The sequence below is a fragment of the Tursiops truncatus genome, chromosome 4 (assembly GCF_011762595.2).
Source record: "Tursiops truncatus isolate mTurTru1 chromosome 4, mTurTru1.mat.Y, whole genome shotgun sequence".
NCBI lineage: Eukaryota > Metazoa > Chordata > Mammalia > Artiodactyla > Delphinidae > Tursiops > Tursiops truncatus.
In genome coordinates, this window is record NC_047037.1 from 44,811,852 (window position 1) to 44,956,030 (window position 144,179).

General features: G+C 34.6%; 1 pseudogene; it reads left to right on the top strand.

Annotated features, from left to right (window-relative positions):
• Positions 1 to 18,567: 18,567 nt before the first annotated feature.
• LOC101318999 (dysbindin pseudogene) lies at positions 18,568 to 80,598 on the top strand (annotated as a pseudogene).
• The last annotated feature ends 63,581 nt before the right edge of the window (positions 80,599 to 144,179 follow it).

The following is a 144,179-nucleotide window of genomic DNA, read 5'->3' on the forward strand; positions in this document are numbered from 1 at the left end:
CTTCCCTCCTTTGACACAAAGCACACAGGATATGTTTGGTAGTGTGGTGACAGCTCTTTGAAGACAGGTACATTAACCAACTGGATTCTAAGACAAAAGTACCTCGATTTTGTATGACAATATGGACAGAGTCTTGATACAAATAGGTGAGTTGGTATAGTGTCAAAATGATAGGAGAGCTCTCTACTGAAAAGAAAAGAATAAAGAAGAGAAGAGAGAAGCAAAAAGAAAAGAAAGAAAAAGAAAAGAAAACCCTTTATCTGCAACTCTGATGTCCTGAATCCTAGTGAGAGACCCATTGTTTATTTTTACGACTTAGCTTTTAGTGTACAAAATTCCAGTATGACTTGCATGTTAATTTGTATATTTTTGTATAATTTAATTTATATCAGTCATCACTGTATCATTTGCTGGCTGGTACAGTTCTGCAGTTTCCTTGAATGCCAATCCTGCATCCTCTGATTTATGTAGGCAAAACGACTAGATTGGAGTGAGTGAGAGATTAGAATATGATGTTATTTCTTTCACTTTGCAGTTTTGTTCTTTTACTGAAATCCCATATCAAACGCTAAGTAGTTGCACAGATAATTTATAATAATAGCTGTCACTAACATGATGTTTACTCTGTGCCAGTCACTGTTCTACAAAATTTACACCTGTAATTCTTTCAACTAGCATTAAACCCTATGATATGTGTGCTAATATTATTTTTATTTTTTAGATGAGGTTAATTAGCTGATCCAAGACGACATAACCAGGAAATGGCAGTGCCAATATTTGAATACAGTCAGCCTGGCTTTTACATTTTTGTTCCTAATTACCATGTTTTACCCACTCTTAGGAGTTTGACAGAAAGTGACAATATACGTGTTTTTGATTACTTATTTTCTACATCATGACGTTTGAATTTAATACTAAATACATTCTGACAGTACGGCTCACTAATATTTTTATTTGAGTGATAGAAAAAAATAAATGATTGGAGAATTCTTTAAAGATAGACCAGCACAAATAAGGAGCTAAACAATCGCCAATAAATGTCACAATTAGGATGTCATGTGAGTAAATTTCTGAAAAATAGATTTGATAACTTTGCTTTATGAGGATGGAAAGGGAGACTGAACACAGCATATCTTTCCATCTGTTTGTGCTATCTTCAACTTCTTTCATCAGTGTCTTATAGTTTTCTGAGTACAGGTCTTTTACCTCCTTAGGTGGGTTTTTTCCTAGGTATCTTATTCTATTCAATTTCCTAGGTATCTTATTCTTTCTGATGTTAATATAAATGGAATTGTTTTCTTTACTTCTCTTTCTGATAGTTTATTTTTAGTGTATAGAAACACAACAGGTTTCTGTATATTAATTTTGTATCCTGCAACTTTACTGAATTAATTGATGAGCTGTATTGCTTTTAAATTGGGACTTTCCTGGTGGTGCAGTGGTTAAGAATCCACCTGCCAGAGCTTCCCTGGTGGCTCAGTGGCTGTGGGTCTGCCTGCCGATGCAGGGACACGGGTTCGTGCCCCGGTCTGGGAAGATCCCACATGCCGTGGAGCGGCTGGGCCCGTGAGCCATGGCCACTGAGCCTGCACGTTCATGTGCTCCACAACGGGAGAGGCCACAACAGTGAGAGGCCTGCGTACAGCAAAAAAAAAAACCAACAGAATCCACCTGCCAGTGCAGGGCACATGGGTTCGAGCCCTGGTCCAAGAAGATCCCACATGCTGTGGAGCAACTCAGCCTGTGTGCCACAACTACCAAGCCTGCACTCTAGAGCCAATGAGCCAAAACTACTGAGCCCACGTACCACAACTACTGAAGCCTGTGCACCTAGAGCCCATGCTCCACAACAGGAGAAGCCACCACAATGTGGAGCCCATGCACCGCAACAAGGAGTAGACCCTGCTCACCACAACTAGAGAAAGCCCGTTTGCAGCAATGAAAACCCAACGCAGCCAAAATTAAATAAATAAATAAATAATTTTAAAAAATTTTTGTAGGAATTTTTAACTGGTAAGATAAAAATATAGGCAAGTTTAGATCACTGGAATAATCAAAATTACTCCTTCCAAGAGTGGAGAATGGTAATAAAGCATGTTTAATGTTGAAATATTTGAAAAAAGGGACCCAGAATGAGGTTTAGCATCAGACGCAGCATATATCAGAGAAATAAACACGGAGAACAAGGTGGAAAACAAGGTGACCTAAAATGGAGAACAAGGTGACTTAAAATGAGGAAAAATTTTTCATTTGATTTTGAAGTTTGGATTGAAAATCATAAAGACCTCTGGAAGAACCCTCAGGAAGATGTTTCTGATCAGTGAAATGTGAAAGAAAAGGAAATATATATGTATACACACATACACATACCCATACGTACACACATTTTATACATTTAAGGTAAGGTGACTGTGTTGGATGATTTGATGTGTCAACTTGGCTAGACCATCAAACACAGCTTTTGGTCAAACACCAGTCTAGATGTTGCTGTCGTGGTATTTTTTTGAGATGTGATTATCATTTAAATCAGTAGGCTTTGAGTTAAGCAGATTACCCTCCATAGTGTGGGTGTGCCTCATCCAATCAGTTGAAGTCTGAGGTCTCCAAGAAAGAATAATTTCTGCCAGAAGACTGTCTTCAGACTTCAGCTGCAATATTAACTCTTCCCTGAGTCTCCAGTCTACCCTACAGATTTTGGTCTTGCCAGTCCCCATGATGGTTTGTGTCAAAATAAAATAAATCTCTTAATATATTATATTTACACATTCTATTTCTCTTACTATATTATATTTACACATTCTATTGCTTCTGTTTCTCTGAAGAACCTTGACTAATACAAAGACCACTGTGGGTTTTTTTAATAAGAAGACCACCCAAAATATTTTACTACAGTAGGAAAGGTTAGAGTCTCTACAAAAATCAGTCTATGTATTACTCCAGATTCTGATGTGGCTCTAGCAGAAGTTTGTGGTGTTACCTAACTGCCACTGCTGTTCCTACAGATCCCTAGGCCCCATGGGAAGCACAGACTGACAAAGAGGTACACACTGAAGTATTTATGCATTGGCAGACAGTGCGTAGCAGAGGCTGGCTTCTGCATCAGTCACCTGGAGGGGACTGGTGACAGGTACTTGTGGAAGTGCAAGGCAGATAATGGCAAATGTAATCAAATGGGATAGGAAGGGGAAGGGGGAAAGAAAATGCGGTTAGAAACAAGACATATGCTTCTCTACCACTTATAGCCCCCGTGGGATTTTGTCAGGCACAATAGTTCAAGGGGCAGCTATGAAGTTGCCCTATGAAATTGAGCTTGTTTGGAAACTGTAGCTAGCTTAGAAAAACATCTCCTTGTACTTGCTCTCCTTTCTCCCTCATTTTATATCCCTTTTATCCCTCACTTTTGCTTCCTTGCAATTATATTACTCAATTAACTGTTAGCACATACACTTTTGCCTCACATCAATTTATTTTGTATGGGACTCAGGCTAAGATAGGGCCCGTGGGAATTGTACAATATTTTGTCTGAGTAAACTCACAATTCCACACTTTAGTAAGAAATAAAGATGTACCTGTGCTGCATCTGAGGTAAATGCCATAAACATTAAAGTGTTTAAATGTTAATTACAGCAGGTTGGTAGGCTCAAATGAATATAATGAATTCAAGAATAAGATGTGTCATTTATTATTAAGAAAATACAAATAAAATGGTGTTGTTTGAACTACGATTCTTTTGAACCAAAAGTATCAATTAATGTGTACATCTTGGGTGGTGCATTCTTAAAGCTAATATAATATGCAGTTATGGAAAAATAAATAGATTTCAAAGGGTTTCTCTTTCATGTTGTTCTTATATTTTGATATTCTAGTTGAGAGTTAAATATAAAAATGCAATTCAAATTCCACTATCTCATTCTCTAGAAAAATTAACAGAACTTTTTGTGTGCATATCGCTTTATAATCTATAGTGATAATAACCTTTTGTTAGCATTCACTATACTAGAAAACAAGTTTTTGGCAGATATTAGTGACAATTCCCAGAAAAATTAGGTTATCCCTGGTGTTGAATAATTCCAATTTTCAGATCCATGCTCTGAAAAGATTTATAAGGGTTACTTATATTAACATATGAAAATGTAGAGAAAAAATTTGATTTTGATGAATAAAGGCAGTTTCAGAATTAAATCTCTAATAATATATATTAGGGTATCCCTGACCTAACCCATTACTAGGTCTCCTCTTTAACTTCCTATTCTACTCTCTCCATCCTTGCATAATGCTTTTCTGAATCATCTTGAGTCTTTTATAACTTTATTTTTAAAAAGCCTACTCTCTAGGAACCCTTTTTTTCCTACCTTTAATCGAGATTGAGGTTTCCCCATTTAGTTCCTCTGTTCAAGGTAGGTAAGTTCTCTGTATAATAACTAAAAGTTCTCAATTTTAAAATTTACTTTCTGAATAAACAGAGGATCAGAGAGGAGGTTATGCCCTCCTCCTGGGCTTTAGCCTACCTGAGTGGTAGGATTAAAAATAAATTTAGAATCTTATTTTGGAATTTGAGGGCCAGGAACTTTTTAGGGCCAGAAACAAATCTTAGAGCTGCGAAATATTTTATTCTAACATAACTATGCATCTGCATTGAAACACAATGTATAATTCTACAGAATCCATGTTTGTTATGAAAAGATCATTTTATAGTAGATATAATTAGAAATCATTCTTCTAGTTGTTCACCATTTCTTATATAATTCTTTTTCCTTCCCTTTATTATTTCTCTGAACCATATACCACCTTAGCATGATTAGTTTTGTTCCATCAAACAATTACCTCTAAAGATTCTCTTGAAAATATATTTAAAGAGCATGTTCTTTGAGGCTACAGAAAGACACATAATGATACAAGGTGTAAAGAGAAAAAAGGCATAGGGCAGGGTTAGATTGGGAAAATCTTGACTAGCAGTAAGAAATTTTGATTCTTTTCATATATAATAGAAAGAGGGAAAATTTAGGCTTTTGAGAAGAATGTGATATAATTAGATCTGAACTTGAGAAACTAACCTGGTGTCCATGCAATGGACTAGAATAGAGCATAGCAATGGAAGACTGAATGAGGAACTAAGAAATAGTTCAGGTAATGGACAGGGAGTGTTTGAACTGGAAGCAGGAGATAAAAATTTCCTATAGGATATGACCTCCACACTTCCTCCTCACAGAAAACAATTCAGTGTTTGGAGAACCTCTCTGCTGTCATGGCTGTGTTTATTAAACCAAACTGTGAAATTGGCAACATTTGCTTTTTGAGTTTTCCATATGGCTGCCTATCAATCCTCATCCCCTTGGTGATAAGATCTCTTATTTTTCCACACTATTAAATCTTGATCTCAGAAGGCATATGATAAGCTTAATTCATAAAAAATGGGTGAATAACAAATAATGTTTACTATATCACATTTGCCAGGGATTTGTGAAATTTAAGAAGGAATATTTATGAACTGTTCATGAACTGTGGGGGTTACAGGCATCATCCAGCGTGAGAGGTGATTTTTGAGGGTATAGGGAGTCTCTAATATTTCCCCTTAAGATTGCATCACATAGGTGACAGGTTATTATAGGTATGTGTAAGGTGTATCATACCAACACAAAGAATACCAAAAAAATAATAAAATAGGAAATGGAAAGCTGGGTTTTCAAGTCACCTTAGGAGTTCAGAAATTTGGTTAACTTCTTTAGGCCCAAATGGCCCTGATCAGCAAATGTAATTCCTTAATCCCTTCCTACTTTGGAATTCCATGTTTAGATCTCTTCCTACTCTTAAAATTCTAAGTTTGTGAGCTATGATCCAACTATTAGAGATTTAGACTGAAGAATAAAGACTACTAATATTAAGGACACGAATATAAGTTATATATTAAAACAAAACTTGGTAGTTTACAAAAAAAGAACAGCCAAATTAGTCAACCGATTCCTGGGATGAGGGTAGATATTTACATATAAAATTATGGATAATTTAATATATTTATGATTAGACAGAAATTCCCAAATTATAAAGAATGTGAACTCCCAAATTCTAGGGGTAATTTTCTAGGGGTATCATGTTACTTTGTATCTTATAATAAAATACCCTACCACTTTCCCTTCCTAACTTTTCTTCAGAACACTTATCACTGTTTTAAAATATGTCTTTTTATCTCGTTATTACTTGCTTCTCCAGCTCTGCCATGATTTCCACAAAAAGGAGAGGATTAGTCCTTATTCTCCAGTGTATCCCTTATGCCTAAAACAAAGTCTGGCATTAATCAGCATTTGATATTTGTTTGATGAGTGTTACAAAATTGGAAATGTGGGGAAACTATTCAAATAGTTTAATTATTGAAAGCTGAAAACTTTTGGAAATTATTATGACAGATATATCAGAAATTAGTAAATTTAAAATGGAAAGTATATTTTAATTCAACTTTTTAAAATATGAAATCTGCAAACATGACATACTCATTATGAGTTAAAACTACCCAGGAGGAAAAGGAAGGACCCCTGCAGGGTTCACAGAGAGCTAAATTACATTCATAAATGAAATCAGAATGAATTTTTATAATGTAAAGCAAGCTTGGTTAAGTCACTAAGGATAGGAAAATCACATTCCTACTATCTCTGGCAGCTACCTGCTATGTGTACTAAAGTTATAATGTAAGATTCCCTGAGTCTCAATTTCTTTATTCTAAAAATTGGATTGAAAGCCCTGTTTTGCCTAACTCACCAGGATCGAGATATTGCAGTATTCAATACGATAATATATTATAAAGATAAAAGGGCTATACAAAATATGTTTGAAAATTTTCACCTTAGAAAATCTAAAAATTATTTCATTCAAATAACCAAAAACAAATATATAACAAAAGTGTTTGAAATGTTAAGTTTTATGGAGATGATATCAGTAGGTCGGGACGGGAGGGGACTGAAAACACTTGCCTTTAATGGAAACCTTTATAATATAATTTTGCAACTGGACTTGGAATTTTGTACTTTCAGTCCAGTTTCTCCTTAACTTCGTTGGGGAAATTAGAGAGCATTGTTTAATCATTGGGATTAGCTTATTAATCATATGGGGAAATTAGAGAGCATTGTATTTAATCATATTTATCAATCAAGGCACAATAGATATTTAAACAAAAACTAAAAGGGACATATAAAACAATGTTACTTGTACTAAAATTTTTTAGACTTTTTCTACTTACTGAGAGTTAAACCAGGTACTGGCACATGTGTTCAGAATAATTTCCTAAGTTGATTCCCAGGCTTCTTGTTCTTTAGACTTATGGTGAGTTTGCTACCGACCTCTGAACATACTCCAAAATAATTAAAAATTTTGAAAAAAAAATGACACTGAAGTAGACAAATTTTCAAAATAGTTTTTTTCTCTCTCTTTCCTCTTCTTTCTTCTCCCTTTTCTCCTCCTACTTCTTCCTCTTCTTCTTTTGATAAACTACCAATCCAAATTTTAGGTATGCATATCCATAATGTTATGTGTCTTAGAGGAAGTATAATATATTATACATGTAGGACAATTTATGTCATAACATTTTCTTAAAACATTTGTGATGTGCTTTGAGCAAGGTCTTGTTGCTTATCTTGTAGATTTAGAAACCTATGATTCCCCAAATTTGTACCTGAAACTTTCCTAACATCTGATAAAACTGAAAATACGTAAGCCATTGCTACTCTTTAATAGTATCTCTCTTGATTGTTTTTATTTGTTTGTTTTATACTAAGACCCATTCATAGCTAATTATGTGCCAGGCACTATTCTAAGCAGAGTAGGTCTCTTAGTTAATATGTATAACAAGCTGTTTTTTTCCCTGATTTTTTGAGATATAATTGAAATATAATACTGTGTGAATTTAATGTATGCAAGCTGTTGATTTGATACACTTATATATTGCAAAATGATTACTACCATAATGTTAGCTAACACAGGTTTTCCGTGCTTTCTGAAAGTAGAGTATTCCTTTGAAACCTTTCCTAAGCCAAAATGGCCTAAAGCAAAGGGTGTTCCCCTGCTTTCCAAAAGTTCCAGTCATGCCAATTTGCTTGTCCAAAATATCTGTATTAGTACAGTAATGGCTTTTTTCTTAAGTGGAAATCCTCTTCAGGTTTCTTTCAGTTAGTGAAAACAGGTACTGATGTAACTACTCTGCTGGCAACTTGCAAGTGTATAATACATTATTATTGACTATAATCACTATGCTGTACATTAGATTCCCCAGAAATTATTCATTTTATAACTTGACATTTGTTCTCTTTGACTAATGTCTCCCATTTTCTCCACCCTCCAGCCCCTAGTAACCACCATTCTAGTCTCCATATCTGTGAGTTCAGCTATTTTAGATTCCACATATAAGGGATATCATACAGTAGTTGTCTTTCTCTTATTTTACTTTTTGCACAACAGTTCTTGATGTAGATATATTACTGTCCCATTTTCACAAAACATAAACTGAGTCACAGACATATGATTATGAATGATCACAACAAAATTTTATCTTAAAATAATGTTAATAATTTATTAATTTTAATATTATTGTTTTATTCTACAAGCAGAAACTCTCTATTAAACCAAGGATGAAATTAATGACCATGCAAAATGGGTGTCAGGGTAAGAACTGGTTGATTCATGATCATTCCTATCCAGTAATTATAGCATTGAGATTACATATTTATGTCTATGTCTCTATATATCTATTTGTCCTTCCATCTATCTGCTTTGGAGTCAGACTGAGTTTATATATTGAATGGTCCAACGGGAAATGTATCTAACTTTTCTAAGTTTCAATTTCTTCATTTGCAAAGATAAAAAGAAGTAGAGGAAAATAAAGAATCAGGAAGAAGTAGAGGAAGAAAAGAAGATGGAAAAGAAGAAGAAAATTATATGCCTTAAAGTGGTCATTCTCAACTGCAGTTGATTTTTTTTCCCCCTAGAGAACACTTGACAATGACTGGAGACATTTTTGGTTATCACAACTAGTGTGGGGGATGTACTAATGGCATCTAGGGGGTAGAAGCCAGGATGATATTAGACATTCAACAACTTGCAGGACAGCACCCTGCAGCAAACAACTATCTTGTTCAAAATGTGAACAGTATCGAGGTTAAGAAACCCAGACTTAGACAGACATGTCATGAGGATTATAAGTTAACACACGTTGAAAATATTTTAGTGGCATATTGGAGCCAACTCACAGCAGCTTGTGAGAGCAGATTTTTCACATCTCTGACCAACTGCTATTGAGTGATATTTTATTGGTAGCTTGAAGTTGGCCATACTGGGGGTATTTACACCAAAACAATGGACAAACAAATCAGGGCCCTCCCCTGACCCAGCCCTGGTTCCAGAGAGCTGGTGGTTAAGCACTTACTAGCCACCATTGCTTAGCTACTGTTTATCATATTGCAACCACAATATAAATGTTAGCTATTGTTACTCTTACTCTTAAGCCCTCTCAATTCATCTGGGAAAACCACTCTAGATTTTATTCTTCCCTTTCCCCATTGTATAGCAATTGTTCAGTTTCCATTTCTCCTTAAGACCTGCCATTGACTTCTAAGTGCCCCTACTTTTAACCACTCCCTCCTCTATCTTTCACTCTTCAGTCATATTAATTATTGTATAATGCAAATCTAATCCTGCTACTCCCATATTTAATATTTTGCAATGCCTTGTCATTCCTTATGGTATAAATCTGAACTCCTTCATATAGCATATGCCTAGACCTTAGCTTTCAAAATCGAAAGCCAACCATTTCACTGTTTTTGTTCTGAGGAGTCACATTTTTTTATATGAAAGAAGTGAGCATAGAATTTTCCAAATACCTCCTAAATAAAAAGGAAGGTCACAACAGTTAATATGTCAAAATTTGGTTGCCTTGTATGTAGCAATTTGAACATCTTTACGTTCTAAATTCTACAATGTGAATTATCTCTACTAAATGCTTTATATAATTTATATTTTTCAAACAGTACATTACAGAAGCCCAATAAATATTAAGTATAATAATTGGCATGGACAGAAAAATATTGGACAGTGTGTTCATATGAAGCTCAAAATCATTTGGAACAAATTCTATTTAAACTACAGCATTATTATAAAATCTAAATACTTACAGGCATCAGCTAACATACAATTTATTTTGAGCAACATTCAACAGAAAACAAAGGAAAATATTTCCACTATGACTTTTATAAATGTTATGCCTTATGAATTCCCAGCCATATACTTAAGTCTACAAAAATAAAGACAGACTTTTAAAAAGTATTTTCCACCACAGGATTTCACTACTTAAAATTGCTATAATTAAGCTAAGCAGAGGAAGCCATGTGCAGCATTTCTAATAAATGTATCATTCTTCTCCTCTAGAATATTTTTTGAATTAACTTTTTTAACCAAGCACATCAAAATTCAAAGCACAATAGGAAACTGTACCCTGACTGGTAACATAAATGTAAGAACTTATGTAGTGGCTATCACATGAGAAAGATACCAAAAGCCTGCACTAGCCCCTATCGGGAACTTATGATTTTCAATCATCAAACATTTAACTGAGCATAAAATGCCAGGGTGGAAAAACGAATAATACATGGCCTCTGCCCTTGAGGCTATCACAGGCTACAGAAAAGATGTCTTGTAAACTGGAAGAAAAAAAAAATGAATGGGCAATTTACAGAAGAGAAAACAGTAAATGACCAAGAAGATATGAATTTAGTGGAAAATAAATTAAAAGCACAGTGAGATTCTATGTCACATCCATTAAATTATGAAAAAATAAAATATCTAGCAACACCGAATGATGGCAAACATATGGAGCCATGGGAACTTTTATGCATTGTTAGTTGGGTAAAATTGGAACACCACCTTGGAAAACAATTTGGCAGTATATAAAAATTAAGGTAAAATATGCATGTCCTAGATGCTAACAATTCCACTTCTTAGTGTGAGGCCTAGAGAAAGTAATGCACATATATGTACAAAGATATTAGAGCAACAGATTTTGTAACAGAAAAAAAAATTACAGACATCCAAAATGTCTGTTATCAGGATAACAATTAAATAAGTTACATCTATGCCATGCAAAGGTACCACAAGTTTCCTCGTAAATATATACACCACAAAGTTATTGAACCTCTTTTCCAAAAAAGCCAGCTGTAGAAGAAAGAGCACACAAACACACATGCATACACATATATTACATATATTAATACATACATATTAATACATACATAGAGAAGATTAATTTAAAACTTTAAGACATGCAAATAATATATATATTATATATTTGTATATCTCTATATAGTTAAGGATATAAAATGTAATAAAAACATAAAATATCTATAAAAACAACAAATACCAATATTAAGATAGTGGTTAACTCTGAGAAGAAGGTGGCTTCTATTTTACTGATAATATTTTGTTTCTTACAGTAGCTTGTGTGAGCATGATTCTCTCATATTATTGTTTAAGCTTTTTGAATATCAGAAATATTTAATAGTACATGTTAAGTGTGAGTAATACAGTGGGAGCACAGAGAAGGAAATGACAAATTTGTTTGGAAAAGTTAAAGAGGACTTAATAGAGTGCAATTTTGGGCACTCTGTTAAAGAATAAGCAATGATTTTTCTAGACTGGAAGGAAAGGATGCTGAAAAATAATTGAAGACAAGGAGAGAGAAGAGAATTAGCTAAGACTAAGAAGCATAAAGAATGAAATGTTTAGGAACCAATGAATACAAACTTCATTGGGTTATTTACCTAGAGGCCCTGGAACAGGAAATAGTGGTTAATGGTGAACCTGGACAATTAAGTAGAAAACATATTGATAGACGTCTAGAATAATATTTGACCAGCTATCTGGGTACCTAGCCAAGCTGACGTAGAAAATTTGTCATCACACCCAATAATTCAGCTTTTGGATTAGTCGTTGCAATTTAAATCATGAAAATTCATTTTAGTACCATATAGGTATAGTTGACTACTCAAAAGTTTTCCAGGAAATAACAATGTAGCAGTTATCTGTGATGGACTTTAAACATTAATTTCAAAAAATATATAGATGTTTATTTGGGCGTGTTAATATTTCATGTCTGAAATATCTCATTTTGTCTGTAATTTCTATAAAAATCTAATTCATAAAATGAGATGGTAACTATACATATTTTAATTTGTAGCATTTGGAATGCTGTTAAAATATTCAATCTCTGACTCTTAATATTATCCCAACATATAAATAGTCACAATGTAGTGTACTCTATTATGTTGTTGTCAAATTGAGAAGTTCATTTTTCAAAATGCATAACTTTTGTATTTTTTTCTAATATTTGTGCTCCAGTGTCATTGAAATTTAAAAGAAATGGTTGAAATTTAGAAGAAATGGTATGGCCAATTTTTGTTTGCTTATTTATTTATTATACTGCATCAAATAAGTGATTTATATAGTCAGATTTATAGTAGAAAGAAAAATGAATCAGAGAACTAGGTGTGGATTCTAGGTATGACTAAGCAACCTATATGTGTGACTTTAGAAGAGTGGTTTAATTTCTTGGAGCCTAAATATCTTTATTTGTCCAACTATAGAAAAGATTAGCTTAAATATATTGATAAATATATAAATATCAAAACATTATTTAAAGATATAAATACCTTATTATCAATTAAAATGAGATAATAGAAATCAAAGTATTTATAACCATAGTAGTAAATGATACTTTAGTGTATTAACACAATGTCTTTTATGCTTTTGGTAATTTCCTTTTGCCCCATAGCCTTTTCCCCAGCCAATTTATCACTACATGCAGGATGGAATTCCACCCTAAAAAATCAGAAGAGAAAATGATTCTGCAGGAGGCACCACACCACAGCCAGAGGCGGCTGCAGCTGCTGCCCTCTTCCCTGCTGCCAACTCTCTGGTCCCTTCTGTGATTACCTCTCCAGTTGCTGGGAATGGGCGAGAAGGGGAGGAGGGTGAGAAACTCCCACCGACCCAAAGAGGTCCCCAAACTCCACGAGGACAGGAGCTCCTTTGTTCAGGACCCCGCCTTATGTGTCTCTTCATCTGGCTGTTGGAAAACAGCTGTCAGGCAAGGAGTCTCCTCCATTCTGCCTTATTGTAATTAACCAAAAATCTATTTCATGCAAGCCATCTAAAGACCAGAATCAAATTGTTCCTGGACCAGCATTTGTATCCGGAGTTCAATTCAATTGGCACTGCTTTAGTTGTTAATTTCCATCACAGCTCTACATAATTGCCTTTCTCAGACTTCAGTTCATGATTCCTGGGAGAGCTGTGAAAAAAAGAGAACCTTGTTTTCATATTTACTGCTAATAAAGAAAATTAAGAATATGAATACTTTCTGGTTGGCCTCTCAATATTTTGAGTTTATGAGTTTGAAAACAGAGTCAGGTTAAAGATGTGTTGGGACTTCAGCAGTGCCCCTTGGGTTATTAAGAATTCATCTGATGGAGCATGATGCAGTGAGGCCGGTTCCACAGAGGCACACAAAGCCAGATCACACAAGCCAGAACACCTGCTTCTCAGATGTTATAGGGAAGGACCTTCAAGATGGTGGAGGAGTAAGATGTGAAGATCAACTTCCTCCCCACAAATACATCAAAAATACATATATATGTGGAAAATTACAGAACATATACTGAACACTGAAAGAAGCCCTGAGACTTCCCAGAAGGCAAGAAACTCCCCACGTACCTGGCCGTGTGGCTGACAGGGTCTTGGTGCTCCAGCCAGGGGTCAGGCCTGAGGCTCTGAGGTGGGAGAGCTGAGTTCAAGACATTGGACCACCAGAGACCTACCGGCTCCATGTAATATCAATCAGCGAAAGCTCTCCCAGATATCTCCATCTCAAAGTTAAGACCTAACTCCACTCAACATTGGAGTTGGAAAGAACCCATAAGGTTAACAGCTGATCTTTAAGCAGAAACTCTGTAAGCCAGAGGGGAGTGGCTGGACATATTAAAAGTGATGCAAGGAAAAAACCTACAACCAAGATTACTCTACCCAGCAAGGATCTTATTCAGATTTGAAAGATAAATTAAAACATTTACAGACAAGCAAAAGCTAAGAGAATTCGGCACCACCAAACCAGCTTTACAACAAATGCTAAAGGAACTTCTCTAGGTAGGAAACACAAAAGAAGGAAAAGACCTACAAAAACAAACCCAAACATTTAAGAAAATGGTAATAGGAACATAGATATTGATAATTACCTTAACTGTAAATGGATTAAATACTCCAACCAAAAGACATAGACTGGCTGAATGGATACAAAAACAAGACCCATATATATATATGCTGTCTACAAGAGACGCACTTCAGACCTAGGGGCACATACAGACTGAAAGTGAGGGGATGGAAAAAGATATTCCATGCAAATTGAAATCAAAAGAAAGCTGGAGAGCCAGTTCTCATATCAAACAAAATAGACTAAAAGAAAGACTATTACAAGAGGCAAAGAAGGACATTACATAATGATCATGGGATCAATCCAAGAAAATGTAACTATTGTAAATATTTATGCATACAACATAGGAGCACCTCAATACATAAGGCAAATGCTAACAGCCATAAAAGGGGAAATCAACAGTAACACAATAATAGTAGGGGATTTTAACACCCCATTTTCACCAATGGACAGATCATCGAAAATGAAAATACATAAGGAAACACAAGCATTAAATGACACATTAAACAAGATGGACTTAATTGATATTTATAGGACATTCCATTAAAAAAACCAGAATACACATCCTTTGCAAGTGCTCATGGAACATTCTCCAGGATAGATCATATCTTGGGTCACAAATCAAGCCATGGTAAATTAAAGAAAATTGAAATCATATCAAGTATCATTTCTGACCACAGCGCTACAAGACTAGATATCAATTACAGGAAAAAAAAACCTGTAAAAAATACAAACACATGGAGGCTAAACAATACACTATGGAATAACCCAGAGATCACTGAAGAAATCAAAGAGAAAATAAAAAAATACCTAGAAACAAATGACAATGAAAACACAACAACCCAAAACCTATGGGATGCAACAAAAGCAGTTCTAAGAGGGAAGTTTACAGCAATACAATCTTACCTCAAAAAACAAGAAACATCTCAAATAAAAAACCTAACCTTACACCTAAAGCAATTAGAGAAAGAAAGACAAAAACACCCCAAAGTTAGCAGAAGGAAAGAAATCATAAAGATCAGATCAGAAATAAATGAAAAAGAAATGAAGGAAATGATAGCAAAGATCAATAAAACTAAAAGCTGGTTCTTTGAGAAGATAAACAAAATTGATAAACCATTAGCCAGACTCATCAAGCAAAAAGGAAAAAGACTCAAATCAATAGATTTAGAAATGAAAAGGAGAAGTAACAACTGACACTGCAGAAATACAAAGGATCACGAGAGATTACTACAAGCAACTATATGCCAGTAAAATGGACAACCTGGGAGAAATGGACAAATTCTTAGAAAAGCAGAACCATCTGAGACTGAACCAAGAAGAAATAGGAAATATAAACAGACCAATCAGAAGCACTGAAACTGAAACTGTGATTAAAAATCTTCCAACAAAAACAGCCAGGACCAGATGGCTTCACAGGCGATTTCTATCAAACATTAGAGAAGAGCTAACACCTATCTCTCTCAAACTCTTCCAAAATATAGCAGAGGGAGGAACACTCCCAAACTGATTCTACGAGGCCACCATCACCCTGATACAAAAACCAGACAAAGATGTCACAAAAAAAGAAAACTACAGGCCAATATCACTGATGAATATAGATGCAAAAATCCTCAACAAAATACTAGCAAACAGAATCCAACAGCACATTAAAAGGATCATACGCCATGATCAAGTGGTGTTTATCCCAGCAATGCAAGGATTCTTAAATATACACAAATCAATCCATGTGATAAACCATATTAAAAAATGAAGGAGAAACACCATATGATCATCTCAATGGATGCAGAAAAAGCTTTTGACAAAATTCAACACAAATTTATGATAAAAACCCTCCAGAAAGTGGGCATAGAGGGAACTTACCTCAACATAATAAAGGCCATATATGACAAACCCACAGCCAACATCGTTCTCAATGGTGAAAACTGAAACCATTTCCACTAAGATCAGGAAAAAGACAAGGTTCCCCACTCTCACCCCTATTACTCAACAGAGTTTTGGAAGTTTTAGCCACAAGTATCAGAGAAGAAAAAGGAATAAAAGGAATCCAAATTGGAAAAGAAGAAGTAAAACTGTCTCTGTTTGCAGATGACATGATACTATACATAGAGAATCCTAAAGATGCTACCAGAAAGCTACTAGAGCTAATCAATGAATTTGGTAAAGTAGCGGGATACAAAATTAATGCACAGAAATCTTGTGCAGTTGTATATGATAATGATGAAAATTCTGAAAGAGAAATGAAGGAAACACTCCCATTTACCATTACAACAAAAAGATTAAACACCCAGGAATAAACCTACCTAAGGAGACAAAAGACCTGTATGCAGAAAACTATAAGACACTGATGAAAGAAATTAAAGATGATACAAACAGATGGAGAGATATACCATGTTCTTGGATTGGAAGAATCAACATTGTGAATATGACTATACTGCCCAAAGCAATCTACAATTCCAGTGCAATCCCTATCAAACTACAAATGGCATTTTTCACAGAACTAGAACAAAAAATTTCACAGTTTGTATGGAAACACAAAAGACCCCGAATAGCCAAAGCAATCTTGAGAAAGAAATTGGAGCTATAGGAATCAGGCTCCCTGGCTTCAGACTATACTACAAAGCTACAGTAATCAGGATAGTATGGTACTGGCACATAAACAGAACTATTAGATCAATGGAACAGGATAGAAAGCCCAGAGTTAAACCCATGCAGTATGGTCACCATATCTTTGATAAAGGATGCAAGAATATACAATGGAGAAAAGACAGCCTCTTCAGTAAGTGGTGCTGGGAAAACTGGACAGCTACATGTGAAAGAATGAAATTAGAACACTCCCTAACACCATACACAATAGTAAACTCAAAATGGATTAAAGACCTAAATGTAAGGCCAGACACTATAAAACTCTTAGAGGAAAACGTAGGCAGAACACTCTATGACATAAATCACAGCAAGATCCTTTTTGACCCACCTCCTAGAGAAATGGAAATAAAAACAAAAATATACAAATGGGACCTAATGAAACTTAATAGCTTTTGCACAGCAAAGGAAACCATAAACAAGACCAAAAGACAACCCTCAGAATGGGAGAAAATATTTGCAAACGAAGCAACTGACAAAAGGTTAATCTCCAAAATATACAAGTAGCTCATGCAGCTCAATATCAAAAAAACAGACAATCCAATCCAAAAATGTACAGAAGACCTCAATGGACATTCCTCCAAGGAAGATATACAGATTGCCAACAAACACATGAATGGCTGCTCAACATCACTAATCATTAGAGAAATGCAAATCAAAACTACAATCCTCACACTGGTCAGAACGGCCATCATCAAAAAATCTACAAACAATAAATGCTAGAGGAGGTGTGGAGCAAAGGGAGCCCTCTTCCACTGTTCGTGGGAATGTATATTGATACAGCCACTATGGAGAACAGTATGGAGGTTCCTTAAAAAACTGAAAAAAGAACTACCATATGACAAAGCAATCCCACTGCTGGGCATATACCCTGAGAAAACCATAATTCAAAATGAGTCATGTACCACAATGTTCATTGCAGCTCTATTTACAATAGCCAGGACAGGGAAGCAACCTAAGTGTCTAGTGACAGACAAATGGATAAAGAAGATGTGGCACATATATACAATGGAATATTACCCAGCCATAAAAAGAAACGAAATTGAGTTATTTGTAGTGAGGTGGATGGACCTAGAGTCTGTCATACAGAGTGAAGTAAGTCAGAAAGAGAAAAACAAATACTGTATGCTAGCACATATATATGGAATCTAAAAAAAAAAAGAAATGGTTATGAAGAACCTAGGGGCAGGACAGGAATAAAGATGCAGACATGGAGAATGGACTTGAGGACACGGGGTGGGGAAGGGTAAGCTGAGACAGAGTGAGAGAGTGGCATGAACATATATGCACTACCAAATGTAAAATAAATAGGTAGTGGGAAGCAGCCACATACAACAGGGAGTTCAGCTCGGTGCTTTGTGACCACCTAGAGGGGTGGGATAGGGAGGGTGGGAGGTAGATGGAAGAGCCAGGGAATATGGGGATATATGTGTACGTATAGCTGATTCACTTTGTTATACAGAAGACTCTAACACAACATTATAAAGCCATTAAACTCCAATAAAGATGTTGATAATTAATAAATAAAATAAATAAATCTCCCCAATTAAAAGAAAAAAAAATGATTCTGAGTATAAAATGCCTATGCTTTCATGTTGTTTTGTCCTGCAGTGTTACTTTTCAATCCTTGAGGGTAGTCGAGCATAAATTATATTCCATAAAATACTATGGATATTCAAGAATGCACCATGACGTAAGAGCCAGGTTTTTACCTTTCCCTGACACCATGATGGATATTCTCCTCTTGCCTCTCCAGATGCATTCTTCATATTCTCCACGTGCTCTGTGTCTCAGACTCTGCACCGTATTGAATGTATCAATGACTTCCCCTGCCCTCTGGAAGAATATCAGAGTCAAGGAAGAGAATACAGCCAGGGTATGTATTCTCCATTCCCCTAGAGCCATATTGCTATTGATCAACATTGGTTGGCTGCATCCAGTGTCTGAAGGTCTGAAGTGCACAGCTCTTGGACCTTCCATCAGTTATCCTTTCCATACAGTTACTTTTTCTTATTTCCAAAAGCTATTATTTCCTTGGCTACTCTGACCTAGGGCTGCTAATATTTTACCATTGTTTTTAGTTCTGGGAATAGCAGCATCCTGTATTGGTCAAACCAGCCGCCGTTTGAAAATGTCTCTTTATTGAAGGCTCCTTAATTGCTGTATTTGGATGTGCCTTCTTTTCCTGCCAGAACACTGGTGCAGTTCCAAATGATTTAAATATTTATAGACTGTTGTTGGAGGATAAAAGGAGAGAAATAATCTAGGTGTAAATGTATTTTGGAAGACGTTGCTCGAATAAATCCAGGCTCTTCCTTTGTGCTGAGTTTAATTCCACCCTGGAATTGGCCTGCTCTGTTTGCTGAATTACCTGCAGGGCACTGAATGCTGATCGAGGCACGAAACATATTGATTAAATAGTGTTGGTTGGTAGCCATAGGTCTGTGGAGTTTGGAGATGGTTTGTATCAGCTTGTCAGCATTCTTCTATTGATAACAGTGAGATTGATGATTTGCACCTGGTATCTGTGAGGTTTCTGGGACAATTTGCAGTTGGGTCTGATTAGGTAGAATATGTTTACATGACCATCAGAAACCTCAAGGGAGTCCCCATTTGGGGTTCTGTTTCTGAGGTATTTTGTATACACATAAGGGTCCTGATCTGAGAGGGAAAATCTGTTTGATAAACCCTACAGAAGCAGGGCAATTGTGGCTCCCACCTGGCGTCTTTGGACACTTTCCTATGAGGCATCCTTCATCTGTGATACATATCCTTACTTTAATGCTGTCATCATATTGTATCTTTCCCTGCAATAGACTATGAGTATGTAAGTATTTTTATTTTGGGTCGTGTGATTCTTCTTTATCAATCAAACCTTTCTAACTGACACTGTTAATGTAGCCTTGCTTGCTTCACGTTGCCTGAGAAGTTGACACACCTCATTGCATTTATGGCATCCAGCATAGTTCAGAAGTCATAGGATAGAAACGCTAGCAAGAGTCCTTTAGGCAGAGGGGCCTGAGAAAGTTTTGTTAGGTTTTTATGTACCAGTATGAGTAACATTATGTTTCAGTTGTGCCCAAGAAAGGTGTGGACATGGTGTTGACAACCAGGTTTAGAGAAGTCTTGTGACTGGGAGAAGGAGGCCTCAACAACACTTTATATGGTCTGGCTCTGTGAGACTTGGCGAGGATGGAGATGACTCAACATATGCCAGTGGGGTGAGGTGACTATACCCAAAGAACTTATAATCTCACCCTACAAGTAGGTTACTACCTAAGCCCCAGATCATAGAACTCACTATGGGGTGAAAGAGACCTGTTTTGACGGGAAACACATAATGGGTTGCGATTTTCATTACTGATTGAATAATGTTTCTCTATCATATAATGTAATAAAGCTCATTTATAAATTAAGTTCTTTAATAGAAAAGTGAAGTTACATTTGTAATACCTGAGGTTATAGCCTGAGATTGATATCTGTTTAGAATACTGACTTTTTTCCCCAGGCCACACAGAACACTCATAAATTAACAGCCTCCAGGTAATCTTACCCAGTACAACATATTTAACAAATATTTATTGAATATGTGGTAGGAAATGAATAATATTATGAACAAAATCCAAAAAGAGTCTTGTTGAAAATAACATGACAATCAAATCATTACAAATAAATGTATAATTTATTACTTAATAAATCTTCTGAATTATGAATACAAAGGACATAGTCCTAGGTATCTGTTTAAAGCATGGTCCTAGTATTGGAGGGGTGGGCCAATGAAGCTGTCTCTGCTGAAAAGACATTCGTGTTAAAGTGTGAAAGATCAAAACAAGATAAATAGGCAAGTTTGAATGTACTAAGACAGGAAGGATATCTGCGAACAAAAAACATTAAATATACAATAAGGTAATAGATGGGTGTTCCCAAATATCTCTGAAAAGAAATACTGATACTATCTCACCTGCAACTGAGAATCTCTACACTGAGGGTGTGTATGGGTGTGTGTGTATGTATTTGTGTGTGTGTAAATGTGTGTTTCAAAAACAACTGCAATTACAATATAATTTCTTAACAAGAGTGGAAGAGGCTGTTTTTTTTAAACTTTGACTTTAGCCAAATGTTATAACTTAAATCATACTAGAAAATGGTAAACTGCAGAGCTCATGCTCATCTAGAATGGAGAGTTATTAATAATAGCACTGTTGAATAATCAACCCAGGCTTAGGACGATACCAAGTATGATGTGCTAATAATGGTGCTAAAAACTACAACCGCGCAGGGAGGCGATTAACATCATGTCCCTTCTTTAATGATGAGGAAGCCAAATCTAATAAAGTTAACTCTTTAATATTCATCCAGTTTTTGAAAGTATTGATCTTCCACAATGAAACATATGATACCCATATGCATATTTATATTTATTGTGCTGTGTAAGTCTGAGATAGGAGCATTTATTTACTTTTACTAAACAGGGTAAGGAGTGAGTCTGTGTGGTATCCATGTTGTTTCTTCTCAGTGTGCAAATGCTGCTTTCTCCTTTTGTAAGAGGAACCTGATTGATGCACGTATGCTTCCTCGAGATCTCAACCCATGTGTTTCAAGGGAAACTGATTGATGTGTTCAAAACAGTCTGATCTAATCCTGGTAAATGGATTCCCCCTTGCAAGTATCTGACATACAAAAGGGCAGGCCTAAGCAAATTTGGTCAGTTAACCTGAGAAGAATTTGATACAGGCTTCATGGAAAGAAGCTTCCTTACCATTAAAATGCAACCTGAGGAAGACAGGCTCCCTCGCTCACAACTATGCATGAGCAAGCATAGCCCAAATAGCTGCTGCAGTTATGAAGGGTCCAGTCTCAGGATGTAGCAAACATGTTGGGGGCAGAGCAAAGCCAGGATTTTAGCAAAACAACTTGTCCTTGCTTTAATCATCTACCTGCCTTCTCTTTAAGACTCTGTAAATTAACGAGTGTATATGTGTATGTGTGTGTGTGTGTGTGTGTGTGTATGTGTGTGTGTGTGTGTGTGTGTTTTAAGTCAATTTAAGTTTTAATTTACTTCATTTATTTAACTAACTTACTAATAATGCAGGCAATGTCAAAAGTTAAAGAAACAGTATTTGGAAGAGAGTTTTCAAGCACACAGGAAAGGAAAAGGGATTTTAGGAAGATGAAAAGGATGGAAAGGAAAGAAAAGCATGGCAAGTGGCCTGGGACCAAAGGAGTTTCAGTATGATTAAAGCAGAAGTTAAAATTAGGATGGAGATATGTTAAAATTTAGAAAAATAGAAATAAAGTAGAAAAAAATACAAAAATATCAAATTGCTGCTTGGTTAGGGAATTCTAAGGAAAAGCATTTACAAATGCAAATATACATGTACTTTAATAACTATGTACATTTAAAGAGCAAGGAATAGAATAAAATCTAAAGAGTTATAGCATTTATGAAAATAAAAAGGGAAATATGCATAAATTCCTATAAATAAACACAACACTAAATATTTTATGAGGATGGATATATACCCAAGGACAGAATTGAAATATATTAGAGTGTGTGCCTTTGGTGAGAGAGGAAAATGATACTGGAGGTCAGGGATAATGTGGAGAAGAATATCTCTTTAGGATAGTGATTTTATTTCATTGGATATATACCCAGAATTGGAATTGTTGAATCATTTGATAGTCCTATCTTTAAATTTTTGAGGAAACTCCATACTGTTTTCCATATGGCTGTACCAACTTACATTGCCACCAATGGAGTACAAAAGTTCCTTTTTTTCACATCATCACCAATACTTTTTTTTTTTTCACTTTTTGAAAATGACTGTCTACCAGGTGTGACGTGATATCTCAATGTGGTTCTGATTTGCATTTCTCTGAAATACTAGTATGTTGAGCATCTTTTCATATACCTGTTGGCCATTTGTATGTGTTTTGAAAAATGTCTATTTAGGTTCTTGCTGAATTTTTAAGCAGATTGCATTCTTTTTTTTTTTTTTTTTTTTTTTTTTTTGCTGTTGAGTAAATGTGTTCCTTATATATTTTGGATATTAACCCCTTATCTGATATATGGTTTGAAAATATTGTCTCCCATACCATAGGTTGCCTCTTCATTTTGTTGATTGCTTCTTTTGCTGTGCAGAAGCTTTATAGTTTGATGCTGTCCCATTTGTCTATTTTCGCTTTTGTTGCCTGTGCTTTCAGTATCAAATTTTAAAAAATTACCAAGACCAATGTCAAGGAGTTTGTCTCCTATGTTTCCTTCTAAAAGTTTTATAGTTTCAGGTCTTACATTTAAGTCTTTACTTCATTTTAAGTTGGTTTTTGTGTATGATGTAAGATAAGGGTACAATGTAATTCTTTTCCATGTTGATATCCAGTTTTCCCAGCATCATTTTTGAAGATACTATTCTTTCTTCCCTCAATATTCTTGGTTATCTTTGTTGAAGTTTAGTTGGCCGTATATGTGTGGGTTTATTTCTGGGCTCTCTATTCTGCTCCATTGATCCACGTGTCTGTTTTTTGCCTATACCATACGCTTTTGATTACTATAGCTTTGTAATATAGTTTGAAATCATGAAGTGTGCTACCTCCAACTTTGTTCATCTTTCTGAAGATTCTCAAGATTAATTCTCAAGATTAATCTGGATATTCAGGGTATTTTGTGGTTCTATATGAATTTTAGGATTGTTTTTTGTACTTCTATGAAATATACCATTGGAATTTTGATAGGGATTGCTTTGACTTTACAGATCACTTTGGGTAGTATGGGTAATTTCAAATAATTTGTCTTTGAGTTTACAGATTCTTTCTTGTGCTTCATCAAGTCTGCTGTTGACACTCTACATTGCAATTTTAAAATTTTTCATTCATTTTATTCTTCAACTCCATAATTTCTGTTTGGTTCTTTGTTATGGTTTTAATTGTACTTCTTTTAACAATTGTAAATGACTTACGTCTCTCCCTCTTTAAAATAGAATTATCTCAATGTTTTTCAATAGGCATTTATCCAGATGAGTTATGCATGTTTATCTACATTAATATATCCCAATTGAAAATATCATTTTTGAAATAATTGTTGAGCTTTCTTAAACTAAAAATAAGATAGTGCTCATAAAATAGATGCATTTGGTTCAGAGTCATACAAGTGCATTTTTTTCTGTAGGAAATATGACAATACTTGTGCTTTCATAGTAAAGGTTATTCTCTGAATTTAACAAGGCATTATTAAATATAAATCAACTTTACACTTTTTCAGAAGATGAAAATATGACAAAGTATTTTGTCCTATTAATCTAAAGAATGGAAAGATGTGGAACTTCATTCAGAACAGACTGAATTTGGGGGGAGAAACAAACATGTAAAATAAATAATTCAAATACAGTTCTCTAAATGATATATTAAAAGCTGGTACAAAATGCTGAGAGATGATATAGGAGATAAGAGTTAATAAATATGCTCATGTATATACATGTTCTTTCATAGGTTCAATTTCTTTCCAAGTTTAATTCTTCCTTAGAATGTGATGAGTTGTAATCATCAAATCAAATTATTCCCAGTGTCCAAGCAGTTTCATTCATAACAACTCTCAATAGTTCATAAAGGTAATTTTGAAATTTAGAATTGGCTTACTATTTTATAATAAAATAACCTAAAATGTGTATAAAGCACATTATATATTATAGAATCTATAATTTTAGTCAATTACTATATTTAGTTGTCGACTTTAGTATTTTCAGAAGGAAGGGAAAGAAGTAAAGAAGTTGTAGTGGTGGTGGTAGTGAGGGTATTATCATTGTATCTTACAACAAACACAAATCCTAGACATATACCATCTTGGGAAAGCAAAACTATGTTCTGTCCATGTTTGCAGTTTTCAGTCTAATGTTTCTCAACTTCAGTGCCTTTGCTTAAAATCTTTTATCTCCCCTTTCTTGTCCCCATATCTATGTATTCAAGTTTTACTTATTTGTCAAGGCCTATTTCTCCTACAAGGCTTGCTAGATTGTACAAGTTAAAATTAATTACTCCTTTATAGCATTTTTAAATCCCAAGTGTGTATTAATACTATTAATTATAATCTGCAATGTGTTTTTTTAGGGATCTTATCACATTCATCTTTGTAGTGCCCCATGGCCAACATGAGTCACTAATGTTCACTATAAATGGCTGTGACTAGTTTCAAGAATTCATTTTGCCTATGGTAAGAGATAATGACAAATTGTGATTAGATTTCAGATAGATTGGAAAAATATTTAAAAATAGAAATCAAATTAAATCAACCTCAGGTAGCATGACATAATGTGTAAAATAACATGGCTTTGGAACCATAGACCTTTACATTATAGACCTAGCTCACTAACTTATTTCTGTTATATAGGTGAAGCTATTACCCTTGAACTGTAGTGCCCTTCTTATTTGTATAATAGGAATAATATTATACAAATAACATTACATAATATTACATAACATTCACAGTAGGTCTCATAATTATAAATCATAAATGTGAATACCTGGAATAGCATCTCTTACAAATGCTCAAAAATTGGTGGCTAGTACCAGGAGAAGTAATCACAGTCAGTATTATCGGTCATCTAAAGACTGGCTAGACGAAAGCACCAATAAGTCTATCATATTGAAATTAAGATAACTATCAGTCTGGTTAAGTCATCAACACAAGATATTTGTGGTAGTGTACTTATAAATCTAAATTAAGTGTCTGATAGAGCTTATGATAATGTTTGTAAAACATTAGATCCTACCAGCGCAGAAAAAGCTGCAAATAATAGACAGGTATAGCTCGATCAGATGTTTTGTGGTTTTAAGGTAATGAAAACGTTAAAATATGTAATCACAGTTGATATGAAGATGTATGCTATTAACTGACAATATGAGCTTGTTTCTCTTAATTGATAGAGCTAAAGTACTTAATTGTTTGGAAGCTACCCATGTTGCTTTGTATAACTGGAAATGCAATTATATAAATATCCCAAATATCAGATACATGAATATATGTATCCACCTCTTTGAGTTCTACCTTATTTCTTTATTTGGGAAAAATTGTTTTATATCTCTATGGGGTGTGTGTGTGTGTGTGTGTGTGTGTGTGTGTGTGTGTGTGTGTGAAAGAGAGAGAGAGAGAAAAGAAAGGAGAGAATGAGAAAGTGTACCAGGTAGAAATAATTTTTTAAAATAATGAAATACAATAAAATGAATTGCAGAGACTACATCAAAAAGTTATCACTAAGAAATAGAATATAATACTAATGGAAAACAACTGTTGTCTTTCCCTGAGATTTACATTTTGGGGGGACTTTTATAAAATATTCTCATAGGAATAGTTCTCAAAACATAATGCATACTTACTTAAAAACTACATAAGTATACTTAAAAATGCTCTGATTTTCAGAACTCATTTCTAAAGTAGTTGTTTTCTAAAAGCTCCTCTTGTGCTGTCAGAATGGAGTTAGCATTCACACTCTTACATTCAATTCCTCGGAAGCATAAATCCTTCCAAATGCAAGAGGATCCTAAAAATAGTCACTGGCCAGTAAGGATTAATCAGACTCTGCTCACGTTATCGTTATTTATATACCATTTTCCCAACTGAGCATCCCTACTGCCATAATGACCTGAACGCATGCAGTGCTCAGCTGCCAGAGGAGAGCTTACAAGCGGATTTTATTGCTTTAGACACAGTGAACAAAACAAGAGCCCATCAGCACAGGAACATTAGGATGCCAGAAGTCTGTTCCAATCATTTGCAATAGGAAATCACTCTACAGTATGAATATATATCAAACCTTGTGTATCTTTTTTCAAAGTCTATAACACCCAATAAACTATACCTTAGCAGCAGTGATAAATGCATTCTCCTGAATTGCCAATATTTCTTTTTTTTAATTGAAGTATAGTTGATGTACAATGTTGTGTTAGTTTTGTAAATGGTATCTTAATTTTATATTTAAGTTAAATTATCATCATTCCCCACAAATGGTTTTATAGTTAACCTCTTTGCCTTTTGGCACCACTGAAATTTGGGGGCATATTGAATTATCTTCTACCAAATATAAACAATAACCTTCGTATCTATGATACAGAATAGTACTTTTATTTTTTGGGTTGGGTTCCAGACCTTGTATAGAGTATTCCTATTCATATACCATAGTAATTTAATTTGTGTTCACTGTGAGTCATTGAATTAGACAGTTATTTATATCTTATTCATCTGTCCTTGAAAAATAAAAGGGTTTTTAAGTATGTATCTGTAGTATATCCATTCTAGAAGTCAAAGTAAAGATGGGATAATTATCTCTACTTCACAGATTTACATCTAAAGATTTTCCTCTTAGAAATTTCACATATGCCAATTTATAGTCAATATGGTTGATGATTTCATATTGTGAGACCCTTATCTTATGTAAAATATAACATATGTTTAATTCCATACCATACTAGGAGGCTGACAGAATTAGAAACTGTCAAAAAAAGTGTCATTGTAAGCAATTATTTTGATATCACTATGTATTTTCTTACAACATAAAATCTCAGATTGGCAAAATCTAAAATTCTTATTCATTGTCATAGCTTCATTGTAGATAATGAAACTATAATGAAATTTTAGTTATTTTGAATCAAACAGAACACCTATTGTGTTTAATTTTATGTTGATGACCAGCAAGAATCAAAAGTTTTCAATTTTTTTTTTTTTTTTTGCGGTACGCGGTCCTCTCACTGTTGTGGCCTCTCCCATTGCGGAGCACAGGCTGCAGACGCGCAGGCTCAGCGGCCATGGCCCACGGGCCCAGCCGCTCCACGGCATGTAGGATCTTCCCGGACCGGGGCACGAACCCGCATCCCCTGCATCGGCAGGTGGACTCTCAACCACTGCACCACCAGGGAAGCCCAAAAGCTTTCAAATATTTGACAAAGCAATTGCAAATGAGTAAATCAAAAAATAAATTTTAAAAAGTCAACTTTCTTCCATTTTTGCATTGTCATGATGATAAACACCTCTATATATTTAATTCATGAAATTTGTCATTGTTCATAGCTTTTTTTCAGATAATAATGTGAAGTTGTTTACGTGAGCCTATTACCGTAACTTGATCAATTTACTAATACAAATGCAAATAGTCTCATTTCTATCTTAATTATTTAATATTAAATTGCAAGAAATAACTGATAGAAATAAATATGGTGAATGGTATGGTCTGTTCAAATGCTTGTTTTCCTTATAAGGAGTGCAGCTCAAATAAACACATTGAGCATAAATCTGAGCGGTTGCAAATGATAGAGCAATACCTAATTGAGAAATACTCTGAGTCATGAATTGTCAGAGCATCTAGCAGAGTTCATGGCTTATAGCACGTGCTTAATAAAATATTCTTGCTGAATTAACAGTAAATTATAAACTGATGTTTAGAACACATTAGAGAAAATACTACATAAATACATTTAAGGGTCTTATGGACTTGTTGAATCAATTATAATACTGGAATTCTTTATAATTAATTAACATTTAAATATGTAAGTGTGTTTTGTTTTACCTTGGACTTTTTTTTTTTTTTTTTTTTGCGGTACGTGGGCCTCTCACTGTTGCGGCCTCTCCCACTGCGGAGCACAGGCTCCGGACGCGCAGGCTCAGCGGCCTTGGCTTACGGGCCTAGCTGCTCCGCGGGACGTGGGATCTTCCCGGACCGGGGCACGAACCCGTGTCCCCTGCATTGACAGGCGGACTCTCAACCACTGCATCACCAGGGAAGCCCTTACCTTGGACTTTTAATAGCATTAAACCAATTTAAAACAGTTCAAAATAATTTAGAGTAAAATAATATTTGGAAGTATTCTCTTAGGCAACAAAATTGTACTGTACTAGATGCAGACATGGAAGTGATGGTGTGATTTAGGGAATGGGCAACGAATGTCAGGCAAAGTGAAGTTTGGGTGGAGGGTGCCCAAATCAATAGAATTAAAGGGCCAAAGAATAAAATCATTTGTAAAACCCAATATGCAATTGATTTTAACATTCAGTTTAGAAGATGGTGTGACCACAGGTAGATGATAGTTAAATACATTTTCTCACTGTGATCTTGTGTCATGTTGACCAGGACTCTTGGGCATTTCTCTTTTAAAAATCTTGGGTGATCCAGGAGAAAGACCTGAATAGCCTATCATTGCAGAAAATATCAGATGTTAATTGGATAAATAACAGAGTAGCTATAGTTTAAAAACAAATTAATGATTTTGTCTAAAAAAATAAGATGAACTATTGTATGCAAAACCCCTAATGGAAAAAAATGGTGAAACGATTATATAATCTGTAGGAACTATAAAACAGAGATATTCTCCTGTGGAAACATTAATGAATGTCATTTTGCCATCAGCGTTTGGTGAGTGATAGGTAAAAGAGATAGAATGAAATTATAAAAAATATTAAATTAATCCAAAGAGGTTAGAAAAAAGAGGAAAAAGGAACTAAAGCATATGGGATTAATACAAAGGAAATGTCAAAAGAACAGACCTAAACTGAAAACTATAACATATACATAATAATGTTAAATATAGAGTATCCAAACACCCCAATAAATGGCAGAAATTGTCAGATTGGAGCAAAAAGGAAGGCACGACTCTATGCTACCTACTAGAAACCTACTTTAAATATAAATAACCAAATAGATTAAAAGTAAAAGGATACAAAATGACACATGCTCACACTAATTGAAAGAAAAAGTTGGAGTGACTACATTAATATCAAACAAAGTAGGTTTCAGATTATAAAATAATGACAAAAGCACTAAAGAATCTTATTTCATAATGTTAAAGTATTCAATTTATCAAAAATTATCTTCCTGAATGTATTCTATATACATAATGGAAATTAACCATAAATAACTTGAATGCATACCTTGCCTCATATATAAATTCAAATGGAAATTCAAAATGGATCATAGACATAAGTCTATACCTAAAAGTATAGAGCTCCAACAATAAAATGAGAAAATATCTATTACTTTCAGTGACCAAGATTTTTTAGTTTCAGTACCAAAAGCACAATCCAAAATAGGAAAAAATTATAAATTTTGAATTTCATCATTGAAAGACATTTTTGATTTTAAATGATGTCAAATGAAAGAAAAGACAAATAATATCCATAGAATGATAGAAAATATTCATAGAATGATAGAAAGTATCATTCACAGAATGATAGAAACTTTGATCCATAATATACAGAATTTCTGAAAAAAATCAGTAAAGGAACCAGAAAGCTCAAAAATGAGAAAAGTATTTGATATTTAGATGTCAAATGATATCCAATTTGGATGTCAAGTGATATTTGGGTCTCATAAAAGCTCTTTCAGAGATGCTCTACAAATTCTTGTTAGGATAATGTGAAATAAAGCCACAATAGGATACACAAAAACACCTATTAGAATATTTATAATTAAACGGATTGACCATATTAAGTAATGGTTGAGAATTGGAGAAACTGCTCCAATTGGAGAATAAGCTCCATGCTTATAAAATGGTGGTAGGAAATGTAAAATTACACACTTTGGAAAATAGTTTGTAGTTTCTTTAAAAGTCCATTATTGTCCACACAAAAAACTGCTCAAGGGTGTTTATAGCAGTTTTATTCATAATTGCCCAAACTTGGAAGCAACCAAATGCCATTCAGTAAGTAGGTAAAGAGATAGCCTGTGGAATATCCATAAAATGGAATATTATTAAGCAGTAAAACGGAATGAGCTATAAAGCATGAAATGACGTGGAGGAAATTTAAATGCACACATGCTAAGTAAAATAAGCCCATCTGAATATGCTACATACTGTGTCATTCCAACACTGTGACATTCTGGAAAAGGCAAATCTATGGAGACAGTAAAAAAATCAATGGTTACCAGGGATTAGGGGGAGAGAGAGATGAAGTGGAGCACAGAGGATTTTTAGGGCAGTGAAAATACTCTGTATGATTCTATAATGGTGGGTATATGTCATTATACATTTGTCCAAATCTATAGAATGTGCACCACTAAGAGTGAACCCGAATGTAAACTAAAGGCTTTGGGTGAAAAAGATATGTCAATGTAGATTCGTCAGTTGTAACAAATGTACTGCTTTGGTGGCGACTCTTGATAACAGGAAAGGCTATGTTTGTTTGGGGGCGGGAAGTATATGGGAAATCTCTGTACTTTCTACTCAGTTTTGCTGTGAACGTAAAATTGCTCTAAATATTAAAAAAAAAAAACACTTTTGCATGTTTTCCTGCCTAAAAAGGCTGACTGAAAAAAAATTTAAAGCCAATGTTAGTGGTAAAATAAATAGATCAGCAATTATCTTTGGAAATTGTCCTGCTTCTCTGTAACCTTGGGCAAGTCACTTACTCTTCTCAGATATTGAGGTTTTGTTTTTTTAGTTTTTTTCCCTTTGTAAAATGAGGGCTTAGGAATCTGTGATCATCAAGAGTTGTTCTTGCTTTAAATTCTAGGACCCCATGGTCTTGTCTCTTTTTGTAATGTTTCCCTTGCTCATCTGATTCATAACATGATAATTCCTATGAAAGCAAGCAGGCATAAAGCTGACTCCTCATTTTAAATCTAAGATTAAAACACGACTAGACACTGAAAAAGAAAGTCAGTCACTGATCTGCTATTAGACCTAGCCATTCCATTTCTAGATATTTATTTATCTGGAAAAATGAAAGCTTCTATCTACGCAAAGACTTTTGCACAGATGTTTATAGAAGCATATTTTTCTGTTATAGCCCCAAACTGGAAACAACTCAAATAGCCATAAGTAGTATGACAGATAAACAAATTGTGGCAAATCTGACAGATGAATTATACTGTTTGGCAATATAGAGGAGGAGACTGTTAATACAACAGTATGGATGAAGCTCAAAACAATTACGGTGAGTGAAAGAATCCAGATGAAAAGAATGTATATTATAGGATTGCATTTATATAAAATCTTATACATGCAATCTAATGTATATTAACAGAAAGCAGACCACTGACTACAAGAGGTCAACTGTGGAAAAGGGCAGGAAGGAAGGATTAAAATAAGGCATGAGGAACCTTTTGGGGGTGATGGATATGTTTATTATCTTGATTGAGGTGATAGTTCACAGTTATATGCATATGTCAAAACATCAAATTTTACACTTTTTCCATGTGGACTTTATAGTATGTCAGTTTTACATCAATAAAGCTGTTACAAGGTAAGTGTAATTCATTCCAAAAGAAAGAAAGCTGAGATAATTCATTACAACAAATATATTTCTGAGGGTTGAACTACTGGCTAACGCATGGCATAAAAATGAGTAATTTAAATTGGAAGAATCAGTGAAACTCCTGAATAATAAATTATGAGAAGATATAGAAGTCAAAGAAATGTGCTACTGATAAAAAATAGAGCCAACAACTTAGTGGAATTCATAGCCCCAAATAATCCTTAATATACTTACTATGCATATAAACTTAATTTATGACAAGATGATTTACAAATCAATGAAGAAAGGAAGAATTATCCAACAAATGATGTTCAGATAAGATGCTAACACTTGGAAAAATAAATCAATATAGATGCTCAGATCAATTTCAAATTTTATGTAATTAAAATATAATAAATATCAAAAACTGCCTAAAAGTAGAAGAAAATAACTTTTATCAAATATACGAAATCATTAGAAATTGTTGAAGGAAAGAGAAAAGAGGTAAAGAGAAATTCTCTTGTCTACATGAAAATAAAAAACTATTCATCAAAGAAGAAATACCTAAAAAAATGGCTAAAAATGAAACAGGAAAATATATTTGTAATAAATGATTTAAAAGGATATTTCAGTGAATTTGTCTGTATTTTGTGATAGAGCTTAACCAATGACTTAGGCCTAAGATTGAGGGCATGAGGGCAATCCATCTTCCAGGCCATATGTATCCATTCACAGATGAATATATTTCTCCAGCCAACCCAAGGAATCATCTTCAGGAAGTATGCTACAACGACTTTCTAAGAAATGGTCTGAGTTTGATGGTATAATTGACTCTGTGGATCATGGAATCCAGAGCTGCTGAGGGCCATTTTTAGTACCACAAAGAGAGAGACTGGTTGAAAATGAACAACATAAAAATAAGACTACATTTGAAAGATAAAATGGAAGATTCTTAAAATATTGTTTGAACATTTGAATCTTTGTCTGGAATTTTTAAATGCCTGGCCCTTCTGGCTCTATGAATTGGTAAGTTCTATTTTAGCTTCAGTCGAGAAACTTTTTGTCATTTGAAAATAACAGTTATGAATCATACTAATACCATATTTTAAAAATGAAGAACTCATACAAATCGATGAGTAGAAATCCCCTTAATGAATATATGATGAACAGATAATACATGCACACTCATATACACTTCTATTTATCAATCAATTGAAAAACTGTTGAAATTCATTTGCAATTGAATCTAGAAAACTACACCAAATTTCTTAATTGAGGTATAAATGAAATACAACATTATATAACTTTCAAGTGTACAAGATACTGATTTGATATTTGTATACACTGCGAAATGATCACCGAAATAAGTCTAGTTAACATCCATTACCATTCATAGTTATAAATTTTCTATTTTTGTTTTGATGAGGACTTTTAAGATCTATTCTCTTAGTAACTTTCAAATATGCAGTGCAGAATTATTAACTATAATCACCATGCTGCACATTACATTGCCATGACTTATTTATAACTGGAAGTTTGTACATTTGACCTCATTTTGTATATCAAATCTTAACTGATTAAAATAATATTTGTTTTAGTCATGATTTGGACTGCAATTTGGAAAGTCCTTGAAAAGGAAAGCTAGGCTCTGCTGCCCCTGGAGCAGCTGGAAGGCTGCTGCTTGCTGTAATCATCTGATGAGTTGCTTACTCATATGTCTGGGACCTGGACTAGGAAGCTTTAGAGTTGGGCCTCCTTGACCATTTTTTTCTGTCTCTGTGCAGTCTTTCCTTGCGTCTGTCCAACACGGAATCTTTAAGGTAGCAGGGGTTTTTTGTTTTGTTTTGTTTCGTTTTGTTTTTTATGCGTTAGCTCATCTATCCTGAGGTGAAACTGCATTGTCTTTTAGGATCTAGAACTCAGCAGCTATGCAGTATCGCTTCTGCTGCATTCTATTCATTGTCAGTTTCAAATACAATAGCAGGTTCAAGGGAGAGGAAATGGACTCTACCTTTTGAGAGAGTGACAAGTTTCTGAAAGATCATGTGAGACTACAAATGCTCTTATGGTCATTTTTGGAAAATATAATGTACCACAAGTAGATCAGTGCTAGAAGCTTTCACTATAAAATCCTCCCAGAGATTCTCTCCTCCCAAAACACTTTGATACATTTCCTTTATGACATGGTCTTATCACTGAATGAATGTGATTTTAGTAATTTTACATGTATCTGTCTCTCCAGATAGACCCTATGTTTCTTGACAATAAAGACCATATCTCATTCATTTATATGTGCACATGTATGACAATAGTTGGTGATTATATCTGTATCTATCCGCCATATTGTGGCACTCAGTAAATGTACCTTGTGATGGATTAACTATAATTGAACTAAGGTACTACTAGTGCTATGGGTCTTATTTCATTTCCTCTGGGTGCAAGAGTTAGTAGATTGGTAGAGTTAGTGTGCCATGTTGGGTCCTATAAGAAGTAGAAGCATGGAGAGAATTAAACATGAATGGGATTTATTAAGGTTAATATCTAGGAAAGGTGAAGAGGAGAAGGATCAGGGGTTGGCAAGAAAACTTTCAACGAACACCTGATAGCTATGAAACAAGAAGGGGAAGAAAGGGAGAGTAGATAGTAGGAAGCACTTTAGACTACAGCTATAGTACTTCTAGTACCTTTGCCATGCTTAGACATTGGCAGCCCAGAGAGAATGTGGCTACAATGAATTCAAAAGAAATATATAGAAGCTGGAGGCTGTTGTCTATAGTTCTCAGATCAGTTTCTCACTTGAAGGGAGATCTGGGTGGCACACTTATTAGCCTGTATAGCTGACTTCTTACACCTCTTGAGCTGCATCAATCCTCCACATTTTTTTTAGCAGAGATTTCTCCAGGTTTTCTGTAGCCTGTCATCTGAGGAGAAACTTAGAAGAAGGAAGTTAGCTGGACAAGTTATGGCTAATGTCACTAGTGATGGTCTCAAGGCTGCAAATGTTAATCATCTTCTTCCCCGCACTATTCATTCTAAATCCCCCTTATTCAGAGCTATCACCTCTGTAGGTGTTTATTAATACTTTCCTGGTAATGTGACCCAAACTTTTATTCATTAACCCTCTGAGCCTTAGATAATATTATGCTTCTAAAGGCCAGGGTTGCTGTATTTGTTTACTCACCGTAGCTATTAGGCAAGAGAGAATCAAATGGCAAACAGGTAAATCACTGGGGTTCTATACTTTCTGGCTCCAACTGTGTCAAAACAGTAGGCTTCTCCTGTTGATCAGAGTCAATTATTCCTGCCAAAGTGGTGACTCTTCCCACCCACTCATCAATGGATTCAAAGAATTCAAAGTGCCCAGGTAGCAGCTATAATATACATTTCAATAGGACACTTGCTATGTCCCCTGACAAGAGTGTGGCCTTTATGGAAACCAGCACTCCTAATCATTCAGAGCTTAGAGTTTCAGGGACAGGAGACTAAAGTTCTCTAGTAGGAGGTCATGGGTAGGGATGATAAGTGGGGTCTGCTCTTTTCTTCCTATTTTGGTTGCCAGAATCATGTATTCTTCCTTTCAGGAATGCATACTAAGGCCCTGCTTTTAGCATATATAATGTACCCTAGAGGATGGCAACCTCTCCTTTTTGAGTATTTCCTCTGGTACTTGAGTATATTCTCTGGCTAACGCTACAGTTTTGTCTCCCGTAGGTCATTCCAATGATTTATCAGGCCGATTACTTCTTGATAGTGTGTCATATGTAAGGTCTATAAGATTCTATGGCTATGGGTCAAACACTTGGTAGGGACCCATTCAGTGTTGCTAGATGAAACTCTGCAAATAAGAAAAGGAAACCCATACCCAGAAAAGGTATCAGTCCCTGTGAGGATGAACCCCTGGCTCTTCTAGTAGGGAAGAGGCCCAAAGAGATCAACGTGCAACCAAGTGGCTGGTTATTCTCCTTGAGGAATAGTGCCATAGTGGGGGAATCTGTATTGATCTCTGCCAGACTAAACATTCATATGAGGCGATAGCTAGACTGACCTTGGTAAGGAGGAGTCTATGCTTTGGGGTCCAAATATAGCCTCTATATCTGCCACTGTGGTCATTCCATTCCTGTGGCCATCATTCCATTATGGCTAATAACAAAGGCTGGCTGCTACTGATTAGCCAGTTCATTTTTGTATTCTTGGTTTTCCAGTGTGTTTTCCATGGTGGATATTTTCTGGTGGGCATTAACATTAATACATAAATGCTCACACTTTTTGTCTAATCCCATATGTCCATATACATGATTCTATTCCACCTCTTTGTCTCAGATCTTCTAGTCATTGTTATTCCAGAACCTGACCAGCAGTCTATGTCGTGAGCCACTGCCCAGAATTCTGTATATATTCTTACCTCAGACCACGTCACCTCTCACAGAAGTGGATGATCAGTGCACTTCTTGAAACTTTTCATTCATTGAATGAACTTTTTGTTCAATGCTAAGATTTTACCTCAGTATTACCTCTCAAGGAAAACCCTGAATGCCCCTGTAATGTAGCTGCCATCCATTTTTCAGCTACATGCACCCACTGAGCAGACTTATCAACATAGCTCAAGATTTTCTTCCTCATTCAGCTAGTTAAATGGGAACCACCCCCCTTCTTTGTAGCCATATATGTAAGCTAAGGACCCTTTTTTATACCATGGAGTTTCATGCAAGTCTGAGCTACTTGCTTGTATTGTTTACTCATGCTCTTTGGTCTTCTTTGGGCTTGGTACTATATGTACCATTTCCATCATATGATGGACTAATGCTGAGTTGGTCCATATTTATGTCTTGGTAGGTCCAACAGAATTTAGCTCATAATGAGCAGTTCCAAATGAATGGTCACTTAGTAACCCAGAGTCAAACATTTGTCTCTATCAGAACTACTAACATACTAAAACCTATTTCTTGAAAGGTGTAATACTCCAGTACAAGTGGCATGGCTTTGTTCCAAAGGTCCAGTGGCTCACATTGTGATTCTGCCACTGGGTCTGGCCATACATTCCATACTGGGTCATATCCCACCAATGATACCTCTAACAACGTAAGGTCTCCAATTGTGTAGCCCAAAGGGGTAAGGCTATTTGCATTGTACCCTAACTTAGAGAAGAGCCCTTTCTTACATTTGACCCCACTGAAATCAGGCAGACTTCCATGTCACAGAGAACAGGGGCAGTTGCAGTATCCCTAGCTGTAAAATGTATTACCTCCAAAATGTAAAGAGGCTTATCATTCGCTGTGGCTCCTTTGCAGTAGGTGATGCAAAATGCAGCAAAGTGACTTTTACTTTGGAGGGAATTTCTTGCTGTATTCTGTCTGATGTATCCTTAAATATTTTACAGAGGTTGCAGATCCTTCAGTCTTCAAAAGGGTTATCTGTCCCTGTATAGAGTGCATGTAGCTTAAAAAAGCCTTCAGCAGGCTAGCTATCTCATGTTTATCCAGCTTGATCAACATGATGCTATTGATATAATGATTCAGAGTGATATTCTATGGGATTTCCAGATGGTCTAGAGCACTTTGAACAGAGGACAGGAGATATAACATAGGCCTGGGGCAAAACTGTAAATGAATATTGTTGTACAGTCCAAGTGGGTATGGAATGATTTGGAACTTCTTCTCTGTTGAGATAAAAATAAATGTATTTTCCAAATCAACAGCTGTATACCATGCATCTGAGGTCTTATTAATCTATGACAACAATAAATATGTCCAGAATGGCAGCTGCAACAGTGCCTACTATTTGTTTGAGTTGCAGTGGCCACCAAGATCTATCAGATTTTGGCAGAGGACACACTGATGAATTGAATGGAATTACATTGGGACCACCGAGTTTGAATACTTTAGAACCTCAAGGATTGCACCGTTATTTACCATTACTCACTCTCTACCCCCATTCCTTCATGAGAGGCATTGTTGTTTTGACTTACTCTCTTGCTTGATAGTGAACAATTTCAGAGGTTTTTATTTGGTCTTTCCCTCTATTACAGCTTTACCCTGTAGGTGAAGGACTTAAATTGCTAAGGATGTCAGTTCCAATTATAACACTCAGGGGCTGGGGAAATAATCACACAAGTTTAGTTAATATTTCACTTAATACCTGGCCCCTGCATACCTCCACTTAAATATGGGGCCTTTATGCACTTCAGGTTTCTAGGTATAAATATCAATTATGACCCTATATCCAACAGTCCTCAAATATCTGCGTGTTTGCTTTCATGTGGTTTTCAGTCACCTGAGTAAATATCCATAGGCTCTTTGGGGGAAGAACTGGAGGAATCATTTCAGTACATACTGACTTAAGTCAACAGTTCTAGATATGAAAATTGGTTCATGTCTGGGAACTGAGAAAGGGATCATAAGTATTTTTGGGGAAACCACCTTCAAATTCCTACTGTTCCATTCATGCTTTCTTCTGAGTATAGATATTGAAGAGCATCTTCATTCCCTGCTTGATTTACCCCAGTAATGTTGTGTTCTATTAACTAACTTAACTCCTTCTCAGTAAAGGTCTCTTTACCATTCTCCAACCTTGTTGATCTTTTCAGCAATTTGTGGCTCTCTGGCATCAGGTGGTTAAGGAACAACACCTGGCCTCTATTATTCTGAAGACCCATTCTTTCCTTTATATTAACACACAAGCTCTGTGGCTACATCTACCATTAGCTCCAGCCTGTGGAGGACAGCCTCCTCTCAGCGATGCTAGTGTCCCTTTCACCACTGCAGTTATTAAATCTTTGACTAAATGTGAGTTCTCTGGGCCTTCCTGTGGCACATGCTCTTTTGTGGGTCCTCTGGTCTTACATTACATAATTATTTTATACGCATGCCCCTTAAGCCTTTTTATTCCTTTATCTAGCATCTGCCAAGGTAACTCAGGTACTTCAACCTCACTAGGGGTCATCACTTTTTCTAGGTTTTATAAGTGCCACCCTAGCAGCTCATTTGCATAATCCCTAGGGTCCTTGCCAGGGAGTTAAATATTCTGTTCCATAAAAGTGCCCCTAAGTCAATGAATTTTTGCTTATTTAGTTCCTATTCCAGGTCCCTTGAAATACAGCAGTAGAGGCCAGTGGTGCTACTTAACCACTGTAAAAATCAGCAAGGTCAGAGGAACAGCCAAGAGGGCTTTACTGACAGGAATTTGATGAGTTAGTTAATAAAACATAGTGTTGCTAGGGACAAAATCCAATACCGGGAATACTCCCTTGGCTCCTGTTGTTACATGCTAGCTAATTTTTACAGCTCCTTTGGGTTGTAATCTCTTTTCTCTATATTGAAGTTAGCATATTGCCAGCTTGGTTATGCCGAGATTTAACTGTAATTATCCGCCTGGGACAGCTCCTGAGGGGAATGCCTATTAGTCCACAGTATCTCCTCAAGCAAGGGAAGTGCAAGTTCTTAATACATTAGATGGGCCACCTCTACAAGCACCGAGTGTTCAGAGAAGTTTGAGGAGCCCCGGTGATCAGGGGAACCCATCTTGATGTCTTCATTCCTTGTTTCCATGTCTTAGGTAAGAGACCTTCCTTGGCTAGGAATTCAGTCATCTCTGGATCTCTATGGAGACAACTAAAGATCTGAGTATAATATCTGCATGGCTACCATACTGGATAATAGTATAATAAAAGATTTTTTTCTTGGTTCAGGTGCATTAATGTTGAAGAACCAATATCATTTACCTTACAAATTTATATGCCCTCAAAAAAATGCACTGATCCATGTTTCTAGGGTTTATGCAAAAAATCAGAATTGGTAAGCATTGGTGAATTTAAATTTGCAAATTATTTGCCCCAGTAATTTTTTCCCCTTCTCCCCAGAGAAGATCAAGATTCCCCAAGACATATGTTTAATTTATCTACTGACATTTGATTAGAGGGAAAACAGAATTTAGACTAAAAGTTTAATTTTTCAGAAGACCACATTAAATAGATGAAGTGAAATAATACCTTCATATTAGAGTTTCATTTTAAAAATTATGTTTTGTCTTCATTCTCCAGTGACGTAAGTTTAATTTATTAGAAATGATTTATATGAACTGGTTAACCACTTCTTGGTAGAAATTAGGAGTATTTTGAGATTGAAACTTGGAATGCTTACTGATATTTTGTATGCCAAACTTTCTGAGAGATTAAAGTTTCTATAATTTTCTCCTTTCTTTGGAAGAAAATAAGCTCCCTTTAATTACAGAAGTTCCCATTGGTTTATTCTTTAATTGTCTATAATATTAATAAATAAACTATATAAATTATTAATATAATTGGATGATACATTTTAAAAGTAGAAAATAAACAAATTTGAAATACTATAGCTAGCAGAGAAAACTGTATTCTTAAATGAACTATTTGATACTAACTATAAATATAATTCAATTTTAAAGATTCAAAAACTGAACATTTCTTAAACAGAATGGTGTAAAATGAAAAATATAGGAACTAAGAGAAAAAACGAATCAGAAAACCTGAATGAATTGGGCTCCATTAATCCATCAATTTGATAGCTTTCTCTGGGAGCCTTGGATTTCATTCCCTTATTCTATCACACTAGAGATGGCTAATTAGATTTTAGTAGAGAAAACCTATACCTTATCTATTATAAAACAAATATAATATACATATATATTCTTTTATTTCTAAAAATATTTATCTAAAAATTGATCCTATATCTAGTACAAGACGTGATAGGGCATGGGAAAACCAGATTTTTACTAATTAAGCAATAACAATTTCCTCCAATAATATGAAGTATAAAATAAATTTCTATTTATTCAGTGAAACATGAAATCAAACCTCCCCACCTCATCCACATATAGATAACATTTCTTTGTTTAAGATGATTTTCTGTAATGTCAATCACATTCTGGATAAAGTGAAAAAGACAAGATTTAGATGGATGAAAAACATGACTTTTACATATATTCATCTCTAAGATTTCTTTGTGTTCGTGTATTATAGTGTTCATTTCTATTCTATATTGACATAGTTCTATAAGTTTATGAAAACTATGTTACAATCAAAATACAAATTGTGTTATATTTTTGAAATTTTAAGTTAATTTCCATGATAACACAGGTGAAAACAGAATTTGGTTTGCTGTTACATTGTTCAGCTAATGTCAATCTCTGATCCAAACAAAAAAAGGATCATAAGAAATAATGGTTGTTGTCATTATAAAAATGTCAAATGCATGTGGGATTACTTGACTTTTTAGAACCTTCTAAATTATTTGCAGAATCTCCCATTTACAAGCCATTCTGTGTATATATATATATATATATACACACACACACACATACATATGTATGTGTATACATATATTTCTCTCTTCATGCAAATGTTTCAAGGCTGATGGCTTACCAGAAGAGTCATAGAAAATGAAATGGTAAAACAAAAATAGAAAATGATAGTCAAAGAAGAAAAAGCAAAGGTACCAAGCATGCATCTTAATGCCCTTTTTATACATGAGCTTCAGATGTCCCAGAGTTTCATAGAAAACAAGGCACAACAGGAAAACATAAGCAGTTATCTAGTTGTCATTGTTGGAAAAGATGATGAATGCCAATTCTTTAGGAGAAAAGCTCTCTATCACTAAAATTATGAACAATATCTCTCATCTGCAGCATTATAAAAAGGAAAATTGTATAAGAATATAATATATTCTTAATATTTCCAGAAATTTTAAGTCCTTTTCACTTAGTATTTTTGTCTTGTATCAATATTAGATCAATGTTGAGGGAATGACATCAGTATGTAAATGAATAAGGACATGCCTTCTATTAATCTTTATTAATCTATTGTTGGAGCTTACAGAAACTTAAGGCCCAGAAAACTTATATTTCCATAAATACCAGTTATGTAATTTTATTGAATACTAGAATACTAGAATGAATACTAAGAATGAATACCTAGAATACTAAGATGAATTATTTATTTCAGGCTACATAGAAAGTCAGTGATGGACCATAGTGTCTGCTAGAAAGACACATATGACTTTACTGATTTGGTTGCACTTAGTTACACACCTTTCTTACAATCACAGACCTGTAGGAAATTTACTTGATTCACTTTGAAATTCTGTAATTTGTCCTTAAATCACAGATATAGACATATGAAAGGAGGTGATGGTCCTAATGAAGAGATAGGTACAGCATGAGGGATGAGAAGGATGGAAGGAGTGAAGGATTAAAAATAGGGAAAAAATAGTCAACAAAATAAAGGAAGGGTCAAAATGAATGAAGGTCAAGAAAAAAGAAGTAGATCTTGACAGGAAGAAAAGAGACAAACCTAGTAACATCAAAGAAAGGGACAATATGATACAGATTTTACTCACCACTGCACTTATAGCATGGGACAAACTCTGAGTAAATTTTGTATCCTGAACTTTCTAATATACCTAATTCACTGAAACAGCAGAAACAGATCCAAAATAACTTCAGCTATTGCAATTACCTGAATTAAATATAAAATAAATATGTTTGGTACATTTGATGCATTAGAAGATAAGACTAAAATTGTAAGCTTGGGAGAAGAATATTTGAAGAAAAGCTTAATGAAATGAAAATATAATAGGGTAGTTCAAATTTCAACCTCAATGATGGATCAGCTAGCAGATTAAACACAGCTAAAGAAACAAAAACTGAAAAACATAAATTGTATAAAATGTAGTCTAGGTAGACAGATGGAAAATATGAGAGGTTAAATAGTATGAAGGATAGTATGAGATAGCTGAACACATACCTGATTAAGCAGGAATATAGAGAATGGGAAAGAAGAGATGCTCAAAAGTGGCTGATTTTTTTCATTTTTGTTAAAAGACAATAACCCCCAAATCCAGAGGCAACCCAAGGATTTAAGGCATACCATGTTGGCATCTAGGGACAAAAGAAGGTGTATATATCCTCATGGTAGAAAGAGTGATTGATCATTTGTACAGTCTTTTTCTGTTGCCTGCTCAATCCACTGTGAGTCCATTTCCTGGATTCATTTCAATGCTTTCTATCGCTGCTTCTCCTAATAAAAACTATTTACAGTTAATGTATGGTCTCTTATCTGGATGTAGTCAGGGCCCACTATCTTCCAGTCTGTCCCCTGCACTTCTCCCTGGTTCTGCAAATACCAGATTCTTAGCTATGTCCTCTATATGGTCTTTGCCTAAACTATACATTCCACAGATTCTAATTCAAGGTCTCTTCACTCAACTACACCACCCTTTGAAGGTCAGGGCTGTCTCCCAAATCTCAGCTATGTTTGACCTTCCTCCCTAGAACCTTTGGATCCCTTCCGTGCCACATAGGACTCGAAGAAAGGTGAGGTACCATAATCTCTGAACCAATCCCTGCCTACTTGTATTCTGCTTCTATTTCTACAATGCCAAAATTACACTATATTCATGTGGGTTCCCAGGATTCCAACAGAAAATACCTCCTGAGTCTCCTGATTCCAACAGAAAATACCTCCTCAGTCTCCTCTGCTTGCCTTTGCACTCATTCTATTTGGCTTCCATTCTCTCATAGACCACCTTCGCTCAAGGTCTAGAGTGGCAGAGAATGTGCATACATGAGGTAATGGGTTAAAGCTCCATGATTTAGTCCTATTGTTAAAGGTTGCAAAGAAGGGGAAAAGAAGCTGATTTCCAAAAGAGGAAAGAAACATAAAGAGGAATGTGACAACTACTTTCCCTATGAGAAAAAAAAATTCCATGAGCACACACTTCTTTCTTTCTTATTTAAATGTGTATTTTACAAAGCTTGCTTTTAATTTAAAGCCAATAAAAATAACTTTCAAATTATCAGAATTTTCATAAAGTGTATGTACAATAATTGTTTCCTTATGACTTACTCATTAATATGGTATAAATTAAGACAAATATTTTGTAAGGGAAAGAAGAAAAAGAGATACTTTAATTAATTCAAAAAATTTTACTATGTAATCATTACATTTGATTGGGTTCTTAATAAGTAACAAGCAATGTTCATATATTTATGATGTTTTCACTAATTTATGAAATGGCATCTTATTTATATGATATAAAATTTAATGGCAATCCATTATTGATCTCAAAAAGGGCAGGACAATAATATTTTATGTTATCTAAAGACTACAATATTTTAATAATAGATGCATAATAATTTACATATTATTAAATAAAATATAAGGTCTATCTGTTATTATAAAGAATCAAGTTGAATTAAATCCTATTACATCATTTTATCAGAAAACTAAGATATAATTATTAAGAAAAACTTGTGACATAATGATTCAAAGATATTAGAAATTAGCCCCTTGGAAAATCTATGAAATTTATAATTATTTTAAATGCTATCTATTAACCTTCATAAGCAGCAACTATTTTGCATATATCAAAATATCTTCATTTTTCAAACATGTTAAGGTCATTATTAGGCAAAAGACATTCCAAACCCAAACAACTTCATCAGTCTCATGAAAATCACATATTTTTGTTATTAAAGCTATAATCCCAGAATCCTGACTTGGCTTTGAGGTAAATATTCATCATTTTCCCATTTAATATTTTATTTTAATGAAAAATTCCTGTGATGTGGGAAATATATCAAATTCCAGATAGTGTGAAGGGGATATAATACAAATCATATATATTTAGAACTTATTTAGAACTTGTCACTGAAAAGAAATAATAAAACCTGATCAGATTTTCAGCAAATTTATGACAATGTTGGAGAGTCCTACAATTTCAGATATGATCCCCTTCTAACAGCATTAGCAACAAATCTCAGTAATGTTTTATCAATTCTCAATAAATGGATACTTTACAAAAAGGCCTCTCCCTACTACAAATTATGGTTACTTTTAATTGGGAGTGGGCCATTGTGAGCAAGAATGTGGAAAGGGGAAGGGGGACTGGATAAGAGGATACAGAAGAGAATTAAGTACAATTTTGTGTTATCCCAGAAGCCTTGGAGAAGAAGCGCGTTCACACCTTCTGCTTGTAGTGCAGTGTGGAACGTTTAGGCAACGTGGGCTGGTTCTTTGCGGGAAGGTGGGCGCCCTGGTGCTTGGCCAGCCGCGGCGTTGCAAGCCTTGGGGAGCTGCAGATTTGGTCTTTTTTCACTGATATAAGAGCTCGGGGGCGGGCCGCGCAGCGCCCTGACCCATCCTCACCATGTTGTTGCTGTTTGAAACGTCTGTCGCTACGTCATCTTTAAGGTAGGTGGTAGATTGAGCCGTTGCAGGTGGAAGGTGGGTGTTGGGTAGGAGAGGAGAGGGAAAGACGTAAGGAGAGGAAGACGGTGCTCAGGATCGCGTGGGTGCCTTTTCTGTCCCCCTGCTCTGAAAGGAACGGGGAGGCTTTGGGCCTGGGAGGCGCATGTTTCGGTGAACACGTGGCCGCGCCGTTTGGGGCACTGGGTTCAGTAAGAGGATTTGGCCCATTTAGAGAGGTAGGCAGGAGACGTTTTAGAATTTTACAGGTTCTGATAGAAGTTTGGGTTTTGTTCTGAGAGTTTTGAGGAATGATTGAAAGATTTTAACAGAGGAATGACCTGATCTAACTCTGTCTTTTTCACCTCTGTGGCCTCTCCTGTTGCGGAGCACAGGCTCTGGACGTGCAGGCTCAGCGGCCATGGCTCACGGGCCCAGCCGCTCCGCGGCATGTGGGATCTTCCCGGACCGGGGCACGAACCTGTGTCCCCTGCATCAGCAGGTGGACTCTCAACCACTGCACCACCAGGGAAGCCCTAACTCTGTCTTTTAATGAAGTTGTTTTGCTCTGTGCAGAATAGATTACGGGGAATGGGGTGCAAGAAGGGAAGAAGGATATTTTTGCATTAATCTAAACGAGATGAAGTTGCTTGGGTTAAGGCTGGCATGGAGGGAAAGAAATATCCGGAGAAAATTAGAAGGTAGAACTGACAGGATTGGCTGGTTGATGAATGCGAGGTTCTGGTTTAAGTAAGTGGATTTGTGGTGGTAAGGGAAGGGAAGAGAAGGTTTAGGGATTTGGGGGCTGGGAATGGGGAGGATACTAAAGAATTGCAGTTTGGGCTGTGTGAAGCTTTCGATGTCTGTTAGACGTGGAAATACAGTGGTCATTTCAAATTTGAAGCCCAGGGGAGAAATCTGAGCTGGATATAACCAATTTGAGTTTTTTTTTTCTTAATCGGGAAAGTTTGAAATTAAGTTCAAGTTCATCAGCAAGGAAATAATTGAGCAATGGGACATTTGTGTAATAGGGTGCTGTTGAGATGTTAGGAAGCATGAGGTAAATTGAGTTCTATCTACGTGTCAGGGACTCTTGCGTTCAACGAATATAGCAACGAAAAACAAATTTTTCATATGTACTGACAAGTCAAAAAATTCTAGATAAACTATATATAGTGTGATTCTAGTTATAAATCAAAAACCTACGTGGTATGGGTGCAGAGAGTCAGGAAGGGTATGTACCAAAATGTTTATTTGGGAAAGTTTTTCATTTTATTTTCCAAGTTTCTCTTTTGACGTTTGAAAATATACTTCTATTTGCATGTTACATTAAATACTTGTTATTTTTAAGAAAACCAATAAGATAATTAAAAACCAAAAGGTGATTTTGCTCATTTTTCCTCTCATTAGAGTTGTCTGAGATTGTAGTATTAGCAATTTTAAGGGAATAAAAGGGTTTAGAGCCAGGGAATGGGTCTATTAGATTTTCCACAACTTTTTGCAGTCTTTTCTAAATTTTTTTCTAATATTTATTTATTTATTTGGTTGCGGCAGGTCTTAGTTACAGCAGGCAAGCTCCTTAGTTGTGGCTCTCAGGCTCCTTAGTTGTGGCATGTGAACTCTTGGTTGCGGAATGCATGTGGGATCTAGTTCCCTGACGAACGATTGAACTCAGGCCCCCTGCATTGGGAGTGCAGAGCCTTAACTACTGCGCCACCAGGGAGGCCCCTCTAAATTCTTAAATAGAATTCTGCACATTCTCTTAGCCAGCGAAGTCTGTCATATTTTGAATCAGTGTCTGTGGATGAATTTCATCCAAATTGATGTTATGTATACTGTTCTGACCTGGATGCTAAGAGGAGAGGGGTAACTTTGCACTGTCCAGTGATTGCTTCTAATAGTGGGGAGGAGTTAGTTTAGCAATTGTATGGTTTCTAGACCTGGGTCATAAAGTATAAAGTCATATGATGAATTATTGATTTCTACTAATAAAGAGTTTCTCCATTAAAAAAAAAAGAAAATACAATTTTGTGACTGATATTTTATTATTAACATCTCCATAAATGAAAAGATCATGTATTTTTTTTCTTTATAGTAATTAAATGACAGACTGGAGTTCTATCTGTTACAGAGTTTCACAGCAGTTGTGATTCAATCTGAGGAGATACTTGCTTGTATATGGGAAAGGACCTTTTGTAACCTGAGTAATTCCATTAGGTGACTGTACTTTGAGACTAACGTATATGTAATAGCCTCGGTTTCTTTCTATTCTTTTCACTCACAAAAACACTGAAAATATTCTACATAAAAAAAAATAATTAAAAGTCGATTTCTCAGCCTGTAAATCTAGAGGCTCATATCAATTAGCTCATATATTTGAAAATTCAAAGCATGATTTATGGCCATAAATTCTCATGAGAGTCTTTATGTGATCTTATTATTATTATTAATACTTAATATTATAATTATAATTATTATTATAATTATATATATAATATATATTATATATATTATAATTATATAATTATATAATTATATAATTATATATATTATAATTATAATTATAATATTATAATTAATATTATATTATTAATACTTAAGCTATTTCTTTTTATTAAAAGATATAAAAATAGCCATAATTACATATTTATATGCTATGGAAATATTTAAATTTGACATATCTATGTAGCTATATTGAGAAATATGCAGACAAAAGAAATAGCTTGAAAATTAAAGAGTTTTTTTAAGTCAAATTGTGTATTAAATCAGTAGAATGTAAGCACTAAAGTAAACAACAACAGAAAAATAATAGCATTTATATTGCATGAAGACCCATGTGGATAAAATGGTGACACTGAGGATGAAATGCCTATTTTCTCTAATACCATCATCTCTTCCCTTTCGGCTCTCCTCTCTCCCCTTCCCTTCTCTCTCTCTCTCTCTTTCTACCTGTGGAAATAGAGATTTATGTTAAACACATCTACTTTAAATTTCAGTTCTAATTTTTAATTTAAAACATTATGAATGGGCTTTCCTGGTGGCGCAGTGGTTGACAGTCCTCCTGCCGATGCAGGGGACACGGGTTCGTGCCCCGGTTCGGGAAGATCCCACATGCCGCGGAGTGGCTGGGCCCGTGAGTCATGGCCGCTGAGCCTGCGCGTCCGGAGCCTGTGCTCCGCAACGGGAGAGGCCACAACGGTGAGAGGCCCACGTACCGCAAAAAAACAAACAAAAAAAACCATTATGAATTAATTGTATGTGTAGCCTCAAATGAAGCATATTTAATATACAGCTTGTTGGTGTTTGTATGCTCAGATTTCCAATAGATAGGTAGATGGTATTGTAGGTTTAATTGATTGTGTGCTCTGTGACTGGTGCTTTACATTCTCAAAGTCTGGAAACTAATACTCAGAACTGAAGCTTTGTTACCATTCACCTTACACTTATACAGTCACACGAAGACTTCCCCTCCAGGAATATATCTGCTCTGACTACATAACAAATACCTGGATCTAATGTTTAAATCACAATATTTAATTCCTTCCTCCGGGAAATTCTGACTTAATAAATCTGAGAGTTTCTCTAAATTTGTTTTCATTTTGTTCCTCACACCCAAGAAATTCTGTTAAAAGTTTCAGGTTTGGGAACTCAAACAAATGTCAACCAACCAGAGTTGGTACTTCCTGCCCCTCCTTCAGAATCTAGGAAACTAGTTCACCCTCACCTTGCTGACAATGATACCGTATCATTTAGATTTCTTTGCTTCCAAGCCACAAGACTGATTCTTGATAACTGAATCAAAAACCATAACTATACATTTTTTTGCCTGACGAGTATTGGCTGCAAATATGTGTGTGTACATCTGTACATGCACATAAGCATACTGTTCATAGTATTTCCTTATAGTCCTTTTTATTTCTGGAAGGTCAGTAATAGTGTTCCCTCTTTCATCCCTGAGTTTAAGAATTTAAGGCTTCTCTTTTTCCTGGTTAGTCTAGCTAAAGGTTTGTCCTTTTTTATCTCTTCAAATAACTACATATAGAGAGATAAAGACTGATATACATTTGTTAAATATAAATACATAATATCTATCTGTCATCTATCTTCTATGTATGTATGTATCTATCTATCTATCTAAAAGATTGGGGATTTGCAATCATTCACAGAGTCTACTAGAAGGATAAAGAGCAAGGCTCAGAGAGTTTATGAACTGTGATAATACTTGGTATCAATGTTATTTGGACAAAGAATACATGTTGATTTTTTAATCTCCCAAACTTGGACTGAAACCATCACTGAAACTAAAAAAATGTTTAGGCGACTGTATGGTAGTCTGTGAAAAGCATCATTAATGAATCCTTTTGAAACTTAGATGAAATAATAGCAACAGCATCATATTGTCAAAACATTTAACTTATTCATTAAAACGATTTAGAAAAACATTTTGATTAGTGTAAACTTTTACTTGACAAGGCTTGACTACAGATCGCACAGACCACTTTAGCAAAGTTAACTGAATTAAGCTATGAACTTTTTTGAAATCCAACATACTAATTTAATCTTTCTCTAACAGACTCCATCTTTTTTGACATTTGAAGCTTCCTGTAGGAAATAAAATGTTCTCCACTGGGAGTCATTAATTGGAGGATTTGAACAATAACCTATTTTATTAATATACTCTGCAGTATCATTTAAAATTATGTTTGGAAAATTTTTATTAGTGTTATTGGTGCATATATTGATTGTATAAAACTCCCATTTTGAAAACAGCTTAATTTTAACCTATGTAAATACAATTTCACATTCTACTTATTTGTGACAGGAAATAACTCCTGGCAGTAGTGGTCTTCATTAATGTCAATGGCCAAAAGACAAATACAGCCTACTGCCCTCTAAATCTCTTAGGCACACAGGCACGAAAAATAAATAAATAAATAAAATAAAGCAAAAACAAAGAAACGAAAAACTGGGGAAAATGTGAGTATATAAGTTAATAATAATTTAAAGGAAATTAATAAGTAACATTATTTCCTTTTACATTCCTCAAAGGACCTAAAAACATTTATTAGAATAACCTATTTTTTCTCTGTTTTAAATAATGCCTGTCATATTCTTTAATTCTTTTTAATCCTTAAATCATGGTATGCCTTTTTATTGGATTGCCTTCTTTTTTTCTTTTCTTGAATTGTAGGAGTTCTAACATTAACCAGTATAAGATCTCAAATGAATCTTATTAATACTAGATTTAATAGAGAATAATGGCTCATTGAAAAGATTAATTTTGTTTTCTGTGTTCAAATAAATTCTTTTTGGAGTCAAATTATTTTATTTAGAAAAATCTTATCACTTTTTATAAAGCTAAATTTAAGTGGTTAAGTGAAATGTTTAAATATATCAGGGAAAGTTGATGAAGATAGTTTTAATTTTTTTAAATGGAGCAATTTTTCCCCTAATTACCTTAGAAGTATTTCTTTTGTTCCTTAGCTTGATATCTCAAACCTTAAAATCTTTAAAACATGCTTATAGTTGGATTAAGATATCTAACTCCAAGACGTGCAAAATTACTATTTTGGGACTAATACTTCTATTCCCTTTCACCCACCCCAGAAAGTCATTAGTGATGAAAGTTGCTGTATTTATCTTTAACACATATTATAAAGGTTATTAATTTGCTTTCCCACCTGTTATATACATATGTGGTAATACAGAATAATATATATAGTCAAAAAAAAATCCTTGCTTTTTGATCCAATACTGAACACTCACTGGGGTGATTAATATGCACTGACAAAGACTTCTTATTTTGTAATGAATATATGTATTTCTAAATTAAATTTTCTATCACACATGGAAAACTTTTGATAATTACGTTACACACATAGCCATATAAAAGCTACTGTGTTATTCCTATTTATATATTTAGTTCTCACTATTTCTTAGGCACAGATTAACTAGCAAATTCAGAAAAAACAGTTTCCCTTTTCTCCCTGTCTCCCTCGAGCTTAGTTATGACCAAATGACTAAACCTTGGCCAGTGAATTATGAAGAGCAGTGATGCACGCCTCTTCCATGCCATTTCTATACGAAACTTGCCGCATGACTTCAACAGTCTCTTTGTCCTTCTCAGTCCTTGCTGAATTGAGGGTGACTCTCAAGGAAATTTTAGTAGCCAAATGTAAAAGCGTATTTTCTAACTCCTAAGTCACTAAACACCTAACGGACTATGAAGCACAGTGACAGTTCTTACCATCAACAATCAGAACAGTGAAAAAGAAATAAACTTATATTGCATTAAACTATTATTTTGGGGTTATCTGTATAGGAACTTCTATTACCATAACTAATACAAATTCTAAATTATCATTAACTTATTTGCATCTACATTCCTTTGGTATCTTATGGTTTCCATGGACATTATTTTATTAGCCAATTAATCTAAAAATAAAGGTAAGTCATTTATGTTATGGCCTTATCTAAAAATAGAGATAGAAAGGACAGAATTGATTGTGAATATAATCATTGTTGAAATGGTGGGTGTAACCATTATTTTTCATTTACTCATACTTTGGAAAAATGGATTATAATAGAGGAAAACAAGAAAAACAAACCCGTATTTATCGAACATCTATTATGGGAAGCTACAGTGTGCCATTTGGTTTGCCTATTATCGTACATTGATTACCTCATTTCATTATCATAGGAGTCCACTTATATATGATAAACCTGAGGTTTAGAAACATAAAATAAATTGTAAATGGATGTGTTAGAACTAGAATTACAACCAAGTCCTAGTTATGTTATTATTGTTCTAAAATCTAAAAAGACAAAAGTTAAGGGTTCATAATACTCTTTTACTGTTATTTTATAAAATTTAAAATGTATTCTGGTGCTTTTACTTGTAAAATTTTCTTTTATTTTATTTCCCTATTCTAAAAACACAAAAGAGTCATAGACATTTTTCCTTTTTTCATAATATTTGTAAAGTACCTTTCCTTTAAATATCTTGCTGCTTTCTGCAAAGCTTGACTATTCTTAATTGCTGACTGCCATCATTCAGCTGATAAACTGTTTCAGCATCATCATTTGGTTTGGTAAGCATTTTTTATCTTTTCCGGATTGCAGAAAACATGGAATTTGTAAAGCTCATTTTGCAAAATGATACGTTCATGGGAATTTTAATTCACATTACTCATATTTATTTTGTATCTAGCACAAGGACCTGAGAACATACATTTCATATATTCTATAGATCAGGAGATATATTTTCAGTGATTATTTTAATAGTTATAATTAATATGCACATAGATAAAATATTCCATGTATGGAATATATATCATGGGAGATTCACTAAAGAGAATATTGGAATTCAGTTTCGGTATCTGATTGCAGCTTAGCACTTAATTTTTAGTCAACCACCTATATCTATAGTTATTGTCTACATACAAGAGAAAGGACACTAGTAAATATTTATTTGACAGTAATTCTGAAATTCAGGTGGGTGCCCTAAGGACCTTCTTATTAGAGTCTATCCTTATCTTCCTACTCCAGCCTCTCCCCATTACCACTTAGAAACATTAGGTCATTCAGTAAATAAGGTAAATGCTTAAAAGCTTGACACGATCCATACTAATGACTTCAATTGCATATTGGAATCCACTTGAATTGATGTTTCCTTAGTGTTGATATTGCTCTACAAAACTTAGAGGCCCGGCTGCTGAATTTCCAAGTAGGTCATGTTTCTTCTCCATCTGTTTCAGATTCTCTGTCATAATTAGAAAACGAAGAGAGAAGAGCAGGCTCAGCAAATTGAATGAGCTAATTGAAAAGCAGATGTAGAGATGATTTTCCTTCATACATGTTACATGACCAAATTCTTTTAAAAAGTGCAATTGCTTGAATGAGAGTAAGAGTATAAGACAACAGATTGTTCAAACACATGATCTTGGATTTTTAGTTGTCTTTGACTATTTTGGAGAAAGTTTAAGGCAGTTTCATTCTCAGGAAGAATTTGCTTCCTATGTATTTAGACATAACTAAAAGTTATTACAGTGTCCAGAGATTACAACTACTTAAAAGTTGAGAAAAATTTAGCACAGGTTACACACCTTGAGAAAATGCTGTTTCGGAATAAACCGGTTTTCATAAATGTGGACTCATTCCATGTATAAAGAGACCAGCAACTAGATTAGAAACTTTCATTGAATCAAATAATTCAAGAAATATTTAATGAATAGAGTTTCATAGTGTACCTTTCAATATATAGATATACATCTCCTTTTATTTCAGGAAAGTTTTCTTCTATTAACTAATTACCTGCCCTGAACTCTTGAGTTGGCTTTCCTTTGCAAAGATCCCAACTATACATGTTGCACCCTCTTTAATTATGCTTTGCATTTATTGCTTCCTTTCAGATCATTTATTTCTTTTAAATTTTAATAACACAATTTTCCTTTTCTATTTTCTAGTTTATTTATTGTGCTTTTTGTGGTGTATATTTTGATCTTATTTTTCTCCTGATTTAAACTTCATTTCTAAAATGAGTCTTATTTTTTAATACTTCTTGATTTTTATCAGTTCTCAAATTTTTCAACATCTGATCGAGATGTCTCAATCCCAAGACATCCTATTTCTGACTTTTTAAATTATTTTGAGGCCTATATAGGTTTTTGGGGTTTTTTTTAAGTTTATTTCTAGTTTACAATTCTGGCCTGATGCACCTTTTTTTTTTAACATCTTTATTGGAGTATAATTGCTTTACAATGATGTATTAGCTTCTGCTTTATAACAAAGTGAATCAGCTGTACATATACCCCCATATCTCCTCCCTCTTGCGTCTCCCTCCCCCCTTACTAATTTATTTTATTTCATTTAAACATATTAGATAATGGTTTCATATTGTCTGTAGTCCCTATTTTCCTAATGACTTTATTTTATCATAAACAAAATTTGATTCACCTTCATTTATTCTCATAATAACCTTTTTGTTCCCCATATGTGAATAACTATAGTTCTCTGTGAAGAGGGTGGTAAAGCCAGGGTACTTTACAAAGTTTCACAATTTATTATTTCCTCATCTGTTATCATCATGAAGTAGTCAAAATGTGACCTGTGTAGCCACTTCATAGCTTTACATCCACTCAGAATATTTTTATTGTTTTATATATGCTTTCTTGTTTCCAGATATTCCTAAATCTCTATAGGTATTGCCTTTCAAGAAAGTGCTCTCAAATTTATAGGTTGTATTTTACTGTCACTGTACTTTCTTTCTGCCCCTTCTGCCTTCTAAATTAGCTTCCCTTTTCATTTTTCCCAGACTTTCTGCCTTGCTATATTTGAATTTTGCGTGCAGGGTGGATTTCTTTGCAAAAGAAATTTGTTGGATATTTCTGAGATTCTTTACATCTCTGACCACCACATCCCTGTTTGATCACTTGCTGACTCTGCAAGCATTTTGTTTTGTTTTGGTTTGTTTTGTTTTGCCCTTACCCACAACTCCAGAACTATAATTTCTTTTTCTGGTACTTAAAATAATTCACGTACTCAATTTCTGCTTTTCTCACTCAGAGAATCCTCTCCTTTGGGGCATGAGTTACTTGTTGGAGGGTTCATTATTCCAAGCTCTTAACACTTGGTAGCATCTTCTCACCAGCTCTTGCACAAAGCTGCTGATGCTGCCCATATTCTGCTTTTTGGGATGGTAGTTTGGGCAAACACCGCTAGATATAAGTAGTATTTTGTGTTGAGTAATTGTATAATAAAGGAGTCCCCATCTCATAACTTCTATTGTCTCTATAAATCGGAAAGCAGAGTAATCTTCTGAGAATGAGGGGAAGAGTTAGAAGTTTCAGACTGAAAAGAAAAAAATTGATTTAGTCACTGTAGAGAGAATGATCAGAGAGATGGTAACACTGCTTAGTCTTTCTAATGGCTTATTATTATTTGTTTTTCCACAAATTTACGGAAGAAACAATTTGTCTCTTAGTATGATTTTTTTCCTAGAAGTACTAGTTTGCTTAGATGCCAGTGTAGAGAATATCCAGAATTAGGCTCATCCAATATTGGGATTTTTTTAAACAAAGTTCGAAAAAATTTAGGCCAGCAAAGAATCTTTGTGAATTAGCAATCTAAGCTGGATAATGAGAAAATTAAAAATAAGAGGATAATTATAAATAATGTTAATGAAGTGGGAAAAAGTAGAGAAATGGATTGCACATCTTGACAAGGTTGAAAAGAAGTCCCAGAGAAATGAGCAAACTGGGAGTAGCCAAGGGTTGGTTCAGAGTGGGATGACTGAATCATACTTGGAATTGGATTGACTTAATTTGTTGACAGGGTTCCAGGTGTGAGCGTGGTAATGACTGATTGAACTGGAAAAGATTAGAAGGTCAGTGGTTATGAATAGGCTAAGGACTTCACCAAATAGAGGGATTGATGGAATATTCAGCTGCTCATAGAAGTTGCACAGAAACATAGCAGGACTTGGAATTTAAGGAGAATAAACCTCATGCCAGTTGATGAACTGTTTGTAGCAGGAATACATGAGGGCAATCACAAGGATGTGAGAAGAACATGGGAGGTGTCTTAGTCCATTTGGGCTGCTATAACAAAACACCACAAACTGGGGAGCTCATATACAGCAGAAATTCATTTCTCATGGTTTTGGAGCCTGGAAGTCTAAGAAAAGCATACCAGCATGGTTAGGTTCTGGTGAAGGCCCGCTGTTGCATTGCAGACTTCTAATTGTGTCCTCCACATAGTGAAAGTGGCTACGGAGTTCTGTGGGATCACTTTTATAAAAGCATTAATCCCATTCATGAGAGTACCACCCTCATGACTTAATCACCTCCTAAAGGCCCCACCTACTAATACCATCACACATCACTTTTGGAGGTTAGGATTTCAACATGGAAATTTTAGGGGGACACAAACATTCAGACCATGGCAGCAGGGTTTCTTTAAAACTTTGGAATTAACAATAATCTCTGAATACTATCTGCAGAGATAACGGAGAACACTGAAACAAACCCCAAAATCTCCAAAAAATCAGTCACTCAAGAAAATTATTGAACAGCCATCAGTCCAGTGATATTCTCAATAATGAGTCATTGAAAGAAAGAATGGAAGTAGAGAGAACTTTTAGATGAGAGATTAAAGTTATTAGAGGATTTCTTAGTTATGGTGCACAATTCTTGAGAGTACAATGAAAAAGTTTAGGATTCAGGTAATAAGAAAGATCAGAACACTTAGGGTGATAGAAGATAGGTGGTCAGGGCCATGCACACTTTAATATTAACTGGTACAGGCAGGAATAAGTGGCGTGGAGGACTTAGTCTGTTTTAGAAGAGTGGACCCTGAGCCATGTATCCAGAGGTTCTGCCCCAGTATAGAGTGATGAGTAATGATGTATTTTGAAATACATAGAGCATTTTACTAGTGCAGAGAACTATGTAAGCTTCAACAAGTTACTCAAAAGATGAGTTTTAGTGTCTTCATCTAAAAACATGACTATAATATCTATCATGAATAAAATCATATTAAAGCTTAATAATAAGTATTTATACTATTATTACCTGGTACTTAGAATGTGCTTAGTCTTTTTTAATTATGCCATCAGTTCTTTTTTGTCAATATTTCATATCTTTAGTTTAAGACTTAACTCAAATTATATGGAAATAGTAGGTTCTTTATGTGAAAAGGGATAGCGTTTTATTTTTTATGCAACTATTTATTTTCAATATTGTACCCTTCAGAGATTATAAATCTTGTTCATTATATATTTTAAAGGGGAAATCTATGTTGTAGCCTGAAAGACAGATCAAGGTGAACTTTCTGGATCATGAACTTAAGTATTAATCAAAGTATATACTCAGAAACATGATAATTTAATTGCTCAAGACATTAAGTGTATGTATTGTCAAAACATTTGTGAGAGTGATTTTTAGGTCATGATACAATCAAACAATTCAAGGAAATTTTACTGATCTACTAATAAATATTAAACAGTATAGTCATGAGGCTGCATATAAAAAATAACAAATTTGTTTTCTAACTCAAATTTATTAACCCCCTTTGGCAGCTTAGTTAGGAATTTTCCAAGCAGAAATGCTAATATAAAATGTATTCGCTTTCGTACTGAAAACCACTCAGGGCCCTCTTGTAATGCCAGCATTAATTTTTAACAATACATTGGGGCTTCCCTGGTGGCGCGGTGGTTGAGAGTCCGCCTGCCAATGCGTGGGACACGGATTCGTGCCCCGGTCCGGGAGGATCCCGCGTGCCGCGGAGCGGCTGGGCCCGTGAGCCGTGGCCGCTGGGCCTGCGCGTCTGGAGCCTGTTCTCTGCAACGGGAGGGGCTACAACAGTGAAAGGCCTGCATACCGCAAAAAAAAAAACCCAATGTATTGGCAGAATTTTCCACTATTGTGAGATGTGTAACAAATGATCCACAAATATTTTCCAACTTTAGCATACCTAGAGAAGTTTCAATACCTTGATTTATAGATAATACAGATGCATATGTTACTTCACATTTCTTTGCATGATAACAGCATTTATTCACATGGCTTTGGAACAAAGGTACTATGAGTGAGAGGACGCTGTGGGAATACTGTTAGTATGAGAAACTGACCTTGATTTTACAATAACTCGTTTATTAGGGTGGAGGGCCAGAGCAAATAATGCAGAAAAAATTTTACATGCCATAGCACAGATTTTCTCTTTAATTACCAGTTTTTCTCCCATGTTCATTGAGGCATTTCTCCCTCCAGAAAATTATAGTTTCTTTTGTGCCTCAGTCGTCAGCAGATTTTAAAAATTCAGTTAATATCTAGTTGTTTGAAATATAACTGTTAACTTCCAATTTATTTTACTTCTCTGATATATTTTCTTCAAAAAAATCTCCATTGACTAAATCTTGAATGGACAGCTTTGTATTTGCCACCTTTAGATTACGGGAAACTTTCTATATTTGCATTTAGGCCTTATATACACACATGCGCGCGTGTGTGCACACACACACTTTTGAAGTCTAAGTTCATATTTATGAAGAATGGTTAGTCAATGTTGTGTCTGTTTAGATTAAAAAAATCTTATTGACAGACTAATTTGAGATACACTAAATTGCCAACACTACATAATAGCACCTACAATGGCTAAAACCATACAACAAAAGCACATAATATTGTAAAAATTCTAGGTGAGAAATCAGGAGAACATAGATCTTGATCTCATTTTGCCAGTTAACCATATGATCCTGAACAGTTTTTCATTCGTTTTGTTTGGGACCTCAGTTTTCAAATTGGCAAATGAGAAAGGTGGAATAGATGACCTCCAAGAGTGACTCAGTCCCTGAAATATTTTAATCTTTATTGGGAAGTTGGTTTGACATATTGCACAGTCTCATCACTTCTTATTATAAGTTCCTCTGATTGTAAAAGACTTGGGTTACAAAATAAAAATCACTTTAAGATGTAAATGTATAAATATAAGTACATAGTATTATCCACTTCTTCAGGGAGGGAAAACTCAGTATACAGAAGTTAAAGTTGTTTAAAATTCTGGTTATTTTCATATGGATAAATAGTTACGTATTAAAATTTTTATTCCCAAGTAATCTTGAAAGAGCCCACATGGACTTAGTCTAATAAAATTCTAGTCTCGCTCTCGGCCTTCAAGGTGGTGGAGAAGTAAAATGTGGAGATCACCTTCCTCCCCACAAATACATCAAAACTACATCTACATGTGGAACAACTCCTACAGAACACCTACTGAACGCTGGCAGAAGACCTCAGACTTCCCAAAAGGCAAGAAACTTCCCACATACGTGGGTAGGGCTAAAGAAAAAAGAATAAACAGAGACAAAAGAATAGGGACAGGACCTGCACGTTGGGGAGGGAGCTGTGAAGGAGGAAAAATTTCCACACACTAGGAAGCCCCTTCACTGGTGGAGACTGGGGTTGGGGGGGAAGCTTTGGAGCCATGGAGGAGAGTGCAGAAACGGGTTCAGAGAGCAAAGCAGAGAGATTCCCACAGAGAGGATCCATGCTGAGCAAAACTCACCAGCCTGAGAGGCTTGTCTGCTCACCCCCTGGGGGGGTGGCGGGGGCTGGGAGCTGAGGCTTGGGCTTCAGAGGTCAGATCCCAGGGAGAAGACTGGGGTTGGCTGTGTGAACACAGCCTGAAGGGGGCTAGTGCACAACAGCTAGCTGAGAGGGAGTCTGGGAAAAAGTCTGGACCTGCCTAAAAGGGAAGAGACCATTGTTTTGGGGTGTGTGAGGAGAGGGGATTCAGAGTACCACCTAAACGAGCTCCAGAGATGGGCACAAGCCGCAGCTATCAGCACGGACACCAGAGACAGGCATGAGACACTAAGGCTGCTGCTATGGCCACCAAGAAGCCTGTGTGGAAGCACAGGTCATTATCCACACCTCCCCTCCCGGGAGTCTGTGCAGCCCACCACTGACAGAGTCCCGTGATCCAGGGACAACTTCCCCGGGAGAACACATGGCGCACCTCAGGCTGTTGCAACGTCATGCCAGCCTCTGCCGCCACAGGCTTGCCCTGCATTTCATACCCCTCCCTCCCCCCCGACCTGAGTGAGCCAGAGCCCCCTAACCAGCCGTTCCTTTAACCCCCTCCTGTCTGGGAGGGGGCCAGACGCGCTCAGGCAACTTATACACAGAGGCGGGGCCAAATCAAAATTTGAACCCCAGGAGGTATGCGAGCAAAGAAGAGAAAGGGAAGTTTCCCCAGCAGCCTCAGGAGCAGCAGATTAAATCTCCACAATCAACTTGATGTACGCTGCATCTGTGGAATGCCTGAATAGACAACGAATCATCCCAAAATTGAGGCGGTGCACTTTGGGAGCAACTGTAGACTTGGGGTTTGCTTTCTGCATCTAATTTGTTTCTGGTTTTATGTTCATCGTAGTTTAGTAGTAGAGCTTATTATCATTGGTAGATTTGTTTATTGATTTGGTTGCTCTCTTTTATATATATATATATTTTTCCTTTTTCTCTTTTTGTGAGTGTATGCTTCTTAGTGTGATTTTGTCTATATAGCTTTGTTTTTGCCATTTGTCCTAGGGTTCTGACTGTCCCTTTTTTTTTTTCTTAGTATAGTTTTTAGCGCTTCTTATCATTGGTGGATTTGTTTTACGGTTTGGTTGCTCTCTTCTTTCTTTCTCTCTTCCTTTTTTATTCCTTTTTTATTTTTAATAACTTTTTTCTATTTTAATAATTTTATTTTATTTATGTACTTTTTCTTTCTTTTTTTTTCCTCCCATTCTTCTGAGCCGTGTGGCTGACAGGGTCTTGGTGCTGTGGCCAGGTGCCAGGCCTGAGCCTCTGAGGTAGGAGAGCCAAGTTCAGGACACTGGACCACCAGAGACCTCCCAGCCCCACATGATATCAAATGGCAAAAGCTCTCCCAGAAAGCTCCATCTCAATGCTAAGACCCAGCTCCACTCAATGACTGGGCAAGCTACAGTGCTGGACACCCTATGCCAAACAACTAGTAAGACAGGAACACAACCCCACCCATTAGCAGAGAGGCTCCCTAAAATCATTATACCTTCACAGACACCCCAAAACATACCATAGGACGTGGTTCTGCCCACCAGAAAGACAAGATCCAGACTCATACACCAGAATACAGGTGCCAGTCCCCTCCGCCAGGAAGCCTACACAACCCACTGAACCAACCTTACCCACTGGGAGCAGACACCAAAAACAACGGGAACTATGAACCTGCAGCCTGCGAAAAGGAGACCGCAAATGCAGTAAGTTAAGCAAAATGAGAAAACAGAGAAATACACAGCAGATGAAGGAGCAAGGTAAAAACCCACCAGACCAAACAAATGAAGAGGAAATAGGCAGTCTACCTGAAAAAGAATTCAGAGTAATGATAGTAAAGATGATCCAAAATCTTGGAAATAGAATGGAGAAAATACAAGAAACGTTTAACAAAGACCTAGAAGAACTAAAGAGCAAAAAAAAACCAATGATGAACAATACAATAAATGAAATTAAACATTCTCCAGAAACAATCAATAGAAGAATAACTGAGGGAGAAGAACGGAGAAGTGACCTGGAATGTAAACTAGTGGAAATAACTACCACAGAGCAGAATAAAGAAAAAAGAATGAAAAGAACTGAGGACAATCTCAGAGACTTCTGGGACAATATTAAACACACCAAAATTTGAATTATAGGGGTCCCAGAAGAAGAAGAGAAAAAAAAAAAAAGACTGAGAAAATATGTGAAGAGATTATAGTTGAAAACTTACCTAATAAGGATAAGGAAATAGTCAATCAAGTCCAGGAAGGGCAGAGAGTCCCATACAGAATAAATCCAAGGAGAAACATGCCTAGACACATAGTAGTCAAAATATCAAAAATTAAATAAAAAATGTTAAAAGCAGCAAGGGAAAAACAACAATTAATACAAGGGAATTCCCTTGTATTCCCATACAAAGGAATACCCATAAAGTTAACCTCTGATCTTTCAGCACAAACTCTGCAAGCCAGAAGGGAGTGGCAGGACATATTTAAAGTGATGAAAGTGAGAAAACTACAACCTAGATTACTCTACCCAGCAAGGATCTCATTCAGATTTGACAGAGAAATTAAAACCTTTACAGACAAGGAAAAGCTAAGAGAATTCAGCACCACCAAACCAACTTTACAACAAATGCTAAAGGAACTTCTCTAGGCAGGAAACACAAGAGAAGGAAGAGACTTACTATAACAAACCCAAAACAATTAAGAAAATTGTAATAGGAACAAATGTATCGATAACTCCCTTAAATGTAAATGGATTACATGCTCCAACCAAAGGACATAGACTGGCTGAATGGATACAAAAACAAGACGTGTATATATGCTGTCTACAAGAGACCCACTTCAGATCTAGAACACATACAGACTGAAAGTGAGGGGATGGAAAAAGATATTCCATGCAAATGGAAATCAAAAGAAAGCTGGAGTAGCAATTCTCATATCAAACAAAATAGAGTCTAAAATAAAGACTATTAAAAGAGAAAAAGAAGGACACTCCATAATGATCAAGGGATCAATCCAAGAAGAAGATATAACAAATGTAAATATATATGAACCCAACATAGTAGCACCTCAATACATAAGGCAAATGCTAACAGCCATAACAGGAGAAATCAACAGTAACACATTCATAGTAGGGGACTTTATCACCCCACTTTCACCAATGTACAGATCATCAAAAATGGAAATAAATAAGGAAACACAAGCTTTAAATGATACATTAAACAAGATGGACTTAACTGATATTTATAGGGCATTCCATCCAAAAACAGCAGATTACAATTTCTTCTCAAGTGCTCATGGGATATTCTCCAGGATATATCATATCTTGGGTCACAAATCAAGCCTTGGCAAATTTAAGAAAATTGAAATTGTATCAAGTATCTTTTCTGACCACAACGCTATGAGACTAGATATTAATTACAGGAAAAAATCTATAAAAAATACAAACACATAGAGGCTAAACAATACACTACTAAATAACCAAGAGATGACTGAAGAAATCACAGAGGAAATCAAAAAATACGAGGAAATCAAAAAATACCTAGAAACAATGAAAACACAATGACCAAAATCTATAGGATGCAGCAAAAGCAGTTCTAAGAGGGAAGTTTATAGCAATACATCCTACCTCAAGAAACAAGAAATATCTGAAATAAACAACCTAACCTTACACATAAAGCAATTAGAGAAAGAAGAACAAAAAAAAACCCCCAAAGTTAGCAGGAGAGAAATCATAAAGATCATATCAGAAAGAAATGAGAAAGAAATGAAGGAAACAGTAGCAAAGATCAATAAAACTAAAAGCTGGTTCTTTGAGAAAAAAAACAAAATTGGTAAACCACTAGCCAGACTCATCAAGAAAAAAAGGGAGAAGACTCAAATTAATAGAATCAGAAATGAAAAAAACAAAAGAAGTAACAACTGACCCTGCAGAAATACAAAGGATCATGAGAGATTACTATAAGTTATTCTATGCCAATATAATGGACAACCTGGAAGAAATGGACAAATTCTTAGAAAACCACCACCTTCTGAGACTGAACCAGGAAGAAATAGAAAAAAGAAACAGACCAATCACAAGCACTGAAATTGAAACTGTGAATAAAAATCTTCCAGCAAACAAAATCTCAGGGCCAGATGGCCTGACAGGCTAATTCTATCAAACATTAAGAGAAGAGCCAACACCTATTCTTCTCAAACTCTTCCAAAATATAGCAGAGGGAGGAACACTCCCAAGCTCATTCTATGAGGCCACCACCACCCTGATACAAAAGCAGACAAAGATGCCACAAAAAAAGAAAACTCCAGGCCAATATCACTGATAAAAATAGATGCAAAACTCCTCAACAAAATACTAGCAAACACAGTCCAACAGCACATTAAAAGGGTCATACACCATGATAAAGTGGGGTTTATCCCAGGAATGCAAAGATTCTTCAGTATACACAAATCAATCAATGTGATAAACCATATTAACAAATTGAAGGAGAAAAACCATATGATCATCTCAATAGACGCAGAAAAAGCTTTCAACAAAATTCAACACCCATTTATGATAAAAACCTTCCAGAATGTTGGCATAGAGGGAACTTACCTCAACATAATAAAGGCCATACATGACAAACCCACAGTCAATATCATTGTCAATGGTGAAAAACTGAAGCCATTTCCACTAAGATTGGGAACAAGACAAGGTTACCCACTCTCACCGTTATTATTCAACATAGTTTTGGTAGTTTTAGCCACAGCAATAAGAGAAGAAAACGAAATAAAAGGACTCCAAATCGGAAAAGAAGTAAAAATGTTACTGTTGGCAGATGACATGATGCTATATATAGAGAATCCTAAAGATGCTACCAGAACACTACTAGAGCTAATCAATGAATTTAGTAAAGTAGCAGGATACAAAATTAATGCACAGAAATCTCTTGCATTCCTATACACTAATGATAAAAAATCTGCAAGTGAAATCAAGAAAACACTCCCATTTACCATTGCAACCAAAAGAATAAAATACCCAGGAATAAACCTACCTAAGGAGACAAAAGACCTGTATGCAGAAAACTATAAGACACTGATGAAAGATGTTAAAGATGATACAAAGAGATCGAGATATATACCATGTTCTTGGATTGGAAGAATTAACATTGTGAAAATGACTCTACTACCCAAAGCAATCTACAGATTCAGTGCAATCCGTATCAAACTACCAATGGCATTTTTCACAGAACTAGAACAAAAAATTTCACAGTTTGTATGGAAACACAAAAGACCCCGAATAGGCAAAGCAATCTTGTGGGGAAAAAAAGCAGAGCTGAAGAATCAGACTCCCTGACCCCAGACTACAGTAATCAGGATAAAGCTACAGTAATCAAGACAATATGGTACTGGCACAAAACCAGAAATATAGATCAATGGAACAGGATAGAAAGCCCAGAGATAAACCAATGCACCTATGATCAACTAATCTATGACAAAGGAGGCAAGGATATACTATGGAGAAAATACAGCCTTTTCAGTAAGTGGTGCTGGGTAAACTGGACAGCTACATGTAAAAGTATGAAAGTAAAACACTCCCTAACACCATACACAAAAATAAATTCCAAATGGATTAAAGACGTAAATGTAAGGCCAGACACTATAAAACTCTTAGAGGAAAATATAGGAAGGACACTCTGACATAAATCACAGCAAGATCTTTTTTGAGCCACCTCCTAGAGTAATGGAAATAAAAACAAAAATAAACAAATGGGACCTAATGAAACTTAAAAGCTTTTGCACAGTGAAGGAAACTACAAATAAGATGGAAAGACAACCCTCAGAATGGGAGAAAATATTTGCAAATGAATAAATGGACAAAGGATTAATGTCCAAAATATATAAATAGCACATGCAGCTCAATATTAAAAACAATAAACTGCCCAATCTAAACATGGGCAGAAGACCTAAATAGACATTTCTCCAATGAAGACATACAGATGGCCAAGAGACAGATGAAAAGGTGCTCAATATCACTAATCATTAGAGAAATGCAAATCAAAACTACAATGAGGTGCTGAGAACTACAATCAAAACTACCTTACACCAGTTAGAATGGGCATAATCATAAAATTTACAAACAACAAATGCTGGAGAGGATGTGGAGAAAAGGGAACCCTCTTACACTGTTGTTAGGAATGTAAATTGATAGAGCCACTATGGAGAACAGTATGGAGGTTCCTTAAAAAACTAAAAATAGAGATACCATATGACCCAGCATCCCACTACTGGGCATATACCCAGAGGAAACCATAATTCAAAAAGACACATGTACCCCAATGTTCATTGCAGCACAATTTACAATAGCCAGGTCATGGAAGCAACTTAAATGCCCATTGACAGACGAATGGACAAAGAAGGTGTGGTACATATATACAATGGAATATTACTCAGCCATAAAAAGGAATGAAATTGGGTCATTTGTAGAGATGTGAATGGGCCTAGAGGATGTCTTTCAGAATGAAGTAAGTCAGAAAGAGAAAAACAAATGTCATATATTAATGCATATATGTGGAATGTAGAAAAATGGTACAGATGAGCTGCTTTGCAAGGCAGAAATAGAGACACAGATGTAGAGAACAAATGTTTGGATGCCAAGGTGGAAAGCAGGGGTGGGGGTGGGGATGAATTTGGAGATTGGGATTGACATATATACACCAATATGTATAAAATATATAACTAATAAGAACCTTCTGTATACAAAAATAAAATTCAGACAAGAAGCCAACGGAAATGCACATGTACTATTCGTAAGAGTTAGTTTGGTGCACCCAATCTGAAGACAAATCTGTGAGTACTTAACCAAATATAATAAATTGTAATCTATGATCCAGAATTCCTATAACAGAAAAAAAGCATATGTATGTTCATAGGAGAGCATGTGTGAGGCTATTCATCTTAGCACTGTTGTGGTTATGAGGATTCTGAGGCAATTTAGAAACATTAAACATCTATCTTGAAAGCTCAATATATTTTTCATTTTCTTTTTATTTACTTTTCTTCTATTTTTTAAAACACTGTAAAACAAATAATCTGTAGCCTGTGGACACCTTTGGTAACCTACTCTAGTAATTTTTCATTTTCCTTCAAAACCTTATTTGTATTTAACTTTATATATGCTCTTGTATTCAAAACCATGTTCACCTATACTAACATATGTGAGTTGAGGCAGAGATCAGAGAAATACATTACAATAATATTTTATATAATATAAATCAACTATACTTCTATAAAAAGATTAAATAGATCACTGGTTTACTCTCTTTTTATACATATTTGTTTATTATACTATTACATATTATTTCTGGTATTGAATATGTAAATATTTTATCTTTTATTTTCTCAACTGTTAGCCACAAAGAACTTAAATTTCTTTCCTTTCTTCCTTTCCCATACTTTTCTTGCTTCATCTCCTCACTTTCATCTCTCCTGCACTTCTTGATCATTGTATTCTTTGAAAGTATCACTTCTTAAGGGGATACAAATCTATTACAATTTAGAAGGCGTTATTCAATGCCTTTATTGAAGTTACTAAAACAAACCCACAAAAAACAAACAACAAAAAAGAGATCCAGTTATATAATAGCCACTTTTGGAACCCTAGCAAAGAGAACTTTTGCTGAGGTGCAAGAAATGAACACAATTTGTTTACAGAACCTTCCCAGTATATCACATTCACTGTTACTTAAGTAAATAGATATTTCACAATAAATCAATTGTGAACTGGAATTAGATTGGTAAACTCTCTGCATATAAATGTATGAATTAAATAGAAGTTGCCCTACATGTAAGGTAACAACACAAGTATTTCCAAAGAGAAATAGAGAAAAAAGATTTTGCAAACATCTAGTTAATATAAAGGTCATTTTTTCTCCCTTTAAAAAAAATAAACTATACAAATCATCTAACACCTAATGCAATACAATGTAATTTTAAAATAGCTTAGGGGAGTAAATTATGTGTCAGAACTTTCTAAAAGTAACTAATCAAATTAGCTTTTAAAAATAACATAGGAATGATGATTATAATTCTGAATATCTCCAGAAGGTGAAAAATCAATATCATAAAATTTAAAAATTAATTTTCTTACTAAATTCAAGGAAATAATTTTTATTATATAACAGGAAATTATCACACACATACACATAAACCTACAGGAGACTGAGTGGAAATTAGTTCAGTTTATTGTATCAGCCAATCTTATCCATATGACCCCAAGTAATAGACTTTACTAATTGCACATTAGTTTATAGGAACCAGGAGAAACAAATCAAACCAATATTTTCATTTATGGATGGTTTTGTCTTATTTGTATATATCAATTAACAGAGGCTTTATACAAGTTGTCATTGGAAGGTAAATCAATTAAACATTTCCATAATCTACCAATTAGATCATGAAATTGATCATTATAATGATAATGCGATTTTGAGCATTTAGTTTGTTTCCAAAGACTATATTTTATACTTCATGTTTATTATTACACATAATAATTTTTGCTCATAGCAACCCTTAAATAGGGTTATGTTTTTATCCCCATGTTACAGATGGGAGAAATGGGATACAGCCCTTGCCTTGCTCATCATTATAGAAGGTCCATACGAATAGCCAATGTTTGAATCCTGGCCATATAAAAATACTATCTTGTGCTGTAATATAGGCCAATACACACTGGAAACCAATTTGGAAACAAGGTTGGCAATTCAATACCATGAAAATTGAAAACACATGTTCAACAGAGTTATATGCACATATACATAGAAACTTTATTTATAGTAACCAAATATTGGAAAAAATACATGTCCTCAACAGAAGAATGGAAAAACAAATATGGTATATCTACACAGTTAAATACTACTCAGCAATAGTAGGAACAAACTACTGCTACATTCAATATCATTTTACTGAATAAAAGAAGACAGAGAAAAGATTGTTCATCATATTATTACATTTCATAAAATTCTAGAATATGAAATCAATTCAATGGTGGAACAAATCTGATCAGATTTTGCCTGGGGTTGGAATAAAGAGAAGGATGCATTAATAGGGCCACAGGAACCTGCAGAGTTTGATAGAAATGTTTCGTACTTTGAATGTGATGGTGATTTAATATTTTATGAATATATTTAAAAAACACCAAGATGTATAATTTAAATATAGGCAGTTTATTGTACATAAATTAAACCTTATTAAATCTGTAAAAGGATTAAAGGGTTTAAGATTATATGCCATCTGACATCTGTGACACATTAAAAGTTTCAAATTTTCTCTTTATTTTCTTGAAACTTTTCATTTATTGGGAACAAGAGGTAATGGAGACACTGTGCATTTCATGGCTATTATAGTAAAATAACTAGGCCTTTGAATCACAAAGACTTGATTAAGTGTTTAATTCCAAGTGCCATGTTTCCCCAACAGAGGGGTTACACAAATCCACCAATAATTTGTCCTGCCACAGAAACATGGATGATATGGAAACAGGACTCACAGTGAGGATCTCTAATGCTCTGCTACAGTGTAGCTCAGAGCCTAGGCTGGTTATGCAAGGTATCACATACAGTGACAATAGATGAGTATAGACCCTGAAAAAATGCCAGCTTATTTAAGCGAAAGGAGAGTGAAAGAAATGTCTGTAATCAAATGGGTGTAAATAGAATGCCTGGGATGAGAAATCGGAGTTAGTTCTAACTGATAAGAAATAAGGTGGTACTTCAGTGGAATTAGTAGCGAAGAATAATCACACTATGAGTAAGAGCATCTAAGTCATTGACTTCATATGGATCTGGCAAAAACAACAAAGATATAAAATTTAAGTGACCCGCCCCCAAACGGTGTACGAGGTTATCCTGGGTTAGTTATACAGTGAACATTTTACTCTAGAATAATTTAACTGAATCCTGATAGAAGTGTAGGATATACAGAGGAAAGGCATCTTCCAGGCAGATGAAAACATGGCTATCGACCTGAAGGCATAATACAGTGTAGTATATTTTGGAAGTTGATGTAGCCAGATAGTACTATATTTTGAGAAGTGAGAAAGAAAACAATGGGGTAAAGATTGCAAAAGAAGGAGTAAATCATAAGGAATCTTTTATTCCATTTCTAACTTAAGATCTATTTTGTGGTTAACAGAAACCGTTGATTGATTTTAAGCAGGGAAATAAAATAACTCAGTTTGCATTTTAGAGCACCTAGTTTTCAGTTGGGAAGAGACATTTGATGGGGCATTCCTGACCATGTGACTTTACATTATATTATACACTATGATACTAGATACTAATATCCAAGACACTGTGAGACCAGAAACTGCAGAGGTGGGGATAGTCTTTATATTAAGTTGAATATACAGAACCTGATGACAGATACATTTGAAAGAGGGGATAAAAGGTATAAGGGTAGTGTAAATTGCTTCAATAATTTCTGGTTTGGGCAACTTTTTAGTTTATGGTGTTGTATGTTAATATTGGAAATAGTGTGGACAAGCATTTTTCACATTCGGCATGTTTAGTTCCACATGTCTATGGGAGGGCTCAGATAAGATGTACAGTACTTAGGTATATATTTGTCTGGAACCCAGGATAGTTACCTGGACTAGAGATACAGATTTAGGAGGCTTCAGAGTATGACTAGTAAACCAAGGAATGGATGAAATCTTTGAGACAGGCATTTTAAATTGAGGAGACTGAGAGAGAGACAGAGAGACAAAGACAGAGAAAGAGACAGAGATACACAAAGAGGGAAAACAACAGGAGAGGGAAAGAGGAGAAGAGGAAACAGATGTGTGAATTGAAACGGAATGTTCATAATTAAACAATAAAAACTGTACAAAACTGGTTTTTCATAAGCAAAGTAGGAGAAAATTTCCATGAAGGTATGAATAATTGTTTACAATGTACAAAGAGCAAGTAAAACATAAAGATTGAAATAATTCACTAAAATGGGCAAATTTCAATGGTGAAAGATGCCAGATTAAAGTAGGCCGGATACTAACTAGAAAGTATGAGGCCATGATTTTCAGTTTGGCTTAGTCCTGTTTGATGTTGAGATATGAAGATGAAAAGAGGGGAGGGAAAATAAAACATAATCAGAAACTGGCACAGAGTAGAGACCAGAAATTTTACTTATCTAGTAGTTTAATTTTAAGTTCATAAGCATCCAATATTTACTCACTACTAGGCATTTATCTTCACTGAAGACACAAATCAACTGACCACATTTTTCATCCTATTCAGTAGGAACTGCTTGAATAGAATCTGAATTAGTTTATCCAGTTTCAGGATCAAAAGTTCTCTGTTCAGGGAGGTGCTATAGAATGACAAAAAAACAAGAACTGAATTGGAAATGAGTAGGTAAGTTAAAAACAAGTCTCAGAAAACAGGTTTTATTATTTCTGTTGAAAATAAAATAAAAAATACTCTAACTCATTATACTATCCTAGCCTTTCCTTATTTATCAACTTTATATTACAATTCTAGAACCAAAAACACATCATGAAAATAGGAAGAAAACTATATACAGAACCTCTAACATTTGATAAGAATTTATTAATATGATTTGCATCAATATATTGCTCTCTATTTCAAAAATTTTTTCCTTTTATAAGGGTCTTTCTTGTACTATCTCTTTGATCCTAAAGAAAAGTAGGTAATTAGAATACCATTTTGGGGGGGATTTTGTTTTAGGTGAAGTAATTGAAGTTTCAGGGGCCCCAGGGAGGTGATTAAGATCTTTTATTCTGGAGCTTGATGCTTGAAGATTATATAAGAACAATAAGGCTACAGACATTACTCATATAGACTCCTAATTTATTCAAGTTTGAGGGAAAAAGGAATGTAAGCAAAAACTATATTGGTATTCATCTTATCATGAATTTCCCAGTACACTCTCTTATTGATTTAATGATTCTTTGAAAATGGACATTTAAAGCAGGAAACAGAAAAGATACACTGTAAGAAGACTATGGAGGAGTTATATATGGGGGTGGGCATGAATCATGCTCACCATGTAGAAAAGTGCTTGCTGAGCCTTTGAAATACTCTGTGCAATTTGTTTATAAGAGGCATTTGCAAAATTATTATTTGCCTTGCTCTTGTGTCTACATTTGTGCTTGTCCCCTCCAAGTTATGATTTGCTATTAAAGATATTTTGATATATATTTTGTCTTAGAAAAATATGAATTTAAGTTTAGAATCAGTCCTCAGTATAGCCTATTTTTCTTCTGATATATTCCAACCTGTTAATTTAAGATGATGTTGAAAGAGGACTGGAATTATATTTAGGTTTTTCCCTTTCTGAATGTCACTTGTACCTCTTATTACATAAGCTTGGATAAGGCACTTGAGTTCTTTGATTATTTTTTTCTGTAATTTTGAGAATACAGTAGCTTTTTTAACTTTTTCTTTTATATTGGAATATATATAATATAGTTGATTAACAATGTTGTGTTAGTTTCAGGTGTACAACAAAGTGATTCACTTATACAGGTATCTATTCTTTTTTTGTAGCTTATAAACAACAGAAATTTATTTTTCACAGTTCTGAAGGCTAGAAGTCCAAGGTCAGGGTGCCAGCATGGTTGGATTTTAGTGAAGGCCCTTTTCTGGGTTGCAGACTGCCTATTTCTTGCCGTGTTCTCACCTGGTAGAAGGGGCTGGGGATCCCTATGGAGCCTCTTTTACAAGGCACTAATCCCATTCAGGAGGGCTCCACCCTCATGACTTAGACACTTCACACAGGCTATACCTCCTAATACCATCACCTTTGGGGATTAGAATTTCAACATATAAATTCTGGGGTGACATAAACATTCAGACCATAGCATCTTCTCATTGGTTCTGTGACATCAACATGTATCTATTCTTTTTCAAATTATTTTCCCAATTAGATTATTACAGAATATTGAGCAGAGTTCTAAATACTTCACTGGGCTATACTAAAATCAGCTAATGAATGCATAATTAATGGAACATATAGCTGAAGCAACATGGTACAATGGTAAAGAATGCTGAAGAACCAAATTCTGTGTTTAAATACTGATTTTGCCACTTTTCAGCTGTGTATGCTTATCAAGTAACTTAGCCTCTCTCTGCCTCAGTTTCCTTATCTGTAAAATCAGTATGATAATAATAGTTCTGACCTCATGTGACTGTGAGAATAGAAGGAAATAATCTATCCAATGCTCTTAGAACTGTGTCTAGAGTATAGTAAGAATTATTCAAATATTTAATGATGATGATGGTGATGGTGATGATGATGATGATGATGACAATGTGCCAGGCACCAGGATACAGTGCTTAAGAAATCACAATCATTTTTTTCAGTAGGAAAGTTGAAGAGACACAGAATCTTAAAATTATAGTGCTGAAACTCTATTAATAAAACCTATGATATTTCTGAAATTTAACTCATAAAGCCTACTAATAAATTTAAACTTCCTCAAATGATTTGCATGCTAAATCATGTTGAGCCACTTTTAGGTGTTTTCTTTTGACAGAATCCCTAGGAGACTATGGGATGTGATGCAAAGGTCCAGGATCTGTCTCATCCAACCTTGTGCTGAGATCTCCTCATTTATAAAATGAACTTGCTGAATAACATGTTTTCTTAGGTTTATTACAGGCTGAAATTCAATGCTCTAGTGATTCCTTTATGTATAATTCTACAATTGAGAATGCAATAATGATAATTATTGCTTTGCAAGCTACTAGTTTCATTGCAAATGTCATTACTTATAATAAATACAGGATAGCCAAAAGAAGTACTTTCTAAAATATTATGTAAAATTAAAATGAGCATATAATTCTTTTAAAATAATTAATCTTGAAATAGTAACATGTTTTATAAAAAAAGTTCCAAAATGAAAATTTTGGAATTATCTCTACATACATATTCCAAGAGGCAAACAAGTTCTCAAGGACCATTATTGAATGCTTATAGAATATTAAAAAATAAAAAGGAATATAAGTCAAAACAATATTTAACACAGTATTCTAAAAAATCATTTGTAGATTATGATATTATAAAGAAGAAAAAGAAAAAAGTTAACTATATCTCTTCTGGGGTATGTGTGACTCCCAGCTTGAATTTTTAAAAATTCTACTGAATACTCCAATTTTGTCAAAAACAAAACAACAACAAGAAACACACACACAAAACTACCACAGCACTCCCAAAGCTGTGCAGTGCTCCAGTGGCATATATTCTCACAGTTCACAAAGCATTTCCACAAACATTTCCTGGGACCCTCACAAAAAAACCCTGTGATTTAGGCAAAATATGTCTCTCAATATCTTTCCATACTCCTACATTTTCTCCAAATAGATTATGTGACAATTAGTGTCACTTCCATATCAGAAAAATAAACACATACAGCTACTTTGTGTTACATCTAAAGAATGGCTTAATTATAATATTGTGGGTCAAAGACTGAGTTTTCCTTTTTCTACAGAAAAGCAGTGTTCACTCTGCCAAACATTTAGAGTATAAAGCTTCAGCATCTATAAAATATGAACAAAAAATAATTACCTCAATTGTTGCAAAAATTCAATAACGTGCTTAGAAATTTTCACATAATAATCTGCAGACAATAAATGCCTCTACATCTTAGTGCTTTTCTTCTTTTCTGAAAAAACACTAAGAGATTTCATTTGTACAGTAGAAATGGCTTCATGATCAGGAAATTGGAATTAATATTCTACCACAGACTATCAGAATATGTTATTGAGTTTTTATTGCAAGTAAAATTCAAATAATACTACCTTCAGTGTTACTAACACTACTAGTAGTAAATATAATATTATCAGCAGAAATAATACTAATAATAATGACTAGATTTTATATAGTGCTTTTTTGTGTCTGATATTAGTCATTTCTATCTTCACGATAACCCTATATTATTATCCTATTTTAAATACAAAAAAACTAAGGGACTTGACTTGCCTAAGAGCAAAGTTCTGGTTACTAGTGAAGTTGAGATTTGAACCTATGAAATTTTCACCTTCAGGGCTCATGCTCTTTATAATTGTTCTATAGGTTATTTGTAGTTTATAGAAGCTCTATAATAGAGTTATGATTATATTTTTAGAAAAATTGACTGCTTGACTAAACATATGGAATTGCGTGCCAGTTTAAGCATTTTTCAGGCAGACGCAATGTGAAATAAACAAATACATTAAATAACATTCATATGAGCTTCTTTTTTGTTGTTGTTGTTTCCTATTTCCATGTAGTAGAAGTAGGATCTTATTTTTTGAAGAACAGAAATGTTAAAATTGACAAATAATTTGGAATAGATAATAGTGTGCCTTTTGAGTGCCTTAATTATGTAATGAACATTTGCTGTTTGTGCATATTCTACTTTATTTTACCACTTGAAAAAGCCAGTAGATATAAATAATGTAATAATTGTGAGGAGTTTTGCATTTCTGGAGAGGACATTACAAATAAAATGATCAACACAATAATTCAAAATTGTGTGAGGCATAATATTTTCCAAATTTTTCATATTCTATTATGTAACTATTTCCAGTGTCTTTCAAGATAAGGAGAATCAATTTTTCTTGAAGATACAGATTAGGCAACTGCAAAGAAAAATTCAAGTGACCTTAAGGATTTTCTCCCCTTAGTCATTCTTACGCTGATTGTTCTAGCTTTCCGCAGAAGGTAATAATATCTTTTGAATTACTGAACCATTAGTTCACTCTTAACCTTGATGAAAACTTCAAGAAATGTCTTATTACAAGAATAATTGTGAGGGAACATAAGGTGTTATTTTGGTTTGTACTTCATATTTTATATTATAACAGATATAGCATTAACATTAACAAATATGGCATTATTGATGTTGGATTTTTTTTATTTAAGCTCTTGGCAAGTTTCCATATTTTTATTATAAAAAGTACAAGCTTTTCTGAGAAAAACAAAAACATAAAGAAGCAGAAGAATTTTAAAATATGTTCTAACCAAGGTGGCTATCATGTAACACACAAGATAAAATAATGAACTTTACTGATTTTATTCTTGTTTCTAATTATTTATTCTAATATTTTCCAAGATGTTCATTTTATATTTTGAATACCGAATTTTAAATTTATAGAAATATATGTTTAAGTTATGAGTTTATGAATTTTTATGCAACTTGCATTTTTACTTAATTAATCCTGTAAATTTTTCCATATCAGTAAATATTCCTAAAAATAAAATTGATAGAGCTTGTTATTTCCAAAATTTAAGTGTCAAGCTACAGTTGCCCTTTAGATCTTCTGATTTTCACTCCCAGCTGCAGCTGTAAGGAGTCCCTCTCTTTACCTTGGTTAACGATGTGCTTCATCATCAATCTAAATATCTTAGTGTAGAAGAAAAAAATAATGAATTTGCCCCACTTCTTCATAGTTATTTTTGAATCATAATATAAAGCAAAAGTTACAAAATAAAGGTAATTATATTTCAGGTATTAGAAGTTCTTTAAATGAATATCTACAAAGTATTAATTTGGTATATACACCTTGCATTAAGAATTATTATAAATATTGTAACTATAATTTTAATACCAAGGATATTATAAACAAAACATTTAAGTGTATGCATATGTGTATATATGTATTTGCACATATGTATAGGATGAATATAGAGGCTATGTTTATTCCTAGTTGCATTAGATATGAACTCTCCCTTAATTTTACAAAAACTTATGTATAGATTTTTATGTGTATTCCTTTTTTATTGGGATTTGACTTTTATAAACTATTGAAAAAACAAATAATTTGTTGAGGAAGCAGAAATCTTGCTCTTTGTGGTGGAAATGGCCCTTTATCATATGTCATCATCTGATGAAGACAATTCTGTTAGATCTACTGTAATGGGAATTTCTCTTTAGTATGTGGTATGTTGAAGATCGAAAAAAAAAAAAGTCTTGTCTAAGGTTCAACACTAATATGTGCTAGAACTTTGTCTGGATTCTATAAGTTTCAACCCAACATTTTATTTGCCATGTTCCACCAGAGTGAGAGTAGAGATGTTTTTTTTTTCACCACTCTATTCCATAAGCTCTTGAAGCTCATGATAGAGAGAGAGAGAGAGAAAGAGAGACAGACAGAGAGAGACAGAGAGAGACAGAGAGAGAGATAGAGGTAGAGATATAAGTAGAGAGATATATTAAATATTTAGTGTTAAAACCCACAAAGGAAACCATAAAATCCCTAACAAACTTATCATTTGATTTTGTTTGATAATTAAGCTGTGCTGGAGCTCTATATGGAGTTAATTTTGAGGCTGTGAATTTTCCTTTGGTGATAGCCCATAAGAGGACAAACTGTGGAATGGAGTATGAAATGAGGGAGGAGGACCACAGGGATGAGACCTAAGCACTCCAAAGCCTCAGAGGACTGCTTGCCAACTCCAAGAAACAGGAGAACTTGAGGGACCTTGACCTGCAGATTCTAGCGAGAAGCCTTTCTTTTCACTTTGGGCAGACCTTATGATTCTGTTTTAACTTCATGAACTAAAAAAGAATAGCATAGGTATGCAATCACATCTCTGTAAGAAAAATATTTTAAAAAGTAACATCAAGGTAGCAACATAATCATACTTAAAATTAACAGTAGGGCTTCCCTGGTGGTGCAGTGGTTGAGAGTCCGCCTGCCCATGCAGGGGACACGGGTTCGTGCCCCGGTCTGGGAAAATGCCACGTGCCTTGGAGCGGCTGGGCCTGTGAGCCATGGCCGCTGAGCCTGCGTGTCCGGAGCCTGTGCTCCGCAACGGGAGAGGCCTGCATACCGCAAAAAAAAAAAAAAATTAACAGTAGTTACTTACTACCATCACATATTCACTCAGTATTCAAATTTTCAATTGGCTGATAATGTTTCTGAATCATAATCCAAATAAGATCCTCACATTAGTTGCTATGTCTCTTAAAGTCTGTTTTTAGCTATAGCCTCCACTTCTCTCTCTCTCCCTGCCTCCTCTTATAAATTCATTTGTTGAGGACACAGATTTACCTGTCCTTAGAGTTTTCTACTGTCTGGATAATGCTGATTGCATCCCCATGGTATGATTTAACATACCCCTCTGCCTTCTTTACATCCTGTAAATTCTTAGTTAGATCTAGAAGGCTTTTCCCTTTTGGACTATTATGCCATAAGGGCAGCTGTGTTCTTCCACAAAGAAAGTCATGAAGCACTACTGTTTCTTATTTTATCATAATAATAGTCATTGCTGATTAATATTAGGTATAGAAAAATAATATTTTAATTCTATAATTCTTTTTCATTTATTAAGTAGAATATTTCTATAAAAATTCATCTAATTTGCTGTATGTCTTGAATACACACACACACAACTTCTTTCTCATGACTTTTACCTTTTTAGACATTTTTGGGCTTTTTTACACTTTTATTTTCTAAATCCCATTTGTTGTTGTTGTTGTTGTTGTTTTGTGGTTCGCGGGCCTCTCATTGTTGTGGCCTCTCCCGTTGCAGAGCACAGGCCCCGGACGCGCAGGCTCAGTGGCCATGGCTCACGGGCCTAGCCGCTCCGTGGCATGTGGGATCTTCCCGGACCGGGGCAGGAACCCGTGCCCCCTGCACCGGCAGGCGGACTCTCAACTACTGTGCCTCCAGGGAAGCCCTATGTTATGTTTTTGATTGCATATATTCTCCATTGGAAACCTTTGTCATTTAGCCTTCATTCCAGAGATTCTACTCTTTAATTCTCATTTCTTTAATTCATTCAATTCTGATTTTATATTCTTTTATTTGTCCATTTGTAGTCAGATTCTTTGTATTTCTGATTTGTGGTATTATTTCAATTCTGCAAATGCTTGTTTAATTACATTTAATTCAGGTCAGAATGTTGTCTTACACTTTTCTTTTTTGTTCTTAGCTTAGTTTAGAGAAATTTTTGCCTAAAAATATTATGTTTATGCTTTCTTTTATTATGGTAGCTCTGATGGGATCAGTGTTCATATTTATTTGATGTTTTTAATTATTGTTTGATTTTTCTGGGACTAACAGCAGAAAAATTATATAAAGGTGAGGTTTGGTGGCATACTTCAATTCTTAGTTCAAGAGAAACCTTTCCTGCTGCTACAGTTTTCTTTCTTCAACAAATGGAAAGTAATAGAATCTCTTCTGTTCTAACACATTTTGATTCTTTGCTGTTTTCTAATTCTAGTAAGGTTTTGATTTTCAGCCATCTTTTTATTTCTGTTCACCACCAAGCCTCCAAAGAGTCCCTTCCTGAGGATCCTCCATTGCCTTCAGAGTTGTTGCTTGTATGACACTGCCGTCTTTGGTATCACATAATTTAAAGTCATTCTGTTTAATTCCCTATTAAATGTTCTCTGTGTTATCTTACCATGGTTAGGATCCTCTGCTTCTAAATATAAATATTATTAGATGTTATCTGTGGTCATCCCTACTAGAACCGTACAGCACTCTCCTGTGTTCATCACAATTGCCTGTTAACCTCCATTCAGGCGTGGGCTCCACTTAAGTACAGGCATTAAACACACTCTGTGGTCTTGGGTGGCTATGCACCATTAAAGTAAACTGAAGGAGTATTCTCTGTGTCCTAGTTATGCTGTTAATATTAACTATGCAAGATTTTCTTATCTAACTTTGTTGATCAGAAGTTTTTCCCTTGGAGGATGTGTAGAGATTCAAATTTAAAATGCTCCCATTATCCTTGAGGTACTTGGAAATTCTACAATAATATTTTGAATGGAACAAAGGTGCCAGAGTTTAGAAAGAATTCTAAATCACAAAGTCCTCCCAAGAAGGAAGACGATTGTAATTTATAAAAGCAAAGCGTTTATTCTTAGAATAATTCTTTCTCTCCTTCAGAGACCTTTGAATAGGCAGAATATGAAAAAGAGTATTCTAAGTGAATAGTGCACTGGAATCTAAGCATGATGAAACTAAAGAAGATAAAGGAGAACTGGGAATACTTTATTTCATCAAAAAGCAGAACTTGCATGAGTTAAAATGCCTTTAAATCATAGATAGCTTAAGTTTAAAAGCTTTAAAACATTTTTAATAAGTTGTTGAGAATAGGTATTATATTAGAATTAAAGAAATAAGAAAATATTGAGTTAGTTTATAACAATCTTTCTATAATTCTTCTTAACTAATATACTTCAGAAAGCTTTTCAACAACTGGAAAAATTGGCCCCAAAATATCCCATATTTGCCAAAGTGCTCTGCTGGACTAGAATTACTTAGCAGGTATGAAGATACATGGGCTGCACTTCACAGAAGAACCAAAGAATGTGCCGGTGCTAGAGAGCTGGTGGATAGCAAGGTGGTTATGCTTTCAGCACACTGGGAGAAAAAGAAGACAGAGCTAAGAGTTACAGGTGCATCCTCAGCAACTTCCAGGTTTAATACCAGATTTAGAATTTATGACAGCAAACCTGACATATTTAATGGCTAGTTTTTAGGAGATAAAAACCAGCTGCTGGGGCTTCCCTGGTGGTGCAGTGGTTAAGAATCCACCTGCCAATGTAGGGGACACGGATTCGACCCCTGGTCCGGGAAGATCCCACATGCCGCGGGGCAACTAAGCCCATGCACCACAACTACTGAGCCTGTGCTCTAGTACCACAACTACTGAAGCCCGTGGGCTTAGAGCCCGGGCTCTGCAACAAGAGAAGCCACCGTGGTGAGAAGCCCGTGCACCGCAATGAAAACCCCGTGCAACCAAAAATAAATAAATTAAATTAAAAATAAAAGAAAAAAACAGATAAGTTAACTGGGTAGGAAACACTTGTATTCTCTCAAGGATACCCCTTCCTCAGGCTCTCCAGATTTAAGGACTTTCATCTGAATTCCTCTCCAGTTTAAAAAAAAAAACACACACACAAAAAAAACCCCACCTGCTGAATCTGGACGTTTTATATGGGCAATAGAAAAATAAAATATAAGCAGTCCCAATAACTGGAAAATTACAGGAAAAATAAGAGGAATGAACTTGAAATCTTCAAAGTTGAACTAGAAGTAGAGCACACCCAGAAGGTCTTGGAAATGGAGCATACCCAGCAAATGAGGCTGAAGGAGCAGCAGAAGGTTTTTGAGGAGGCCGTCTCGCAGGACGTGGAATAGTACCTTTCCACAGGTTACCTGCAGATAGCTGAGAGGTGCGGCAGTTGGGGAGAAGGCCCCCTGGCAGCAGGGACTCTCCCTGGGTGTGCAGAGATAGTGTAATGCCATGCTCCCTAGAATGGAAGGGGCATGGAATAAAGTCCTCATAAGTCCTGTTCTATTGTTAGACCCCCAAAATCAAAGACGATGCATCATGCCATATTTGTCTTGACATTGTTTTGCCTCATTCTATAGTTCTAGGCTTTAGTTGAAGATATTTAGAAAATGCAGAATATGTTAAAAAAAAGTTAAAAAGGCAAAGGAAATATACACATAATCCTACAGCACAGAATAATCCTTAATACTATTTTAGTGTAGCTCTTACCAGTTTGTGCATGTGAAAGAGTCAGTCTATTTGAGATTTTCTATTTATGTAATTGGTATAAAAATGTATATATACATCTGGCTTTGTATCTAAGTTTTCTTAACATTATATGGGAATCTTTCCTCCTATATTATTAACATTCTTGAAATGCTAAAAAAAAACATTATATCATTTCCATCTCTGTGTAAAAATTTTTATTTTTCATTTTGTAATAATTTTTGTATAATTTTGGATTAATTTTATTTATTAATAAATATATTAAAATAATCATACATATTCAGCATTTTTCTTTAAATTATTCTTTAATTTTTAATCACATATGTTCAGCATTTTTCTTTATCATGTTTCTAATTTTTGAAATATTAAAATATTTATCTTCATTTTAATTAATTTAATTGTTTATTATTATTTTATTTATTTTATGAATTCCAAATAACATGCAGCATAGCACTATTATTGTTTTGGTATTCTGAGAAACATATATCTAAATCTTGCTTTATTATTTTCTTTCAGTATTTAAATCAATAAATAGGACATATGCTTTCTAACTTTAAATAGTAAAAAACAAATTTAAATAATCCAACAAAATTTTAAAAGAAAAATTAGACTACATGGGTGAGTTTCAAACATACAATAAACACTTGGAATAAATATAAGGACAAAAGAAACCACAATAAACGTGCAAGTGTTAAATAACAAGATTCAAAATAGACATACCTACAGTTTTATATAAAGCATATAAATGATGAATAATCAAAATATCCATGTATGTATACTTAAATTATACATACCTAAAGCTATCCCCAAAAGAACAAAAATAATGAAATTCATAGAAGTCACCAGGTAAATATTATTCAAAAGCAAGGAAGTGTAATAAAAAATAATGTAAGTTTAAAATTTATAGTGTAGCTCATATGCAGAAAATTTAACTTTCTTCCCAGACATATAATAAACTTAACTTAGTTAACAACTTCCATTTCTACCTGTGGTAGAAAAATTAATCTTGCCAAATTCATTCTATTTTTTAAACAGTCTAATTTTGGATAAATATTCTTCCAAGTTTAGGGTTCAGTTCTCTAACCTTTTACCAGTCCAATTATTTGCAGTAGTTTATGTATTGTCCCAAGGGAGTACTGGAGAGTCACTCATCCACGTGCTTTACTCTTTCCTCTGGCCTCTACCTCTGTGTCACGGTTCCTGCCTGATCTCAGAGTTTTATGACCTGGAATAATGTCCACATGCATCAATACGAGCTCCATGCATGAAGTTCACGCTGTCTGCAAACTGTCTTTAGTCTTTTCCAGTTAGTCAAACCTCCTAGAATTTCTACTATCATTATAGTATTTTGGTCATTGAAATTTTGTTCTAAGATTCACATGTAGAGAAAGCCCTCAGCAATCACTATTCTGTGTTTCAGGAAACATTTCCAACATGGATATCTCCTAAGTGATTCAAAATCCTTTCTCCACATCATAAAAGTAAAACAAAATTCTCTTCTGCTTTCAGGTTTTCCTACAACTTCTCTGGACTTCTATTAAATTATCCTAATAATTTCCATCATTGGGTATAAATTCAGGGAGGTAATGTTTCTGGGCCCCTTTAAAGGACCTATCAGTTTTAAAACCCAAGTCATAATGACTTAGATTATCTTCTGCCATCTGGTTTTCAAAAGCACACTTATATTTGTGTGGAAAAATGCTTCTTCTGTCATCACATAGTTGTCCCTATTCTATAGACCCAGGAATAAACTATGGTGGTCCAGGTGCTTAAATCTCTAGCTCCTTGGAATCTAAAATTTATCTCTTTCTCCATCAATTATTGGTCTTGCAAATGGAAACCTTGCTTTCATGGATATTGTTCCTGCAAGGTGCTTAAACTATTATTAAAGATTTAATTGTCTGAGATTATATGTGTATGTCTGCAGGACATGTATCTCCACCACCATTCAGTGACTAAATACTATCATTTAGTCTGCTGGAATTTGCTGTTTATCCTCTTTATCATATATGCAGATTGGGAAAAAAGGAAATAGAGAATGCTCTGTGAGAAGTACTTACAGCTCAGTCATAGAAGTAGTATATATCACTTTCTTCTACATTCCATTGGCCATAACCTAGTTCTATGTATGGTTCAACTTCACTCCAAAAGGCACAGAAAATATATCCTGACTGTATTCCCAGGAAAAAGAGTACATTGGGTTTTATGCACATCGATTAATCTCTAGCAAAATCTAACATTTTGCTTACCAAATATGTATTTTACTCCCACTCTCTTATTTAGAATATATTTAACCACTTGCCAATGAAGAAAAACCACAGTTTCATCCAATTCCTACATATAATTTACATTCAAGGATTTCTAGAGGATATACAGTCTTCTCTGTCAGATGGCAACATGGATCCTTGTGGTTGGCCAACATAAGAACTAGAAACTTTTCTTCACACCACCACTCCTCAACAATCAAATAACAGTAATGAGGCAGGGAGAGATAACTATAGAGAAATTAATGTAATGGAAGAGTAAAAACTAGATTAGAGCAGTAAAGGTCACTAGCAATTCTTAAATCTTGCTGTCATGTATGAGTTTCATTTTAGGCTCTGATTCTACTCTCTGGAAAGAACTGCTGTGTCTGTTTTTCTCTGTTGCTCTTGATTCTGCTCATTTGGAGGTTACTACTCATGTACTGGCTTCTCTGGCTATATCTGAAATGAACATAGGCCAGTAGCCTCTCATTACTTATTGGGCAGCCTCCACATGCTTCTCCACAATTGCTTAAGATGAACCGAAGAGTCACAGAATGTTTTAGACCAGTCTTATACTCTCCTTGACAATATGATTCTCTCCAAATTGAAGTCTTAAAAACAAAAACAAAAACAGCAAAAAAAAACAACAAAAAAACTAATCTGATTTTTGCTGCAGGGTATTAATAAGTTTTAGTGTGCCTCTACCACTCAAAAACTTCTTCAAGCTTATCTCTTTTAGTTCTAGAAATGTCAAAATTTCCAAACTTTTATGCCCCAAACTGTAGGTCTTCTTCTATTCCCTTTCTTTTAAGTGACCAATTTTTCCTGAATTTATATATATTTTGTAATGCTTTATGAACGGCAGTCTGTAGTAACCAGTGCACAAATCCTTATGTTGATTAGTTTTCAAACGTTTAAAAAATTCTAGAAAACCCTGTTGATTTTTAGTGCAATTTAATTCTACTCAGAAAAAAAAATCTTTATTTCAAAGCTTTTAAATGTTTGAGACTTACTTTATGACCTAGAATATGTTATATTTTTGGAATGTGGACCATATTTACTCAAAAAAAGTGGTTTGGTAGTTGTGTTTAAAAGTATAAATTATGTCAAGTTGATTAATGTTGTTTGCTAATTTATATATATTTATTGACTATTTTGTCCACTTGCTCTATTATTTATTGAGAAAATAGTGTGTTAAAAATATCCAACTATAATTTTGAATCTGTTTATTTCTCCTTTTATATATTTAAACTCTTGCTTTATGTATTTCAAAGATGTCTCATTCGGCTCATACAAATTTAGGATTCTTATGTTCTTTTGAATAATCCCCTTTTCACTATGAAGTTTTCCTCTTTTATCACTGATAACATTCTCTCATTGAAGTATATTTTGCTATTAATATATTTTTTACCATTTTTGGCTAGTGTTTTCAATTTTTTTTTCTTATCCATCTTATTACTTTCAAAATTTCTGTATTTTTACATATAATGTATGTCCACTGCAAATGCACCACATTTATTTTTAACGCAGTGTGGTGATATTTATCTTTTACTTGGAGTGTTGAGTTCAGTTATATTTAGTATGAGAGCTGATATAATTGAGTACTTTTGTATTCAATTTATATTTGGGGGACTTCCCTGGTGGTCCAGTGGTAAAGAATCTGCCTTGCAATTCAGGGGACGTGGGTTCGATCCCTAATCAGGGACCTAAGATCCCACATGCCACGGGGTAACTAAGCCAGGGTGCCACAACTACTGAGCTCATGCGCCTCAATGAGAGAGCACACGTGCTGCAAACTACAGAGCCCACATGCTCTGGAGACTGTGCGCCACAACTAGAGAAGAGAAAGCCAGCAGGCAGAAAACTAGAGAGAAACCCTATGCCACAATGAAAGATCCTACATGCTGCAACTAAGACCCAATGCAGCCAAAAATAATAAAATTTTTAAAAAATTTATATTTGGTATCATGATCCTGAAGCCAAAACTGGGCATGGAAAATAAATGCATTTACACTAAATTTTAAACATGAATACAATTATACAAAAAAAATACCAAAATTGTACATTAAACATCATGAGCAAGTAGACTTTATTTCATGAATTCAAGAATGGTACATTGGGAAATTCCCCCAAATTAAAGGATGATTAGCATAATAAAATCTCAGTAAATAAAGAAAAGGCATATGATAACATTAAAAACATTTCTGATGCTTTCTTTGTAATTGCAAAATGGGAATATAAATGACTTAATATCTTTTAAAGAACCACAACAATATCATATTTAATAAAGAATTAATTTAAAGCATTCACACTAAAGTAAAAAATAAGAAAAGATGCTCCTATTTCCAATTAATGTTAACAGTTGGAAGCTCTATGAATTATCAGACAAAAAAACAAAAATTATACACATTTGAAAGAAAAAAATTATTATTTAAATAGACACGTTTAATGATAAGAATCTAATACGTTTTTCTGTAATAAAAGAGTTTAATGAGTATGACAAATGCGAAACACACACAAAATCAATGTTTTTGATACACTAGTAATAAAAAAATTTAAATACAATGAGAGCAGTATCTACTTTGATGTGTATGTTTTAAAACTAAAATTGGTCACTGTGTACTTGCATGGAAAAATTTCCTGTACATATTGTTAATTTAAGCAAACAAAGTGAAAATTTAAAAATGTTTAAATGCAAAATAATCTAAATTGCTTTAAAATTTCATTTTACTATTATCCTGTTTATTTAAAACACAAACAGTCAAAACAAAACTATATATATGTACATGTTTATAGAAAACAGAAAAATGATAAAAACAGTTAATTGTGTTTCCACTTGGGGATGAGAGTAGAATTTGGGGGAGGAAGTAGATCAAAAGATATATTTTTTAATGTTTATGAGAAATCATTGTGAAATTAAAATTATTTTAAGACATATTTCAGTATAGCAGCTTTGGTAAAATCTTCAATAAAAGGAGGAGATTTTCATAAGAGTTTTGAAAGCATTCTGATCTATTAACAACTGGGTATTTTTACTGGCCAAATTTATCCTCAATTACCTGCATTATAATACATTTCTCTAGCAGCCAATAAAGTCTCACTACTCTCCTTTTCTTCTTCTGCCAAATTTTTGTTCTTTATACAGAATATTTTAGTTTTTCTTGATTCCTCCTCTGGCTTTCATGGTGTTCCATCTACTAATGGTTGGATGACATGAATTTGTAGCATATGCAAGTAGATTTTTTTTTTTTAGTGTATCCAATTCAGCAATATTCTCTATGGATAGAAATCACTCAAGCGAAAATTTTATGGTCCTTTTCAGCAAAAAAGCCCACTTCACATTCAGGCATAAAAGGTATTTTTCTTCTGATTATATAATTAAATAGGAAATTATAAACAGAGATATACTGATATAATAACCTAGTTTACCTTGTCCCTAATGGACAATCCTAAAATATGATCAATAAAGAAATTCACTAGTAAAATCTTTATCACCTGTTGAATACCCATGAGTTCCTATAAGTTAAACCATCACAAAGAGTCTATTTCTTTTGTTGGTGCCACACTTACCAAGTTGTTTTATTGTGATTTATTTTTCTTTACACATATTCACAATGTTTTGAAATTGATAGGTTTTTTGGAATGTATTTAATTCAATATTTTAATTTTTCACAAAGGGAAATGAAAGATTACATAGGATAAGCAACTTATCGATGATTAAATTGGCAGTTAATGATATGCATATATTTGAATTTAGTTCACATGCTTGGTACTGGTAAAATACCTCCATTTTATTTCTTTTTTTTTTGTGGCTGGGTGTATGTTCTTGTTAAAATGAAAATATCTTAATTAAATAAGAATTACAATATAACCTACATAAATCAGTCATGATCAAGGAATCACACTTGAAATTCATCTTGAAAGTTTATGCATTGAAAAAATTTATGAATCAATTAAATTTATCTAAATATGAATCTTCCCAAAAGAGCATTACAGCAAAACATTTACAGGTTCACAGATCATTTCCACGAAAGCCTGTGAAGTCTGTAACTTGTTTAGTTCTGAATTTTAAAGCCTTTAGAAAGTTAGTCTGGGTAAAACATACAGTCCAGTGAAATCTGTTAGTGGTTTAGAGCAACAAATAAACTCATGGTCTTGAGAAACATAATTTACCGAGCCTCCAGGGAGACCACGCTCCTTCCAGTAAGTAACTCATTATTGTTCTCATGGCTCGTGGGAAAGAGTTTAAAAGCTTATCTAATGCTACAACATGTTACTTACCCTTCAGATCTTCATCTGAACTTATAAATGAGCAAATGCACAGCATTAAAGACCCTGAGAAACCTGAAGGATTAAATAGATTAAACAGTGCTATTTTGGGCATATATTCTAGTCTTATTTTTCTGTAACAAATCGTAAGTATCTGTTACTTTTCAATGTAAGAGTATTTTCAATTAATACATCAGTAGATATAATTAATTTTCAGTGTTATGGCAAACTAGCACACACATTTACATCTATATATTTATATATTAAAAAATATATATGATGCTAAAAGCCTGCAACCCTTTAGGTATTGTTTTCTTCCCTCAAATAGCACAAAAGTCATAAGTAGTCATTTTGCCAATGTGCTGTTTCTTACTTTTGAGTCACTGACTTTCATTAATGCTTCTCCCAGGTTTTCCAACAACTGTATTTATTTTGGTGTTTTATAACATGAAATGAGTTCAAAACTAAAGATTGTATTCTTGGAAATAATGTAACTGGATGTGTATCAAACTGTAGTTTCATCTTTGTGTGATTAATGTTTTCACTTGGGGCTATTAAACTCTTTTGGGGTTCGAGGTTGTTGAAATAATTTTTAACTGTAGCATGAACTAGTGTAGCTCAGCTTAGGAATTCTGCAAAGTGCATTTCTTCCCTTCCCTCTACTGCCAGATTCTGGGCATGGTATTTAATAACTATTAGACAGAATTGAATGGCAAGTTGCTTCCTACATTCTCACTCTACATTTCTGAAATCAAATTATGGTCTAAGTAAATATACCAATCTGAATATTCAGACTAGGTAATGGTCAGTCAAGTCATAGTCTTATAAATGAGGCATTATTTATGAAGGCAGATAATATATATTTGAAGTTAATATTTTCATGTACTACTCTGGTTTATAGCAGAAATAAAAACAAAATAGGAGTACACCAGACTGAAAATATATCACACTGCCCTTCAGTTGTGGAGAAAATGACAAAATTTAACTACCCGATCTTTGTGGGGGCTAAAAGATTCCGTAACACCTGTTGTTTAAAAATCACTAAGGTTGGACCAATGTACTGTGTGACAATGAATAATGAAAAGTAACCAATTAGGGGCCAATGGAGAAAATATACTGAGAACAGAAAACACTGATTCACTGAGGAAACTCAGAGAGGAACAGAAAGAACCTCTGAAAACAAGATCTTGCAAGACCCAGAAGAAAAGTTCAGAAAGCTGACATTCTCGGTAGGGTTCATGATTTCAATCTTTATGAAGCAGAAGCCAACACAACTAAAGAGTGGGGTGGGATGAAATAGGATATGGTGTAGTAAGGTAGTACTGACAGGCAACTAAATACTTAACACCAGGAATGAGAAAGACACATAATTTTAAAAATCAGAATCCATACCACAGTAAATGGAATAACCATTGTGGAAGTCACACATCTAAAGCTTTTCCCAAAACAAAAGCAAAAGTATAAAAATGCAAAATTCTTAGAGCAAATATAAAATAAATTTAATTATCAACTATGAAGGGAACAAAGCTAAAACAGTAGTAATCAAAGGCTTTGTACTAGTTTCTTATTGCTACCAATTACCAGAAACTTAGTGGCTTAAAACAACACAAATTTATTATCTTGCAGTCCGGATGTAAGAAATCCAAAATGGGGTGTTATGTGGCTAAAATGAAGGTATTGGTAGGGCTGCATTCCTTCTGAAGGCTGTAGGGTAGAAGTCATCTCTTGCCTATTCCAGCTTCTAGAGGCCATCTACATCCCTTGGCTCATGGGCCCTTCTTACATCTTCAATGACAATAGTGTAACTTCTTCAAATCTCTCTCCTCTCTGAGCTCTGCTTTTGTCATCACATCTTCTCTAATTCTAACCCTTCTTTCTTCCTCTTATAAAGATTATTGAGATTATATTGTGTCAGCCTGGATAATTCATGATAATCTTCCCATTTTAAGACCCTTGACTTAATCACATCTTTAAGTCCACTTTGCCATGTAAGGTAACATATTTACAAATTTGGGGGATTAGGATATGGACATCTTTGGGAAGTAATTTTTCTACCTTCCACAAGGCAGAAGAAAAATTTCCAGTTTGGATTAATATAACTTCTGTGCATATTATAAGAGCTCACAAAATTCCAGGCAACATAATTGAAAAGATATCCACAAATAGACATATAGTGGTGAAATGTTTGGGCTATAAGAATAATGATAAAAAAATTTTAAGCATTTTAAATTTGAAGGAAGAGAAAATAATGCACATTAGCTAAAAACATACCTGGCCTCTTAATTCTGTTTTATGTGAAAAAACAGAAGACAGTACAACTTTATCAAGCTGTCTATATTATTCTGTTACCAAAAGTACTGATTAATAGTGGCACTAGCTTAAATTATATCATTATCTATTACGAACCAATATTTCTAAAATACACCACTCAGGACATTTATTAATTTAGTGTCTTTCTTTGGTTTACTACCAACCTATGAATGTGATTGTCTTTTTCTCCATACCTTTCCATTCCCAGCTAGGACATATTGCTGAGAACTGTATAACCAGAAATAGATTCTGAACTGATAAAAAATACATAAAAAGTTATCTGAAACATGATTGGTAAGACTACCTTTGAAATAACTTTCACATTTATTTTGATATTTCATTTCTATATTTCTATTGCTTGTATCTTAAATCAATTGAAAAACAATAAATTTTAGATAGTACTTCAAGCAGAAAAAAATGAAGGAAGGCAAAGACAAAAGTTAAATTCCGTTTTCCATGTTACATTATTCTGTGGTTCCAAAGAATTATAGGGATACAGAGTCCAGACATCATCTTAGCTTCTAAGAGAGACAAACTCAGATGCTTAATACACCTTTGGACTCCATTCAGATGGAGTAGAGTGTCCAAAGCCCTCTCTATTCTTTTACTTCAATTGTGAGTCATCATGTTCTGTAATAAACTTTATGCCTATTAATGTGTTTTAATCACCTCATGGGTTTTTTTTCCACATTAACAAATTGATTCTACCATCCTTTTCAAAAACATCCGTGATCCAAAATAGACAGAGTGGTCGGAATAGCTAAGGTAAGAAATCGTTTCCATTCTCAGTACTTGTGTTTAATCTCATTTTGCTTAACTTGTATTTTGAGGTACAAAAAATAGAATAATTATATAAAAATATTAATGATTTTAACACTTGTAATGTTTTAAAAGTAACTGTGATCAATCATTTAAATTTGAAGATATATTTAGGATACTTGAGTTTCAATTAGACATAATTAAAGAAAAATTATAAACGCCAATTTCAGTGAGAAAAAAATTATTTTCTCACCTCAAAATCATCGTCTGAGAACTATGTAATAGAAATTTTACAAAGGATTAGTGGGGATCAAGCAATACATTTTGTGATTGTTCTAAAAGACAGTAAGTTTACAGTGTATTTTACTGCCTTTTAGGTATTTGTGTGACATGTGACCATGTGATTTGTTGTTTGTGCCACATACTTTTTGGGAACAAAAGTAATGTTAACTAGACAGGATGTTAGGACAATGAAAACGAGACCAGATTTTCCCAGGAAAACTAACAGTTATGATTTTGTTACTTTTAACCCACCTAATTTTTAACCCTACCTAATATAGACCACGTATATGTGACTATATATAATATACACACATATATATGTGTGTGTGTATATATATATATCTTCAATCTCCTTTCCTTTCTTAGATTTAATCTTTCTAATTAAAACATATATTTTTATTAATTTTCCTTCCCTTCCATTCCCTTTCCTCCCTCCCTCCCTCCCTTCCTTCCTCCTTCCCTCCCCCTTTTTCTTTTTCATTTCCTTCTTTAAAAAAAAAATCTTAAAGTAAAAATCTGTTCCTGAAATATGGAGAGTGTCCAATTTTTCTTGTGATATTTTTCCTATTTAATCTCATTCAACAGTTAACAATACGAGTTTTTGTAAAAGTTTAGCATATTGAGTATTTCACATTCTTTAGAAATACAAGCAATGCTACAAATAGCCTATCATTTTACATATTTTTATATTAATATATAATATTTGTATCTTTAGACTTGCATATTGTATCACTAAGGTCTTAAGTTTACCCAAAGGATAAGTCCTGAATAAAGATACAAGAGTGGGAATGTTAACATATTCATTTAATGTACACTAAAAGGCAAAAGTACTTAATTAATTGTTTTGCCTTCTCCACAAATCCATATTAGTAATTTTCTATGTTACTTGTATATCTTATAAATTTGCTCTTATACAGAAGTAAAAAATATTAGTAAACAAAATCAGCTATGAGGAGCCAAAGGCAGTTTGATGAAATTATGGACTTTAGTCATAGAGAATATTTTCATCTCTTAATCCCATTTGATTCTCCACACATCTCTACCCTACCACACACAGTTTTCATGAGGCTTATGGTCTATTTTCCAAGATTACAAACAAGATAGATATTTATAAGATTACAACCTACCAAAAGAAGAAGTGATGACTTTTAGCCTAGGAGCATATAGAAGTCTGTTAATTCTTTGGAGCAGGTGAACGGCATGTCCATTTGTATTTTTAAAAGTCCTTCTACCACTCATTTGAGCACTGATGGTTATGGAGTCAGATGAAGCCAGGTAGCACAGATAGCTGGCAATTACAGTTATCCAGGAAAAGTCAGGATGATCTGCAGTGGGGTGATGATGCTGGGAATGGAGAGAAGTATCTAATATTAAAACTGTAACATTGATACAACTGCTGAATTTTTCATTCAGGAATGAGCAAACCGGTTCCTAGATTTCTGGCTTGGGATACTGAGTAACATCTAGCATCTAGATACTGTTTCTAAAATAAATAATTTGGGGGATGAATCCATTTTTGGAATATTTGCATTGATTTCCCTCTCCTATTATAATTAATTCACAATCAATTATTTTTTCTCAGAATGACCCTTTTCTAACATTTGAATTATGTATATGTTTAAAAATTTAAAAATGAAATTAAAATATATAGAAAACATGACCCCTAAATTAAAAAACAACAACAGAAATAAATGAATAAACTTTATATAAAGTTGGTGACATAACCACTTAGTGAAGAATACTTTAATTCTTTAAGATACAGTATTTTGACTATATTTCCCAGGAGGGATAAATTCTGAGAACCAAAAAAACAAAACAAACAAAAACCTGCAAAGAAATCTTAAACCAAAATTAACAACGTTATTATTATAATGTGAATTGTCAAATAAATAAAACTAATAATAAGTTATAGCAATGTTTTTAGAAACCAAAATTTAAAAAAATTCAAGTATAAAAATCAAAGTAGTTAAGCATACCATGTATTATAACCTCTGGACTGTAAATGTAATATGAACTCATAATTTATCTTTTATTTCTAAAAAACAAATAACACGAAAAATCTCTGTTTACTGAAAAACCTTGAAGCAATAACAAAACCACTCCTAAATGCCCAATCTGTGGTCTCTAAAAGCCCCAAAGAAACAAGAGAGTCTTGGGGGGCATGTAGAGTGCAATGTACAGGGCATAAAATGCACAAGATAAACTTTGTATAATGTGCAGTGTCAGAAAGTAATAATGCTATCATAGAATAATGGAGTTTTGACAAAAAAATACAGGGTCCATCTTGAAGGGGTTTGCATTGTCCACACATGAGACTATTTAAGTGCAATGAAGAAATTGACAGTAATGTGGTTGAAACACATAAATATATAACAATCCTTGACTTTATGATGATACAAAAAAACCTACTTGGTTGCCTTAGATAGGCAAAATCAATCTTAGTATTCTGAAAACTAATAAAGAAGAAAAAAATTAGGCATTTAGTCTGTGTTTCATGTACAAAATTTATTTTAGGATAGCTAAATTATTGATAAAGTTCTTCTTTAGAGAAGAATTCCAGCTAATAAATGCAGAAGAAATGATTGAATTGGGAAAATCACCGTTTTGTAAACCCTAATGACAATAGATGTAAGCAACAACCATCAATGGTCCCTACCTGTAGGTGAGAGACTTATAGGGAACTTTGTTGTAGATGGATCTGGCTGACAATACCTTTATCCATTTGTACTAGTTTTGTATCTATGCCATAACAAATACCATAAGTTTAGCAACTTAAAACAACACAAATTTAACATCTCACAATTCAATAGGTGAAAAGGCTGGGTTAACTTGACAGGTTGCTCTGCTCCAGATTTCAGGTCAAAATGAAGGTTTCAGCCAACCTGAGCTCTTAACTGGTAGGCTCTGGGAAGAATTTGCTCCCATACTCACTCAGGTTTTGACAGAAAGAAGTTCCTTGTAGCTGTAGTATTGAGGTCCCTTTCCCTTACTGGCTGTCAGCAAAGACTGCCCTTAGCTCCAAAAGACCCCAATTCACCAACAGTTATTAAGCACCTGCTGCAAACAGCTTTAGGCCTACAGTGAGAGAAGACGCTGTTTTCTGTTTATTGGGGGGATAAAATGAATATCAAAATAATAAAGAATAAAATGTTAATTGTAGTAAATGTCAGTTTAAAGGGAATATAACATCTTTAACGCCCTATTTCCAAACACATTGGGAGTTAGTGCTTCAACATACGAATTTTGGGGGGACACAATTCAGTACATAACAGCAACCATAATAATTGAGTAAAACTTCTGTAATACAGGTCTATTAATGAGAAGAATGGGAATACTTTTGCTTAATTAGTGTTTAAGTTTAGTGTTATCTACATCAATATCGACTGCAAACGTTCATCTGTTAGTGCTAGTCTGTAATGAGATTTCTTTTTTTTCATCTTTAAAAATATCTTTTCACACAGGTGATACATGTGACATTTGAAATGTTATTAAATTATTACTGTATCACTGAGATTTGTAAGGAAGGAAGAAAGGGAGGGAGAGATAAAGAAGGGAGGGGAGGAAGAAGGGAGGAAGCAGGCACAGAAGCAGAGCAGAACACTGTGTTTTTATCAAGCGATTTTCCTCCTGTCTGCTTTGCAAGCACCATTGAGTCTGCGTTGTTAGAACCACTAGCAGAGTAATGAAAAGTGAACACATTATCTAATATAATTAAATTACTACAAGTTAAATAGATGCTCTGGCTCCAAATGTATCATAAGTATAAATTAAGGCAGGTAATATGCAATAAATTTGATTAGAATTAGAATCTGAATTAATAAAAAGATATATTTCTAGTCAGATCCCAAATGTATATCTATGCATTGTCTCTGCCAGGTGATCATCCCAATGAATACACCTGGTTAAATGAATGTTTAAACAGTCTTCTACTTTTTTCTTTTTATCCCATTCCCTTTTATTTCTATGCTTTAAAAACTCACTTGTTTTTTAGTCTTATTTCTTTTTTATTTTTTTATCCACATTAGGTGAAGTGTTTTTATTCAACAGTTTATTTTTTGAGTCTAACCCCACTTTTCAACCTCCACAATTGAAAAGCTACAATAAGCTACAATATTTATCACAAGCACACTTAAAGTAGGGGTGATGAGAAAATGCAGGAAGTAATGTGGCTAAATATTTCATGAACTGATCATTTAGCCTTGAGTTTTTTTGAAAGAAAATCCATCAAGAAAGGGAAGCACAGAAAATGTGCAGCTTTAGGACCCATTACCAACAGTTTATACTTTTAGTCAAACCAATATGTATCATACTACAAATGTTTTAATGGGTAATAATTCAAAAATTGTATGAAAAAAGTAATAAAAAATGCATGTGATTAAAATTTTTTCAAGTACACTGTTTTTGTTTTCAAAATTACAGTCAGTTTTTCAAGAACCAAATACATTTTATGGAAATTTGTGATTGTCCATCAACATAATCAATGAAATTCTTTTTAGCTTATTGTTCTACACCAATAAAAAAGCTGAATTTATTTAATCAATATTTCAACGTTTGGGTTTCTTTTAGATGCTATTTTGAAAGAAATTATATTTTAGATTTTTTAGAACATTTTAAAAAGTATTCTCACCTATTTAAATATATAATATTTAAATCTTGATGTATAAAAGAAATGATTTCTTAAAGTAATTCTACTGAAGTTAAGTTATCATGTATTTTACAATTCAGTACAACACATAGATTTCCCTGCAGGTTTATTTTATGACTTATAATAAAATTGTGAAACTATTTAGAGACAGAATTGGAAGAAACAACTACAAGTCATACTTTTTCATTTCAACAAGGGACATATAAAAACTTCCCACCACTGTCAGCATTTCTCTTTTCATGATATTTCATGGAGAAACTCATCTTCAGAGATGAAAATAAACTATCGCTGAGAATTATATTGATGAAAATTAAATGTAGACATTAGTTGCTTCATAAAAATATGATGCAAGATATTGTATAAGAGCATAATCCTTTGAAACATCAAACATAGCAATTTCTATTTCCACAGAAGAAAAATAATACAATAGGAAAATAGAAAACAGTTTGGCAGAATTTTAGATTTCTGAAACATAAAACATATCTTAATTAAATTTTAAAGTTATATTTATGATCTATCTATGTTGTGAACCATATTTAAAGCCATTCAGTCTAGATGTGACACAATGTTAATATCTCCTATACATTGTTTTTGCCAAGTGATCATCCCAGTGAATATATTGAGTGATTAAAAACTCAACATCTGTTAATACATTGCATTCTATCTTTTAAAAACATATTTTTACATAGTTACTGTCATTAGAAAAAAATAAAGAAAATATTAGTTGGAAAATCTGAGAAATAATACACGTTTTCTATCTATAATAACAATCTGAAATCATAAATACATGACTTTTTCTTTTATTCAGTCTTACAAAATCAATGAAGGATATAAAAATGGAAATAATATTCTATATCACAGCATTTTAGCATATTTATTTATTATCTACTAGCATTGTTCCTCTGATGGCTGATTCAGTTGCCAATATTAAGCTTATGAGACTGGAATTTCCATGAGAATTGCTGATATTCACATCTACATATTCAAGGGGAGTCAAATAAAATGAATTACTATTCAATGAAAGGAGAAGACACTGAGTTAGACATTTATGACAATTTTGAGATCGAAAGTAATAGCGAAATAGGTAAGTGACACTGTAGTGTCTTGTCTATTTTTAAAAAGAGTCAAAAAAAAGGTCAAAAAATACATGTGGTAGGCTGAATCATGACCCCCTCAAAGATATCCACAACCTAATCATCAGAACCTGTAGATATGTTAAGTTTCATTGAAAAGGGGAATTACAGTCACAGATGGAATTAAAGTTACAAATCAGCTTACTCTAAAAAGATAAATAACACTGAATTAGCCAGATGGACACACTGAAATTGTAAGCATGCTTAGAATTGGAAGAGCGAGGTAGAAAGGGAAGTTAGTGATGAGATGTGAGGATTCAACCCTTTATTGATGATGATTTTGAAGACAGAGGAATAGGTTCATGAGCCAAGAAATGTGTATATCCTTTAAAAATTGAAAAAAAAAAAAAAAAGGATGGAAACAAATTCTCACATAGAGCATCCAGTAAGGAATATAGTTCTTCAACCATCTTGGTTTTAGTCCTGTGAGACTCATGTTGGACTTTTGACCTACAGACCTGTAAGGTACTAAATTTGTATTGTTTTAAGCCAATAGATATGTAGTATGTATATTTTTACAGCAGCACAACTAACACAATACTCTAGAGAAATTGTATGTTCTATTGTAATTAAGATTTGGGGCATTTTCAAAATAATATACTTTATTTCAAAATAATTTTTGAAAATATTAGTGGAAGAAGCTATTTTAATCCAAAATATTCAACTTATTTCACAAAAATAAACTAATTGATTATAACAGGCATCTAATTTTAAGTTTACATATTACCTGCATTTTCCTAGTAGATACATAGGTTAAGAAACTATGTCTACATTGCCTTTTTGAAAATACTCTGGTTTTCTAGATAACTTTATAATATTCTATTTATCTTTGTTTTTTCTACATTTTGATATTAATTTCTTAATAGTCATCATGATTAAACTTTATTGTTTTTCTTGAATGTGTAGAATGAAGTATTGCATCAATTTTAGAAAACAAATACATATTAATTGGAAATCCAATTAGACATGTTTCAGATTCTGACTGCTTCCTAGATGTGCTAGTCTTGCACATATATTTTCCCTCATTTTGCCTCTCCAAATTATTTCTGGGATTTTTTTTAACCTGATTATCAATTCAGTAATCTTTAGTTGTTTTTAATCTGTGTTTAATCTGCAGTTAATGTCCAATAATTTACTAACTTCAATTTTTCTATTTTTTTAGTTTTACAATTATATTTGATTAGTTTTCTCCTTAGTCTGCTATAGTTCCTCCTGCTTTGCTAATGTTTTTAATCTTTCCTTTTATCACCTTGAACATAATGACAGTCTTTTAAAAACCTGTATCTAATAATAGCAATATAAGGACTCCATTGTTATTCTATTTTCTGATGTTTCTGTTGCTTCTCCTTTATGATAATGCTGTCCCAGTGTGTCTGATTGCCCTTGTTGTGTGCTTGTTTTTGTTTATTGTTTTGTGGAAATAAACTGAAAGGTAGTTTCATTATATCGTACTCCTGATAATTCTTCCCTGATTCCCATCTGCAACTGACACTCACCTGCTGACATATGCAGTCCCATTACTCCACACACACACAAACACATACACACACACACACGGGACTGAATTTCTTAGGGCCACTTACATATGTTTAAGCTAAATCACTGTCCATATAAAAAAATACCAAATGATTAAAAGTTTTGAAAAATATAAGGCCTTTGAGAAAAATCAAAAGTGTTGCAATTATGTAGCTTGGAAGGGTTAATCCTAAAGAAAATTTAATGAGATTTCTAATGTATTTATAAAATCAAATATTTATGCCCACCTATTAACCTTCTTCTATAAAATATAGGACAATAAAGTACAATAAAATCATTTAGGCAAAAAAATATGATTAAAAAATTGAGACATTTAAACAATTAAAAAAAGATAATATTCAATGTGCCTTTATTCAGAGTAGACAGGCACTTGTGTATATGTTTTAGTCCACAGAGAATTGTTGTAGAAAATTTTTCTCTGTGTCTATAGTGGACTCCAAGGAACCATTTTTAAGTTGATTAAAAAGGTGTTATTTTATTAACAATTACTATATTATTATATTAGTCATTAATCAATTGTTTTTTGTGAATTTTATAGACAAAGCTTTGTCTATCTTGGACTATAACAACCCATTAATCAAGATGTAGTAAAACAGCTATTTTGAAATTATTTTTTTAAAAATCACCTTACTTCATAAAACTAATTGAACATTTTCGAGTGCATTTTATAGGCACAGATTTATAATCAGTGCAATGAAAAAAATGTGCAAATAAAAATAAGATATGATTGTCTCTCTGCGTCTGAGGGTTTGGCATCCATGGATTCAACCAATGGCGGATCAAATTGCCACAGTTACAAAGATAATCATATTTAAACTGAAAATGCCTATAATCAGAAGAAATTGATCATCGAAATAACTGAAGATTATATTAAAATGCTATTTAGCTGTTTTGACCATTTAGAGAATTGTTAACTGATACACTTTGTTATAGAAATATTGTGAATACCTATAGCTAATTGTCCTAATGTCAATTTATATGTTTGTGTGGTTTGCACTGATGAATTTCTTTGAATTGAGTGAGTTCGTACTCAGGTGGTCAAAAAATTGGACAGAATTTCACTATAGTGTTGAAGGTGAAGAAGAAAATCAGACCTGTGGCATTATTAGCTCACTGGTAAACAACAAGCAGATCTGAAAATGTGTAAAGGAAAATAAGGAAAAGATAAGGAATATTAAATTTATATTTTATTTTTCATCAAGAGAGAGAATTGCAGCAACCAAATCCTCCCCCTACTCCTCCCTAGCTCAAAACTTTTGCTGAAAATCAAGGTCAAACCTTAAAAACACTTCACGGCTGGGAAACATTGTTTTTGCTTTGTGTATTGACATATGCTGTGCTAAGTCTTTTGTACCATATTTTAATTAAACATTTTAGTTGATGTCTTGCAGTGTTCAAAGCATTGTATTGGGTGACAATGAGAATATAAAGCTAAATATGACACAGTCCCTGACTTCAGGGTTTAAAATGTGAAAAAAATAAGACATAAGGACAAGTAGCATTGTATGCATTTTAAAAGAGATACCGACTAAAGTATAAAGTATATACAAAGTATAAAGATATGTGCCACAATCAGAATGTGGTAAGTCAATTATATAAATCCAGAAGACCTTAGTAAATCATAAGAGGTAAAATTGTTATTTTCAAATGTTTCAGATATATTTATATCTTTGGACTTTGAAAAGTAGCTTTTCTATGACTGACAACTTCACATAATGGATATTTGTTATTTTGTTTTTAATGTTGTAGTAGTTTCCAACAAAATAATTTGCCTATACTTGTTTACTATGCATTCTATTTTTATCTTTCCCAAGATTTACTCTTTGATCTTCCAAATTGCATTAATTTAGCCCTTTATACCTAAACCAATGCAAAAATCATATTTTGGAAAACTTTAAGCATCTAATAATTCATTTGAAATGGAGTTGAAAAAGAAGAGTTTACTTTCAGGAGAGATGAGAATAAGCATAAATAAATCTATTATGATACCACACCCATATAGTCACCTTATTTTTGATAAAGGAGGCAAAATATTCATAGAGAAAAGACAGACTCTTCAATAAGTGGTACTGGGAAAAATGGATAGCTACATGTAAAAGAATGAAAATAGAACACACCCTAACACCATATACAAAAATAAACTCAAAATGGATTAAAGACCTAGATGTAAGGCCAGACACTATAAAACTCTTAGAGGAAAACATAGGCAGAACACTCTTTGACATAAATCACAGCAAGATCCTTTTTGACCCACCTGCTAGAGTAAGGGAAATAAAAACAAAAATAAACAAATGGGACCTAATGAAACTTAAAAGCTTTTGCAAAGCAAAGGAAGCCATAAACAAGACAAAAAGACAACCCTCAGAATGGGAGAAAATATTTGCAAATGAAGCAACTGACAGGATTAGTCTCCAAAATATACAAGCAGCTCATGCAGCTCAGTATCACAAAAACAAACAACCCAATCCAAAAATGGGCAGAAGACCTCAATAGACATTTCTCCAAAGAAGATATACCAATTGCCAACAAATACAAGAAAGAATGCTCAACATCACTAATTATTAGAGAAATGCAAATCAAAACTACAATGAGGTATCACCTCACACTGGTCAGAATGGCTATCATCAAAAAATCTACAAACAATAAATGCTGGAGAAGGTGTGGAGAAAAGGGAACCCTCTTGCACTGTTGGTGGGAATGTAAATTGATACAGCCACTATGGAGAACAGCATGGAGGTTCCTTACAAAAACTAAAAATAGAACTACCATACGACCCAGCGATCCCACTACTGGGCATATACCCTGAGAAAACCATAATTCAAAAAGAGTCATGTACGAAAATGTTCATTGCAGCTCTATTTACAATAGCCAGGACATGGAAGCAACCTAAGTGTCCATCAACAGATGACTGGATAAAGAAGATGTGGCACGTATATACAATGGAATATTACTCAGCCTTAAAACGGAACGAATTGAGTTATTTGTAGTGAAGTGGATGGATCTAGAATCTGTCATACAGAGTGAAGTTAAGTCAGAAAGAGAAAAACAAATACGATATGCTAACGCATATATATGGAATTTTAAAAAGCAGTACTGATGAACCTAGTGGCAGGGCAGGAGTAAAGACACAGACGTAGAGAACAGACTTGAGGACACAGGAGGGGAAGGGGAAGCTGGGATGAAGTGAGAGAGTAGCATTGACGTATATACACTACCAAATGTAAAATGGATGGCTAGTGGGAAGCTGCTGCATGGCACAGGGAGATCAGCTCGGTGCTTTGTGATGACCTAGGGGGATGGGATAGGGAGGATGGGAGGGAAGCTCTGGAGGGCAGGGATATAGGGATATATGTATATGTATAGCTGCTTCACTTTGTGGTGCAGCAGAAACTAACACAACATTGTACAGCATTTATACTCCATTAAAAATGTGAAAAAAAAAAAGAATTTTATTCCTTAACATTATACACTAGGTCTTTTCCAATTTTCTCCTTGAGCTCTCTTCTTGGATTAATCTACTCCCACTATTTCAGGTACCATGTTTATGAATCACTTCTGAATGTTGGCTCTGACTTATTGAATTTCAAACCTTTATTTCAGGCTGGGCTGAACATATATGATGGGTGTTTCGACAACAGTACACACTCAGTATATCAAAAATCAAATGTTATTGGCTATCAAAAGCTGGTCTCCTTGGGTTCTCTTTCATGTTTAAAGTATCACCATCCTTTTAATTTCCCTAAATAGAAATATTGGACAATTGTAAACATTTCCCTTTCCTCAATAGAGACTTTGTCAGTTCTTGCCATCTCTTTGCTTTGAGCTGGTTTTCTGCCTTTCCAGTCTCTAAAAATTAATAAACAGAAACCTTAAGTAGACTTAGGAGACCAGAAGAGGACGCTCTCATGCCTTGTGAGGATAGCCGAGCCCAACAACAAGAAAAGACTCCTCTCCTTGCAAGAATTCAGGAAAAGAAAAGCCATGGACTCTGTTTACCATAGCCCCACCAACTTCCTTTCTTCCCTCTATATAAGTGTTCTTATTCCCTTGCTGTGTGGGGACTTGCGTGTGGCCCGCCATTGCCGCAGATCCCGTTTCAGTTCTCTGCTGATCCCAAATAAACCCATCTTTGCTGGAGAAATATCCAGCAGTCTATTTGTTTTGGGTCAACAAGTCTATCACACTGTTCTTCAGAAAAAGCTTGAGCTATTCAGCATGCTCAAAAGGGAATTACCCAAATAAAACTCTTCACTGAGACTTCAAATGTAATGTCTTCTATGTCTGATTTTGACAGTCTCGTGTGCAAAATTTTATCCAGACATCCTGTGTCCCAGTTATACAGAAATAATGCCCATTCCCCAACCAATCCATCTATTTTTTTTTACCTCCATTCCCTTCTCTCGTACTTTTACCACTACTTGCAATGTTTGCTCTTCCTTTTCATTCTCCAGCTATTACAATATAAATTGGCCTCCAGATGTCATTCAGGGAATTGCTCAGCTTTCATAAAATATTTTTTAAGTAGTCAATAGGCATGTTGGTGTTTTAATTCATTTGTGTTTTTTGTTTCAATGTACATGGTACTTTATTTATTTGTGACTCTCCTCTACTAGACCATAAAGTCAGATAATTTTATTCCACACTTTTCCTCAATACACCATGCAATGCTTGCACATCATAAACATCGAACAAATGTTTAATGAAGTGAAATAAAATTAGAAAAAAAGCAGTAGACCTAATTACAAACTTTAATCGAAATAAATATAACCCTCCTAATTCAGGAAAGGCACACATGGAGCTGTGAGGGAGGAGGAGGACATCTGCTTTGGGAGTCAGACAACTTAAATAATATTTGGTAATCAGCGGGGTGACGTATGTTGCAACATGATTGCCCTCTCATTTTGGAACAAGTCTATATCTGTGATACCTTTCTAATATTAAAAAGATAAGTCAATGAGACTCTATCAAAGCTATGCAGAAGTTGTTATGAGCACAGATTCTAATACATTTTGTATGTTTCAGTTGTGAAGGAATCCAATATCAGTATTTAAATATCTTTAACTGATACATAAAAATGGTAGCTACTCTTTTGGAATGTGTGGCTATGGATGCTTATAATAAAATTTTACCTTGATTTAAAAGAAGAAAGATCAGTGTATGCGACTGAAATGCTGACGCTCCAATGTGTACAATTTTTGGAAGTTAAGGTTCACAAAGCCTTATTTAGAAGTTTAGAGATTAAAAAATCTTTCACGTTTATTCTGTTAGAAATAACAATATAATGCTATTAATATTCTATTTCCTTTCAGCATAAATAATAAAATCTTTAATATATAAACATCCCCAGGTAAAAATTTGTTAAAATGAATAAAAATAATAGTATTTTTTTAAATTCCCATGTCTTTTTACTCTTAGTTAACTATCTTTATTCTTTTCTTCATTTTCAAAACACTAATAAGAGAGGCTGGCCTCCATTTTCTTAAAGGTATATTATTCTTTATCCCCTTAATATATAGATCTCCGCAATCTGAGATTGACAAGAATCCTTAACTTGCTCAGGAAAACAGAAAAATGTGCTTATTCCATGGGTATTATCAACATTACTTTTGCTTCTTCTGACGCACAATGGACCCTGGAGTCCTTGTTATGTCTTCTGATCACTTTTCCTTTAAGCTCACAAGTGGACTTATAGACGTCAGGGTATCAGGCCCTCTGATTATGTTTCAAGTTTCTATTTTAGTTACTTACTTTCCTTCTGTCTCTATAATGAACCCTTAATGTTAAGATTAGAGTTTAGCAAGACTCCCATGTTAGTTAGCAGATTAAAATGGTGGTTCCATCATAAATTTACATGTCCCTACTTACTGGTGGCAATCATTATTTTAATACTTTTTCAGACTCTATCTCTCCCTCTTTCTCTGTCCCACTTATGTTTTGCAAGGGCAAGAGGGTACAGGTAAGTCTAGTTAGTTGTAGCATTGGGGTTTCTTTGCTCTTCAAACCTTTCCAAAATCCAGTTTGCACGCCTAAGCTTTTGAATAGATTCTGTCGGATTTTTATTTAGGTAATGTCTGCTAGAAATACCCCTTTTCTTAATTAGCCACCCTAATGGGAAGGGATAGTAGCTGGGTTTTGTCTCAGTTGTATCTGATGAATTGCTTCACCCTCCCCAATTGAGCCATGTTTTTCTCATTTTCGTTATGAGTCTGAGCTCCCTCTAGTACTCAAAAGATTTTCTGTAGGTGCCCAGCCTCACCATATCAATGGCACATTAAGGTAGGATGCTGGATTCTTCTTGCCTCAGCAGTTCCCTTTTAAGGAGCCAAAGGAAAGATAAGCTTAGTGAAGGTCTTGAAAGTCTGTGAATAGAAGTTGGGGCATTAACCACCTTGATAAGTCCCCATTTGCCCTACATGTCAGCGACATCATCCCTTCAAGTATTGTGTTTCCCTCCTTGTGAAGGTGAGCAGCTATTTCTTCTTACTCTACCTTTTTCCAACTTAATACCTAGAAGATTATAGTGGTGGGGTATTGAGAGTGAGGTAGTGTTTGTACTTAGTTCTGCTCGGGCAAACTTGGAGTCAAATACTGCCCTTAAATCAGCCACTGCTCACCTTGCTCTGAATGATACACCAGCTGAAACTAGGAATCCCTTTCCCATACTCTTGTAATCATCCTTTATATTTTAAGCATGCATCAACACACTTTCAGTTGTCCTCTGATGAGTATTGAGAAAGCTGACCCTCACATCTCAGGAGTTCGTTCTCACTTTGCCAAATCCCTGGTTTAAGGCGCTTAGGTATTCAGACAAATCTATTAGTCATCAAATAAATTTGGAAAACATCAAATACACAATATCACCCTTTGGAGATTTACAATGCACATTAGCATCATAAATCCTCTAAACAAAACTGTGGTAGGGAGTTCTGCCTGTGTTTAACACAGCCTTTCTCAAAGTTATTAACCCTAGAATATTTTAGTTTCTAGGTAATATTCCATAAAACTAAGTTTCTATAGATCAAATTCTAAGAAATGCTGCTTTCTATTAGTAAACTGGGAGGCTCCTTATAATGGAAGGAAAAACTTGGAACACATAGGGAATAATTAAGACTATGGAAAGACAACACCACCAGCCCAATTCTTCTAGCCTGTCCTTTTTTTATTTTTATTTTTATTTTGGTGGGTATTGCCCTTGTTACTGCCCAGTAGACATCAAAATGATCAGAAAAATAAAAGAATTGATAACCGTGAGGCCCCAAATGGCAGTATCTTTGCTTCCCCAAGCCCAGATTGGGGTTATTAAGAACAAAAGAGACATTTAAAGGTTTGTTTTTAATTTTGTTTGTTTGTTTGTTTTTGGTTTTTTTGTTTTTGCGGTACGCGGACCTCTCACTGTTATCGCCTCTCCCGTTGTGGAGCACAGGCTCCGGACGCGCAGGCTCAGCTGCCATGGCTCACGGGCCCAGCCACTCCGCAGCATGTGGGATCTTTCCAGAACCCACGTCCCCTGCATTGGCAGGCGGACTCTCAACCACTGCGCCACCAGGGAAGCCCAATTTTTTTTGTTTTTAAATACATCTAGTTTACTTCAAAATTCTTGCTATCCTTATGCAAACCATACAATATAAATACAGAATCTATAAAATATGGCAGTGTTGTCAGAGGTCATCTTGTCTTTTTATTACAACTTTATTTTTTTGGGACAGTTTAAATTTTCACAGCAAAATTGAGGAGAAGGTATAGAAATTTCTCTTTATCCCTTGCCCCCATACATGCATAGCGCCTACAATTATCAACATTCCCCACCATAGTGGTATATTTGTCACAACTGATGAACCTCCATTGACGGATCATAATTACCCAAAGTTCACAGTTTACATTATGATTCACTCTTGGCGTTGTACATTCTATGGGTTTGGACAAATGCATAATGGCACATATCCATCATTATGGTATCATATAGAGTATTTTCACTGCCCTAAAATTCCTCTGTGCTCTGTCTTTTCATCCCCTTCCACACTCCCTGTTTTGTCTTTTTAGTAGAAACTCAAAGTAAAAAAAATTGACTTGACCCTATCTATTTATCCAATACAGTACTGCCATGGTTGCTCATCAATGAAAGCATGATATTTTATTAATCAAATTACACCACAAAAATATAAAATGCATGAGCTAGACATTAAAATTTCCAAGACAAAAGGACAAGCAATTTATCACTTTTAATATAATAATTTGTATGCTTTATAAACTCCCTTATCTCACATAGTAAAGTTACTCTTATCGAGTTTCTAAACAATTGATCTGTAGCCTTCAGGTTTTATCCCATTATGTTATCTTAAACATCTCACATTAAGGTATTATCCTCTCTGGTGGTGGCTATTAGGTTCATCCCTTTATGGAATAATCCATTATAATGAACTACTGCTATCTTTTCACCTCCAACCCATAGACTTTCTGCTTTATGAACTCTACTTTGAAGCTAACACCTTCATTTTCTTTTCAGTTTTTTTCTTCCATGATCAAATTCTAAACTTCATTTAAGGTAGCAAGAAAGGACTAAGCTATTTTCATTTGCATTAATATTTTCATTTTTCAGAATTGTTACTATTTCAAAGCAACTGAAATTTTGGACTATGACAATCTTGGAGGGGGTGGAGTGATAATTCTCCATTAATTTTGAGTTTTAATTCCTGTCTTTTCAGATTTATGCCACATCTGTTTGCTGTTTCATCTTTGCAAAGTCTGGCTGGCCATGCTATAGATAGCATGCAATAAAGTGTGTATTATGAAAGACTAATGAAAAAGCGACCTTTGATTTAAGTAGTTATTAAAACAATACAGTTATATAAGAGTTAAGGAGCTCCAAAAGTATGCTTTGCAAGTTTTTCTGAAGTCATTACATGCCAATTTTGCCTTTTCAGATAAATTATCTCCCCCTATACATTTCAATTCAATTTAATCTATTAGACATTTGATTAAAAACATCACTGAGTATTTTCATACATGTCATGCACTTTAATAGATGCTGGGATATCAGAAATAATTGAGTCTCTTTGCTGCTTCTAAGGTCCTCTAGGTTATGAAAAATAGATAGATGTGTAAATAAATACTTGTATTTTTTTTTCTAAAACAGATACATAAATTTTATATGGGATCACTGAATAGGAAAGTCCAGTACCACTTTTCCACAGAAATAGTTACTAGAATAGGTCACAGTAGACCTAAGCCTTGAAGAAAACTTCTTCTTATTTGCAGTCTTCTACTTCATTTGAAAGATTTTGCAGAGTGTGGTCTCACCATAATATTACTTGTGTTGTATAGACACAGATGACATTCAGTAGAGACCTTAGATTATGTTTCAGAACATCTACAGATAATAAAAGACTACTCATTAGCAGCACAAAAGCAAACAACTTATGAAGCCAGTAAGAGGAGAAAAAACATTGGTTTTCTCTGAGTGTTTAAAATAAAAATCCCAGTTTTATACTTCACATTTTAAAATAACAACTGTATCCCTTCATTATTTTCAGACATTAAGCCCAAGAGTTAGTTTACTTTTCACTTAGAGAAGAAATTTTAATTTTCTATCAACATTATAATCTCAAGTATTAATACCTTCCATTGTTTAGTTTATATTTGGATGATGATTCAATTTTGATATTATGGCAGCTTCATCAATACACACAATACTTTTAAAAATAATATTCTATTCTTAAAGAATATTACTGTTTTATTGGTAAAATTAGATCTATCTTATTATAAGTTTAACTAAAAAGACATAAACACAACATATGCCTCATAATGTTGGTCTTTGGAAACAATATCTTTGAAGTAAATTCATGGACTTTTGTTCAGTGCTGAATTAGGTATTGTTCCTGAACACATTATGCTCATACATGGGTCTTTAGTATATGTAGGTGTGCTCTTACATCTTTTGGAAAGTTCTCACCGTCAATCCATCAGCTAAAGCCCTGTCTATCTTTCAGGTTTCTGCTGAATAAAACTTCATTTGGAAGACCATGCACTTGGGCTGCTACTCTTTCCAGTGTTAATCACTGTCTCCATAATGCTGACTCTAAATCTTATTCATATTTCATATTTCTCTCTTCTTCCACTTTGTACTGAAATTTGCCTACATAACTACTTCACCTTGGTTTGTATTTCTACTCCTTTCACTGGCACAATATTGTTACATAACAGGAGCACCAAAAAGGGAGTCACTATGAACAACCTAATTCAAAGTATATTTGAAACTACATCCCACCTGTGTAATAACATGGATCTCTTGTATTGGGAGAAATGAGTGTGTTCCAACATTTCTCCCTCTCAATCTTCACGGCTATATATCAGTGCACTATCCTTCAGTATTCTGGGAGGTACTCAACCTGTGTCAGTGCTGGTGGGGAATAAATACGAAGCTTTGTATTTGGAGGGGTGGGAGAAGGATGAAGTACAGAGTACAAAGAAAAAAAGTCAAATATTAGAAGTATTGACCTGAGGATTGTTTAGAGTAGAGGCTCCTCTAACTAAATAACCAGACTTTGGTAAATAGCAGTCACCAATGTCTGTCTGTTTTTAATGTGATATTTGACTGTCCTAGCTTTATGCTTTCTGGTTGTTGAATCACAGAACTTAATTTTCTTGTTCTAATTTCATGCTTACAAAGCATCCTATTGATTCCAATTTGGCTTCTCGTGTCTTTTGTGTATAATGAAAAATATACACTAGCCCGACAAACTGAATCTAGTTACATTAACAGTTACAGATTTTATAGTTAATTAATCTGTCTGCATTGTTTTATTATAAATGCTTGTGTAGTATGTGTGCATTGAAAACATGCAGTTGCTCTTATATACTTTGAGAAAGAGTTGCTGTTTATAGATGCTGTATAGAAAAACGTAATATAACTGAATTTACCAGAGTTTTAGTTCCCCATTGTTTAGGGACATTTGATCTCCTTATGTTTTTTCATCTCTTACTCTCACCTAAGATTAATGCCAAATTGCCAACAGAGCAAGATCCAGAAAATCAAGGGCTTTGGAGGATAGCCCCACTTAGCTGTACCCTGGTGTTTCCCTATTCACTCATTCACTCATTTATTTATTCATTCATCTACCAAGCAATGATTTATTAGGATGTTCCAGTGCTAATGGAAGAGATACAAAGAAAAATAGGATACCATCACACTATGTCAAGGGGGTTACAATCTAGTCAAATAAGGAACCAAAATGTGTTGGATGCCACATTAGAAGTCTACGTGAGGAATAGTGAGGGCACAGGGAGAGTTTGATCATTTATATTTGTTGAAGGTGGAGTAGATGTGAGTAAATATTAATAGCAATGACAGTTTGATAATTGTTTAGGAAGGAGGTTAACGAACAAACTCAGGAGCCCCATCACGGGGTTAAGCTGTAATCATGATGCTATAACTACTCCACTTTAGGAAACTCATTTTAAAATGAATCATGTTTTCCACAATATATTTCAAGATAATGTAATCAATGCAACCATAATCACTGCTCTCCAGAGGTGCTCTAACATTCTTGGCTCTTCAGGTCTAAATATGGAAAGAAACTTTCCTTCTCATTGCCTTTCTTTCCTCTTAAGTAATGATGAAATAAAATTTTCAAAATGAAATTTACTTAGAAATTAGAAACTAAGGAAGAATAAAATAAAACTAACACACACACAGTAAGTAAAATATCCCTCATATTGGTGTCTGTAGCTACTTAACAATTCTATTTGTTTGTTTAATAATAATTTTAAACCACAAATATCCAAAGCAGAGATGTTAATTTCTGAAGCAAACTTGTCCTTTGTAACTAGAAAATCTAGAAATCATCCATGATTCTCCCTTTTCAGAGCTTACATGTGATTCATCAAATGCACCAGGACTCCTCCAGAATGTATCTCAAATTCCCTTTACTTCTCTCTACCTCCATGACCCTTGGTGCATGTCATCTGGACATCACAACAGCCTCCTAAATGGGTCCTGTTGATTCATCTTCCATTCACCAATCCCTAAAGTGTGTTCTCCACACAAAGGCTAAAGATTATTTTAAAAATATAAAACTAGGTCAAGTTTGAAAAAAAAGAGAGACAGAGAAAGAAGGAAAGAGAGAAAGAGAAAGAAGGAAAGAGAGAAAGAGAAAGCAAGAAAGTGAAAGAAAGAAAGAAAAAGGAAGGAAGGAAGAAAGAAAGGGAAGGAGGAAGGCAGGAAGAAGGAAGGAAGGAAATACAACATTCTGAGCTTTCTCTATCCCTCTTCAAATTAAATCTAAACTTGTTCCGGGAGCTTGTAAGAGCCTCTTACCTCTGGTCCCTGCTAGTCTCTCCAGCCCAGTTCTGGACAGTACCCAGTATCCACTTCCAATGCTCCAGCCACACCAACTCCTCCAGCTTCCTCCCCTAGCTCAGCACCTTCATAGCTGTGTCTCTGGAACTTGTTCTTTTTGTCTTCCTTGGATGTTCTCCCTTCAGTGTTCACCATGGCTGGTTTATTCTCTATTAACGCTATTAACTCTCTATTTACTCTCACAGAACTTAAAGCATTCTGTTTATATATTTAATTGTGTCCCTCACCAGAATATAAGCCTCCTAAGGAAAGGGCAGCATCTCTTTTGCTTACCACTGGGTCTCCAGCAGTCACCATACTCTCCAATACACAGTAGGCATAAAGCAAATATTTGTTGTGTATTAAAGATCTTAAGATAATTCAATCTGAGCTGTATACTAACTGGCTTGTCTTATTAAATATAGTTTTTTTGTTTCTTTTCTCCACCGATGCCTCTGGTTTTTAAGATTCACCCACCTAGGCAGCTGACATAAGATGGTTTTAGGTGGAAAATGTTGATTCCACTGGTAAGAGTGTTGGTTTCTTGGAGAATCTTTTTCATGTCTACTTCTTAGATGTGGTCACCAGCCTGTCTCCTCCAGTGTCAGGCTTTGCTTCACTGCTTCTCTGACTTGGCTCCTGGGGCTACTCAGGGAGAGAAGCATGTATCACTGGCACCCAAGATTTCTGCTACATCCTGTGCACAGCTCCACCTTGACTCCTCTTCTCAGGGCTTTTACCTGAGAGTTTCTAGATGTGTCACTTTTATCTTTGAATTGTTCAAGGTCAGACAAAGACTGAAATTTCCCTTTGTGCTTTATCTTCCAGAATGAAGACGTTTGACACCCACACAATGGTCATTATCTTTTCAAATCTAATTTTCAACCCCACTGAATTCTCAAACATTCTACATAACTTTTCCTCAGATGAATAATTTAACACTGATTTAAAAGTAAAATAAACACATTTTCATTGTAGGTAAAGACATGTTATGGAATCATCTTTCATCAAAATTCTGGCCTAGCTTTTGAGCAATAACAAAGCATTGGAAGAAATGCTATCAAATAAAGATTGTTGACAAAGGTCACTTGCAGTAAAACCTAACTCTGAGAAATGCTGGCTCCTTTAAGAGGAGTTGCCAGATCATCTGGAATGAAAATTAATTCTCCTTCTCCTTTCCTCGTAGGTGGCATTTGAAATGTTCAACAAAAAATTATTTTCTATAAATAGAATTTATTTCTTATTTAGGAATTGCAGCATTAGTGTATATCTTAGGAATTCGATCACTACCAACTTTCGCAATATTTGTAGGCACTACTTTTCTGTAATAATTTAATAAAAAATCTTAGAGTGACCTAGATTTTGTTCTGAACCTGGTAATAATCCTAAGTAAGGAAATCAGGTTTGGATGCAGTTTCAAAACATGCAGTTATATTCAATTACAGCCCTTTTTTTTTTTTGAAGATTTATGGTTGTAAAACCTTTAGACTCATCATACTCTTTTTTTTTTTTTTAAACTTTGTGGGATTTTTTTTGTGAAGCAGATGTTGGAGAAGTGATTGTCTGAAAATAAAGTCTTTGCCTTACATAAGAAAAGGAGTAGAGAATCTCATTTTCAAAAACTTTGAACTCTTCAGATTGATATGAATTGATTACATTTCAAATAGTATTTCATTGTTTTCTTTTTTCTCACTTTAACTGTGGAGGTCTGTCCTTAAAAACTATGATTTAAATATATATGTACATATATACATTTTAATAGTGAAGATAGATATATATATTTATATATATTTTTAATACTCAGAACAAAAATGTAGAAAGTCTTTCAAAATGAAAGTCTTTCCAGTATGTCATATATCACTACTTTTCTAAAATTAAAAAAAAGATATATTGTCTACATCTGCAACAACAATAAGTATTAATGAAGATCTTCCCAGCCTCACTCCAGTCAACACATTAGGCATTTATGTAGGAAAAAGCATACATCAGCACAAGGGAGAAATGTTTGGTTTCTCGCTCATTTTGTTTAAATCTCTTGTCATCTGTCTTTTAGCTCTTGAATCGGTGTATAAATATAAAGAACAGATTTAAACACTCAAGTATGCCAGAGGCAATAAGTAATAAGCATATTTAAAAGTAAAAACTACAATCAACTGACTTTATGGAATTAGCTCTTCACTCTCTCAATTTTCACTTAATCTCTAAATAGAGAGTCATTTGTATATCTTTTCCTGCTGAGAGAAAACATACTGCTATGCATTGGCAAATACAGAGAATAAACACTGACACTGATCTTTTCTTCTGTAGGGATTACAATTACTTGCAACAAGTTCATAAATAAATGCATTTAATGGCTAAATTTTCTTGAGCATTTACTAAATGACTGCCAGCAAACTTAGATATATTTAGATTCAATCACACAATTATATCAAAAATCTATGAGGTGAATATTATCACTAACCACATTTTATAAAGGAAATTGAATCTTGAGTATATTAAGTAACTTTAACATCATTTAGTTTATTCAGTTACAAACTCCCCATTAGCCATCATTAAAATCATCAACTGGACATGTACCACAATTTTTTTTCATATTTTTGCATAATTTTAATTTAGACACTTCCCCTGGCTGGTGTGTTTAGTAAGTTCATACTACTCAGCAAATATTTCAACAAGTATTTACTGAATATTTATCATATGCTAGGTATATTCTGATGATAGAACAGCTATAAACAAATTCAGTGTTTACCATCTTGTATGTTTCCATGCCCCTAAGCAATTACTCTTCTCCCAAATTACTGGTAAACACTCCCACCTTCTGTTAATTTAACTCAATTGTAATCCATAAGAATTTATTTTAACTATAATATCTTCTCCTGCTATCTATTCCTCTTAAATTCTGAGCTATTGAGAACAATGAGTATTTGTCTATCCATATGTCTCTACTCCAGATCTTCTTGTTTTCAAACTTGCAAACTCCCCTTCCAGGCCTTGACCAGTCAGCCAAGACATTCCCCAGTCCCTACAATTCAATGCTTATTCTAAAGCAAGTTTTCTTTCCATTCAAACTAGATGAGCAGTCAATATTCAATGTCCCCTTCATTGGGAAGATTTCCTCTTTCACAGTATTTCAAGACTACCTCATATTCCAAACCAATCCACTCTTGAACCAGGCTCTGAATTTGTCCATCTTCATTAGCTGATCACAAGGGAAGCTCCATGAGACATAAATGTGAGCACTCTCAGAGATTAACTTTAGAGGCGCTAGTGCAACGGTGGTGGTTTACATAAAAGTTCTGTGCTACCTGCACAGGCAGTGCTCTTATGTCCTTTGGTACTGCTCCAGGATATACCACTTCATCTTACAATCTCCAGGATATACCACTTCATCTTACAATGGATTATTCCATATTTTCTGGGCCTACATGACCTGTGAGTTGGTGGTCTGACATTAACTATGACAGGCAGTTCTGGCTACATTTGATATACTGTGGTTAAGCTTTCTGTCTCTAGCAGGGTCCAGTAGAATGTCAGAAGTTTTTTGAAAGTTGTATAATTCTCTGATACATATAACATGGCTTTCCTCCAGAACTCTAGTGAGCTTAATGGTAATTCATTCAGTGATACTCTAGTACCCCAAGACGTGTTGGATCATATTTCTCAAAGTAGCAAAGTCTTTTGTACCATAGTCTGGATACACTGCAGAGCCTGTTCTTGTTCTAGACTCCACTCAAAGCTGGCAATCCTCCAGTCTATGGATCAGAGCAGCATTCCTGGTGAGGAGCATACTGCTTCCTGAATCCAAAGATGATTACTAGACATTTTGTGACCTTCCTCATGGTGGACAGAACAAGATACAATACTATATCTTTTACTGTAGATGAGACTGTGATTTATTTCTCACACTTTGGAGGGCCTGTGTCCAAAATGGTCACTAATGCACTAGATCTCATTTGTCATTATTAGCTTAGTGCCCTTAATATATTGGCCTAAGATATTGGCGGAGCTGCATTCCTTCTGGAAGCTCTAGTAGAAAATCTATTTCAATGCCTTTTCCAGATTCCATAGGCTGCCAACATTTGGCTCACAGCCCTGTTCATTCTCAAAGCCAGCAACATTACTCAGGTTCTCATGTTGTCATCTCTCTGGTTCTCCTTTCCAAGTCCCTCCTTCACTTCTAAGATTATGTTGGGTCTACCAGGATAATCTAGGATAACCTCTCTATTTTAACATCAGTCAGCTGATTAGCAACCTTAATTCCATCTGCAATCTTAATTCACCTTTTCCATGTAACCAATATGTTACAGGTTCTGGGGGTTGGGACATCTTGGCAGCTATTATTCTGCCTACTATAGTTAATGTGGGTTATTACTTTCCCATGTTTCTAGTAGCCACCCTACCAGTTTTTCTGCATCATTTCCAGAATTCCTGTCTGGTTGCTAAATCATATCAATTTCTTTGGATCTCAGCTATTCTTACAATTAAGCATTGGGACCTGGTTTTCAATTTTCCCCTTCCTCCCACTGGAGGAGATGAGAGGCTCTTTGTATGATACTAAGCAGACCTTCTGGCTTTCACATTTACAGTTACCATTCATTGCCAATTAATCACTCTCCATCTTTTGCTTTCTTTTTCCAAAGCAATCAAGCTTAGCAATTCTACTGTACTTAATGTTATTATTTTTCTCACAATTCTTCAAGCCCTTATGCATTTTGAAGTTTGTGTATTCCCACCAATTAAGGCATCCCAATTCATCACTGAAAGCTGCACTGCAAACTTGGGCCAGGAGCTCTCCATTCTCCACTCCACAGTGATGGGATCCTCATTTCCAGCTGGATGGTGGGCAATCCAGCTCCAAATCCCATCTAAGTGACTTCTTTTAGGGAACAATCTGAAGTAACGTTTCCAGGTTGAATTCCCTAGAAGGCAGAATCTAAAATGCAGATTAGCATACAGGAGGTATATTACAGCGCATTCTTGGATTAATTCCTCTGAAAGGGAAGGGGAGAAAGAATGAGTGGGCCATGAAACAAATCAAGCAATCTCAATGGAAACCTCATACTATGCTATGAGGGTCTCTCAAAATGGTATAGAAGAAAGATGGCCTTGAGCCTGATGGCTCCCTTTACCTGGAGCAATACCTGAAGGGTGCTATTAGTAGAGGCCAATAAATCTCTCATTTCTGTAGGCTATCTATGAGAATCATAGCACCACCCACATTATTATAGCTCTGATTTCTCTCTCTCTCTCCCTCTCTCTTTCCTTTTTTCTTCAAAACTTGCCCATCCTCATTTAGATTTTGTTTTTAGAAGTGAAAAGCCATGAAACACTGTCAAAAACCACCTCAAAGCGAGTGAGCACAGACACTATTAATTGCTTGAACATGAGAAGGAAATGAAGAATATGTACATAGCATACATAAATCAGTGTCTACTAAGTCATATGCCATATTTATGTTCCCAGTCCAGATTTTATTGAAAGTAGAAAACTGAAATTCTGGTAAAATTATTCTCTTATACTAATCAAAGGGTCAAATTACTTTTCTATACTTTTCAGCTAGCCTGTACTCAGGGAATTGTACATAATCAATTTAGTCATTAATTATTTAAGCTAAAATTTGACCACCTTTATATGCCTGGCCCTGAACTAGGTGCAAAGGATCAAAAGAGTGTAAATGAAAAAGAAATCTGCATGATGCCAATTTATTTCCCATGTGAAGATAAACAGTAAGCACAAAATAATTTAAAGAAAAAACAAAACTAACAAATCTCAGATTATAATAAATCTTTTGATGTAAATAAACTGGGTGACATGATAAAGTATAATTTGGAAAGATATTTTAAATAAGAATTATTTAATATTAGTCAGGTTACCAATAATCATTATAATTTTAATGGATTAAAAATTACTTGAGGTCAAGTATCCAGTTTTATCTCTGATCTTTCACATTTCCTTCATTCCATTTATAATCTCTTACCTACCTCTCCCCTTTCTGTGAGTTCTGACAAGTTTCTAAGGCAGTAGTGGCATAGCTTGAGGTTTACATAAACACTTAGGTTTTACTTAGGTTTTAGACTATCCTATCTAAATTAATAGCTCAGTTGCTCTTTTTCTAGGGTATGAATATCTAATATAAATGCTATGTTTTTGCTTTATTTCTGAAGTTCATTTTGACTCCACTTTCAATATTAATGGAAATAATTTATATATTATTATTATTTAAAGGATTATAAACAATGGTCATTACTAAAAAAGGAAGTAGATTCATATTTTTAATATAAAAGTTGTTTAGTGGGTTTTTGTGTGTTTATCATTCTTTCTGTGTTTGTTGTGTCTTAGTGGCCATCCCTAAGTCATTTTTATTATGCTCCATATAATTTATCCATCCTGTCACAGTTTGACTGTAATCCCATCATTACTAGGTAGTAAAATGAAAGGAATCTTTCAATGTAGGCAACAGAAGTAATCTTGAAATAAATGGATGACATAAATACCAAGATATGAAAAGCAGTGTTGGTGGTCACTACTTTCATGCTTAAACCTTTTCATAAAGAAATGAAAGTCTATGACAATGCCTAGAATTTGACAAGAGAAATATACTAAAAACAATAGCAAAAAGCTCAGTGACACAACTGCTCAAGTGTTTTGAGAATGAGTTAATAGTTCTGCCAGATGAAGTAAATAATTTTCTGAATATTTCCATAAATTAATATTTGAGTCAGTATAAAATTTGTATGTTTAAACATATGATGGACTTAATTTCATCTTCCTGTTAAGAACCCTAGATTATTTTATTTTTGTGAAAATAACATCTAATGAGACTTATTCAACATTAAAAATTATACTTAATTATTGTCACAGATTTTAACATTTAAGAGTTGGCCCATTACCAATTTAACACTTTTAAGCCTACCTTAAAAGTATTAGCTAAATTTGAAAGAAAATAGGTTTATTAAAATATTTTTCTTATGAAATAAATATATTAGTCTTCATATGCTTATTCCCTTGATAACTTTTGAACAAATTTTTCTCTAATATGATTGTTTTTCTATAGAAATAAAACAAATGTGTAATATAGGAACTACTAGAGATTTAATATATAAAACTAAACTAAACTTTTGTGTACATTAGTCATAGAATATTATTATTTGTTTAGAAAATACACATCTCACAAGATAGTGAAAATAAGATGAATATTTTTATACAGAGTGCCTTTTATGTATATAGAAAAATCACTAAAATATAACATTTACACATTTAGATATATAGATATATACACAATTTAAAATAAATGATTTTAATCTACATAAGTTCTTCCTCCAAAATTCTAGATAATACTTTCAAATCCAGATAAAAGTTAGAATTATAAAATAATATTATTAAATATTTCCATTACATGAAATGATTGATACAAAATGCTCTGTCTGCTATATTCCATGGTGCCTTTTTACCACTTTCCAAAAAATTTGTCATATCGTAATATATTTTATCATTTCTTACTTTTGTTTCTTAGACTAATGTGTAATATCTGGATTAGAATAATATTTATATAATAGTGAGGATCAATATTTTAGAAATGTTAAAATGTTTTGGTATCAATTGTGCTTTGTAATCTAATAAGAGGTAACTAAAATAAAAATATGATTCTATTTATTGACTTTGATCAGTGTATACACTAGTAAAATTGTGCCTTTAGATACAATGTTATTATAAAATTGACCCAAAAATTTTTCCTTAATAATCTCAAATATATGAGAATTTTAATAAATTTTGTTAAAAATCTCCATTAAATTTTCAGTTATGCTTAACTTAAGGCACATGTTAATTTGTCTATATTTAAATAAATAGGTAATATCTTTTGGTACCTGTGTTAATCTGCTAGGCCTGCTGTAACAAAATACCATTAACTGGGTGTCTTAATCAACATATATTTATCTCTCACAGTTTTTGAGGCTAAGAAGTTCAAAATCAAGGTGCCAGAAGATTTAGTTTCTGGTTAGAGCCCTCTTCCTAGCTTGCAGGTGACCGCCTTCTCACTGTGTCCTCATATGGCAAAGAGAGAGAGAACTCTGTTCTCTCGTTTTATTTTTATAAGGACACTCATCCCATCATGGGGGTTTCATCCTCATGATCAAAACTTAATATCTTCCAAAGGCCCCATCTACAAAACCATCACGTAAGGGATTAAGGCTTCAACATACGAATTTCGGGGGACACAAACATTCAGTCCATAACAGTAAGCATCTACTAAAACTTGTGTTTTGTTTTATATAATGATAAATACTTACAGTTGGAAGGAACAAAAGTAAAAATATCTATTAAAACTCTAGTATTATTTCCTTAAACACTTAAACAAGGGGAAATCATTTCATTTCAAGATAGTGCATTCAGTCTGTGAACAAAGAAAACAGTGGACCAAAGCACTCATTCTATTATGTGCTAGCTGTAATCTCTGTTCATGTTCGCTAAGCTTCTGTGAGCTTCAGTTTCTGCATTGCTAAAATAGGTATTAATAAAACGTCCTCTCCTTTCTCTCCAACAGTTTGGATAAACAAATTTTAAAAAGTTTAAATTATCTTTAAAGGTAAAATACCAAAAAACTGTAAGTTTAAATGATCATTACCTAATTTGTTTGGAACTAATAGGATGGAAGATCAAGCTTTGTATGTGTGTGTATATTTAACTGCTCTTTGTTATATATTTACATATTACATTTTATTATTTGCTATTGAACAACAGTATTTACCATGAATACTTGTACTATCGTTAAGTATAACTTTATTCTGGAATAAAAATTCACTTCAAGGTCAAGTTATATCTTTCAATTTGTAGGCAAGAGTCAGTGTTTCTTTAAATCAGAGTTTTATTTGTCTAACACAGTTCTAAATGAAAAAATCACTTGTGAGCTTTAGGGTGCTATAGAAGCAGGTTAATAAAGCTATTCAAAAAGTGATTCCTATGAGTATGTCTTTTCATAGTCCTCACGGGAAATTCCATTATATACTTGAAAAATTCCATTGAAAAGACCTGAGAGGAAGATGCCTAGACTGTGACATAGCCATACTTACCACGCTATTATGTATATTTTACCACCAAAATTTCTCAATGTGATAGATTTACCTTCAAAATAGAGGAGAAGCTACCCACCCCTCAGTAGGAGCCTTTAAAAAATAATCTCCCATTCAGTCCTCTCAAGCAAAGCATCATAATTCAATCCAGTAGTCTCTTTCAAGAAGAATTGTTTTATCTAATAAAATGGTTCTATAAGGAGCTTTGGTTTACATCTTTTCAGTCATTAAGCAGTTGGAGTTGGTGACATGGGAAGGTGGGTAGGCAAACTGATAGGTAGATATGCTCTCAGAGGCAATTTGTAGAAAGGAAGAAAGGTCGCGTCACATTTTTTTATTGTCTTTGTTTGTAAGAAAGAATGCTGGTTTCCTGGGTACCTTCACTCCAGCATTCAATTGAGGCAATTATTTTAGGCAAAAGACTTTCCAATGGAAGTGTTCCATTTTTCAAGGCAAAACAGGGACCTTGCACTGCACCCTCCAGGCTTTAACTTCAGCTGTGTCAGCTGAGAAGATTCTGATTCTGAATATAAAAATCTGATTCGTAACGAGTTTGACACATGCTGCTTCAAAGAAGTGAGGGAGCCTCCAAGTCTCATTCAGAGCTGCAGCCGGCAACAATTTCATTTTTGTCTTATAAGTTGTTTTTCTTTCACCCTTTTGCTTAACAGAAACCAGAAAATGACTCTGAGTGGAGCTGCAGACTGCAACAGATGTATTACACATAAATATACAGAAACATACAGAGAGCTCTGGAGAATATAAGCTGGTGTGATCCATAAAATCTGTCAATTACATACAATTCAATGCATAAAACAAAAACAAACATTACACTGATCTTGCCAATCATTATGAACAAAAGAGCTTTACCTCCCAAGTAATGATTACGAAAGTCTGTGAGACAAAAAGAAAATAAAATCCAAAAGTGGACTATTTCTACATAATAATAAAGGAATTGGCAGAGAATTTTTAACTTGGTAACTTTCCTCATACCCCTGCAGAGGCTTCTGATTTCTTAGTTGTACTGAATGTACTGATTATTTAAATATCTCAATGTGATAACTATTGTTAGCTTAAAATTATCCCAGTTCTGTGTACAGTTCATTTCCCATAGCTTCAGTTCAATTTCCTTCATCACATCAATATCCTTTAAACACAAAAATAGGTATGTCTAATTATTCACACTTTGTGCACTGTGGATTGAATCTTTATGTCCCCCACCCCACCTAAATTTATATGTTGAAAACTTAATCCCCAATGTGATTGTACTTTTAGATAGGGCCTTTGGGAGGTGCTTAGGTCATGAGATCAGAGCCCCCTTGGATGAAATTAGTACCCTTGTAAAAGAGACCCCACAGAGCACCCTATCCCTTCTGCCATGGGAGGTTAGAGTGAGGAGACAGCTGTCCATGAAGAAGCAGTTTCTCACCTGACATTGTATCTGCCTGAGCCAGTATCTCGGATTTCCAGCCACCAGAACTGTGAGAAATCAATGTTTATTGTTTACAAGCCACCCAGTTTGTGGTAATTTTGTTACAGCAGTCTGAACAACTAAGACATTGTGAGTCCCAGTCAATATTTTATTTTCCACAAGAATGTTTGCTCTTTATGGCTCATGCAATATTATCTAATCGTGACTCTGGCTCACATAAAGAAATTTTCTATTCCCATGTGTAGAAAAGGGAAGACATGTTTCATGAGGTAAGAAAATCCTTTTATAAGAATATAACTTATCTACTCTGACTCTACCTGAAATTCATCCTATGCCAGTATTTGGACTTTTAGTAGACCAATATTTAAATGCTAGTTACAATTAAAATAATTAAATTTTATTATTTAAACATTTAAAATTATTTTAATGTTGGCCTTCAGAGAATATTAGTTTCAGTAATCTAGAAAATAGGTTAATCCCTTTATTACCTAGTAAAAACAGGTGAATATATATATTCATATATATATATGTGTATATATATATATATATATAGAGAGAGAGAGAGAGAGAGAGAGAGAGAGTGACCAAAAAGTTCATTCAAGTTTTTCTAACATCTTATGGAAAAACCCGAACGAACTTTTTGGCCAAACTCAGTATGTACACAGACTGCTGTCTTTATGTAAATGTGTGACCATCTAAAATATTAATCAATTCAAGCATATTGAGGAAAAAGCCTTTGTCATATTCCTTGTGCCTGTCATCATGCAAGGCAATATAGGAATTATCTAAATTAATGATGGATTGAAATAAAGGAAAACAATCAATCGACCTGTTTCTTTGGCTCAGTACATGAGGAAAAATTGTTGCTGGGACAAGTGAATAATCAATTTTTAATTTAATTGAGTAAACTTTTCTTAATCTTTATAAAATTCTAATTTTGGTGAGAACCTAATATTTATAAAATTCAATATCAGGAAAACAACCACCAGGTAAACAAATAATACTTTAAAAATTATATTAATAATTAATCCACATAAAACTAAACTGGATTGTAATAGCACACTGGTCTTCCTGGAGTGACATGACTTTTCCTGTAGGAAGTCAAAAATATATATCAACAGTAAGGTGCCTGGAGGTCTCCATGAAATGCAAGTAGAATATGCACATAACAAAATCCCAAAATGAAAATACAGAGCTTTATATTAATCAGTATGAATTATAACTTTGACTTGCATTGTAATCTAAATAAGCAAGAGTGATGGGTTATGCAGGTGAGAGAGGAGTAAAAATTAATAATTTTCATTGAATCAATAAAACAATGGTATGAAATTTGGTAATTAATTCTGAGACTAGAACATTATAAGTATTATATGCAAATTTTTGAGAAACTATACGCATTGTATAGACTTCAATTTCTTACATAGTAATATATTTTGCTCATGAATACATTTCGTATTTCTATTTAATATTTCTCTGTATGTTACTTATTTTATCTTCTACTTATTTTATTAATATGGGAATATAGTTCACACTATGATTTATAGAACGTTAGACTGTATATTTTCTGATGCATAGTTTTCTCACAGTGAGCAAACACTTCCTTGACTGGGTTTTGGTACCCCTGTTTCCATAAAACAAAATCAAATCAAAACCAAAGGACACAATAGAATTTAACACTAAATTAGAAAATATTATCTACTCAAGCATTTTGAGGAATGACAAAGGGAGGAATAATTATAGAGTGTATTTATTCAGGAATTACTAGCTGGTGATTAAAACCTTTCAATAGTCTGAATGATTCCCTGATGCCACAGTAATTAATGTTAATATAAGAAGTCCCCTACATATGAATGGGTTCCATTCTGAGAGTGCTTTCATAAGTCCAGTTTGTTCATAAGTCCAACAAAGTTAGTCTAGGTACCCAACTAAAACAATCGGCTATATAGTACTGTACTGTAATAGGTTTATAATACTTTTCACACAAATAATACATAAAAAACAAATAAAGAAAACTTTTTTTTTTTTTGCAGTACACGAGCCTCTCACTGTTGTGGCCTCTTCTGTTGCGGAGCACAGGCTCCGGACGCGCAGGCTCAGCGGCCATGGCTCACGGGCCCAGCCGCTGGGCGGCATGTGGGATCTTCCCGGACTGGGGCACGAACCCGTGTCCTCTGCATCGGCAGGCGGACTCTCAACCACTGCGCCACCAGGGAAGCCCAAAGAAAACATTTTTAATCTTACAGTAAAGTAGCTTGAAAAGTACAGTAGTACAATACAACAGCTGGCATACAGGGGCTGGCCTTGAGTGAACAGGCAACAAGAATTACTGAGTGGAGGAGGGAAAGGACGTGGGAGATAGTAGAGCTGAAGGATCTTCAGCGATAGGAGACGGAGGGCAAGCTGCAATTTCACTCACGCCTGACGTTGATGGCACAGGTTCTGGCTCCTTGCTGGATTCAATTCTATCTACCCTTTGGGTAGATATGTCTGGGTAGTGGCTCTTTTTTTTCTCATCATAGATGACATAGTAGTGTTCGACTGCATTCTGAGCAGCTGCTGCAACCTTCGTGTACTGTTCTACATTCAGGTCCTGTGCCCTCAAAAACTAACAGTGCCTCCTCAAATAAAGAAAATCCCCTTGCCATTTCCTGTGTCGTGAATCTTTTCAGTTCTTCAGGTACTTCTTCCTCTTGTCTCTCTTTGTCCTTTCTCTGGGCCTCCAATTCCATCAGCTCTTCATTAGTAAGCTCCTCATGTTGCACAGCAAGTTCCATCGTTATCGCTTGGCGCTTCTTAACAATACCAGCTACATCGCTGATGCTTTTACACTTGCTTCTGGACATCCTGGGCTTGAAATAAAGATATTATACCTCTGTACAGTACTGTACAGTAAAGTACACAAAAACACAACCACTTGAGGATGCACGCACGTGACATTATACACCAGACGTGAACTAACTCATGTGATTGGACAAGCAAACACATGTTCACATCTTTGAAAGTTCACAACTTGAAAGTTCATATGTAGGGATTTACTGTACCACAAAACAAACACCACGATCAAGGGGCCCTCTTCTGTTTTGCCTTTCTCTTCTGTCATTTACAAAGAGGGGTACTACAGATGAGAGACATAGCACCTATACAGGTAAAATGAAACGTCATTGACATGATAGTAATATCACCTAAAGAAAAATATTTCACTTGAAGGAATATTTGACAGAAATGAGGATGAATATAATCTTTACATTTCTAATGGATTTTTAAAAATTAGCCCTTGTTTACTGCAAGGGTAATGTAATGGTTAGTTTTATGTGTCAATGTGACTGGGCTACAGGATGTCAAGACGTTGATCAAATATTATTCTGAGTGTTCCTGTGAGGGTGTTTTTGGATGAGATTAACATTTAAATTGATAACGTGAGTAAAGAAGCTAGCTCTCCCTAATGTGTGTGGGCCTTATCCAATCTGTTGAAGGCTTGATTAGAATAAAAAGGCTGAAATTCCCTCCAGTGAGAGACAGTTCTCCCTGCCTGACTGCCTTAAAATGGCAGCAGCTGCTTTTCCTGGATCTTGAGTCTGCCAGTTTTCAGACTGGAACCACTGCATTGGCTTTCCTGGTTCTCAGGCCTCTGGATTTGGACTGATACTACACCATAAGCTCTCCTGGTCTCCAGCTTTCTGACTTTCCCTGAAGATCTAGGGACTTGTCAGCCTCTATATTGGCATGAGGAAATTTCTTAAAATAAATTTCTTTCCTATTGGTTCTGTTTCTCTGGAGAACCCTAACAGCTAATATGAAGTCCTTTCTATATTTTTTTCTTTTTTTATTGAAGTATAGTTGATGTGTGATATTATATGTTACAGGTGTACAATGTAGTGGGACTCACGATAAAGGTTATGCTCCATTTATAGTTATTATAAAATATTGGTTATATTCCCTGTCTTGTACAATATATCCTTGCAGCTTATTTTATACCTAACAGTTTGTACCTGTTAATCCCCCGCCCCTATATTTCCTTTCCCCCCTTTCCTCTCCCCATTGGTAACCACTAGTTTGTTCTCTATATCTGTGAATCTGCTTCTTTTCTGTTATATTTACTAGCTTGCTGTACTTTTTAGATTCCACATATAAGGGTTATCATACAGTATTTGTCTTTCTCTATCTGACTTATTTCACTTAGCATAATGCCCTCAAGTCTATCCACATCATTGCAGATGGCAAAATTTCATTATATTTTTATGGCTGAGTAGTATTCCATTGTATATATAAACCACATTTCTTTATCTATTTATCTATTGATGGACACTTAGGTTGCTTCCATATCTTGGCAATTGTAAATAATGCTGCTATGAACATTGGGGTGCATGAATCTTTTCAAATTAGTACTGTTGCTTTTTTTTGAATACATACCCAGGAGTGGAATTGCTGGGTTATATGACAGCTCTGGTTTTAGTTTTCTGAAATACCTCCATACTCTTTTCCTGCACTAATTTACATTCTGCCAACAGTGTATGAGGGTTCCCTTTTCTCCACATTCTTGCCAACATTTGTTATTTGTGGTGTTATTGATAATAGCCATTCTGACAGGTGTAAGGTGATATCTCATTGTGGTTTTGATTTGCATTTCCCTAATGATTAGTGATGTTGAGCATTTTTTTCATGTGCCTGTTGGACTTCTGCATGGGTTCATGGAAAAATGTCTATTCAAGTCTTCCGCCCACATTTTTGTTGTTGTTTCTTTTGTTCTTTGCAGTACGCGGGCCTCTCACTGCTGTGGCCTCTCCCGTTGCGGAGCACAGGCTCCGGACGCGCAGGTTCAGCGGCCATGGCTCACGGGCCCAGCTGCTCCGCGGCATGTGGGTTCTTCCCGGACCGGGGCACAAACCCGTGTCCCCTGCATCGGCAGGCAGACTCTCAACCACTGCGCCACCAGGGAAGCCCGAAATTATATTTATTTTTATTATACCACATCCTGCTATTATTTTAATCAATGTAAGTACAATTCTAGTGAGTATTACAAAATATATCTTATTTCATTACCACATCAAAAATCATTACAAGTACATGATCACCAAAATTGATCATTTCTAACAACAGGAGTAAGGTATCTAAATTGAAAAGTGTTGGAATGCATTTAATACAATGATACATCTCAAAGTATCGACTATGAATCTTGATACCTAGGTTTTGCAAAGTGAAATATGTCCCATCAAATAACTAAAAATATGAATATATACAGAAACTAAATATACGCACACATACAAGCAGACACATACACTAAAATTTGGTGATTATCTAGGGTCCACATGTCATCGATGTTATATAAAAGCAACAATGAATAATAAATTTGAAAATTTAGAAAAATTCTGTAATTAAAGCCTTAATGTGGATTTTTTTCCTCAAAACGTTCTATTCCTTTATTGGCATCAATTATTTTAATTAAAAATGTGTAAATTTGGGGCTTCCCTGGTGGCGCAGTGGTTGAGAGCCCGCCTGCCGATGCAGGGGACGCGGGTTCGTGCCCCGGTCCGGGAGGATCCCGCATGCCGTGGAGCGGCTGGGCCCGTGAGCCATGGCCGCTGGGCCTGCGCGTCTGGAGCCTGTGCTCTGCAACGGGAGAGGCCACAGCAGTGAGAGGCCCGCGTACCGCAAAAAAAAAAAAAAAAAAAAAAAAGTGTAAATTTAAGTTCATAATGTCAGAGTTTCATTTGGTTATGGTGCCAATCTTAACAAGTAAAATGGATCAGCTGTATATCTTTCTAGTTTCTGAGCCTCATTGATGTGTGGAATAGTGCACCAATGGTAGTTACTCTACAAATATTGAATAAATAAATTGAAGGTGACAATATTTAAAATTCTAAGACTGTCATTTTATATATTATTGATGGTTCTCAGTTTTTAAAAAGGAAATACTTTTTCTACTGTAGATCTAATCAGGCCATAAGTTCATTTCAAATCAGTGTTCTTTCTTGTATACAGGCATAATCACAAAGACTGAAATGTCAATATTTCTCTGAGTGTATCACCAAGTTGATAAAGTTGATGCACAATGGACAAGGTTTGACCTGTCCAGATAATGGTTATAAGAATTCCAAAATGGATCTTTGTCATTAACTGGACCCTAAGAAACTTCTTCTGAGTTTGTATTCTAATATAAGTATTCATTTCAGAATCTACCAGTAGTTTGTTTTAAAAGCATAAAAATATTAAGTATTATGCATATATTGCAGGAACTATGATTATGATCATGGCATCATCATCGTCATCATGATTATCATCTGTTACTAAACACGTTAATGACTTATTGTCTCTATTTAATCAACTAATATTTTGAGAGCTGTTTTCTAATATACTTCATTAAAAATTTCTTTAGCAATTTTATGCATTTAGTGGTTCTATAAAAAAAAAGAGTTCTCTCCTTATTAGTTTTATTATTTATATTACTTTCATAGTAAGTTGTAATATTTTGTATTATAACTGTAGTTACTCCGGGTTTTAAAAAAATGTAGTTCTACACTTATATTCATTCTATATTCACTATCAAATTATGAACTATATTTTCATTCTATTTGAAAGTTACAAGCATGTTGATTAGGGTTTCTGAGAAGCAGACACCAAGATACTGTTCGGAATGCAAGATATTTATTGAGAGAAACAGGTCAGAACAGGAGGGGTGATCAGGTCTGAATTCTGTGAGGGATAGAGGGAAGGAAGAATTTCAGACTGTAGAACAGTTCAAAGAAAGTTTCAGTCAGACTGATGGGGAGTCCTCGAGCCTGTGTCATCATTTAGAAGACTCCCACAGTTTGACATGAATGCACCTACATTCGATCCCTGCCCCATTCAGTTAATTTTGGGAAACTACTGGGGGAAAGAGAGCTTCAAAGCTAATGTGGTCCTGGATTCTGAGTGTAGTACCTGAGGCTATCAGTCATGGTCCCTGCAGTGTAAGATAGGGATGGGCATTTGCATGACCACCACAGTCCACCCTACTTCTCTGTCCCTGCTGAGGAACAGCTCTTTACAGTGGCTTCTCTTCCTAAGAGAAGTTAGTGGCATGAACTATAGTCCCCACTGATGCAGTGGATCTCTGGGATACACTGGCACTGATCATCTTCCTCCTGTCAAATTAATTAAACAGAGAAGCCTTTAGAATGATGTGGCTTTAATGCCCTAGTGACCTTCATAAGCAAACCAGAACCTAAGCCTGTAATGCCTTGAGGTTAAAAAAATCAAAACCTAAGGACAATGAATTACAAACAGCCAACTAAGCTCTCCCAAATAATGCAACCACTTACGCTAGAGCCAATCAGTCTCTTGTTCTGCTTCCACCTCTTCTCTACAAAAGTCTTTTCCCTGGCTCCTAGAAGTGGTATAAATTTTCAGCGAGAAAGGAAGACAAATTTGGATTTTCATTGGCCCTCATCTTTGGGCCATCAGTGGTTTCAGTATCCACACTTGTTTTTAAAATCTCCTCATCTTTTCTTTTAGGTTTTTTTTCTTATTGTTGGAAATATCTTTTGGTAATTATAATAAAATAGATAGATAGAATATATATAGTATATATATATATATATATATATATATATATATATATGTAATTTTTTCCCCATACTTCTACTTAGTAATAGCAAATGACAAATCCCAGTGAATTTCACCTTTTCTGGTGATTATCCTAGCAAATACCCTGAGGTTTTTCTTAGCAGTGTATGTATAACATGTAGTGCACCTAATAATGGGTGTGCATAAGTGAGGATTGAATGGTTTCTGTTTCTTTCCTTTATGTCTGGGTAAAAGCTATGCATGGATTCCTAGAATCTATTATTGTCGTTTTCCTGTGACTGCTTTCAAATAATATGGTAAGCACTACTGCCATTTGCTTTTCTTGTTTTAATTATTTTTTTCATTTATTTAAGTACGGGGTTAGAGGAGTACATTGTAGTATGTTTTAATATTTCATTACAAACTGGAACTCTGTATAGAGTCTTAAATGTCATAAAATAAAAGGAATTTGATTTCATGTTAAAGATATTACTTTCTGTGTTATGTAGTTTTCTTTAAGTAGCTAGTTTCATTTAACAAGGCAACTATTTCAAGGAAAGCACTAGAATTGCAATAATTTTAGATTTGAGTACACTCGAGTGAATAAATTATTGAAAAACACAGATTTATTTACTCACCTTATGAGTTTTAAAACAAATATGTTTTGTGGAATTTTTATTTTCTTCAATTTTACCATTAGGAATATATGTTAAAGATAGTAATATAATGCCATCTACTTGTTACTTTGGAAAATGACTTGGTGAAACTTTGCCTTGAAAGTAACAATATACAAATGTATGTGCAATTAGCATAGCTGCTATATAATACAGCAGAATAGTACATTAAATTAAAAAATGATAATTTATATTTTTTAGTTTTTCTTTCTTCCTGAAATTTTCATGAATCAAGCATTTCCAGTGCTGATACAAATTTTTAGAAGTCTATAATGTCAGTTCTCATTTTTTGACAATGCAAATGCTTTGAAGTTTATGAAATTTTTTTCCATAATATTGAGTGTTTTCCTTTAAGGATACTGCAAGACTTAGATCTTCAAATTCAGTACTATGCACAAATGTTTTATAGGCTCATTCCTTTGTGCTTTACTTGCAAAAAATAAACAAACCCAAATTAGAACTCTTTTAAAGAAAATGTTACTAATTAAGTTATAGTTTAAGATAAATACAAATGGATTTGACTTAAATTACACTAATTTATTTTTATTCTCCCAGTTTGCCATCACAGAATTCCGGAATACAAATGCCCTTCAAGGGCTTCCCTGGTGGCGCAGTGGTTGAGAGTCCGCCTGCCGTTGCAGGGGACACAGGTTCGTCCCCCGGTCCGGGAAGATCCCACATGCCGCAGAGCGGCTGGGCCCGTGAGCCATGGCCGCTGAGCCTGCGCGTCGGGAGCCTGCGCGTCGGGAGCCTGCGCGTCGGGAGCCTGCGCGTCGGGAGCCTGTGCTCCGCAACGGGAGAGGTCACAACAGTGAGAGGCCCAAGTACTGGAAAAAAAAAAAAAAAAAAAGCCCTATCAAAAGAAAAAAAACATTACATATTCTTCATTTGTTTCTTCTCTTTGAGTGAATACCAATCTTTTCTATCATGAGGCAAGCCTGTTGAGGACTTTGATAATGTAATTTCCACCACCTGTTCTGCATTCTTCATTTTTCTATGCCCCAAATCACTGATGCTTCAAATGTAGACTTTGTTTATAAGTAACATCGAATATTTTCATTCCCTACATACTCTGTAGACTCTCAAGGAACGAAAGCGGTAAAAGGACCGTAAATGAAAATAAGAATGAGAAACAAAAAGAATATATCCAATTTTTTTTTTTTTTTTTTTTTTTTTTTTGCAGTACGCGGGCCTCTCACTGTTGTGGCCTCTCCCATTGCGGAGCACAGGCTCCGGACGCACAGGCTCAGCGGCCATGGCTCACGGGCCCAGCCGCTCCGCGGCATGTGGGATCTTCCCAGACCGGGGCACGAACCCGTGTCCCCTGCATCGGCAGGGGGATTCCCAACCACTGCGCCACCAGGGAAGCCCTATATCCAATTTTTACGTGCAAACATGTTATCTAAAACCTAAAGATGAAAAAGGTGCAGCCTTCCTTAACCTTGCTTAGAGTTATAGATGGAGATTAAGGACAGGGATACAGCAGCATTTTAGAGATGCCTGTGATTAAAATTTGTTGCTATTTAAGATAAGACTACCACTCAGATTCTATAAACAATTATCACTAAGTAATATTTACATGTTTACTTGTGTGTTATCTCACTTAAGAAGTGTCACAACCCACTTGTGACGTAGGAATTATTATCCTCATATCCCATATAGGTAAACTAAGCCTCAGTGAGCTTCAAAGACTTTCTAAGTGTTACTCAATCAGTAGTTTACTGTGCTAGAATTACAAGTAGATAATTTTACACACAGTGATATACAGCAGAAAGGAGAGGCATTTAGATTCTTAATTGTCAATGTAGTCAAGAATAAATGATGAAAAGATCTAATTTTTTATACAAAGGCCTAGGTCTAATGACATGATAAAAAGATATTGGTCTAAAAATTTTAGAATAAGACAGAGCTCAAATTGTTGACTCTTCAAAAACAAATATTATAAACAAGTGGAATTTGCACACAAATAACCCAGTGTGCATGCTGTTGATTCAGGGTCCTCTAAAATGCTGACAAGAAAAGATCTTCAACATGATCTTGGTGTAATTTCCAGAAATGTCAAAGGATGAAATTCTTATTCAATATCTAAAATAACACAAAACTAGATGTAGTTTTACTATAATTAGGGAGAGCTTTCTGGTTAAGCTAATCTCTCCAGGGAGACTCAACTGCTTATTTTCTATAAAATATTTTGAAAACATGGAATCCAAGGATTGGTGGAATTTTACAGGTAAGTGGGTTGACATAATTTGTCGATAGACTGCTGTTGAGTGGTTGACATTCATAAAAGAATCCATTTTTAATTGCTTGACTTTTAGAAGCGAGGAGCCGTCATTGATTGGTAGACGTGCAAAAGCATGTTCACTGAGGTGAGGTATTGTTACTTAATGATTAAACTGCTTTAAAAAATGGTTCCAGTGGCTGTGTGTTATCATAAATATAGACTTCCATTTATTAATTAGGCATGTTCAAACTGGTTCTGGTGATCGTTGTTACCATGGCTACAGAATAATACACGTTTTCCTAGGAATGTGGGAATATTTTTATCATACATAAGTACTTACTATTATTATTAGTAGTAGTCTAGGTGTTCCATGAAATATATTCTACCCCTATGTTTTGAAATGTGAAATGTGTACCCTTTGTGAAGGATGCCAGCTGGTTTGACAGATTTAATTTAAACTGAGACTTGTACTTATCTACTTCAGCTTGACTTCTGAGTGGACAGTTGTATCTTTAACTCATGTCATGAGTCCTTATAACATAGCTCTATTACTCTCACAAATATTATATAACTCTAAGTTAATGAAAACTTCTAAGCTGTTACAGACATTATGAATTCACATTATGGCATGTGATGGTTGGAGGATCTTCCTGGATCAGTATATTTGTTCAGTTTCCTAGTAGGAATTTTTTTTCAAAATTTCTAAAGAAAAATTTCTGGTTTTTTGGTAAAGCTCATTAATTTGGAAATATTGAAAATATGGGCAAAAGCTATGAAAATGTATGCACTTTGGGAATAAGAATGTTTCAGTTTAAATTAATAATGTAAACAAGATTATGCAAGTAATACTTAGTTGACATCAAAGACCTTTCAAAGATGGATATTCATATAAGCCATTAATTTAACACTAATAATGTTTATTTTTGGCAATTAACCCTACTTGACTGACTTCATTAGCCTTGTTAGAGTTTCTCTTCATGGTAAATAAATCACAATAACAATATAGTGCAGTCTTTTAAAAATAAAAATTGGTCTTCGTCCAGGTAGTCTGAATTAGCAGTTTTAATAAACGTGCTTGAAGAAGTAATGCAGGAAAAATAGTCTAGAATTAGGTGTCAAAATATCTTAGCTCTAATCTCCATACTGTACTAACCAGCTACTTGACGTTTCAAGAACTAATTGATCTCCCTGGTTTTAACAAGTGCTACAATTATTTTAGCAATAAAAATTGATGGTATAATATATATGTGCATATAAAGCATTTATTGGATAATTTTGATATATGCATCAAAATTAGAATATTCAGCTGATTCACAGTAGGAGAGGAATTTGTAATTTTTGCTCAAAAGCATTCTTGCTTTCCTTTTTCCTCTGAGAGTATTAACCAGCTAATTGCAAAGGTCCTGAATCAATCAACAGAAGACCACTGATGTTTGAGGGCATTATTTAACATATGGAATGTGCTTATTTTAGTAGCAGATTTAATATGTGCTCAGTTAATGATAACTTTGCAGAATAACATCTAAATTCCTTAGGAAGTTATTCTATAATGTCTACAACCTATATTTCCTGTATCATCTCTCACTCTTTCTCACACTCTGTTCTAAATAAATCAATAACTCATCACTGCTCACTTGTAACTGTTTACCTCATTGTTGCAGCCACACAGTTTATTTTTCCAGTAAAACAACCTTTATCCTTTCTGTACTTGTCAAGTCTAATGCATACTTTTCATAAGGCTCTCTACTTTCCCTAAATCAAAGTAACAGCACTTATCTCCTTCTGCCTGGTATTGGAACGATTTATAGCTATCTCATATACTTTTGATAGATATTAATAAATAAATAGCATCATTTGTATATGACTTATTTCCTCTATATATGTTACCTAAACTTACTGATTATATATACATATAGCTACAGTCATCAAATTAAATTAAAAAGCTGGAAGTATTTTCACATAATAATCAAATTTGGGGGAATTAACTTAGTCGAGGAATATATGTTAAGTATCCACTTCTCTTTCTCTGTAAGAAATGTTTTTAATATAAGAAACAGCTTAGGAGAATCCATTAGGAGTTAAGTGACTATAAACCTAATTACATACAGGATTTGCTAATGGCAGAGGCAAATAACAAGTGATGCTGGAGAGGGACATATGAGGTCCTAATTATTAATCAGAGTGATATTTTGTAGAGAAAAGACAATCATTACTTTAAATTTTAAATAACAAAGATTTATTGATCAAGTACGGGGCAAGTTTCTACAGCTGAGATAATGAAAAAAGTTTAATGAATTCTTGTGTGAATATATCACATTTGCTAAAGGTGCATTTTTTTCTGAGGTAAAAATTACCTCTAGTCATTCCACACTAGGCTTGCAAAAGTTCTAAAAGATGATTAAATAGTAATGAGACAATACATCTCAAAGTACTGTAACACCAAAAAAGAGCTGGAGCAAAGCCTGATATTTTATGGTTTGTGGGCTCCTTCAAGATTTTCTTGTGATTTTTTGTTTGTTTGTTTTGACCTTGAACTTTAAGTTTTTGTTAGAGTCCTGGGGTAATAGAAATATTATTTTAGCAATTATTTAAAAAACAAAAATGCAATCTCATATGATACCACTTATATGTGGAATCTAAAAAAATATGATACAAACGAACTTATTTACAAAATAGCAACAGACTCACAGGCTTAGAGAATGAACTCATGGTTACCAGTGGGGAAGGGTGGTGGGGAGGGATAGATTAGGAGTTTGGGATTGACATGTACATACTGCTGTATTTAAAACAAGTAACCAACAAGGACCTACTGTATAGCACAGGGAATGCTGCTCAATATTCTGTAATAATCTAAATGGGAAAAGAATTTGAAAAAGAATAGATACATGTATATGTAACAAAAATGAATCTTCTTTCTGAAAAATACAAAAGCTTGGTAAATTTGAATTTCTCTTATGCATTTGCTGTTTCTGTTTTCTGTTTTACTCACAGGCATGTTTGTTTATTTAAAACAACAAGAGGTGTGTGTGTGTGTGTGTGTGTGTGTGTGTGTGTATGTGTGTGTGTGAGAGAGAGAGAGGGGGAACAAATGTTCTTTAATTTCACTGGGAATAGATTTTTTGAGTATCTGATGAGAACTATGGAATTTCCCTCACGAAAAATATGCAAATGTACCTATTCTATGACTGATTTTTATTTTTGGCAATTAACTCTACTTGGCAGACTCCATTACCCTAGTTACAGCTTGAACCTGACTAAAAACAAAAATATGAGGCAGTACAAAACAAAAACTATGTCGCTGTCCCAAATGTTGTCAGGCTCAGAACTAACAACCCATTCCTCTATTTATTCTTTTTTTTTTTTTTTTTTTCTTTGCGGTACTCGGGCCTCTCACTGCTGTGGCCTCTCCCGCTGCGGAGCACAGGCTCCGGACGCGCAGGCTCAGCGGCCATGGCTCACGAGACCAGCCGCTCCGCAGCATGTGGGATCCTCCCGGACCGGGGCACGATCCCGCGTCCCCTGCATCGGCAGGCAGACTCTCAACCACTGCGCCACCAGGGAAGCCCCCTCTATTTATTCTTGATCTTGATTCTTAGGAAGATCTTTCAAATGACTGCAATTTTGTGATGATGACATTTTTTACTGATTTACCCCTGAAACTGTGGCTTGTATCCAGAGGAAAAGACAAAGGACCCCATCCTAATGCAGAATGGTTTTCTGATGGGGACTCCAGAATGGTTCTTCCTGAGGTCTGGGCAACAATTTGGTAAACCATTGGCCAATATATTGCCATTTGCTATAGATAGTTTCATATTTGGGTCATTAATTAGACCCTTCTCTCCCAGTTTGAACCTCTGTGTCTGTAATCTGAGACAACAAAAGATGTGGGCCATCCCACCACTCACTACCTCTCTAATGTTGTGTATGAGCAGGAAGCCAGCCGGAGAAATAAATAATTGATTGGGGCAATGGCCCACTGACAAAAAATTCATGTTATGGTCAGGAATATTGAGAAATATTGCTTTCAAAGCAGTATTTTTCAATAATCCTGATTATTCCATTTTGGTTCAGCTTTTATTAAATTTGTCTAAATGTACTCTTTTTAAAAAGATGTCTATTTTTAATACCTACTTGAGGATTAACTCTAACATAAATAGAATTCTAAGGATATGTCTCTGACAAATTAAATTTTAGAAAAAGAGTTAGATGTTAGAGTAATGGTTTTGAATTTTTAAGAGTTTCTTCAAAGAGAGAATATTTCTACAATATTCAATTTTGGCATACCACCAGGAATAAAGATGCTTCTTTCCTATAGCTATTGTTTGGAAAGTAGAGAGGGCATAAGCAACATTTTAAGGATTCACTGAAGCGCAACTTCAAACAACATAACTAGTTGAGAACGGCTGGGAAACAAGGTCTCAGACAAATCAGCCTGGTGGGTGGCACTGAGGAATCAATCATTTCCAAGTGTTACCTTCAGGAAGAATACAAGTAGAAGAGGCAGTCTCAGGCAACAACAGACTATGGCAACAAACTCAGGGACACTCTTCATGAGCACACAGAGGGTACCGAATTTTTGCTTCTACCTTAAGACTTTTTAATAATTTTTCCCATCACACACTGATACTTAACTACCACAGGCAAGTGAACAGTACACACAGCCTACATTTCACCATAATTTGGAAAGAATGGTGGGAGAGGAGAGGCATTCCCTCAGGAATTAGATCAGAAAAAAAATTAGATCGTCTGACAGGTCAGTTGGGAATTTCACTCCTCAGGAAAGTTCCTATTTGAAGTCCATTTAAAGTACATGTATATAAAGTTTTTTTTTTCAAAAGTCTGTTGTGAAAAGGTGAGATTTTTCTGTGAAACTCTGCTGTGAGGTAACTGGACTCTCACCTACCATTAAGATCTTGCAGAGGCCCAGCCTTTAGTCTTCATCAGCTTCTTTTAATGGAGCATTTTCTGACTGAGACTTGAATCTGACAGAAGTCAAATAAAATATGTGACCAGGTTGTTATAGATTCCCAGAACATTGTCCTTCCTTTTCTTTCTCTCTTTCCCTTTTCCTCTGATTTTGTTAATGTACAAACTTTGAGCCCTTCCCCAGATCCTAGCAATCAGTAAGTTCGCAAGCTCTAAAAAGAGAACATTTTTCAATGACTTGTCCAAGTTGCTTTCTCTTCCAATTCTTACATCATTTTCATTTGTAAAACAAACAAATAACAATCAAGCAAAACATTAGATAACTTCTGCACAATTGCCCATTTCAGTATTTTTAGGTCCATCTCCTATATGTCTTTCTGGGTTAGCCATACTATTCACTGTTTCTTAACAGTTTGCTACCTTTTCTCCTCCATGATTTTGTGTGTATTATTAATGTAATAGAAATTTACCCCATAGTTCCACTTACCATAGACTTACGTTGCAAGGATCACCTCAAAGGCCTTCTGCTCTAATAAAATGTTCCTGATTACCTTAACCATATATGATCCTACTCACCCTTACTTATTTACATAAACAAACCCCATATCAGTGGACCCCCCACTCTTGTGGATCACCTCTTTCTTCCATGTCCTACATAGTGACCAAAACATAGAATAGACAAAAGCACTTTTTCATTGAAAACTCAACTATTTTTTAGAATAAACTATAAGTGGAATAGAAGTCACAGTCCTATTTTTAGATTTTTGAGGGCCTTCCATAATGTCTTCCATAGTGGCTGCACCAATTTACATTCCCAGCAACAGTGCGTGAAGATCCCCTTTCCTTCACATTCTTACCAACACTTGCTATTTCTTGTCCTTTTGATAATAGTCATTCTGACAGGTGTGAGCTGATATCTCATTTGTGCTTTTGATTTTCATTTACCTGATGAGTTGTGATTTTGAGCATATTTTCATGTGCCTGTTGGTCGTCTTTATGTGTTCTTTGAAAAAGTGTCTGTTCAGATTCTCTGCTCAGTTTTAATCAAATTTTTTGTTGTTTTTGTTATTGAGCTGTATGAGTCCTTTATATATTTTGTATATTAACCTCTTATCAGATATATAATTTGTAGATATCTTCTCCCATTTTGTAGGTTGCCTTTTTAATTTCCTTGATGATTTCCTTCTCTAGGTAGAAGCGTTTTATGTTTGACTTAGTCTATTTGTTGAATTTTGCTTTTGTTGACATTGCCATTGGAGTCAATGCAATAAAACACTGCCAAGAATGATGTCGAGGAGCCTACCACCTGTGTTTTCTACTAGGAGTTTTATGGTTTCTGGTATTACATTACGGATATTGGCCTATAATTTTGTTTTTTGGTGGTGCCCTGTTCTGGTTTTGGTATCAGAGTAATGCTGACCTTGTAGAAAGAGTGCTCGTTCTTCAATTTTTTGGAGGAATTTGGTTAGGGAAGATAGTAAATCTTTGAATGTTATGTAGAATTGATAATTGTTTATAGCATTATGCTTATCTTCCTTTCTCATTATCTTTTCTAGTTTTTGTAGGTATATTATAGTTTCTTTTTGTAGGTATATAATAGGTTTTTGTTTTGTGGTTATTAAAATGTTCCATATATACGTATATACATATATAACCCCCTATATATGTAACAGTCTATTTTATATTAATAGCAAATTAAGTTTAAATGCATTCTAAAACTCTGCATTTTACTCTACCTTTATATATATATATATATATATATATATATATATATATATATATATATATTTTTTTTTTTTTTTGCTGTACGTGGGCCTCTCACTGTTGTGGCCTCTCCTGTTGCGGAGTACAGGCTCCGGACGCGCAGGCTCAGCGGCCATGGCTCACGGGCCCAGCCGCTCCGCGGCATGTGGGATCTTCCCGGACCAGGGCACGAACCCGTGTCCCCTGCATCGGCAGGCGGACTCTCAACCACTGCACCACCAGGGAAGCCCTACCTTTATATTTTTGATATCACAGTTTGTACCTTTTTATTTTGTGTATCCTTTAACTAGTCATTGTAGCTATAGTTATTTTTACCAGTTTTGTCTTTTAACGTTCATACTAGCTTTGTAAGTAAGTGATTGATCTACTTCCTTTATTATATGTTGAACTTCACCAAGTGAGATTTTTACTTTCATATGTTTTTTTGTTACTAATTAGTGCCCTTTCTTTTCAGCTTAAAGATGTCCCTATGACATTTCCTGTAGGACTGGTTTAATGGTAGTTAACTCCTTTAGCTTTTGGTTGTCTGGAAAACTATTTCTCCTCACTTCTAAATGATAACCTTGCTGAGTAGAGTATTCTTGGTTGGAAGTTTTTTTTTTCCTTTCAGCACCTTGAATTTATCATGCAAATCCCTTCTGGCCTACAAAATTTCTGCTGAGAAATCTGCTGATAGTCATATGGAGTTTCTTTAGTATATAACAAGCTGTTTTTCTCTTTTTGCTTTTAAGATTCTGGCATTTTAAATATAATGTGTCTTGGTGTGGTTCTCTTTGGGCTCATCTTTTCTGGAATTCTCTGGGCTTCCTGGATCTGGATGTCTGCTTCCTTCTCCAGATTGGGGAAGTTTTCAGTCACTATTTCTTTTTTAAAATTTATATTTTATTGAGGTAACATTGCTTTAAAACATTATATAAATTTCATGTGTACAGCATTACATTTCTACTTCTGTACACACCACAGTATGCTCACTACCAAAACTTTAGTTGTGATCCATCACCATACAGTTGATCCCCTTTACCCATTTCATCCTTCTTCCTTAAACCATTATTTATTCAAATAAGTTTTCTGCTCCTTTCTCTCACTTTTCTCTTTCTGGGACCCCTATAATGCAAATGTTATTTTGCTAGATGTTGTCCCACTGGTCCCTTAATCTGTCTTCACTTTTTAAAGTTCTTATTTCTTTTTGCTGCTCTATTTGGGTGAGTCCCATTGCCCTTTTTTTCCAGATCGCTGATCCATTCCTCTGCTTTATCTAGTTTGCTTTTAAACCCCTCTAGTGTATTTTTCAGTTCAGTTATCGTATGTTTCAGCTCTGTGTCTTCTGTTTAGTACTTTCTTATATTTTCTGTCACTTTGTTGTAGTTCTCTCGGTGTTCATTTATTCTTTTCCTGAGTTGAATGAGCATTTTTATTACCATTACTTTGAATTATCAGGTATATTACTTATCTCCCTTTCATTAAGGTTTCTTTTCTGAGGTTTATCTTGTGCTTTTGTTTGGAACATTTTCCTCCGTTTCCCCATTTTCCTTGACTCTCTGTGTTCCTATATGTTAAATGAAAGAGCTATCTCTCCAAGTCTTAAAGGAGTAGTGCTGTGTAGGCAATGATCTGTGTTGTTTAATCACGCTTTAGTTCTTGGTTGTTTCTCAAACTGTCTCTCCAATTGGCCTGTTCAGCTGAGAAACTCATTGCCCCTTGGCAACGAGAGACTGGCACTCAAGGGGCATCCCCTGTTTAAACTGTCTGCACCTGCTGGCTTTTGGGGACCAAAGGAGAGCAGAGTGCTAACCTCCCCCACCCCCCGCCACCTCTGGAGGGGCTAAGGCAGCATTGAAGAGGGTCAGGTGTGAGAGTGTAAAAATGGTGCCTGCCGGCACTGGCAAGAGCGAAATAGAAGAACATAAAAATGGTGCCTTCCAGGACCTCCATACTGGGAGAGAGTCCCAAAAAGTTTTTGTCCCTCTGGCAGACACTTTAGGATTAGTAAATTAATCTCTTTCACATAAGGTTTAGGCTGTTTTCAAAGTGCTGCTTTTGCATGGGTCTTGAGGTGAGTGAGTCTGTGCAAGAGTCCTTTAAAAGCAGAATCTCCATTCCCTATAGCCCTGTGGTTCTCCCGCACATAAGCCTTATTGGTTTTCAAAGCTAGATGTTTTAGGGACTCATTTTTCCAGCACAGATTCTAAGAGTTGGTGTGCCTGATGTAAGGCACAAATCCCTTTCTCCTCAGGGAGAAGTTCCATACTTGTGAGATTCCTCCCAATTGTAGGTCGCAATGCCAAAGGTGGGATATTTTGGCGAGACTGCATCTCTGCCTCTCATACTTGTCTCCATGTGGCCCTTTTATCCTCCACTGTGGAGTAGTTGTTCAGCTAGTTCTCAGGTTCTTCAGAGGGAGTTGTTCCATATGAAGCTGTAGACATGTTGTGTCCATGGGAGGAGTTGAATTCAGGCTCTTCCTAAGCCACCATCTTGGACCACCTTCCCCAATATTGTTTTAGTTTTTGACTAGGATATCTTCTCAAAGCATCTATGAGCTTCCTGACTGAGTTTCTGTGGACTGTGCAACTGTGCAGTCCAGCCATAGAAGCCTTGGATGAATGACTCCTTCATTCACATTCTGGACCTGGGATATAAGTAAAAACAGTCATTAGTTCTTAATGTCTCTTAATTAGGTAGACACTAAAAATCAGTAAACTAGTTCTCCCACTAAGTCGATTAATACTTTTTAAAATAAATTTATTTATTTCTTTATTTTTGGCTGCATTGGGTCTTCATTGCTGCACACGGACTTTCTCTAGTTGCAGCGAGTGGGGGCTACTCTTTGTTGCGGTGTGCGGGCTTCTCATTGCGGTGGCTTCTCTTATTGCAGAGCACGGGCTCTAGATGCGAGGGCTTCAGTAGTTGTGGCTCACGGGCTCTTGAACCCTGGCTCAGTAGTTGTGGCGCACAGGTTTAGTTGCTCTGCGGCATGTGGGATCTTCTTGGACCAGGGCTCCAACCCGTGTCCCCTGCATTGGCAGGTGGATTGTTAACCACTGCGCCTCCAGGGAAGCCCTCAATTAATACTTTTAATTATTCTTTATTGCCTCTACCTTCATTCGTGGATGATAGTCCTCAGATTGTTTTCTCAATTAAATTCATATTTGAAGGGAAGTCATATCTTCTCCCCAAATATACATTTATTTTACCTTGCTGTCTTGAGTATGCCAATCAATGAATTAGCCATGTGATTCAGAAGTGTGTTTTAACGGTTGAACAGTGATCCAAATAAATGTAACTTCCAAGAGCATTTTTTTAAATCCTGAAGGAAAAATAATTCAAGTTAAATTTTAAGAAATTTGTTTTAGTAGAAATTAATTTTGCAACTGACTGAACTAATGTACTTACAATGAATAAAATGGTGACTGATGTTTATACTTTTACTTAATTGTATATAGCCTAAAGTCATTTCTACCCACTTGAAAATGAGAATCAGTGAATAGTCTACCAATCATATAATTCAGTTGTTCTAACCAGTATTTTTTTCATGGCGTAGTCTTCTGTAATAACAAAGAATCTTGCCTTCAGAAATATTTTATTTTTTAATATTATCTTACAGGAATTATCATGGAAGATTTTACTTTTTCACTGCAAGCCACTAAATAAAATGTCAAAGCATTACCTTTTTAATGTAAAGAAGACAACATTGATTCAAATACTGATATACAGTTTTGGCCATTCTGTAGACAGAATTACTGTGGAAACACCTCCTATTTTGACTCTGCATTTTGGAATTAGAAATCATTTTTATAATCAGAGATCATGAAAAAAAAGAAAATTGGAAGCCCATACTCACTCTCCCAATTATTATCCTCCTTTCCTTTCTTCTTCCTATTCTCCTTCAACAAATTATAATTTCTTTATAGCAATTCATGCATATATCATTCTCCTCTGAGATTTTAGATGCTGATATGGTGATAGAATTCTGTGTGATTCTGGGTATACTCCATGCTACCATATGAAGGAAGAATTGCTATTACAGTACTTTTAAAATTCATAAAGGACATTTCCATTAGAACATTAGTAATATAATGTAAAGTACTTAATGATTTAAGAGTACTTGTTTTCAAACAATTTATTTTCTTTTTTCTGTAACATCTATATCAAATTGATAGCCTTCATAAGTAATTATATGACACTACATGAATCCACTTGTAGCAAGATAATATTATGAATATTATAAATAAATAAATATATAGGTAATTCTAACTAGTACCAGTACACATCTGACATCAAAATTAAAAATCAGAATGTAATTTTTCAAAAGCCTCTGAGCAACAAAAAACTGGACCATAAATCAATGCATCAAAATTTGTATATTTTGGAGGAGAACATATCATGTTGTTTGCTCTCCTTTTTCACATAGTTTAAATTGTAAGTTTAATTATAGAGATGAGGAAAAGCGTTGTAAGAGAAAAATAATTTTATTAAGACAGAACATGAAGTGATAGCTAAGAGCCTGGTTTTTTAAAAAAAAGGAAAGAAAAAGAAACTAATTTCTAGCACAAAACTCAAAGTAATAAAAATCATAGTGTGATTAATAAAAGGAAAAATAAACACTGTGCAATAGTTCATAACCTGTGCAATAGTTCATAACATAACAGTGCAAAAATTGTATCAATAATAACACTGATTTACCAAGAAATGGTTCATGTGTTTTCTGTACATGTTTAGATCATAAATGCACCCCATTCAAATGCATCACTCTGTTAACACTAGAACAGAGTGATTAATAGTGTGGAGACTCTGCTAGTCTGAGGTAAAATTCTGGCTCTAAAACTTAGCCTCTAACTTTATGTATGTTGCTTTAACTTCTGTATACGTCCTTTTCTAATACCTAAAATGTGGCTTAAAATTAACATCACAGATTTGATGTGAGAGTAAAGCAGTCTATACACCCAAAACTCTTAAGCTGATGCACAACATGAAGTAATTATAAGTAAATGTTTTTTTATTATCATTCATATGAATAACCTCATTTAATTATCACCATAACCCTGTGAAGTACAAGTGTAAAAGTTTTACATATAATGAAGTTGAACCTATAAGAGAGCAATTATATTTGCCAAGTTACTCAGAGTTCAAGGGAAGAATTTAATTTGAACCCTGTTTTGTCTATCTTCAAAACCCACAAGTTTTCCTGATACACACTATTGTTTCACAATTAGCATAGCTATTGAATATATAGGAAGAACATGCATGCACACAAATGTAACTAGATAAAAATAATTAATTGATATTCATTTATGATATAAAGTATAGATCAAGGAACATTTATTTTACACCTGGACATCCAGTTGTTTTAGCACCACTGATACAAAAACCTTCCTTTTATCATTGAATTTCCTTTTCAACGTTACTAAAAATAAATTGGCCATGTATGTGTGGGTAACTTTCTGGACTCCCCTATTCTGTTTCAGTTATGTATGTATCTGTAATTTAGTTAATACCGCACTGCCTTGATTATTTTACCTCAATAATAAATGTTAAAATAAGTAGATTTCACAAACTGCTTTTCTTTATAAAATAATTTTGGCCATTCTAATTTCATTATTTTTCCATGTAACTTTTATATCCAGCTTGTTAACTTCTGCAAAACACCCTGCTGGGATTCTGATTGGGATAACATTGAATCCATATATCAAATTGGGAAAAACTGATAAAAATTTTGAGTTTTTAAATTTATGAACACAGTATACTTCTTTGTTTCTGTCTTACTTATTTCAGCAATTTTTGAACTATTCTATATACAAATCTTGCATTTATTTGGTTAGACTTGTACCTAGTATTTCAGGGTGGTTGGCACTATTATAATGTTATCTGTATAAATTTAATTCGAATTCCATTTTCTCATTGCTAGTATGTAGAAATACAATGGATTTTTGGTATATGGACTTTGCTCTGCCAACGTGCTAAACTGAATTACTACATCTAGTAGCTTTTGTTTTTTAATCTTTGGGACTTCCAATGTAGCCAGATATATGTTCAGCAAATACACACAGTTTACCTCTTTCTTTCCAATTTGTATGTATGACTGTTTGGGTTTTGTTTATTTGTTTTGTTTGCATTAGTACAATGGCTAGGATATATTCCAGTCTGGGAAATTTCTATTGATATATCTTTAGGCTGTATC